Below are 121,896 nucleotides of genomic sequence, written 5' to 3'. Positions count from 1 at the left end.
AATATCTATGAAGCTCTTCTTCCAAGTATTGTAAGTGGTTCAGCTAAATGTCAACAGTTTATGAAGGCCAGATAATGTCTTGAGGCATTATTTACAAATTAATTATTTTCTCTGCTGTCCCAAAGTATAATTATACTTGTAAATCTATTTGTGCACTCTTCGGGTATTCGCTTAATAAATGTAAGAACATTGACAGGAAATAATTGACAAAATAGTTTTCTTTGCAGTTAAACTAATGATCGAGGATCACTCATTGAAATAATACAGAAAGGCAAAGTGAGAAGTGTTTTCAGTGACCAAGGTGACTTGCTAGGCAAACATTTTAAACCCACCACCCACATACGAACACATCTCCAAACTAGATGATTTCCTTTCTTCTTTGTTTGTTAATGCCTCTTGCATGCTATGGTTGAATCTGTGGAGTCTTAGGCTTATAGACACCTAGTAGTCCATTACAGAGTGAGAAACAAAGACATAAGTACAGCAGTGGGCCTATTGACAATACAGAAACAAGTTAAAAAGAGATTTAGACAAGGAGAAAAAAAATATAAAATTTAAAATATACATATAAAATATTATAATGGCATTGGACAGTGCCGGCACTCACAGAATTTCATGATCGTTTTTAAGGACGAAAAATCATAGTTGAATGTTAAAGGTGAGATTTATTAGTCCTACGTTTCAGTTCCCTACTGGAACCTTCGTCAGGGAAAGAAATATTATAATGGAATATGAAAGGTTGTATAAATACAGCTATTAATGCTACTGAACACCATATGGTGGGGACAAGTATACTGGTGCAACCAGCTCTGATAAGTGTTTAAAGTTAAAGGATGAAGAATGTAAAGTAACCCCTATAATTACCACCCCCCCAGGGTCCTGTTAATGGGGTGCGCCTACACATAGAACTGAACAGCATTCATTGATTCACAGTACTGTATGCATTTATTATCCTAAATGTTTGTAAAAAAATTAAGCATTCCCATTTTTGGGTTCTATCCAATTGCACTGTTCTTTTGAGGACCATCGGAAAGATTTGCCTTCTGGCTAAACTGGTGATAATGGATGCTGCTATTCAGTCCAAGTTTTCTTTACTTTTTAATGGAGATCTAAAATGTTTCTGGGAAAACCATAAAGTGTTACCATTTTGAAGGCACTTAATTAAGATGCAAGAGAAATACTGTAATACTATGTTTACTGTGTCCTAACGGCAAAATTTCATTTATTTTGTATTGAATTTTTATTCCTTTACAGGGTGACTAGATATAAATTAATTCCTACAATTAAAAATTCTACCCATAATGTACAGGTGACTTTTTGTTCATGTAGGGTTAAATATGATAATATTGCCTGGGTAGTAAAAATCCTCTATTATGGAGTCACATGAAGTCGGCTGCAGAGAGATCATATTAACACAGTTATCAAGCTGTTTTCTTGCGTGAGAAAGCACACTGAGATGCCATTTAGGCAGAGCCCAAAACTACTGGAGTCGTGCAGTGGTATCATGTGCTCTAGGTTCATGTGGTTATCCTCCTGAGGCGCTTGTTATATGCATCCTGTTAACCCTAGTTTAATTATAAATAACAGAAATGTAGTGCTGCTTGACCTATTTCATGAGCTATAAATTGGGCCTGAGTGAGTAAAATGTGTTCTTCTTTGAACAGGAACTAACAGCAATAATAAAGCATTGTTATACAGTATTCTATGCTGTTCAGAGAAACCAGATGTAAAAACAGGAGTTAAAATACAAAAAAAAACGATACATTTTTTATAGTTTTTTATACTTTGAATTTCTTCTGACTGATTAATGGCTATAGGAATATAGCTTGTTATCTGAAAGAGGAAATGGGAGAATAATAGACAACATTCTAGAGCCAAATTTTTAAAGATACCAAGTTAATGTAAAGGAATATGAGATGAAAATGAACAGTTCCAGAAGGTTTCATTTGTAAATGGCTGCCAAGGCTTTCTGACCACCTCCTCCAGATGCATAGTGGATCGCTTTAACCACTTAGATAATATGAAGAAAGCATTTTTTTAAAATTGATTGTAATGAGTAAATTATATTTTGCAAAGTCCTACTACTCTGGTAGGACTTTGCAAAAAATGAACATGCTGTTTAACTGCAGAATAGCACTGCTAATCTTACACTGCTATAAAGGGTAGTACTTTATATTGAATATGTACATTTACTTTATCAAGGTGAATACAGTAAATAAAGTCACTGATAAACCGGTGACAGTTTGCTTTATACTTGTTCAATAATTCCTAATTGTTTTGTTTCTTTCATGTTTGTTAACACTATCCAATCCTGATGCATGTATTGCAGTATAGGCAAATTGCAGTAAGACTTGGGAGGAGCAGTGGCTGAACTACTGTACAACAGCCCCCCATGGCCATGGAGGGTGACTGTATGGTATTTTAACATGGGTGGGGTGTCGGTGTGAAGGTACACAGCGCCAAAGATTTTTGCAGGGGGAACCAGGTCCCTTCATGTTACACATTAATTGTACAGGTATGGGACCTGTTATCACGAATGCTCGGGACCTAGGGATTTTGTAATTTAGATCTCCACACCTTAAGTCTACTAAATATCATATAAATGTTAAATAAACCCAATAGGATTGTTTTGTCTTCAATAAGGATTAATTATATCTTGGTTGGGATTAAGTACATGGTACGGTTTTATTATTATAGAAAAAAAGAAAAAAATTAGAATTATTTGTTTTTAATGCAGTCTATAGGAGATGGCCTTTATGTAATTCTGGACTTTCTGGATAATGGGTTTTCGGATAAGGGATCCTATACCTGTATCTGTTGTTACCCCTCATCAAATAAATGGTGCTTTCTATGTATACCCATCTTACAAAAAAAAAAATTGGAATTGTCAACCCTGTTCCCCCATTTATTCGATTGCTCACCCTTGCTGTACCCTCGCAACAAGGTAGTGGTTAGGAAGTTGTAATGTATTGTGATTAAGAAAGGGTCTCTAGAACATACATGCTTTCTGATTGGTAGGTAAAGACACCATTTTACCATTTAGCTAATGTGCCTGGAACATATGAAAACAACAACAAAGGCATTGGCATTTTTCACTGCTGCACTTGAATGTTTGCTTGTCATGCAGCCAGTGACACACAGCTGGTTACAATATAAGAGAGTGTTGCCTTGTGTGTGACAGCTGTCCAAATTTTACACTTTGTTCATTGCACTTGTAAACGAGCCCGTTTTACTCTGTGTCAGTGACTAAAATATATGTAACTTCATTGACCCGGCCACCCCATGAAAAATTTCTGGTCCTCCTCAAAGATTTTGTGCAGGTGACTACCAAGGATGCTGACCTCATCAGTGCAAATACCAGCAGAATTAGAGATTTGCAGCAGGTCAGTTATACATTAAAAGTAATATATATTTGAACGACATGGAAACCTATGAAAAAATCTGGCTACCCTGGCTGATACATGAAAACAACCAATTATTCATGGCCATAAGAGCCTAACCACAGAACCATTCCACCAACCACAGGAACCGGATAAACATAAAAAAAAGAAAAAAAACATAAAGAAAGAAATACCCCCACTCTACCAAAATAACAGGTCCCAGCTGCTACAACACTGTTTCATACTGTTACCAGTTTTGCTTCCTTAATTACCCCTCCCTCTTTGTCCCCCCTTTTTTTCTCTCCTCCCTTTTTTCTTATCTTTTCTTTTAATACTATACCTGTATCATTACTGATGATGCTAACTAATGTCAGTTTTGATAATGCAGACTATTGCAGCGAACAGTCTGCCAATGTTGTAATGCACCATGACTAACAAAACCAATAAAAATTGTCAGTTTAAAAAAAAGTAATAAATATTTTTATTGAGTGGTTTCTACCTAACCCTAAGGCTGATTGAATAAGCGCCCCTGTTTATCAATATAATCTGAAGCTGAGCAATCTAAGTAGTCACTTTATATTTAATCTTGGTTTCCTGATACAGAAGCTATGAATCTTTGGCTAAAGTTATCAATTTTTGTTAAAAAATAACACTTTTTAAAAGGTAATAAAATGGCACTGGTTAAATGTTTATTTTACTTGTGCAGTGTACTTTTTCTTTCCAGATTTTGAAATATTATTATGTCAGCCACATCTCACTGGAATAAGTCTTTAGCCATTTCCAACAGTCAGCAGTGTGTGGCATAGTATAAAGCAGTGATCCCCAACCAGTGGCTGATGAGCAACGTGTTACTCACCATTTTTACATTTCTGGCTTGGAGACAAGTTTTGGAAGCACAGAGACACAGTTTTACTCCAAGCAGAGCCTTCTGCACACCAGTAGTCCACATTGGGCTACCAAATATCCTGGGGCCCAATTGGGACCATTTTGGTCGGGCCCTCTACACAAGGTGTTGCCAGCTGGCACAGGATTCAAGGGCTGGGTAGCCCAATAATCCCTGACTTTTCACCACTCTTTCTCTTGTTCCATTATCCCCCAACATTTCATAGCTCAATGTGGCCCCCAAAAACTGGGCACTGACTGATTATTAGCTCATCAAGCACACTCTACACAGTGAAAGACTGTGCGTACCAGGGGTAGCAGTATGAATGCAGTGCCAACTTTGTGTTTAATGTCCCAGAATACATAGCAGCATTATCAGGCAATCATTGTTGGGGGTGGGTTGAACAGCAGAATGCTGCTCCTCACTACATCTCTTCCCTTGTGTCTCCGTACGTTCCTGGCCGACTCCTTCGTTCCTCGCAGAGCAATAGTTTGGTTGCGCCCCCAAATACTACTGTTGTTTCCCGCCTTAAACCTTTCTGCCTTGCTGCCCCTTACATTTTGAATGCCCTCCCTGATTTCCTCCGGAGAAAATCCTCCCCCAGTCTTTTTAATACTAAACTTAAAGACTACCTTTTGGAGCACTCACCCAGCACCTGATCTGGGAATCAGCACTTATATTTGCCTATTTGTGTCTGTAAGTTACCCTCCCATATAGATTGTAAGCTCTACGGGGCAGGGACCTCCATCCTCTTGTGACTTTGACTCTTAACTTATTGCAACTGTATTTATCTTGTATCCATCTGTATTTATTGTTGTACTTTGTATTTATCTATTATTATCTTAATAATCCCGTTTGTATTAATGTATTCTTCTGTACAGCGCTGCGTACATAAGTAGCGCTTTATAAATAAAGATATACATACATACATTATGTGCTTATTCCAACTGGTGTGGGGCCCCTATGGATGCGGGGCCCTATTAGGCACAATTGGCCTAAAGCCAGCCCTGCTGGCTTTAGGCCAATTAACACTTGTGTGGCTCTTCAACACTTTTTATATCTAAATGTGACTCACAGGTAAAAAAGGTTGGGGATTCCTTGCATAAAGGGATTGGCTGTTTTTCGCCAAGAAACAGCATATGCTGCTCCATCAAACTCCATTATAAAGTCTGTAACTCACCTGAGTTTTATTTTATCAGAAAAGCAGGGACATTGTATCTGTTCAAATTTAATGCCCAGTTAGGACCCATCTAGAATATCTGTCCAGTGCTGTACCTGCTGGGCTAGTTCATTCCTACTTATGTTTAAGAACTTACCTTCAATGTGTCTATCCAGGCCTGCCTTTCTGTGTGCTGTTTATATTTCCTTGTCCCTCTAGTACCATTTCTTAGGCTCATTCACCATAGCTTTTCTTTAAACCATCAGCAGCTACTCTACTTGTATTAATAACAGTGGCCCTCTGCTCAATTTTTATTGTAGAAATGTTGCAGAAATTGCAGTGCAGCTAGCTCAGAACAACACTTTTTACTTGGACTGGACCTTTGGTGCTGTGGGCACCAGAAGTAAGTAGGATCAATTCACATCTTGCCTCCTGTTTGCTGTCTTTTTATTCATCTGTTTTGTATAACATTACACCCTTCGCTCTGTGTGGAATATTGTAAACTTATATATAAGGCTTTTGTAATGTTGTAAGCAAACAGTGGGTGGAGTCTCCTCATAAAGACACCAGAAGCCCCATTGCTACGAAATGGATAAAAGAATTCCCAACTTTGAGGACAACATGGTAGGCGCGCTGCTACCATGAGGCAAGTTGAGAAACTCATGTTAGGCGGCGGTGCCCTCGAAGTTACCAGGGGCGACAAATAGCCGCTTCAGGTAACTTTAAGAGCTGCACTCTAGTGTAAAGAGTGCCATTGCACTCTACACTAGCGATGCGGCCCCCCCTGGACCCCCTCCAAAGCTGTAAAGGTAAGCATGGTGGGCCAAGGGGGATGGCATCAGAGGAGCCACCTCAGGGGCAAGTAACGCCCCTGCCTCATGGGCTAGTTGATGCAGTCCTTGCCCTAACAGCTTGTAACCCAATAGTTCTTATCTGATAATTTGATCAGCCTGATATTGCCCACCTTAGGTGGACACCAGTGTGAAGCACAATATATGACTATTGTGATCTTAAGATCTACAGTTAGTTTAGTATAAGTATGTATATATCATTTGTGAATGTATCAATAGGTCTGTATATGTATGTATACATATTGGGGATTATTCAAAAGGGGTTCTTATTCAAACCAACATGGAACGCCCTGCTAAGTAGTATGGGGCCCATGATTTCTGATGGCAACCCTGTTAGCAGACCTATGACAATTTGTGCTTAGTGCAATTGGCCATTCAGAATTGTTGGACTGGGCATTGTTTAATTTTCAGCAATCAATGTAAAAATGGCATTTGCTAGTTCAGGTAGCTCCAGGGTTTCCCCTCATCATTAGGTGCCCCATTCATCATAATTGGACTGGACAGGGACAAGTGACCAGTGGAACTATATGGAAGTGTGTGGAAGTGTGAATAGAGTGTTTAGGTGCAAGTACTTTTAATGAATGCTGTCAATATGAGTAATGATTGTTTGTGCATTTTTTGCACAACTGTACTTGCAGTTGTGACCATAAATAAAAAGTAACTTAAATATCAAGCTAAAAAGAGGCATAATATAAAACAAAAAAAATAAATAAATAAATAAAAATGTAAAAGGAACATCAATTACAAATTGTGAATATCATATGAAATATCAGATGAACAATGGGCTCCAGGACCAATATGTACCCAAGACAATAATAAAAAAGCAAGCATTAGGCAAGCATAAAAAGACATTGTGGTCAATAACTTTTGAGATTAAGAAGTTATGTACCCCCATAGGTTTGGATAGGACAGATGTAGAATAAAAAAACAACGCAATTTCATGGACCTTATCATGTTATATCTGTATAATCCACTAGATGGCAACAAAAAAACTGTTGTGCATTTAGTACTAGTGATGACTGCCGTGTCATGCAAGTGAAGTGTAAATTTCAACAGCACCAGAGGAAAAACTTACCCAGTCTGACCCACACCCAACTGGAACCCATAATGGTTGCTCAAATTTGAACCCAAACCCATCTGACCCGTAAGTCTTGGTGGGCCTCAGTCCTGGGCCCTGCTCAGTTTTGGACTCATAAATGGTTATGTAATAAAAGGCACCGAGTTTGCCCAGGGTTTATGCAATTGCTTTTTATTACATAAAGGCAATTGTTTGGGGACCCAAGCTACACTTTTGCCATAGGCCCCATATTGCTTGTCTCACAGCATAGGGTGGAGGGCAGCGGCATCTCAGGGGCATGCAGTAGCAGTGTTTGGTGGGCCCTTGGAGTGAGGTTCTCTGGTGGGCCAGTCCAGCACTGAACATTTAAACCATTTGTTCCGCTGTTCCCTCCAGCTATGACTTTTTTTTGGGAGAACAGTGGTAAAGAAGGCAGAAAAGAGTATTTCAAATTATTATATTTTAAAAATATCAAGTGAATGTGGATTGCTTTGAGCGGGGGGTTCCTCAAATGTTGTGCTGCAGGGGCCATTTTAGAAAATATTTATTTTGGACAATATAAACTTTGATCCCCCTCAGTGCCATGTGACATTCTGATGACTAAAGTGAATTATTATTTGGTCATTACAGGTTATTATTGCCATAGTGCAATTTAAATTATGCATATGCCACTACAGACTGTCCCATATATGAGGTTAAACTGATGGCCTGCTAATGAGATAGCTTGATGTGATGATATGATTGGATCAGTCTGATTTGGCCTTGGGCAAAGATCTGCTCTTTTGGGCAGCCTTTTAAAAAGAGGGGGTTTATTTTTGTTGGTACACATAAACTATATCTATGTTATGTATCAAGATCAAATACAATGCAGACAATGCTATGGCCCTGCTTTATATTCTCCTACCTTGAAAAGCCCAAATATATTACAATGTAGAATTCTGATGTAACTATACACTGTTTTTAATATTACAGACATCTTTATGGTAATGTATATTAGTAGTTCACGGCAATACAATTGGCACCAATAAAATTTTGACTTCTAGTACGCTGCACATAAATAGGCACAGTTAGCTACCCTCTTTATTTCTGATTGTGGCAACCAGAAGCACAATAAAGTCATATAATAAAAAAAACGAAAGACAAAAAATAGGATATTTATTGAAAATGTTCACTTTAAGAGCTTTGAATTTACCTGATTCAGCTCTCAAACAATTATTTCAGACACAAAAAATCTTTAAGCTTTTGTTCCTGTATTTTTAATTTGTATTTTAAATTTTAATTTGGGACAATATGGCAACTGTATTTTTAGTTTTAAAAGATAAAAACCTTTTAACAACCAGGTGGTGGTCATGCTTTTGGAATCCCCACTTCCCTACACTATCATGTTTGGGAATCCTATGCAGATTCAAGGTCTGACTTCCCAGACTAAATAAATAAAATTATAACTTCTTTTAAAATACAACTACCAGTGACTCTGTTTTCTGCTTGTGTCATCTTAAACTAGCTAAGCAACCTGCAATTAACTTTAAGCATTGCATAGGTACATTCTAAGAGATATACAGGCACACACACACAGACATGATCCAATATAGAGGGGGCTTACATTTTTTTTTCCGTATCTCTACATCCCTAGACTTTCCATTAACAGTCTATTTATTTTTCTTAATAGTAGACAGATTTTTTTTCTTACACAAATATAAACAAACATACAGTAGGCAAGATGTACAAGTTTTATATAATTCAGAATACATAAACACTTTACAAAGAACTGGTCGAACCCCAATTGAAAGGCAGGAAATAAGCTGTAAAAGTCTTCTGGGCACTTTAGTAAGGGTCAACTAAGCAAGCAACTTTTTCAATGAGAAGATCATTGATAACTTTTTGTGGGGGATAGTGGGGAGTTCTACTGATATGGTGACAGGTGCCACTGGCAGGTGGGTGGGAGATGGTGGGCATTTTGCTCCTTGCATCATGAGTCCTTTAGCCTGCAAACAGATTTATTTTTAGACAAAATAACTTCTTGTAGTCTGTTTTTGAGATTCAGAAGTGTATTTAATCAAAACTGCTTAAAAAAAAAAAAAAGCACCAAATAAAAATCCCATCAAAAAACTTTATATAATAATCTTAAAGAGCATGTATTAATGACCACCAAGGTCATTAATACCCACATCAACTTAAAAATGATAATCTACACAAATGCAAGTCTCCAAATACTGAAACTACTGATCGCTTTTTCCTTTAGCTCCAAGTGTTACCTCTCTAAGAAATGTATGCAGAAGAAAAACCTTAATGCCTATTGCCCATTCTTCCAGGGCCCCAAATGGGCCTAGCTAAATCTACAGAGCATATGCTCCTTTCCGTATTTAAAGCTTGGGGTGGAGGACGCCAGTAGATATTAACTACTGAGCTGCAAGTATTTTTATATTCTAAGAGACTTAGATACGGTCTAGGATTTCTTGTTTCTGAAGTATTTATTACTAGAATTTTACTAGGCAAAAACATTAAAATAGACATTACATCTGCAGGATATTAAGAGCCCTGTTTATAAAGCATTATATAATGGCACTTTGCTGTACTTTAAAGGAGAAGGAAGGACTCACTCGGTGATTATAATAACCTACCTAAAAGCCCAGGCCAGTGCTCCTTTTAGCAGAAATCTGTACCGGCCCAGGATACTTTCTAGCAAGCACTATGAAGTGATCTTCTTTCTTCTTTGTGTGCGTGGGCATGCACAGTAGACTTAAAAGCCAAATGTTTACAAAAAATCCATCTTTTTTACTCTACCGCGCATTTGTAGGCCTAAGGTTCGGCCTGACATTTGGCACCCCCTAGTGATTGTGCATTTCCTTCTTCTTTAATGGTTTCAATTAGTTATAAACTACTTATAAAGCTTCAAATATTTCAAATGTAGTAGTTGTCAAGGCAGTAAAACAAATGAAACCCCACTATTTAGATGTAATTTCAAAGCATGCAGCCAGATAATTGCATCACAGAAAAAATTAAATTTATAAAACATTTTGTTCAGTCATCTATGTAACTAATATATAAAATCTGTGAATGTTATAAATTAACACATTTTAGTAAAACATTTTAGGCAGATTTTCTGTCCATGAACTGCTGCCCATCTAGTGTTCAAAATATCTACCTGTGAAGTGGTGGTAAATAGTAAGACTTGTGGTTGCAGAAAACCATGTCCTTTTAAAGACTGAAGTCTGCCATAGTTTTAGCTTTGAATAATAACACAGTATTTGGGAGTTATAGGCACAGAACATAACTGTACAAGCAACTTGTAAAAGACCAAAAAAAAAAAAAGATTGCTCTTCAGTCATCCTCTGAATCACTGTCTTTCTTTGTAGGGATGGAGACACGGATTGAGGTCATGAGATGGTCCTGGATTTGCTTTTTTGGGTTTTCCTCAAGGTCTGTCTTGACGGCTCCAGATTCAGCAAGCTTCCATTCCAACTCTAAAACATAAGATATACAGACATATGTAGTAAAATCACAGCAAAAACAAAAACAAAACACACATACTTAACAAAAGTACTTAAAATATCCGATTGCTTGCTTGCATTAACCATTGTTATATTCGTTACGGGACATTATGCTGTAAATACATGTTTTACATAATTTGCCTCTACTTCAAGCAAACTACTGAACGAAAACAATGATATTTTACAGAGGTTATCATCATCTGCTATGTGACCAGAGCCATTTAGCCCCATTTCAAATTGAAAAGCTTCCCCCATGGCTACACACAAGTTTTGTTTATATAAACTATAGTAGTGTTTCTGAAGCACACAACTTTTTATTAAACACACAACCTGGCTGTATAAAAGTACATTATATTCTAATTACTTTGATACATTTTCATTTTTTGGTGTTACTGTTCTTTTAAGGCAGGGGTCCCTAACACAAGCATGAAAAAAAGTTTGCAGGGGAGCCAAATAAGGGCTGTTACTGGCTATTAGGAAGCTCCTATATGGACTGGCAACCTAAAGGAGGTTTTGCTTCTCAGTACATCTGATTTTATGCAACCAGAACTTGCCTCCAAGCCAGGAATTAAAAAAAAAAAAAAAAAACATCTGTTTTGAGGCCAGTAAGGCCAACATCCAAGGGGTTGGTGAACAATATGTTGCTGGAAAGCAACTGGTTGGCGATCACTGCTTTAAAGATATTAATGTATTTTCAGCTCCCGTTATTGTAATATACACTATTGTTATATACAAGCATCTAAATCTATGCGAGTACATTCTACATTTGTTTTGCAAATACCTTTCAGTGAAGATGGGAGTGATAAATGGAAACAGAATACAATCATATTTCAATTAACAAAACTGATTTTGAGTTAACTTACCATCCTGTGTTAGATTCATTCCACCAAACACAAGAGGTCCTATGAACTGAGCCCGTATTTCTCCATCAACATATACAAAAATAGTTGGAAGGTTCTTGTCAGGATAGTTAGGAATGCAGGTTGTGGATATTGATTTTACAAATTTCACATCTTTGAACTTTCGTGCCAGTGCAGTTAAGTGTTTGTTGATTAAAGAACAGAGTGGTATGCTAAAAGACAGAACAGGCAAGCATGGTTTTTAGATTGAGTTGTACTGGGCAGATTAAAGAATTATCAATGACAATAACTGTCCTGAAAACTGTGTATGTACATACAACATCTGTGGTCTCTCAAAATACAATTCAAATAACCCCTCAGTTCAAGCTTCAGGTGTTTCAGGCCACCTTAAATATGCTGGTAAGGTCTTCCTAAAAATGCAGTTCTATGGCGTGGTATCTTTATTAAAAGGAAGACATAATGCTCACTGTGGCAGTCTAATACCTTTTTTTCAGCAGGATTCGGCCAAATCCTACATAAATAATATATGCAAATTAGGATTCGGTATTTGGCCGAATCTTTTACGAAGAATTCGGGGTCTGACCGAATCACAAAAATAGTGGATTTGATGCGGCCCTATAAGATTATTCCACTGCCATTCTTTACGGTGAAACCACCTGCCTTTTAAAACAGTCAAAAGGCTTTACCACAGTGATCACAATTGCTGCAAAGCAGAGATCAAAATTCAATGTCAGCAATAGCCTTTGCATGTCTACAGTTTGAATTTAGTGTAAGTTATAGCACGAGTTGAAAACACATTCTCTTTATATAACAATTAAAAAAACTATGCTAAGTTTCTAGTTGGACATGTATAAAGAAAATATATATCACTCATACCCCTGTTTGTAAAGATGTAATATGACCCACAGATCTTTCCCAGCTTTTGTAATTTCCTGGACATAGTCCTGTCCTGAAATCTCCAGTACCTCTCCAAATTTATTCTTTATCTGGGTTGCTTGCCACTGTGCCATTCTTTGTTGTCTAAGAAGAAACAAAAGAAAAATATTCTAACATATAAAAATAAAAAATTATACAATAACAACAATCCTGGGGCTTCCTCCAGGGCCCCCCAGCATCCTCCTGCTTCCTCCAGGGCCCCCCAGCATCCTCCAGCTCCCCCAGGCCTCCCCCCAGCATCCTCAGGCTTCCCCCCCCCAGTATCCTCCAGCTCCCCCAAGCATCTTCCTGCTTCCTCAAGGGCCCCCATGCATCCTTCAGCTCCCCCCAGTATCCTTCTGCTTCCTCCAGGACCCCCCCCAGCATCATCCTGCTTCCCCCAGGCATCCCCCCAAGCATCCTCCTGCTCCCCCCCCAAAGCATCCTCATGCTTCCCCCAGGCCACCCCAAGCATCCTGCTGCTACCTCCAGGGCCCCCCCAAGCATCCTCCAGCTCCCCCCAACATCCTCCTGCTTCCTCTAGCTTCAGTGACATCCTACAGTATGTCCCGCTGCTCCCCATTACATCTGCGCCTTTATAAGGTGGCGCCCCCGTGTGTGTGATGTCAATACGCATGGGGCGCAACCTTAAAAACGCAGATGTAGTGGGACATAGCAATGATAGGGCCCGGACTTGATTAAAGGGGGCCGAGCTAAGAAAACTCCAGCATGGCCAGGCCCCCTTTAATGTTAAAAATGCCCGGGACGAGTGTCCCCCCCGATGGTGGCCCTGACTGTATACAGCGTTTATTGTCAAAGTCAAATCATTAACCAGTTCGGTCATTTTAAAAGTAAAATGTTCTTCAGTACTGACATTATTTAGCTTATCCTCCACACAGTTGCACCATAAAGACCAAACATATCAAAATCGAAAGAATGGAGCGAGTCACTCCAAACACAGAACTGTACTGCTATTTATTATTTGTCTCATGCCATGTTTCCTTTTAAAGCCACAGTGCTCCTCCTCCTCCTACAAATGTCAGTAAAGTCACATGATTAGAAAAGGTGTAAATTCAATTTGGCCAGGCACAAAGAATAAGCTGAATCAGAATCCTGTCGATACAGGCTAAAATGGAATTATCAATTTTGACACTCAGATTTAGCCACCATTATATTAATATGATTCAAATCATGGTTTTACTGACATTTAATTGAACAGGACACTAGGGATCTCTATTCATGAAAGTGGACTAAGGCCCAGTAACTTTAAAATATATATATTTATCCTTTACAGAGAATAAATCCAGCCCCTGTTCTGGATGTCGCCTGCACAAAAGAACCAGATATCCTGATGTATGGCAAATATGCCAAGTTTAATTCATGTTTCACTGTGAATACAGTATATAACACCAGGTTGGAAAATTAGAATGGCAGAAATGTGAAAGGGATCAGCACTCTTCCCAGTACTTAGGTAGCAATTGAATGCAGCTTCTTTCCTTTCTTCCCACTGAATGGGCTTTTACAAATTACAAGGAAACGCACAAAAGCCAGAATATAGTGCAACATGTCTGCAGAAAATATGTATGAACCCCCAGTGTTTTAGCAATTATCCCAGTTTAGCAGACACTACAATTTAAATGTGACAAAAAAGATAATGCTCTATGCAAGTCAACAGGAAACACCACCACAGGTCACACCAGTAGATCATCCTACTCACTGGACCAGAGAGGAATTAAAGCTTATTATATAATCCTAATGTGTGAAAGCTCCTGAGAAAGTGTGGAAACACCACGTGTATGCAGGTCTTACTGGATGTCTGTATATTGCCTGTATTTAGTAGATAAGATACAGTAGCTATAAACTACTGTTACATATGTACAGACCTGTACAACTCTATTGCTCGCTCATCTTCTTCATTAAATTCATCCTCATTGTCTTCCAGTTCCTCAAGTGTCATGTCTTCATATGTTTTTACTAAAAAAAAAAAAAAGTGAAGTATTAAATATCACCTTGCAATCAATAACAACTATTAAAAGATAAAGTCCAGCACTCTCCAAAACCTTGCAATAGACATCTAGAGCAGTCATGTCCAACATGTGGACAAATTATGTTCAGCTGCTGCCCCATTCAAGGCACCAAACAGGAAATCTTGGTCTGCTGCTTGTTTTATGGGCTATTTTATGTGTATCAAATTCCATGAAGTTCAATTCTTTAAAGAAACCCCAGGCACACAGATACCCATACCGACCTATCTATACACTCACATACATAAACTATATATATACCAACATCAATACTAATTGTATATTTTAGTATCACAATAGCCTTGGATATTATCCTTGTTCAAGAAATCATCTAAACCACTCTTAAAAGGCATTAAAAGAATCTACCATCACAACATTACTCAGAAAATACAAGGGATGTAATTCCTCATTGAAATGTGGGTGTGCTTGCCTCTATTCTATTGCAGGTTAGTGTCTTTTATTACATAAACCCATTTAACACCAAAAACCATAATGAAAACTTGAGTTTCTCTGTTAGTACCCTTATAACTCACCAACAGATTGTTGCTGGAGAATTTCTGCTTCTTCCTCCTCTTCATCCTGTGGCTTTTCCTTTGGAGGAAGGATACCTTTTCTACGCAGAATATCATTCCACTCTGTGTCTGCGTTTGGATCCTAAAACAAGCATGTGTCAATTTAAAAAATGCAACAATAACCCAAACAAGAGTCTTAAAACATTAAATGATCTAGAAAGAACACTTTTTTCCCCTTAAAGGAGAATGCAAGTCAAAAGTTAAAAAGCATACTGCCCAATAGTCCTCCTATTGTTTAGTAAAAACGCCACACTTTTGGCTCACCTAATCCAATATTTACTCAGTCACACTTACTTACATTTTCTAGAACAGGCAGCCATCTCTAAAAAGGTATTCTCCCTTCCCTTCCCTCCTTGCTTCATACTGCACATGTGTTTCATTCCCTCCCCCCCCCCCCTCTGCCAGATCCGCTTCTGATTGGCTGGTGGGCATGTGTAGCTCAGAACAGGAGACAGGATCAAGTTACACACATGCTCAGAGAATAGGAAGGCTGCCGTTGGCAGCCTACAAGAAGGGCAGAGAGATTTCAGTGATGTCACTGTAGGCTTCACACTGCTGTAGGCTGCCAGCACTATATCTCAGAGAAGCAAGCAGGGATCTGGGAATTTAGATATGCAGTAAATACTTAAAAAGAATGCCTTTAGATTTACTTTTAATTTATATTAAGCTTTCATTGTCCTTTAAACTTTATTTTAAATGTTAAAAACAGTATACACATAAAGGTTTTTAGCTCCAATCAGTGTGCACTACCTTCCAGTTATGTTACAATCCACACAGTGGATACTAATCCAAGGAGTGCACTTTCTTTTGTGGCAGAACTTGAAAACAAAGACTGGAAAAGGTAAGGACATTCATAACCACTAATGATACCACAGATGACAGATCAAAGAATAAGCGCAATTGTTAACTGCTTCTTCAATACTAATAAAATATTTTTCTTCTTTAAATGAGGAGAGCTCTGGGAGACTGTACCCAGTAACATTAAAACCAAATACAGTACAGGTAAGGGGTCTGTTATCTGGAAACCCTCTATCCAGAAAGCTACGAATTTCAGAAAGGGCATCTCCTATAGACTCCATAAAATAATTCAACATTTTAAAACATATTTCCTTTTCACTGTATTGTACTTGATCCCAACTTAAATATAATTTATCATTATTAATTGGTGGCAAAAAAAATCCTACTGGGTTTATGCAATGTTAAATGATTTGTTAGTAGACCTGAAGTATGCAGATTCATATTACGAAAAGAGTCCTTATCTGGAAAACCCCAGACGCTGAGCATTCTGGATAACAGGTCCCATACCTGTATTATGTAGCTGGGCAGACTGCATGGTCTTGACGGAACTACACTGAGGGGGACATTTGCTAGCACCACTGTTGGTATGTCTAGAACAGAATCACACTAAAGTTGGCCATACACGCATCGATGATATTGTACAAAACCTCGTTTCGAATGATATTTGGTGCGTGTATGGTGGCTCAATGAGATGACCGATATCACAAAAGGCTGCAGATATCAGTCGACTTGTCGATCGGCCAGGTTAAAAGATTTTGATCGGGCGCCATTTAAGCAAAATCTACATTCAGGGCTGAATCGGCTGAAAGAGGTAGAATTTCCATTGTTTCTACCTCCATATCTGATGATTCAGCCCTGAACATCAGTGGAGGGTGGGAAAGAACAAAATTGCTATGTATGGCTACCTTAAGATCCATAACTTCTGTTATGTAAAGGCAACATCTCTTTTTGTTTGTCAGACTCTGCTCCTCTATTGCTCTGCAAATGACTTGCCTATGTGCTAATTTTAAGTTGCAGCAGTAATTTCAATTTAGAAAGACAAAGCCCATATGTATAATAGCCGGGAGGTGTAGCCAGAAAGGGACAGAGCCTATTATACTGTGGAGCAGGCAACCACTCAACATCCACAAACGCATTTTTTTCGCCCGGGTAGACTATATAATTTATTGTGCCCCCTGCCCCCCTCGGGTGCAAGTAGCAAGCCCCGGCGCTACCCTACATACACACTGCTGAGTAAAGAGACGTATCCCTCTCACCTGCATCTCGCCGCTCCCTGGGCACACGCAGTGTAAGCGATTCTGCACAAAACAAGAATAATAAGAGATACGTTGAGAAAAAGGTTACTATAACATTACTGTCACTATAAAACCCCGCAGCTCCCTGTCTCTTACAAGCCTCTCACAGACACACGCTGCTAGCCGGCTGGGGGAAGTACCCGTGAGCCTCTGCTAGTGCTTCCTGCCCCAGTGCCTGGCCTTATAAGGAAGTAGCTCGATATGGAGCCGCCACTGCCTGACAGAGCCGTGTGTGTGTGTGTGTGTGTAACATTAGTGCAGCTGTCAGGGGGAGGAAACCGTGTGTGTCAGAATCTGTTCTTAACTGAACCTCAAAATGTTAAGACTTGGCAAGGAGGTTAATAAAAGTGCCCATATATTAGTAAACTCAGACCCCTTATTGTGAAAAAGGGATTTGGGTTAATACCCCTTTTGAGTCCATTTCAAACCCTTCCAGTACTTTATACATAAATACAAGTTGCTTATTTGATGTTTAAAGTTCTCACACGGTCTCTCGTCATTAAGGTGTGAGTGGAATTAACAGGCTGTTGGTTTTCACTTCCAGAGACCACACAGTATAAATGCAGCGGTGTATAAGTAAATCCTGCGCCTCCGCTTGCACTCCCTCCAACAAAATAATCAGAGTTCATAGCGTAACAGACTTCATCTAAACACACCGGCATGCTATTAAGCAACTTACGTTGAGTTTAGAAAAATCCCACGTTTACGGGCAGTAGCAGTCTCCTTCCCTATACCGATTCAGAGCTTGCTTCCCTTCCTCCCATGTGATTCTCCTCCCGGTGCCTGCGGGGTCCTAATGCTCTCAGCTAGTTTCTCCAGTCACAGCACTCCCCAACATCCACTCCCCAACATCCACTCCAGATATGCAAAAATCAGAATGCACTATTAAGAATTGTAATCAATTCAGTATAAAATTAAAAATCAAGACTTATATATAGGATTCCTGAATCAAGCCCAATTTAAAAAAATATACATAAATAGATAAAACATTAAATACAGAATTCCTAAACCCATATAAATAGTTAGAGCCACAGTTACAAGTGTTAATATAAAAAAGGAAAATACTCATAAGAAGCATGTCAGGTGAAAATCAATATTTAACCCCTGAGGCACCAGTGTCCCCAGCTGATATATCCATTTAGTTTCTTCCAGGGAGAGACTCTTTTTTAAGTCTCCTCCTCTCCATTTGGGTTTCATATGGCTCATCCCCATAAACTTAAGGCCACTGGGGTCTTTATTGTGTACCTTGGCAAAGTGTTGAGATAAATGATGTTTCATATACCCCTTTTTTATATTCCGTATATGTTCCCCCAATCTCGTCTTTAGCTTTCTTGTGGTTCTCCCAACATATTGCTTTCCACAAGGGCACTGTAGGAGGTAGACAATATTGAAGTTCAATGGCTGTTTTACTGTATATGTTCTCCCTTTCGAGGATGCACTGAACTCTCCCTACTTTATTTGTGCAGCTAGTCATTTTACATGCTACAAAATTCTTACAATAAAGTGAATCCTAAAGCTAAATCCCTTCCTGTTTACTCAGATAACTCAGAACTCATTTCCGTTTTATATTATCTGCCCTTTGTTCCCAGTGGATGTATCTACTTTCCCTTTTGCCTGATCAATTATTTTCTCCCTATAAGGAGCCTTTATGAGATGGCCTTCCAGTAATTCATAACTTTCTGGATTTCTGGTTTCCGGATAATGGATCACATACCTGTATTATCCTTTATTTATATATCACTAACATATTACACAGTGCTTTTACCCCCAACCCAGTGGACCTTACAAGCTTACAAGACCCGCACTAGGGACAATTTTTACTCTCAGGTCCACATACTGAGAATATTTTTTTTGTTAAAAAGACCATATACGTTTTTACTGACTAGGTGGGAAGCCCAGTGCTCATCAGACACACAGAATATCCCTCTGCTAACCCCTTTCTTCTCTGTTAAATTGCTTGCTTGTGTTTTATCTTGTCAGGCTTTGCAGCTGCTGTCACATTTGTTTGTACATTATTTTGCTCTGGTAACCCTTTAACCCCCTTTAGTTGTCAAAAGAAAGGCTAAATTTGGACACAGGCCTTGTTTTACATACAAGTCTCTCACAGGTGAGTCCTTACAATAGTGTTGGAAGCAATGGTTTCCATATTAATTCTCACACATATTTTAAGCTAATGGTAGATGGAGCTTTTTAGCCTTTGCTGCTTTCAGGTGAAAAATAGGAATGTTCAAAACCCCCTTTCCCAGCTGTCACCACTTGTAAATAATGAGTGCCCTGTAAATGCACATTGACATGTGACATGTGGACATCTGATTAAAAATGCTTATTACATTATTAGGATCATATATATTCAGGGGCATTTTTGTCCAAGGTCTGGCTGTGCTCTGCATTTTCCTCTTTCAATAATTTTTATTTGTGTTTTAACTTTTACAGAGTGGATATCAAGATAACGCAGTTTCGTATTAAACAACATATATGCTTAAGAAGAAGAAAAAAAGAAAGAGAAGGTCCTACTTTAATGGATAATGGGGCCAAAGAATGAAAAAAAAGAGAGACGGAAAAAAAACAACTAACTTGATGGTTTTCTTGCGCTTAAATCCAGTTACCTTTAAGTGATGTTGCCTTTGAGATCCCATATTGTAATAAAAATTGGAACGGTTAGCATCTGTGGGAGTACGGTTCATGTATGACCCAAATAAACTTTACTTTGACTCATATGCACCTTGAGTGTTATTTCATTAGTTAGCCTAGGATGTAAACGAGGATAAATTATTTGCATTCAGAAAAGAATAAGTATACCAGGGTTCCCAAACATTCATGAATTTTTCATGCTTATCTACAAGTACACTAGTTAGACTTTCATTAACTGTAACCCAGTTCATTTTATTTTTAAAGTGGGAGATGGGGATTTGGGTTGATTTCCAAAATTTGGCAATTGTAATTTTGGCTGCCAAAAAAATTAAGGTTATCAGCGATCTGGGTATGGTTATTGACATTGGTATTTTAACATTCCATAAAGCGTTCTGTGAGTCTTTCCTCAAGTTTATTTGTGTTACCAAATAAATAATGTTATAAATTCTAGACCAGAATCTTTGAACATTCAGAGAGTCCCACCAGATATGCATCACTTAACTGATTTGGCCACATCGTCCAAAACAGTCTTTGCTAATTTGAGGGTTTATTTTATGTAGGCGAGAAGGAACCATATACCATCGCATAAAGACTTAGTATGTGGTTTCTAATAGTAAAGAACAGCTAACTGTGGTTTTCCCATATGCTTGGGTATATGGTATATATGCATTCAATCATTCTGTATTTTCCACCAGATAATAAATCTGGCACAAGGTACAGACTGTATTGTTGGGGGACATGAGGCAGCCCTCTTCTGGGTAGTGAGAAGGGGAACCCTTCTGTGCTTCTCATAGCTATCCATCATAAACACAGCACTGTTGTACACAGGCAACACTATTTTCATTGGGTGGTTGCACAGAGACTCTGCAATTCATCAAGCACGGAAGGCAGATGCAAAGTGCAAAAACATGTCCAAACCCCCCGTTTGTTTAGCGATTTGCACCCTGCTCATCATAAATGACCACTTATGTCACTTAGTGGAGCAGGCATTTCTGACCAAAGTATATTGTTTGAAACCAGCAGTCAGAGAATAATCTCTTACATTTTAGCCCCTTCACCAATGGCTGTTTTTTGTGATTCCAATAGAACAGAATGAAGTGTATCTGGACATTTTGTTTGGGGGTGTTGACAACTTGGACAAATTGGATTGTTTTGCTGTATCCCATACCATCTAGTAGCCTATATTACTCCACACAGGTCTAAGTGGAGTAAGTGGAAACATTTTGACTGGATTTCCACAGAGTGCAATTATATGAAAATAAATGGAGTTCTGAGTCTTCAAGTCTGCTGAGTAAGATGCCAGTACAATAATAGATTAATTTTTAATAACAACAGCACCTTTAGGATTTCATTAACTATCTTCCCCTACCCATTCTTTCTGCAAATTGCTTTGTTCTAAAAGTGTCAGCTGAATCAATTTACTGGGAAAAGTATACTGATGGCCGAAGCTCACTGTATGCTGTTATTATATCTGGTTTACATGTGTACATAATTTGTACATAATTTTGCAGAGTGCACTAACTCATACACAACAACAAAACAAGATATGTGTGATTAATACAAGTCATTCAAGTCAGCCCTTGCTTAAAAATGTGTCAAATATTAGCAATTTGTCCTTATTTATTTATAATGGGGAGGCATAAAACTAAATTTGTATTTTGCTTTTTGAGGATTACCCAGTCATAGGCTCCAAGACAACACCACCCCCTAGGGGTATATATAAAGGGAAAGGACAACCCTTCCCACCCTTGATTAAAAACAATCAAAAGTGCAAGTTGTCATTTAACCCGTTCAACAAAGACACTCCGTTAGTTTCCAACAATATAGAAAGGGTCAAAATGTGCACAATACATGTTGTAGGGTTACAGATAAGGATACTTATAAAATCAAAATAATGTTTAAAACATTGCAAGTGCCTGTTAATAGATTAAATATAGCAAGTAATGTCAAAGGTAATGTAATTCATGCCTAAAGGTATTCGTGTTTGCAAATAAAAGATCCAGAACACTTCTCTTTTATGTAAAATATTGAATATATCATCTCCTCTCTTACCTATTTTCCCCTGTTTGCCTGTACTGACAAGAATTTTACATTACTATTATTGCATTACGCAAAATGTCTTGTAACATTAGTTTTATTAGAGTATTAAATATTGGAAATCTGATTAACATGCTCCCTAATCCTCTCTTTCAATGCCCATACTGTACAGCCAACATATCGTTTAGAACATTTACAACAAGTTAATAAGTATATTACTGCCGAATTGTTACAGTTAGTATACTGTTTAATCCTATAAAATTTATTTGTGACTGTAGATTGAAACTGTTTAGACACTTTTAAATATGTACAAGTAACACACCTTCTGTTCCCACATATGTAGCAGCCACATACATCCAGGACATTTTTTAACTTCTCTCCCTGTCTTATCCCTAAATGTTGAAGATGATAACTAGAGTATGTGCCCTTCTCGGTATGTTGGAAAAGCCTGTTATTAAAACCTCAAAGAAATCTTCATCTGCATACAGAATAGGGAGAAACCTTTTTATTATCTGCGTGATCTTTTTATATTGGCTACTATAGTATGTAATAAACGAGATTCTTTATAGTGGTCAAAGAATCTTGTTTATTACACGCTGTAATAGGCAATATAAAAAGATGACGCAGATAATAAAAAGGTTTCTCCCTATTCTTTTGTGTATCTTTGTTGAATGGGTGAAATGACAACTTGCACTTTTGATTGTTTTTAATCAAGGGTGGGAGGGGTTGTCCTTTCCCTGTATATATACCCCTGGGGGGTGGTGTTGTCTTGGAGCCTATGACTAAGTGCTGGGTAGGCATGAAACGCGTTAGGCCATATTTGTAGGGGGTTACTAATGGTTTTAATGTTTTGATATAAACTTGTTAACTTTCCAGTAGCTTTTTGAGATTTTTTTCTAAGTCCTTACTACTTTACCTTACTACTTTACGTCACTCAATACAGCACTTTTCATTTACTGCAATATGTAGCAACAACAGGAGGACAGGGGCATTTTGCCTACCCTGTTCTGATACAGAGGGCATCGTCAGTTTACAAACACTATGGGGCACATTTACTAATCTACGAACGTCTGAAAGCGTCCGAATGCGGTTTTTTCGTAATGATTGGTATTTTTGCGATTTTTTCGTCGCTGTCGCGATTGTTTGTATTTTGCGCGACTTTCTCGTCGCCGTTACGACTTTATCGTATATGTTTTGCGATTTTTTTGGCGCTGCCGCTAAACATTCGGATTGGTTTTTCCGCCGTTTACTATAGCGCAATACAAAAAAATCGCGACGGCGACTAAATAATCACGCAAAATATAATAAAGTCACGACGGCGCAGAAAAAGTCACAACAAATACGAAACAATCGGGATTCGGATTAGGGGATAAGTAAATGTGCCCCTATGTTTCATTAGTGCAAAACTTTCCCTTTACTTCTGAAGAACCCGTCTCATGGTAGAAATAAACTTTTCTATACATATAATACAGAGATCCAGGAATTTATCCCAATCACTCTGGCTTTTTGTAAGTCTGTGTCTGCTTGCGTGTTACTGCTAAATGTATTTCAAACACATCTGGGTAAATCCTTTTAATTTCAAAAATGTTTGCACCAAAATTACAAAGCAATAAATTGCTTGAAAGTTATTCTTCGTTTTTAAACAGGAAAAAATGCCTTCAATTTATTGTTTTTAACAAGATTTTCTGTTCAAGTACAACACATTGTGTCTATAAAATCACGTTTGTGGTGTAAAGCTTTTGTGTCCTCATTCATCCCATATGTAATCCATGAATACTGAAAAAGAAAGAACATTCAAAAAATTAATGTAATTATTTATTTTATTCTCCATTTACTTCTCTCAGCATTGAGAGTCAGTCACTCAGTTACTGGTGATTTGTTTTTCAGAACCAAGGGAAATCCTTGTGGAGACCAAAGATATGTGTCTAATAATATAATAACAACATGCCAGGACTTTTCTATTGTATAAATGTTTAGCAGTTGCCATCTTTATGGCATATACATGTAAGCATCACTTCAATCAAAACTTCAAATGAATCTTTTTTCTTCACTCACCTTATTCATATCATTCATCTTCACCTCTGTGGTGACTAATTTTAAAGGCAGAAGCAGACACTTAGCACTATTTTGTTAGTACTGCAAACTTTAAAGGGGAACTAATGACTGAAACTAAATGACTAATAGCTATACAGTATTGTTATATATAATGGTAATTGAATTAATTTACAGTCTAAGAAGAACAGGTCATACTGTAAGCTGATGAACAGTATTAAAACAATAGACTTTTGACAAATCATTCATTTTGAACAAATGAATATAATATTTATTCATTATATTCTCCCCCACCCATATTTGCTTGAAAGAACTAGGAATTAGGAAAATTAACTTTTAATAGCTCATATGTATAATTAAACATTTTGAGGTACCAGGAAAAATAGTGCTTGGTAAAATACAGTTGGCTCAATGGCCCTTACAGGTTAGTTGTTGACTACCTTCTTTATTTTGTGTATCTCCTTGACAGGCTACTGGCTGCAAAATGCTCTGTTACATACAGCTTTAAATAAAATATTCAGCTCCCCTATCAAATCAGGAACAAAAAAGATTTCCATTTTTTTAAAAGTTCAACTATTTTTGTGCGTGTATATATTTTTTCTAATCTAACTAAAACATCCAATTTATCAGTGTGTGAAAGTGAGAAAATTAATAGAAAGTGGAGGAATTTTGACTGTGGCAAGCTCTAGTTTGACTTATTGATTTTAAGCTTTATAGGGCAGGAAACACTGTACTTACTTAGTGGTGGATATATGAACTCTTGAGGTTCTGGTTTGTAGAAATCTATTGGAAAAAGAGCTCCTGAACTAGCCAGAGCAATCGACTGCAGAAAAACCATGTCAGTTTAGGAACTCACTCTCAGTTTCTGCAATCTATTTCAACAAATGCAAACCTCAAGGGTTCATAAATCTGCTCTCACATCACAAATGTAAGTGTATTTTTGTTTATTTCTATTATTTTTTGATTCCTATCTGTTCTTTTATTTTATAGTTTTTTTTAAATGTGCTGTGCTGTAGTTTGTCTGAAGGTGCAAAAGTACTAATTATGACACACATCCCAGTTATTTTACATTGCCTACCAGTAAATTAAATAGTTTAAGATACTCTGAATGAAATATTTCTGCATTCTGTTAATGATTTATTACTTGTACTTGACACTTATATTGGTAATAAACCATGTATCAGATGCGTTCTCATAGTTTACATTAAAGATAAAAAAGGAATGCCATTTCTAATATACCAAATTACTGATGATCTTGATAATTTAATGATAACATAAGCTGGGAAAGCATGTTTAGATCAATAGGTTAATTGGCCCAGCATTTTATACTATTGGCATTGAAGCCAGAATAAACACTCATGTTCCCTGTGGTGAATTGTACAGGTCAGTAAAATGTCAAAGAATCAGCCATTAGCTTAAATGCTTGTGTGTGTTAATGCTCCATGAAAAACACTTTGTGATCAGTCAACAAACATAAGGTTACCGTGGCATTAAATAAGTACAAAATACATAAAACTTTTTTTTTTAACTTTTTCCATGCCTGTATTAATAACATTTTTCTTAAGGACGATCAGCACTCTGTACTCTAGTAACTCAATCTAAATAATACATACATAATTACATTTCTTGTTTGTTTTTTTTAATACCTTTTTGTTAAGTTAATGTTCATCTATGGAAACCTTTCTTCCATTTCTAGGCTGCAGGAGGAGACAATAAAGATAACAAATTAAGCTCAGATAATCATGGGTCTCATTATCTAGCATGAAAGCAACTTTGCCCCTGTAACTTATTAAACCACAGAAACTAATTATACATTTTGCGTCATAAGCATATTAAAAGTACATAAGTACAGGAAGATTAGGACTAGCAGACTGGTGGCTAAGAGTTTCTGCATTGGTGCAAATTGGCTTTTATGTAAGTAAATCTAGATATAAGATTTAACATTTATTGTACATGCTAACACCAGAATTCCACTCTCCCACAACGAAATAGTTGAGACACTTGTTATTATATAATATTTGAACACCTGTGCTTTTTTATTACTGGGAGAAAATATATATATAGTTCTTTATCTGGCTAAAATGTACAGTTCAGAATTAATTTGCTATGTTCACTGTTGTAATGAAACTTCACTGTAAATAACACCTATACACAATTGTTATTGTAGCATTTTAATTATATGTTCGTCATTTGATCGACCATGAGATGCTATAGGTTAATGTTGTCCAATTTGTTACACGTAGAGGGCTGATTAATTCTTATACATCATGTTTGAGGGCTAGACTGGATCATTTGGAGTACAATATCTGGCCCATTGGCCCATAGCCCTGATATAGGTAAATTGAGTTTTTTTTCAAGTTAGCTTTATAAGACTGCGCTGTGTGTTGATTGGTGACATGAGAACAACCAAACTTTGAAATATATCACACTGAAAATCACAGAGCATGCCCATGAAGTGGCCTATAAAAGTGCAGATAATACTGCAAGAATTAGTTCACAAGGAGTAAAATAATTGCCTAAAGGTGGGAATGAAGTAATGTAATACTGGTTAAATAGTCACTGATTTATGTTCTAAGCTGAATAAAATATGCTCCCTCAAATTATATCTAGTGATGTTGTTTATTTAGGAGTGGGAGAAGAAGTATCTGCAACATTTACCTAAATTTTAGTATGAATATAAAAAAAGAGTACAGTATATGAATGCATCTAGATGACACATAAATGGAGTGATGCATTGAGCTTAATTTTCATATGTTATATTAAATAAGTTACAATGAAGTCCGATCCGATTACTAATAGGAAAACTGATGCCATTCTTTGATTTTATTAATCAAATTAAAAAAGGTCAATTGGAAAAGATATATCTTAAAGAATGGTATGTATAAAAGTTAAATGGGTTGCTCATGTTATTGATTGTTAATAATATTCTTCTTGAATAGACCGAATGCAATATATGCAAAGCATGAAGGGCAACCAAAACATGGGGTAGAAAGTGTTATGCATTAAAGACTGTAAAGAGGATTTCTGGTGTCTAATTTGTTATAAATATATATGTTTATTACAAAAAATATATATATATATACAATCTGTAGGTGCAATGTGCTAGATAAAAAAAAAATTGTGCATATACAGGCAGGTTAATTGGCTCTAGAAAAAACTGAACATGGTATGTGTATGTGACATGGATCTTAGATTGTAAGTTCCATAGGGTAGAGACTGATGTGAATGATGTATATTGCTTGTAAAGTGCTGTGGAATATAAGCAATATAAATAAATAAATATATATATATTATATTACCTTTTAGCTTTACTGAGCTATACACTAGCCTTTTTATAAATAAATGAGTTATTGATATGGAATGTCTTTTATCCTCATGTATTAATGCAATATAATAATAAGTGGATATATGTCATAAAATAAATGACAAACAAATAATATAGAAATAGTTAGGCTGAGGACACATGGATTATTGGCTCTGCTACTCTCAACTGCACTGACAAGTACAGCTTCTGCCTCCCAGCAGAGCAGGGACAGACATTTTTTGGGCCGATCGCCCCTTTTCTCCACTTTGTGTAGCTGAGAGGAGGTGGCAGATGTGCTTGTCAGTGCAGTTTTACTGAGGTGCATAAGGGAGCAAATCCGCTCTCAGCCTGCAAAAAAAAAAAATGCTGCAACTGTTTTCTCTGTTATGTAGGAATAATTTTAAACTTGAATTATATTATGAAATAAATATATGAGCATTTTGATAAAGGTATCATTGGGATGAATTAATTATCATTAAGACACACATGCATTTAACATATATACATTTATATTGTAAACAAGACATACCCTAAAAAGGAAAAAAGGTCTTGCAACAGTAGCAGAATTCTCCTAAAAAAAGTAAAATAAATTATGTTCTTCACATTTATATGTACATTCTCCAAATGTCAAGGAGGCGAGAAATTAAACCATAAAAAGCTTTAAAAAAATGAATGTTATTGCTAAATATTTGTATGCAGCAAAGTAATTATTTCTTTATCCAACTATATTATTGCACTTGCAGTCAGTGGTGTAACTACCTCACGTGAGGCCTTCCTGAGACCCAGAGGGGCTTGGCGCATACAGCACCCCCGCCCTTACCATAGGGGGTTGCTGTGTGCAACTTTAGTGGAACAGGGTCTGCTTCCTCTATAGTTACGCTGCTGCTCACAGCCCTTTCACTGCCCAATGTTTAAAAACTTGTTAATTCTTTTCCTTTCATAGTTTGCATAATTCTGACTTCCACAGTACAGACTCCATTCCCAGAATTCCCTTTCCGGCTCTGGCCCCTCAGAACTCCAGAGCAAAAGGTAAAAAAAAATTGGAGGCAAAAAAGCAACAGGCAACATGTAAGCAACACAGAAAGAGTATATAACATTTCTTTTTTTTTTCTTTTTTTTACTAAGGCTGAGATAAAAAAAAACCTATTTAATATGGCTTAAACATTGAATACTTGTACAAAACAAAACAATATAATACTCTGTAGATGCCATTGATCATTTTGTCACATACTCCCTACTGAGCTGAGCTTCTAATTAGTAGAGGTAGTCATCAGAATTTTGTATCCAAGCCAAGCCCAGACTAAATAGATTGTTTCTGCTAATAGCATCAATTTAATGCGTTCATTGGGGTAGAGTAGTGCCAGGGAGTTATGTGCAAAACTGGCCACCCTCGCAGGGTACTGTTCCACCTCCTAGTAAACTGACTTCTGTCAAAATAGTAATACAGTTTACTAACATTGCAGCCATTTCACATCTTGCCTTAAAGCAATACTGACACCAGAAATTAAACCTTTTTTACATCTTTCATAACATTGTCTTTGCATGAGCTTTATAATTTTGCCATAAACGTATTTCCTGAGGCTTTTACATTACCTATCAGATCCCCCATGTTCCTCTTTGAGGGGGCTGCCATATTTGTGCAGCAGGAGTCCATTAGCATTAGAAGCTATAACTGACAGCTTGAGAAGGGACAGTCAGGTTGGCAAAACAGTCAGGTTTAGGAACTTCAAGTAACAATTATTTACAAAAGCAAACCTACCTGTGAAAAATAATTACCATGATCTATAGGTAACTTTTTATGTAAATTCATATTTTAAAAAGTAGTTTTTCCGTGTCAGTATCACTTTAAAGATTAAATAAGTACACATATACAGTCATAAATACATTAAATAAGTACACAAATAAATTTAGTATGTATATAAATGTCAGAATCTGTGCCTTTGCACTATCTATTCCATGCTGCTAAAATGATAAATACTATAGTATAAGGGCCTTATAGCCAGCTATGTTAGTGTTTGGGCCTATCTTTTGTAAATAAGTAAGTACATGAAAACTATGGCAAGATCTTAAGGAATTTTAATATGCCATTGCAAGGTTGTCCCACAGTATCTGTTAAATTTTAGAACTACACCTTCCCTTCATCCTCATCTATCCATGGTAGCTGAAATTCCAAAAAACAAAGGAGATTTGAATTTGTACATGTTTGGCTTCTACAGTTTCATTAGTAAGTAGAATTGGCAGTTTAGTGGGGTATGTAATAAATAAGTTTGCCCAGGAGCAGTTACCCATAGCAATCAATGAGCAGGTAGAATTTTCTAATCACCTGTTTAAAAGCGAATATCTTATAGGTTGTTAAGTGTCTTAACTAATTACAACTTGCTAAGTGTCTAAACCAATTACAACTTGCAGTGTTCTGTATCTCCTACAGACAGATCCAACACTAAGGGCTCTGGCACACGAGGAGATTAGTCGCCCGCGGCAAAACTCCCTGTTCACGGGCGACTAATCTCCCCGAGTTGCCTTCCCCTGCCTTCGCCCGTGAACAGGGAGTTTTGCCGCGGGCGACTAATCTCCCCGTGTGCCAGAGCCCTTAGGGGCAGATTTATCAAGATGTGAGTTTAGAGCTTAATGCATGGAAACTCATCCACGTTCTATTCATTACTATGGGATTTTTAGAAGCGTATTTATCAATGGGTGAAGGTAAGAGTACACTAATTGATAAATACGCTTCTTAAAATTCTTTCTTTTCTAGGATTTCATATGTTTCATCTGATTTCTGCATTTGTCTATTGTGTGCTATCATTCTCCACTCTCTTAAAATAAATGTCACATTATTTTAAATTGCATTACTTACCCCAGTTTTAATGGTGGGGGTTTGAGGTCTGGAATACTGAAACAAAAACTGCCACAAAGAAAAAAAAACAAAAAAACGAGGATGTTGGATGTCTTTACTAGTAAATATTTAGACCATCTGAGGATCTTGTTCTGATACTTACTCTCTTGTTTGTATCTTGGATATTTTCCTTTTAAAGATAAGAAAACAAAGAACATTACATTACATTAACATTTATTTATAAAGCGCCAACATATTCCGCAGCGCTGTGCAATAAGTGGGTTACATACATTGGACATACAGAGTAACATATAAAGCAACCAATAACCGATACAAGGGGTGAAGAGGGCCCTGCCCAAAAGAGCTTACAATCTACAAAAAGAGCTTACAATCTACTGTTTAGGGTGTTTATTTAAAGGAGAAAGAAAGGTAAAAACTAAGAAAGTTTTATCAGAAAAGTCTATGTAAATACAGCCATAAGCACTCACAGAAATTCTGCACTGACTTCTCCATCAAAAGATTTGTTGTTTCTGTAATTCATTTGCCAGAGACACGCAGCTCTCTGCTTTCTCCCATCTCCTGCTCCCCCCTCCCTCAATAATGCTAAGAACTCACCCCCCCTTAGGAATGTGAATCTGAGCCAATTAGCAGGAAGCTTACTCATAGTCTTACAAACTGAGCATGTACACTTGGTGGCTGATTTACTAATCCACGAACAGTCCAAAGGCGTCTGAATGCATTTTTTTCGTAATGATCGGTATTTTGCGATTTTTTCGTCAATTGTCGCGACTTTTTCGTAGCCATTCCGACTGTTTCGCAAAATGACGCGACTTTTTTTGTAGCGTTACGACTTGCACGAATTGTCGCAACTTTTTCGTAGCCTTAGCGCCGAGTACTAAAGTTTCGGATTCAATCAAGCTTCAGTATCGTGACTTTTCTTGGGCCAGGTTGGAGCTGCAGGGTGCCATTGAGTCCTATGGGAGGCTTCCAAAATCATGCTAAGTCTGAAAGTTTTGCCCGCAGTTTACGAGCGCTCAATACGAAAAAGTCGCGACAAGATACGAGCAAATCGTAATGGCTACAAAAAAGTTGCGACAATTCGCGCAAGTCGTAATGGTTACGAAAAAGTTGCGACAATTTCCGAAAAGTCGTAACGGCGACGAAAAAATCGCAAAAAATACGAAAAAGTGGCAAAATGTTCGTTTTCCAATCGGAATTTTTCCAATTCGGATTCGGATTCATGGGTTAGTAAATCAGCCCCTTGGTCTCGGTCTCGGTGCAGGAGTGAGGCATTATGGGAACTTTCTTTACACAGCTCAGCAATTTTTCCTTCTGTTTGGCTTCTGATCATTTGAACGGGTGAAATATGGGGAGACTGAAGCGCACTATTGAGACAACTAAAGGTATGCCTGCAGCTTGAGATTAACTCTTTATTATCCTTTCCTTCTACTTTAAAGAGCAAGTAAAGTCGATTACCATTGCACAACTTAGCAAAACTTAGTTTACATCCTGTGCATTCTAACACTGCAATGTTCTAATTTAAGTCCCCTGTAAGGAAATATCTACTTTAAAATCAACCATGTACCTCCGCTTCTTTGTATGGCACTGCTCTCCCAGCCTCCTCCCAAGCATCGCTGTCCTGGACAGTGTCTGAAACGAAGCATGCGCAGTATGCGCTCCTGCACACAGCATGAAGGGTCACGGGTCATGATCACGGGGTCAGTGGGTGGATGCGATGCTGGAGCATGCGCATTTTGACACTCGTCGTGAAGCCAGAAGCAGGGGGAATTAAAGATGGCGGCGCGTACCAGCAGAGCGAGTGAGGATGCATAAAAGTGATTTTACAACAAGCGGTACATATTTTGCTGGTTTTGATTTAGCGTCCTACTCTGTCTGGGGTCTGTATAAGTGCACAATAAAGGATTTTAATCTGCTTGCCTTGCTCTTTAAAAAGTGAAATCCAGTCATTTTGTAGGAACTTGATAACTGGCAGTTGATCTCACCTCTTTAAATTTCATTCTATTGTAGATTCTATTGTAGATCAAACTACAAAGATCCATGAGAAAAGTAGAAATCTGAAACACATAAATATTTGAAGTTGATTAAGTACTGCTATTTGGCATAAACCTTTCCACAACAATGTAGTGTAAGCTAAGTTTTAAATATAAACCTTCAAGGCAGTGGTTGCCATATTCAGCACACAATTGCATGTTTCACAATATGATGAAGTGTGACCTGTAGAAAAAAGAAGCCACACTCTGCACATCCAATTCAGCTGCATGTACAACTAGAAAGGGAAGTTTGAGAACAAACTTCATGTTGGGTTGAAAAACATGAAGTCACTGAATGGGCTCTGCCCACTTTCTCTAACCTTGGACCACAGTTATACAGTAAAAACCACTATGCAAAGTTTGGGGACCCTGGTTTTAATAGTGTCTGAATGGCAGCAACTTAAATTTCCCCACTGAAAGTCAACGACATCTGATTGGCGGTTGGTGGCTCCACCCCCTTTTTCTAACCTGGAACTGCAGTTACCCAGTGACTAATTCTGCAAAGTTTAGGGACCCTAGGATTAATAGTAAAGAACAGCAGCAATTAAAATTTAAACCAATAAAAGTCAATAGGTGAATTGTGATTGGTGGTTGGTGGCTCCGCCCACTTTTCCTAACCTTGAGTCAAAGTCACCCAGTGACAAACAGTGGGCACCCTGGCATAAATAGTTTGAGAATGACAGCATTTTAAATTTAAACCAATAAAATTCAATGGATGAAATCTGATTGGCTGTTAGTGGCCCAACCTACTTTTCCTATTTTTGAACTGTAGTCCCCCAGTGACCAACTTTGAAAATTTTGGGCATAAAAGTTGTGAGGCTGACAGCATTTTACACTTCACCATTGAAAGTAAATAGGTGAAATGTTATTGGCTGTTGGTGGCTCCGCCCACTTTTTTTCTAACTTTGAATGGCAAATACCCAGTGACTAACTCTAGAAACTTTAACAACCCTGGAATTAATATTTAAATAATGGCATCAGTTTAAATATAAACCAATGAAATCTAATGGGTGGAAATGGGTTGGCTGTTGGTGGCTCCTCCCTTGTTTGGGAACCCTGACATAAATAGTGTGAGCAAAGCAACATTTTAAATATAAAGCAAAAAAATTCAATAGGTGAAGTCTGATTAGCTGTTGGTGGCTCCACCCACTTTTTAAAACCTAAAAATGCAGTTCCCTAGTGACCCTGGTGTTAATACTGTGAGAATGGCAGCAGGTTGAATTTCCCATTGAAAATCAATAGGTAAAATCTGATTGGCTGTTGTTGGCTCCACCCACTTTTTCTAACTCCGAACTGCAGTTACCAGGTGACTAGCTCTGCAAAGTTTGGAGACCTTAGTATTAATATTTAAAGAATGGCCGCAGTTTAAATTTAAACATATGAAGTCTATAGGTGAAATCTAATTGGTTGTTGTTGGCCCCACCCACTTTTCTAAACTTGGAACATAGTCACCTAGTGACAAACTGTGCAAAGTTTGGGGACCCTGACATTAAACATGTGAGAATGGCAGTAGTTAAAACTTTCCCTCTGAAAACAATGAAAGAAATGTGATTGGCTTTTGGCGGCCCCGCCCACTTTTTCTAACCTTGAGTACAAAGTCACGCAGTGACTGACTGTGCAAAGTTTGCGAACTCTGGCATCAAACCAATAAAATTCAATAGGTGAAATCTGATTGGCTGTTGGTGGCCCCGCCCACTTTTTCAAAACTAAAACTGTAGTCCTCTAGTGACCAACTGTGAAAAGTTTGGGGACCCTGGAGTTAATACTGTGAGAATGGCAGCAGGTTGAATTTCCACATTTAGAGTCAATAGGTAAAATCTGATTGGCTGTTGGTGGCTCCACCCACTTACAAAAAACCTTAAATGTGTAGTCACCCAGTGTCTGAATATGCAAAGTTTGGGAAGCCTGGCAACAAACCAATAAAAATTAATAGGTGAAATCTGATTGGTTGTTGGTGGCTCCGCCCACTTTTCAAAACTAAAATTGCAGTCCCCTAGTGATGAACTGTGAAAAGTTTGGGGACCCTGGTGTTAATTCTGTGAGAATGGCAGCAGGTTGGATTTCCCCATTGAAAGTCAATAGGTAAACTCTGATTGGCTGTTGGTGGCTCCGCCCACTTTTCAAAACTAAAATTGCAGTCCCCTAGTGACCAACTGTGAAAAGTTTGGGGACCCTGGTGTTAATTCTGTGAGAATGGCAGCAGATTTTTACACTTCAACATTGAAAGTAAATAGGTGAAATGTTATTGGCTGTTGGTGGCTCCGCCCACTTTTCAAAACTAAAATTGCAGTCCCCTAGTGACCAACTGTGAAAAGTTTGGGGACCCTGGTGTTAATTCTGTGAGAATGGCAGCAGATTTTTACACTTCACCATTGAAAGTAAATAGGTGAAATGTTATTGGCTGTTGGTGGCTCCGCCCACTTTTTTTTCTAACTTTGAATGGCAAAATCTGATTGGCGGTTCACAGCTCCGCCCACTTTTGGGCATCCAATAATCATCCTATTTTCATTCAGGCTGACCCCATGACTATGTGATTCAAGTTTGGGGAGTTCAGCCTCAAAGCTGTAAGATTGGCAGCAGTTTCAATTTCCCCATTAAAGTTAATGATTAAAATTTGATTGGCTGTTGTTGGCCCCTCCCACTTTGGGGTCATCCAACAAATGTTGCTGCTTCATTCGGGGTGACCCCATGATTATGTTATTCAAGTTTGGGGGCTGTAGCTTCAAAGCTGTAAGTGTGGCAGCAGTTTGAAAATCTTCCCTGTCAAAGTCAATGGGAAAATTGGGGGGTTCGGAGCGGCGCCACAAAAAGACGGGGGGGCCGGATCGCTTAGAAAAGCACAAGCAACCTGCTCCGCTATAGGGCGAAGATGTGTGGGGAGTTTGGGTGTTGTACCCCTAAAACTGTAGGAGGAGTAGCGTTTAGAAAATGGGGGGCGCTAAGAAGAAGAAGCGGAAGAAGAAGCCAAAGTGGAAGAACAGTATGTTGGGGTTTCAACCCAACACAAAAATGCTATTATAGAAAAAATAGCTCAATTATACATGAAAATCTAACACAATCATATATGACAGATAAAATATATATGATTAAGTGCTGGGTAAGCATGAAGCATGAAAGGGTTATTGTTGTTTTATTTTATTTTTATTTTATTTTTTTTTGTAACTTAAATTTTTATTGTTGTTTTTTATGCATGATAGTTATAACAGGCCTTCAATATGTCAATAGTGATAATATAACAGTACATTTATGCAGGTCGAATAAGTTGAACGTGTTTTGGAGTACAGAACAGGCCTGTTGATTAACAGTTATTTTAGATCATTAACAGTGGATAATAAAATTAACAGTTGTAATTGAAAAAAAAAAGGAATTTGAGGAAATTTGGATCCCTTGGGAGGGGGAGAATAGGGGGTCGTGTTTATAGGTCAAATAGGAGATTAGTCCTGTATACGGTATATCTTACTCTATGTCCTTGTGTTTCTTATATAGTAATCCCACCTGGACCAGACCTTCTCCCATTGTTTACGTCGGTCGTGGATATTAGCTGTCATGAGTTCCATCTCCCTCATATCTCTCACCCTTGAGAGCACATCCCCTAATCTGGGGGGTAGGGGGTCCTTCCACTTTTTGGTGATTGCAAGTCTAGTGGCTGTTAGAATGAAGTTTGTTAACTAATGTTCCGCAGCAGTTTTATTTAGATGATCGTTTGATTCTAATGAATGTATACCTTAACACAGTGCTGTCCAACTTCTGCGGTGCCGAGGGCCGGAATTTCTCTCGCATACATGGTGGAGGGCTGCTAATGGAAGCCAGTTTTGACCACTCCCCCTTTAAACCACACCTACTTCAAACCACACCCATTTTATCACAATGGTGGTAGTGCAGCAAAAACCCAAATGCTTTGTCCTCACTCACACCATCATTCATATGTGAAAGAATTATATTATGTCATATTAAGACGTACCCTTAAATCCATATGCCTCCTCCTCCCCTGTGGAAGCAACCCCCAGCATATAATTACACACCTTAGGGACCATTTCATCGCTATATCCAACTGCTAACAAACTCCCTAAACAAACCCCTGCCAGGTTCACCTCCCACAGGCAGCATAGGGTAGGCAGAGTATGGCACACACAGGCAGCACTCTGCCTGCCCTATGCTGCCTGTGTGTGCCATACTCTGCCTGCCCTATGATGCCTGTGTGTGCCATACTCTGCCCTATGCTGCATGTGTGTGCCATACTCAGCCCTACCCTGCCTGTGTGTGCCATGCTCTGCCAGCCCTATGCTGCCTATGTGTGCCATGCTCTGCCTGCCCTACCCTGCCTGTGTGTGCCATACTTTGCCTACCCTATGCTGTCAACACACAGGCAGCATAGGCCAGGCAGTACATACAATGTCTGAGGTGTGAACAGGAGAACAATGTGGGTGATTACACCCTGAGCCTGAGGTGTGAACACTGCAGGGGGTGAATAATGCAGAGATTAGAAGGTGTGAACAACACAGGGGATTAAATTTTTAAACAATACAAGGGATTACATCTTGAATCTGAGGTGAGAACCATGCATGGGGCCAGTTAAGTTCAGTACTGATACCATTTAAATCTTGCACAAAGGTAAGCCATCAAAGCAGCCAGACAGGTGGGGGGCCACACAGAGGGGGGTTGTGGGCCGCCAGTTGGACAGTACTGCCTTAACATATAAAATCAATGTTCATTGCAGGCACTCTATACTTATGCTGTACTTTATAGAAATACTTGTTAAACCAGTATGCATCATACCTGAAGTTGATCTGGAAGTGCTATTTGTTGTCTGTAGCAGAATGCTAGGGTCTTCAAATAAAAGAAAATATAATTCCATTAATGTGATTTTTTTTTCTTTCTTTATTTTTAATTATACTAGTTTATTAAAATCACTAACACAAAAGCGTTGTTCTATTCTTTTAGTTCAGGCTGTCAATCAGGGCCGGAACTAGGGGTAGGTAGAAGAGGCACCTGCCTAGGGCCCACCGATTGGAGGGTGCCAGGCAGGAGCTTCTCCTGCCAACCCCTAGCCCGTGCTCCCTTGTCATTGCCCCCACTGCTTGTCATTACGTGGTGGGGGCAATGACCCCCCCACACCCACAACTGGGTTGCCTAGGGTGCCCGGTCAGCTTGGCCTGCCCCTGCTGTCAATACTATACTATGGAAATTATTCAACTGAAGATCTAAGTTTATTATGAATTGGATCTACAAACACATTTTTGGCACATTTCAGAATATCTGACCTCAAGATTGTAGTCAGAGGAGCAATTGTTTCAGATGACCTTTATATAAAAAAAGAAGGTTAAAATAGTGAAATATTCTGCCTTTTTTGAGGTACAGTGTACAGAATAATGTTTGTCCTCATGATTTACTGGTTATAGAGATTACATAGACAATTTATACAGCATAAAATATGAGAATAACATGGTATAAAGGTAATCAATTGTTTGGGTAGTATATTCTGTAACTGTAGTGAATAAGAAAATCTTAGGAGCTTCCAGGCATGTCAGTGCCTATATAAAACATTTAGATGGTCAAATTCAGCTTTGTCTATTTTTGCTATAGAATACTAAGACATGATATTGAAAATAGTGTAAAACCTCCATTTACCTGAAGTAAAGTAAAAGACTTTCCTAAGGGGTGATTCTGTGCTTTCTATAAATCACAGTAGTAGTAGGCACTACCATTATTTATGAATTTAGGCATTTTTGGCTATGTATGTTTGGGCTACTAAAATTTGTGGAAGGCTGAATGTCTGAAATTGCTCTTTGTGCCCTTTTTATTTACTCATAATAAGTAATGACAACATTTTAACTCATTGCTGTTTTTTCTAGCATTGTTTTCATATTGGTTTACTGTATAAAAACAAAACAACTTACCTCACTTTCAGGAATATCCAGACCTTCCATATAATGTGGCACTGACTGAGGTAATCCTGTAATCATAGGTTTAGAAAAAAGTCAATACTTTTTGCCTTACTCTTTTTAGTTCTGTTCCATATTCACAAGTTAAATTATGCATTTTGTCAATATGATAAGATATTTAATTTGTTTGAACAAATGTTCACCAGCCTTGATGCCTAACAACCAGAAAGAAAAATCATTCTGAGGACAGAACTTTATTGGTTTTCTTTTTTAATTACATATCTTTCTTTTCAAACTCAAACTTTTAATCCTAACTTTTAATCCTAACGTCTGTCATTTACAGTACTACCTGGTTGATATTAGTGGGAAAAAAGCAACAAAATAAATGCTGACTAGAGGGATGCAGAACAAATGGTAAAGGAATTAAAAACAAAAATATTTAAAGAATCAAAACCAGTTCCAAAGTGTATTAAAACATTATTGTCCAAGATTTACTATGTCATAGGGCAAATAACCCTTATTTTATGTTTGGGTGGCTGGAATACTATAAAGCAATGATGTCGCACAAAGAAGCCTACTGAAATCTTGGCTATGCTGGGAGTAATAAAAATCACTTGGAGGGATACCTCCAGCCCACAGCTCTCCATTTAGACAGCCTTACTTAGAACACAATATTCTATTTAACCTTTTTTTCTTGCTAATGACTCTAAGTGCCAGTGATGTACATTAAAATTTTTGGGATTCTTTCTTTTTATTTATTTCTGTTATATTTCTATATTTTTCTGTTGTGATCAATTAATGTGTCTGTATCACTACAGCAATGGATTTTCATGCAATGGTTTCACGTATTGTATTGTTTTCTTTACTTTCTGTTGCTTATCGTCATAAAAAAAGTTTTATAGTTATATTGCTGCATAAAAGTAAGGTTTTCTTTGTCTTGAAATGGATATTAATGCATTTGAAGGAATTCATCAGTTTTTGGGTAGCTGTTTTGTGTGTAGATTGTCTGTCAATTCATTTGCCATCAAGTAATAATTCTGTTTTATTCAATACAGATACATTTCAGATGCATAGGTGACTTGTACATCTGCTGATCAACTTCTGCTTTATTCCCCCACCCTAGGTAATGAGCAGAGCAGGGCCTATGAGTGACTCATTTATTAAGTGCAACCACAATTGGAGTTGTACAACACACACAACACACAATTGTTGTGGTAGTTGGCACTATTCATTAAAGGTACTTCCATCTAAAGCTGCTCCTTGCACTTGCAGGAGAATTGTGCGCAGTGCATTGGGCCTGCAACCCCCCAAGGTGCCCCTGCTACTTCCCCAGTACCCCCCACAGGGGTCCTCGCCCAACGTTCTCCCCTGAGCGCGCAAAAGTGAAACTTTCTACTTATCAGGGGAGGGCCGACAGGTATTGGATATGGGCTGGCGCGGCCCAATCTGACCCTGAGTGCGTTACTGATGAATGGGAACTCATCAGTGGGTATGTTTAATAGACATAGAGCACTTGTGCATAAACAATTAGGTGCAGACACTATTTTCAGATTTTAGCAAACCCTGAATCCTTCATGAAATATCTGGCCAAATACCAAGCCAAATCTGAATCTGCATATGCAAAATAGCATAAGGAAAGGGTAACGAGAAGTGCACGCACGCATCACGTGATTTTAAGGATTCAGGTTTGGTTCGCCTAGGAGCATGGATTCGTCAAATCCGAATCCTGCTGAAAAAGGCCAAATCTTGGCCAAATCCATGGATTTGGTGCCTCCCTAGTATTTGCCCACTCCATATGCTACTGCTGCGTGCACCTCTTACTGCAAGACAGGGAATCTTTGAGAGAAGAGGAGGAGTGTTCCTTCCCAGTTTGACCCGTACTCAACCCAAACCCAAAATTGTCACCACAAATTTCAACCTGAACACACCCAACTCACATGTAAATTTGCGAGTCCCGGGAGTTTCAGGTCCAATTTGCAACTGTATCAGGAACATAGCCACCGTGAGGATGTAATTACACTGGAATTGTTACTATATTTTCATGTATAGCCCTCTAGTGCTACCCACATTCAATCTGACCTACACAGAGGTCCTTCTCCTAAACTTGCAATCCACTTGCCACCACACATAAATATAAACACACTTTTTACAGTGTTTTGGCCCTTAATTAATTTTTAGTTTTATGTTGCTTGTATTGTGTATTTGTGTGTGTTAACTTTAGCAAGGATTTTGTAGTTTGTACAAGATAAGCATATTTACCCATATTAAATTTTTCAGAATGTGATGTGGGAGATACGAATGTTTGATATTTTGCCAGGTAAACAGAACATGCTTATGGAGAAGGGATGTCTTTTATTATTAATTACTTTAATTATAAAACACATATCCCATATTTGAATGGTCACCTACAAGTAAGAAAACAAAAGCAAAGATGTTGTTATTGTCTCCAGTGTTCACAAATTCCCCCCCTAAGTGTCTTTTATTATATAACCCCATTAAAGTTATCTTTTATTTGATTATTTTTATTTCCTGATGTGTTTGTTTGTGTACGCTATAGTTACATCATAACTTGGTAACCAATGGTTTTATTCTTGTAAAAACAGAAGTTGTGACTGAGGTGGGTAACCTAAATTTTTCTACGTCATCCTTGTCTTTTTTAAACGCTGAAGAGTGATATATATATATATACATTGTAGATTAAATACATAAAAAAGAAATACATTAAGCCTGTGATGCTTCTATTTTGTGTTGGGTGTATACCAAAGCAACGCTCCATGCAAAGTGCAAATTACCATGTTTTACTTATGTTGCAGTGTTTTTTTCCCAAAATTTCAGCATCAGAGAACCTAAACAGAGAACGCAACAACTCGTGCACAATTCACAAATGACAATGCAAAGTAGCATCCACTTTGTTACGTCACTCACAAGTTGGATCATACATTGTTCTTATTGCATTTGTGTGTAAATTGTACAGTGTCTTTAAGGCTATTACTGTGTAATGCCTTGGATCTGTGTGTGTGGATGCAAAAGGGTAAAGAAATCCTAGAATTATTTGCGGTCCAAGAAAGGTGTTTATTCCAGGGTTCCCTTGTGTCCTTTACTACTTTGCATTTTGCGCAGTGCATCAGTTTATGCTGGACAGGTGCATTGACGCAGTTTGCAAATTGCATGCATATGGAAGCAGAGTACTTTTGTGAAAAGAATCAAATTGTGCACACATTTTAGTGCTTTGCATTTGTGCTTATAAATGAGCCCTGTAGTGTGTATACAGGGACATTTTAGCCAGGTTTCCTGACTGGCTGTCAACAGTATTTCTTGTGCATTAGCATAGACACAGTTTCTTTGAATAACTGCAAAATTTGTTAAGAGAACTTCTACTATAGATATGGGATCCATTATCTGGAAACCTGTTATTCAGAAAGTTCAGAATTACAGGAAGCCCATCTCCCATAGATTCCATTATAAGCAAATAATTCTAATTTTAAAACATTTCCTTTTCTTCTGTAATAATAAGATAATACCTTCTACTTGATGCCAACTAAGATACAATTAATCATTTTTGGATGCTGAAATCTCCTATTGGGTTTATTTAGTTTGGAAATGATTTTTTAGTAGGAGAGTAGTAAGGTATAGAGTCCAACTTTCAGATCCCCTATCCGAGTATTCCCTATCCGGAAAACTCCAGGTCCCGAGCATTCTGGAAAATGGGTCCCATACCTGTAATAGTCATACAGGGCAAGCCTATAGCAAGGATGTGTTGTTGAATTAAACAGGTAAACATTGTGAATAGCCAAGTATCCATTTACAGTTACAAGCTCAGAGGTTGCTTAGTGGCACATCAGATTACATCACAAAATGCAAGCTGAAACAATACTATTTTTGCTTATATATGTTCTATGTCTTATTAAAAGAACACATTTATTGTCAACATTTGTCATTGTATTGTCTAAGTGAACACAGAGAGGCAATAATGAAAACATGTGAAAAAGTAACTTTCAAGGCACTGTAATGTCTCTCTTAAACAAGGTGGGAAATTAGGACAGTTGACACTTCTCACCACATCACCCTACTAAAGGGGTGGCTCACCTTTACATTAACTTTTAGAATGACATACCATGCCCTATTCCTAGAAACTTTGAAATTGGTCTTCATTATTTATTTTTCATAGTTTTCAGATTATTTGCCTTCCACTTCTACATATTTCCATCTTTCCAGCTTTCAAATAGGGGGTCACTGATCCCATCAGCCAAAAAACTATTGTTCTGTGGTCATACAACTTTGTTATTTTTTAATCCTTATCTTTCTATTCAATCATTCTCCTATTCATATTTCAGTCTCTCATTTAAACCACTGCCTGGTTGCAAAGGTAAACAAGACCCTAGCAAACAGATAGCTGATGAAAAATCAAACCAAACAGCAGATGAACATAAAGCTAAAGAACTGAAAAACCACAAAAAATAGAAAAATGAAAAGCAATTGCATATCATCTCAGAATATCAGTGTCTACATCCTACTTAAAGTTAGTGTAAAGGTGAATAACCCAGTCTCTATGAGTTTGGGAAGCATGTTTACCGTTGTATTTTGAGAATACAGTATATTTATTATTCATACAGTTGTGCCGTGTGGAAAGTACCCTTTTTTGTTTCTGCTTTCTATTTAAGACTTATATTATAGGAGCAATAATCTAATTGTATTAAATGTTCATTTGTAGTTAGAGGATAAGTACATGTAAATTATTGGAAGAAAATAAAAATCCCTTTAGCTAAACCATTTTTAGAATCTACTTCGAGTTGATTACTATCCTTAATGAAATATTTTGAATATAGGATTTTTTTTCAACTTGTAGCCCACATTATTAATTTAGTTTCCAAAAAACTATTTTTACCTTGATAACTTGATTGAGTATTTATTATTGTAATGACCCCTGTTTGTTCAATGAATATAGTGTTTTGCTGTACAGTGCAATGTACGTAAGTAGTCCTGAATATAAATTTAAAAAATATTCTTACTCACATGTCACTGTTACAATGCAGGCAGATATAACAGGAACTATATTTCTCTAGCTATTTCTTAATCATGAGTTTTTTAATATTAATGTTTCAATAAACACAAGTTACACTTACATTTTAGCCTTAATAAGTAAAATGGGAATTATGTCCTCTCCCTGTATATATGTTTGAAAATACCAGCATGTGAGGAAGATGGAAATGTCAGTATTTTATTTACTGTTAGGTACAATTCCATACTTGGAAACTGAAGGTTCATATTGTACATAGTGTATACAGATTCTATAAATGTGTAAATAAGGAATAAGCAATAAAATATAAATATATATCTCCATACAATTTTATTAGTCCAAGACCCATCCTCTTACTGCATAAAACAATGTTATCCTTCACTTATATAAAGTATACACAAAAATCACAAGCAATCGGCTTCCAGAATTTCACTTAAAATCTTAAATATCAGTGTTCTAAAGAAAAATAATATGTAGCAGTATATAAAAAACACATTCTCATTTTTGCATATCATAAAGAAAGACACTTGTAAACACATCAATTACAATAACTTTTCAACTTTTTTTGACGACAAGACTATAGGGATCTTCTCAGTCTTACCTAAGGAGAGATGCAGAGTACTCAGGCAGCAGATGGCAAACATCAATGGCAAACTAGGACGAGCTTTTACAAATCTCATTTTGGGCAACTGAATCCCTGTCTCTGATAGTGAGATGGTTCTATTGTGTGTCCAAGGCTTGAGCATCATAAGTGCGACTCCTAAAGGAAAGGTCTGTAAATCTGCGTCTGGTTCTTTCACAACGTTGATCTATCGTTTTAAATGTAACACTGTATCCCATAGGAGAGGAAGCAATCAGCACCTGGCAGGAACCTTCTTTTCTCCTAGACTCATGCTGTGCTCTTATTTATTAGACATCATCCCTCCCCAAATCAATGTTGCTTGATTAGCTAGGGGTTGAGTAAGTGTTGAAGAAAGGATGATCTATATTATTGCACAATGGGGAACTTCATAACGAACATTGGCTTTGGGGTGGAAAGGAAGAGCAGCATATGAACCTTATGTAATATCAATATAAGTACCCTAGGAAATGTAATAGCTTTTTTATTTCTCAGAGATTTCATTAACTTCTTCTGTTTCATTACGTTTCTGTGTTCGTACTAATAAGGATATTTGGTCTATGAGAAGTAGTTTTTACCTGATTCACATCTTCATATTAAGAGATTATTGTTTTTGGGAATGCATTGCAGCTACTTGGAAATATTTGCTTTTAACCCCATTATAAAATAGAGTATTTTTCCTTTAGTGAGAAAAATTGTTTATTTTATTTGACTCTTTATCAAAGAATTCAATTCTCTTTTTAACATCAACAAAATATCAATGCGCTAGAACAGTTAAAACAAATATTACATTATAAAAAGAAAATGAAGTATCATATATATTATAATAATTGCTTTATTTAGATCAGAATACCAAATAATTTACTTTGAAGTCACCTTTAATGACCTGGCATGGATTGCTTATGTTTTCCTGTACATAAACTTATAGAGAATGTATCATGTTCTTACTGTGTGAAATTAGGCCACTAGGGAATAAGGCAACCTGAAGCATGACCAAGGTTTTATTTCAGTCATTACCACCAGTACAAGCTGAAATGGAGTACTGTGTCAGTGTGCAGAAAACAACAATTTGCCAAGAAATAACAAATAAGTGAGTATGTGTTAGTGTTAATGAAGCCGTGTATAGCAAATCTGAAGTCAGCTGTTTATTAAAAGTGACAACATTTTAACACCCATAATTTTTGTTTCTGTCTGTTTTTGTACTTCATTGTTACCTTGGGTTTGAAATTTGAATGTGGTTATTAAAAGTGATCTTGGCAGTGCCTTCCCTTAAGCAAAAAAATTATTGCTTGAAAAATATTGAATTAAAGCTTTATAACAGCACAGCTCAAGATTAGTGATGAGCGAATTTTTTCGCCAGGCATAGATTCGCAGCGAATTTCCAAATTTTGACATTGGCGAATTGTTTCGCAAAACTTCAGTGAAAATTCGGCGCACGGATTTTTTGACGTGCATCAAATTGGGTGCGGTTGCGTCAAAATGGGCGCGGTCGCATCAAAAAAAGTGCGGGTGACAAAAAAATAGGTGCGGGCAACAAAAATAATTGCCGTGGGTGACAAAAAAGACGCTTCAATATAACAAATCTCAGAGGAAAATCATTTTTAAGGGTAACATTCCAAAAAACAGAAGAAAAATTATATAATATAGCTGGGAATATCACTATTTCCAGAAATATAAAGAAATCTGTCCATCACACATTAGATTGTCTCACCCAAGATAAATCAAGCCACTTGGTCATTTGATTAAGTAAATTACAATATTGCTGAGGCTACTGTGGTTAATGAATTTAATAAGGATTTAGACCTGGATTTATTTATGTCTTTATTTAATGTTATACTGCACTAAGAGCAAGCTTATTTAAACCATACATTATGAGCAGATATTTATTGCAAGAGATAAATCTTGATAAATTATTTAGTAAGTATTTTTCCTTCTACAGGATATAAACATTTTAAACCCACGCACACACACCCACCCACGCATATATAGAAAGATAACATGGCATGCATAGGTCCTTAAAAAACAAAGCACAAATCCAGAGTTCAAAGTGAGTAATAGTTTTGTTTTTCAATTTTACCCCATTCCCCATGTTGAGTCTTTTGGCTCATTATTGAACAGAAATGATTTCCTCTTGGGTTTTATTCTCTAGGTGTCATTGCAAAGAACATTACCAATGAATATACCAGTGTCGAGCCAATTTGTTCAAGATTTAATTTTATCCTATAAATGAAATCACTGCTAGGAGTTCCTCCTAGAGTTTTACAGTTATCCAGAGATCTTTAACCATTGGCAAACTGACAGAACAATGTCTGAACACAGAGTCTTGAAGGATCTGATACTTATGAATGCATGGTCTGATTTCACTTGCATTTAAATGTTTAGGGCAGAATTTAAGACTAAGACAATAGTGTTTGCTATATACTATTACTTTATAAAAACCATGTAGCCATACTTTTTTTGTATATAATTTTTTTTGCTGATATATTACTTTACAAAGTCCCGTGAGTGCTGGCATCTATTGCTCTCTTATTTGAATTTTTTTGCATGAGCACCCGAGCAGTTGTAACCCTGTATGTGGTGTGCTTCCTATGTTGGAATACTATTACTTTATAATATGTGGTAATAATACTAACAATATCTTTGCGCATCTAATGATGAATTTTAAATGTTGGATGAATAATGGGAGAAGACATATAAATTAAACATGATCAAAAACTTGATAAAACATGATAAAACTTGCTGTTTTCTTTAAATAATATTTAGTATTTTAAAAATGGACCTGTTCTGAACAAATAGCCAGTTTGTGTTCATTGTTTATTTTGTATAATTTTCAGATTATTAGCCTTTCTGTCTGATTGTTGAGGGTCACAGTTACTAGCAACCAAAGAAGAAGCCTGATTGCAAGGCTTCAATTTTATGTGTATTCTTATTTGGATTGGTTTTATTTCTAATGAAGCCTTCTATTTTCATATTTTGATTCTGAACTAAGTATTAGCAGATAGGTCTTGAAATTTCAAGGCTGACAGCTGAACAACAAAAAATTAAAAATACCAACTGCAAAGAGTACACAAGAGTAATCAAATGTAATTGTTCATCAGTTACTTAGAGGCATATTTACCAAAGGGTGAAACCATACTTACAACATGGGAATTCCACTGCTCTCTACTTACATGATGGGATTTAGGGGCATACATATGCTTAGCAAGGGTAAACACTCAATAAATATACACCTTAAAGTCTTATAGAAAGATGAAGAGCAGGGCTGTTCACTTAAGTCCACTTAAAGGCTCCCTAGACTTCACTAGACACCATCATCATTTTCATTTAATCCAGCCCTTAAATATGCTATTTGAGAGATAACTGGCCAACTACGGTATATATAATAATAAAATAAAGTTGGACAGCTCTGATGTAGAATTTCTGTGGAAATGTGGCAAACTCTTTTTTCACCTTTTGATAAATATGCCCATAACAATCATATGAGTAGACAGTTGTGGACTTCCCTTTTGTTGAACTACGACAAACCCTATTTTCACTCTTTGATAAGAGTAATTGTTGGACAAAGTGGCTCAGTCTTTGTAAATGAGGGTAAATGATTAAAGATTTTACCCACTTGAGGGTGTTGTCATGGAATCCAAGTATGTGGTCTGAAAACAGTATAACCTACTGTATAGTGCGACCAAGTTGCATGGTGAGCATGTTGAGCCAGCAACAGGGGATATGTGAAGTTTCACCCTAAGGGGCACATTTACTAACCCACGAACGGGCCGAATGCGTCCGATTGCGTTTTTTTCGTAATGATCGGTAATTTTGCGATTTTTTCGGCGCCTTTACGATTTTTGCGTAAAAACGCGAGTTTTTCGGCGTCTTTCCGATTTTTGCATAAAAACGCGAGTTTTTCGTAGCCATTACGAAAGTTGCACAAAGTCGCGATTTTTTCATAGCGTTAAAACTTGCGCGAAACGTCGCGCCTTTTAAGTTTTAACGCTACGAAAAAGGCGCGACTTTGCGCGCAAGTGTTAACGCTACGAAAAAATCGTGACTTTGCGCAACTTTCGTAATGGCTACGAAAAACTCGCGTTTTTATGCAAAAATCGTAAAGACGCCGAAAAAATCGCGTTTTTACGCAAAAATCGTAAAGACGCCGAAAAAATCGCAAAAAATACGAAAATGTTCGCAAAATGTTCTTTTCCAATCGGAATTTTTCCAATTCGGATTCGAAATCGTGTCTTAGTAAATCAGCCCCTTTGTCTTATAAAAGTATTTTTAAAAATATTTACTATGAACCTTATACATAAAATGTGTTAGTAAAAAACTAGTAAAGTAATGTTCCCAGCTTCCTCTAAACTATGTTGGAGATGTAATAGGGACATAGGTTCTTTTACACATCTCTGGTTTACTTGCCAAAATATACAGCATTATTGGTCTGAAATATGTACTACTATTCGTAACTTAACCGGGATTAATATTTCTAATGCTGATCCGACACATCTATTATTTTACTATGATAAAAAAAATAACTGTATGGTAACAGATAAGTTAACTTTACATTTGATGAATGCGGCCAAAGCCCTTATTCCTAGAGCTTGGAAAAATGTTAATCCTCCTACTTATTCAGAATGGTTGAATTTGGTAGAAGAAACTCGAAAATTAGAGGAAATAACATATTTATTGCAAAATGAGATGGGGCAATATCGAACAGTGTGGTTACCCTGGTTAGAACTAAATAAATTAGACTGTTAATTAGTTTATCTATGAAGGGTTTAATTGAAGTAAGGTGTCTTTTTTGTAAAGGATTAATAAGCATTTAGAATTAACTTGGTGTAAGCTCTTGACTAATTAAGTTGATTTTTTTCTGTGTGTCTATTGTTGAATAGTGCGTTGTCCCTTTCCCCTTTATCCCAATTTTTCTTTTTCTTTCTGTATCTTTGCTTTTTTGTAATTATATTGGAAATTAATAAAAAGAGATTAAAAAAAAAAAAAAAAAAAACTAGTAAAAGTTTGCAGATTTACAGCTTTGGATGTTTATAAAATTTCCACTTGTCACGCAACTTTAACAGAACATAGAATTTTACTTTCTAATTGACTATACCCAGACTTATACTAAAATTGCTTTACACGTTCTGAACAGGCAAAAATCCATTATTTCTCTATAAAAAGTTAATGATGTATAAACTAAAAGAATTATCATCAATATTTTACCCTATGACAATTTTGTGAAAGTTGCTGAAATGCAACCGAAATAATGGGATTTTGGTAACATGACACAAACTTTCCATAACAGTAAATGTTACTTACGCTATGTAAATTATTTACATTTTGAAACTCACAGTCACAGAAAGCAGACAGGGGCCAATGGACAATGTTATTATGGTTTTGTATCACCCTGAAATCTTGTGTATGTGCCAGAAAAGGGGAACTGATGCCCATACTGCACAGTTATAGACTGTGAAGTGAATGAGGTAATGTTAGGAGTACAGTGACATCTAGAACGTGCTGAATGCAAAGTTAAAGTAATTAACTGCACCACCTCTATTTCTTAAGCATAGAGCGGGACAGACAATATATAATTGATAGCACAGATTAAAAATAAATACATTTATAATAGGTATGGATGTTTTAGTAAAAAGAGCTTTATGTTTACTTTACAAAGGACTTTTATTATACAGTTTTTATGTGAAAAGAGGATGCTTTATAGTGTGGAAAAAAATAATTTGTTTACAGAGACACTTAAAGGCAAATGCATTTATTGTAAGAACTCCTCTCTGCACACTTACATACACACATACACACAACTTTCTATAACTATATGATTAAAACTGGTGCTTTGTAGCAGGGCAACACGTAAATAATTTGTCTTTACTGTAAATGAAAATTGTGGTCCAGTAATTACATAGTCAGCTTTATATTCCATCAGTTGTACTGTAGGCTCTCATAAGCTCTAGGATAGAAACAACAACAAGAGATCCTCTGCACTCACCTATTATCAATATATATAGGACATTAAGACATTCGGTGCATTAAGCTACTAAGAAATGCCCTTCCCTTTAAGCAAAACAGGGATTGTTTGTCCATATATTGCAATATACTTCAAGCTGGCCAACTGCGTCAAAGCTCTAGGATCACTACATGTTAATTATAAAAGTTAGATTTTTTTGCCTGATAAGAGGACATTCTGGTTTGCCTTAGAATGTATATTGTGATAGTAATGGACTTACTGCTTCTCTATGACTACGTGCTTGTTGCACGAAACAGTCAGGCAGTTTTAACCATATATTGTTAATAGAAATTTAGAATTTTGCTTTTACTTCAATCCTGAGGGGTTCCTTGTAAGTGTAAGTAGCTTTTATAGAGTAGAGTCCAACAATTGCACAGAATAATTGACTAATAATACATAGGGCTAGAGAATGTGCAAACCAATTGGTTAGGTAATTTTATACCAAAGTTAGAACTCTTTGGTTCAAGTCACGCTTGACATATTTTATAGGGTAGCCCTTAATTCCTTACAGGCAGCCCTTAATTCATTACTGGACTTGCAAGCAAAAATCAATAGTTTATTTTAAATCCTGTAATGAAGTTAGCGCTTAACCAATAATGGGTCCTGCTTGCTGTATCAGTGCTGCCTCCACTACTGCTTGCAAGGATCTGCAGCGCATAGAAGGAAGGAGCCGTAGCAATGCCAGTATTGTGCATGGTCTGTTCCTTCCTCATTAGCATAGCATACCAGCCAATAGTATTCATGCTATGCTGAGTAAAGATGAAGTGGGGCCACTCTCTATGGTGCTTTTGTAGAGGAAACCACCACTAAATTTGTATGTGAGCTCTGACTTTAATATAAAATATTTTTTAAAAATAGCAATTTTTCTTAATGGTTATGTTGGCAATAGGGACTTTCTGAAGACTTATGCACAAAAAGGTGAATATCCCCATTAACACAAATTATACAAATTGGAAATTAGGAATTCTTTGGATGGCATGCCAGTATGTTGTTTAATTAATATACAACTTTAATACCCTCCTTGTTCTTAATATTAGTATACACTCAATAGTAATCAGGGTACCTACAAAATTCAATTTATTAAAGAAATCAGTCCTTTCTAGACAAAAGAAAATAGACTGTAGTCCAAAAACTCACATAGGCTGAGCTACTGACCTATAAATAATGATTAATGGTGTCTATCAACATAGAACACCTCAGTAAAAATCAGCTCTATCCTTAAACACACAGACGGTATCTAATATACTTGCCTTTTAAAAACATGGCGTCATTTTTTATAATTTTAAAAGCATTGAACTTATTTTATTATTTAAAGATACATTTATTGGTAATGTATCTTTTCTTTCATTATGCAGAAATAGTTTTTGGGTGGAGATTCCCTTTAAAGGGCACCTGTCACCCAAAGAAATAATTCCAAATCAATTCTATCATGTAATGTTACTTACAGTATACTACATAAATTATTTACATTTTTATTTCTCCTGTCTTTGAATCCACAGTCAGAGAAAGCAGGCAGGGGCCAGTGTGTGGACACTGTTATTAAGGTAAGTTTTGTATCATCCCAAAATCTTGTGTATGCACCAGAATAGGGGTACTGATGCCCATACTATATAGTTATAGACTGTGAAGTGAATGAGGTAATGTTAGGAGTACAGTGACATCTAGAATGTGCTGAATGCAAAATTAAAGTAATTAACTGCACCACCTCTATGTCTCAGGCATAGAGCGGGACAGAATATATATAACAGATAGCACAGGTTAAAAATAAATACATTTAAAATCGGTATAGATTTTTTAGTGAAAAACAATTTGAGCTTTACATTTACTTTACAAAGGACTTTTATTATACAGTTTTTATGTGCAGGTGGCAGGTCCCCTGTAAGTGAAAAGAGGATGCTTGAGAGTGTGGAAAAAAAGTCATTTGTTTGTCTTTTAGAAGTGTACCCACTTGCAATTACTCACAATAACCTTTTAAAAAAAACTTTTTGTTATTTATTTAAAAAATGTCCTTGCACACTCATCTAAATGAAAGGGTAAAACAGAGTTCCCCCCCAGTTCCCACAGGAAAATGCTGCAGCTATCTATTAATGTGTATAGGCTTTTTTGAGAGATTATTTATCAAAGGGTGGAGTTCTCCACTATTCTTCAGAGAGGAACTTTGCCTTGAAGAAATCACTGTGTTAGCTCTAAAACATTACAATAAAGAGATAAGTCTTGGGTAGTGTATCTAACAAAGGAAGGAATATTTATGTTCTGGACAGGTAACTAAACAAGAGGACTGGGCTTCTTTCATTAAAGTCACTGTACTTACCAGCCACCAGTGAAAAGGGTTTATCTGCATTCTGCTGAAAATCTAAAAATGTTTTTTGTGAAGCACCATTTCTAGTCTGAAGCTCAGCCTGTCTGAAAAACTTATTCATCTATTAGTCAGTGTGAAGAGTTAAAAGCAATAGAGATTATACCAAAACACCAACTACATTTTTTTTCTCTTTTTAAATAACAGGTATGTTTTTGGCACAATATTTAAATATTTTGTATTTTTTCTTGTATGGTAATTATGCACAATAATGCACATTGCACTTTATAGTACTGTTTATAGCTATAGTTACCAATAAAGTGAAAGGAGAATTGTAAAATTGTGTAGGCACTAGACATGAAAATAGGAATTGTTGGTTTGTTAAAGAGAGTGGAAACTAAAGAAAGTTGGTTTGATTCTTTGGCACATTATTTATCCATTGCTCTGTATATGTACATGTATATGCACAATATGGGGCCCATTCATTAAACAATGATTTTTTTTTTCAGAAAAAATTTTTTTTTTCAAATTTTTAGAACTTTTCGTAATGACCACGATAATATTGTTAAAATAGTATGACTTTTTTGTGGTTTTCGTTAAGACTACGACCATTTCGGAATTCATTCAAGCTTTGGTATTGTGACTTTTTTTTGGGCAGGTTGGAGCTGTACAGTACCATTGAGTCCTATGAAGGCCGGAAAGGTTTCCGCACCGTTTACTATCGTTCGGATACCCAAATTTTGCCAGGAGAGTACTCCTGGCTTATACTGCAGTGCACTTGTTTCTGTGCAAGCCACTCATTATGCCATCGAATTACTAACCACAAGATTCATGAAATCTGTATTTGATAGTAGTACAGGTTTGCAGTGATGCTATGGCAACCCTACCAAGAGCACTCTGTACCAGGGGCAGATCCGCAGTTGATGAATTACAGCCCCCAGTGTACAGGAGTTGTGGGTAAATGGCAAGTGAGGAGGAAGTTAATGGTACTGTATGTATATGCTTCTTCTATCAATGTCCCCCAAAACTGAGTGCTTCATAGACAGGATTTGTCCTGCCAAGGTGCCTGCCCAATTGCCCCACTTTAGGTACGCAGCAGGCAGAACTGTACCATTTCAGCCACACTGCGACTTTACAACTTCATGTGGGTGGAGGCAGACTGAACCCCTACCCATGTGAAGTTGAACAATCCACCCACCACCCACTTGAACTGGTACAGTCTGCCCCCCACCCAGATGAAGTGGTGCAGACTGGTAAGTATAGGTTGTGTATGCTGGGTTTACTTGGAAGGATTGAACTTGATGGACTCTTTTTTTCAACCTTATGTAACTATGTAACAATGCAATTGCTTATAATGCACATGCATGTGACCAGGCCCGGATTTGTGGCGAGGCAACAAAGGCCTGGGCCTAGGGCGGCAAAAATGTAGGGGCGGCTAATGGGGCCAGCCTTGGGGTGCCCGGATTAGAAATCCAGCGCTGCATGTGACGAAGGAATCCCATTAGAACAGGGACCACATTGGCTCATTGGTGCGGTCCCGGCTTTGATGGCTCCTATTCCTGTTGTTATATCTCGATCATTTGGCACCCTAGGTGGGCATATCAGTGGAAAGATCCACTTGTTTGGCGACCTTTCCAAACAAGCAGATCTTATAGTTTAGCTTAAGTCTGCAGGTCACTGACAGCCATAAATCATGGGGATGTGTGAAGCCAAGGCAACACGGAGGAATGTAGAGCACTAATAACCAACAAAACGTTAGCAGCACAACACACAAAAACATTGTCACAAAAAAATTATGAAGTCAACAAAAATTCCATACTAAAAGGTACAAGCCAGTGCCACCTTGTCCCATGTAGAGCACAGAATGAGAGCAGGACAATGCTACAGCACATAGGCATGAGGGAACATGGATTTATTTAAACATATAATTACGGCCTAATAGTGAGAACAGCAAATAGACTCTATGCAGGCAAATGTATTTCTATGTAATATTGCAGCCTTCTGCTTTGTAAGCCTGCCGCTAACCCACATCTCCCTCTCCCAAAAACACGCAGCAGCATCTATCCCTGTGTCACCGGCTGCTGTTACAAGAGCAGGTACTTAGCAGGAACGGGGGGAAGTTAGACACGCCCCCTGTGACATCACGCCCTCCCCCCCACATTTTTGGTCTCATGGCTATGACATCAGGACCTCCCAGAGAATAGCTTTGTGCTGGCAGCATCTACACTTGTCCGTTGTGTATATGGCCACTGGATTGCTCTATGTTCAAAGAGAGGCTCTGCGGAGCCCGATGCATTAAATGTAGGATGCAGCTTCTCACAAGGGGATAAAGGCAAAGCTTCAAAGAGCAAGTATGCGCACTGTCATATGTAGAACCGGGGGGAGTCCAGCCTGCGGCCCACCAGCTTCTCTTGCCGTATACAGCCCCCAGCCAGCGTTAGGTGACGTTTGAACACGTTAGGAGCAAGCAGAGTAATTTTTATTTTCCTTTATTGTCTTGTACATCTTGTTCTCCATAGTATAATAGCGAGTGCTGCGCTTGGTTGTCCCTAGCAAGGACAGGGTTAATTCGGGTTCTGCATGGGTTGCTAATGAATCAGACTTCAGTAAATTGCATGGTGAAATTAAGCAGGCCAGAAGTCTATTTGATTCACGTTTTGCCTTGGTTACAGCTGGCAATTTTTCCACAAATGGCATTAATAAATCACTGTTGTACCTTGTATTTGCCTTTAACCCTTTCAGTGCTGGCATCACATCTTGTCTAGCAATGTGGTTTTCCTATATATAGGAAATATATATATTTAAATGGAATGTGTAAAGGTAGAACCTGTGTTGCTGGTTCTCTGGAAGTTTTTTGCCACATGTTTTTGTTGCTGGCAGTGAAAGGGTTACAGCCAGTCTGTCACACCCTGTTACTGTGATTATTATTGAACTGTGTTTTCTTTTTCTGTGTCAGTTGCCATGCAGAGCCACGTTAGGGCTCGTACTGATGAGCATTTTTTCCTGCACTTGCCTGCGGTGGCATTCTCCTGTGTTCCAACTGCAGGGAGCACGGGAAAAAATGCTCCCCCTTAATCCTTATGGGGCTGTACTAACACAGGTGGATGTAAGTGCAGATGGAACAAAACATGCTGCATTTCCCTTGTGTTCAGTGCTTACATGTGCCTGTGTTAGTACAGCCCCATAAGGTAGAATGGAACACAGGAGAATGCCACTGCAGGGGAGCGCAGGAAAAAAACGTCCTTAGGGATGTTTTCTGGTAACTCAATAAAACTGACATTTTTTATTTTGTAATATTTTTCTTTCAGAGCAGTGCGACGTTGCTTTATGTTAGGAAAACTGAAACATGCGTTATGCATAAATACTAAATCTCCACGCTTAAATATTTGGTAGAGCCAACTTTTGCAGCTTTAAAAAGTTTATGTCGCGTGGGAACATTATCCTGAAGCTAAACTTTCCTTCAAACAGGTTTCCTATTCAGGTGAAATTCGAAAATTGTAGTGCACAGGAGTTACCTGACTAACTTGAATAATCTGGAACAAATATGCCTGGAAAACTGGTTGGGGTAAAATGTGGAAAGCTGGTATATAATGCTTAAACTCTAAAAGCTACAGACTTTGGCTCTTAATGTTAGTAGAGGTAAGGGACCTATTATCCAGAATGCTCGGGACCTTGGGTTTTCCAGATAAGGGGTCTTTCTGTAATTCAGATCTCCATACCTTAAGTCTACTAAAAAATTATGTAAACAGTAATTAAACCCAATAATATGGTTTTGGTTGCAATAAGGATTAATTATATCTTAGTTGGGATCAAGTACAAGGTAATGTTTTATTTTTACAGAGAAAAAGGAAATATTTTTTAAAAAAGTGAATTATTTGATTAAAATGGAGTCTATGGGCCTCCGTAATTTGGAATTTCCGTAATTTAGAACTTTCTGGATAATGGGTCCTATACCTGTAATATGAAAGTTAAACAGTATAACATATTTGTAGTGATTTCAATTGTCTACAGTGAAAACTGATCATAGATAATTCCACAGCTTTTCCCTAATTTTTCAGAGTAAAGGCACAGCTTTTTATAGGGGAACTCCACCCAAAACTGTTGTTTAACATAATGAAATACACATTATGAAGTGCACGTTTTTGGCAACTTTTCAATACAGTATCTATTAAAGGAGAAGGAAAGCCTAATTCACTTGGGGGTGCCTAACATTTTGGCACCCCCAAGTGACTTAGGCTTTCCTTCTCCTTTAATAGATACTGTATTGAAAAGTGACTTTAATCGCTTGCCTTGTACCCCGGGCTGGTGCTTCTGTTAAGAGAGAACAGCACCAGCCCGGGGTAGCTGCGAGCGTTCCCTTCTTCCCTGTTGGCGGGCTGCGCAAGCGCATTAGAGTGAAAAGCTGAACTTTTAAAACAAAGTCGGCTTTTCGCTCTAATGCGCATGCTCCGGCCCAGGGATTTTGTCGCAGAATTAACGCGGAAGAAGAAAGCGCTTGCTGCAGGTACCCTGGCCCGGTGCTGTTTTCTCCTAACGGGCACCAGCCTGGGGTACAAGGTAAGTGATTAAAGTCACTTGGGGGTGCCTAACATTTTGGCATCCCCAAGTGACTTAGCCTTTACTTCTCCTTTAATTTAAAATGTTCACTGGTTTTCAAGTTATTTGAAATCTTATTACAGTTGAAACTAGTACTTGTTTATTGCTTACTGTCCTTTCGTTCTGACTCCTAATACAATGTAGTAGGTTCTGAATTCTGCTACATTGTTATTGCTGCATTACGAATGTATTGTACTTTATTACTGTAAACCTTTCTGCTGGTTTACAGGTACAATATATTTTGTTAAAATACTATCTGCTCTCTCCACCCACCTTATCCTGTCATTTTTTTAAATGATTTTGGGCTGTATTTACTACACCACTAGATTTATCCTTGTGTTACTTTTGCAGGAAGCTAAAGAACATTTATGGCTGGTGTTCGTCAACATGCACCACCGCTGGCTGCTGCTTGTTGCATGCTTTTGGGTTCTCTTCATGCTGATGGTTGCTAGCAAGTTAATCACTTTAACAATGAAAGACCCAGAAGGTTGGATAATATATTTATTTTTACACTTGTGTTTCTATGTTTCTGTTAAAGAAAACTGGAAGTTAATGTTCTTATCCACTTTAATTAAACTAAATCCTGCCTACCCTAATATTACTACCCTTATAACTCAATTTTATTATTTTTAGTAATTCTATGTATGTATATATGTGATAAAATGTTTGCAATGTTATAGTACAGTAATTTAGCTCTCTCAGTATGCTCACAATATTTTTTTTTTCTGTTAAACATGTTCAGATTAGTATTACTCAGCCCTGGGCTTTATTGATATTAATCACCATTCATAATGTTGTTTGGTTGCTTTAACAGTTGGTTATAGGGACTCTTGGGATGTAGGTACATTTTGTATAAGCAAGTCTGATCTGGGATTAAAAATTGGCCCTTGATTTTAAGGACACAGAGGCCAAAAGAGCCCCCTACCAGCCCATTTAATAGTGACTGGCTTTTGTATCTTATAGCAGCCCCTGTGGCATTTGCCAGAATTATTATTATTAACATTTATTTATAAAGCACTAACATATTCTGCAGCGCTGTGCAATAAGTGGGTTTCATACATTGGACATACAGAGTAACCTATAAAGCAATCAATAACCGATACAAGAGGTGAAGAGAGCCCTGCCCAAAAGAGCTTACAATCTACAAGACTCCACAGGTTGCCAGTCTGAGTCTGTGTTTAAGCAGCCTGACTCTAGTCAGGCTGCTATAAGATTAGCAAACCAGATAAAAAAAATACATAACATTTCAATTATGTAAAATATAAACATTTCTGTAGTAGGAATGTTTCAGCTGAGGGTTTTGTGGGTAGTTTTAAGCAATTAGTTAAACAATATTTAAGCCCAACTTTACAACAGTTGTAATGCAAAGATGGTAATATAGTGTGTTTATTAAATGATCGTATAGTAAACTTCTTGGACTGAAGGGAATGAAAGCTGCTATGTGCAGACTCTAACAAAGCAATGCTATTACAGTGCTCTTTTGCTACTTAGTGAGGAGTCTGTGATACACCTCCGTGTTTAAATTTCTGATGGAAAGCTCAGTGTAATTGATGTTAGCATTTTCTCCCTTTGCATCATCTTACATCATAGCATATTTACTTTGTCATTAAGGTTATGGAAACAAGCAAGGACCATTAACTGTCTTACCTGAAACAGAGAAAACAGCAGTGACAGAGACAACAAAGTTGCAGATAGAAAGCCAGGTGTGTATACGTTTTACTTTGTTTAGTGAGTCTTGCATTAACTCAATTCCCATTGTTAGTTCACATTTGCGACACCTGCCTTACTAAATACTAAAAAATATCTGCCTGCCACGCATTTTGCTCAAGTTATTCAAGCTTTTAAGCTTGAGCAGAATGTGCGTCAAGGGCACACATTTTTTTTGCATTTAGTTTGAAAGCTAGGATTTTTTGCTTTGTCCCAATAGCTGCAATCTGAGGGGACACCTGCTAAGACTTCTTGGTTTTAATAACCCTTTGTTTAAACTATATGTAATAAATTGTGTTTTACTTAGGAACATAAAGTTTATCTTTTTACAATATTAAATTAAGTGGTGCATCATTAATGGGTCACTCTTGAAATCATTCTGTACATTTATTCTAGAATTTTGACACCATTCATTTATATTTCCATGTGATAGTGCAAGGTGCTCTGGTTTTTCTCTATTGTTTTATTTACCCTAGCAACCAGGCAGTGGTTTGAATGAGAAAATTAAATACCAAAATATAAATAGGAGAGGGTGCTTACTGGTAGAGGATCAGTGACCCTCATTTGAAAGCTGGAAAGAAGAAAAAAAGACAAAAAATTAATATGTATATAGATATATATATGATTTATAAAAAAATAAACCATGTTTCCAAAGCAAGGACATTCTGTAGCATGTTAAAACTTACCTTTAAGGTGAACTACTTTTTTAAATGGTTGTCCTTTTAAAGGATAGCCTCACTTTGTTTTTATAGATGCATGCAAGCTATGTGTAGAAGATCCACCTAAAGGCTGTCCCTGACAGGTGATCTCATGGTCGCTGTATATACGCTAATATGGTCAGGTAGGAAATAGATAACAAGGAACTGAAGGGCAAGTGCAGGTTTACTGCTGAAAGTGCAACTTTATTGCAAACCAAACCTCATTATAATTAGAATGGTGCCAAGGATGGAGCACCAGTGGGACTGACTTGGACACATCACTGTCTGTCTCTAGTGTATAATTCTACTAATACCAGGCTTTCACCTCAACAGCTCTCTTTAAAGATCAGAACAATTTTCACTGCACTTTCTGTGTACCTTCTGTATTTATTTAACCTTAGGGTTGCTACTATTTAGTTTGGCCAAAAGCCTGGTATTAGTAAGCTAAAAATGCAAATATCGCAGAAACCTTATATTAAATTAATAATAATTAAATTAATAATAATTTCAAAAGATCTCAGAGAAGTCATTTTTTTGGCTTTAGATCCCATAAGAAATTCCTGATTGTGTTTGTTGCCCTTGCAAATGTGTACTGAAAACACACGTTTGTGTGTTTTCTGGAAATAATCACAAGCTGAAAGCACTGTCTGTAACAGTCAGTGGAAGAATTCACTGCAATTCTAGGTACTGTATCTTGTAACAGCATTTCAAAGGCACTTGTGTTCTTATACTATTTTTTTTTTTATTGTAAATAGATACTAGGGATGGATTGAATCCAAGATTCAGTTAGAAGTTCAGCTGAATTAAAGCAATTGTATTCTGCCAAACCAAATCTAAATACTTAATGTGACTTTAAACCCTGAAGTACACATCAGTTTTCAACTTTTCTTTGCCTTCCTTTTCTTTACCATCCTTTAGATTGCAAAGCCAAACATGTCACATTTTTAGAAAGTATACATTCTGCCGAATTTGGAATTGGTAATTGTGTTTTCCCCTCTAGTTAGCGGTTTTAATGATCTTACTAAAATTTCCTTCAGAGCTTGAAATATACAGCCCTTTTTACCTTACCATCAGGTGGCAAAATAACACATTGTAAATATGAATTTTAGGGGTCCTCTAAACAGTTTAATAATTGAAATGCTTAGAATTACCAAATTATATGGCATGTAGGGATTTGCAATTGGAAGTAGCACATTTAACATGTCAAGGCAGTTACTTCAGTTACTACAAAATCAACACATTTACTGTATCATGTGGGGTAAACCTACCAAAAAGTAATTTCACTGTAGGAAGCCATATATTTTTGTAAAGGACACATTCTGCTGGGTCCAAAATAGGTAAATAGTTTTTCTACTCCAAATTAAAAAGCTTTTGTTTTTTAAAGATTTTGAGGACATGTTTGAGAAATACCTCAAAGCTTCCGTAATACTGCATCTTATCTCCTACATGTACTTATCTACAACGATAATATCTTAGATGTGAATACCAGGAGTCCTCTGATGAGTTTAATACCCTGTATGACTTGGATTACCTAAACAGAACCCAAAATGAAAATAACGCCATACAGATTGTCATTTTTGACTGCTGCAAATTAGCACCCTGCATTCATTTTATGTTATTAGAGCCCCTAAGAGTCAGTATAAATATAGCACAAGTGAAAATCCCCCTAATCTTGTAGGCAATAATGAATAATATGTGTCAGTTTTTACTCTGGGCTGAAAATGATCATTAACTTTAAAAATGCTGCTTTATTAGGGCTCCCCAGACATCTGCTATGGACCCCATCACTGCTTTAAATGAGAGGTTGGCATGTCATAACGGTCCCTGCCATCAAAGACTGGCTTCAGTTTCTATCAGGTCTAGCCTAGTTGTTGATTGGTCACTATCCCATAGTGCAGTGTAGTGATGGCATCTTTGCACAGCCTGGAACAGATGAGCAGACTAGTAAGGTTATGCAGGAGATTTCCAATAAATCAGCCTGAAACAAAACTTTTTTTCAGCACATTATATATTTTGATATATATCTCAAAATATATAATGTGCTGAAAAAAAGTATGTATTCTTGTTTTTATACAATATGTCCCTTTATTCCAGCAAACCCTATATATTTTATAAATTGCATATTCTTCTGAATTCAAAATTGGGTATCTTTTTACTTCAACTATTTAACTGCAAAGCTTTGCTAAATTAGCATTTTTTTAAACAGTTCTAAAAATCAGCTCAAAACTTGCACTTAAATTATGTTTCCTGTAATTATGTACAATGATAAAACATTCTAAATATGAACACCAGAGGCCTTCTGAACTGATTGATAACATATGCATAGAACTACAAAACTGTTGTGCATAGTTAGGAGTCACTCTGCTGTGAAAGTTTCATGGGCACTGGCAAGCAATATATGGATTTTTAATGCAATGTAATCAATTAAATGTAACTTTTTAAGAGTCAATATATGTAATTACATATTGTGACTAGGATTCTTTCTGGTCACATTGGCAAAAAAACATTTTTTTAAAAAAAAAAGTTTCTCCTAATTCAGTTCTAGATTTTACCCACAGATTTTAATGATGTTTTCATGTAAGAAACCATGAAACCACAAGTTTTTCTCCTCAATCTAAGTCTGGGCCAATATCTTTATTTATATATTCTAATTAGGACAGCTGTTAGCAGTTCTACAGTGCCTTGCTGAAAAGTGCGACTTTGCCAATGTGGGGCATTTTTACAGTATATCCCTGCATAGTTTTGTGCAAGGAGACTTTTCATAATGTGAAGCATCATTCCATAAGACTGCTAAACATATGTAAACATTAAAGGGGAACTCCACCCAAACACAACTTAAGCTTTTTGAAAATTAAACATTATTTCAAGCAACTTTCATGCAATGTACATCAATTAAAAAATATGCAGCCTTGATTTTTAATGTAATAATATGGGCTGGAACAGTTACCTAGCCCCTGTTCTCCTGCTGATCTGGATGACTACTTTGAGTAACAATAGTTGACTGTCCTCAGCCTGCATCCTCTGTAGTTCCTGCAGGATGTCTGTAAGCTGTGAAGAAGTTATTACGATTTTTATCATCAAAGTTTTAGTCCCTCCTCCCCGCCAGGATTTCAAATGATGCATAAAGAGAAGAATTGTTTTGCAGCTGGATTTCAGCATATAAAAATGGTATTTATTGATACTTTTTGAAGGAACAGATTACAGTGATATTTATATTATGGGATTCTGTGTTGTGTGGGGCTCTTTAAAGGAGAAGGAAAGGCAAAGTCACCAAAATGTTAGGCACCCCCAAGTGACTTTAATCACTTACCTTGTACCCTGGGCTGGTGCCCCTGTTAGGAGAAAACAGCACCAGCCCGGGGTACCTGGAGCGATGCGCTTCCTCCTTCCTACTCGCGTTTCTGCTGATTGTCCGGGACAGGCACATGCGCAGAAGAGTGAAAAGCTGACTTCTCTGTTAAAGTTCGGCTTTTCACTCTCCTTTGCATGCGCACGCAGCGATACAGGAAGAAGGAAGCGCTCGCAGCTACCCCGGGCTGGTGCTGTTCTCTCTGAACAGGGGCACCAGCCCGGGGTAAAAGGTAGGCTATTGAAGTCACTTGGGGGTGCCTAACATTTTGGCACCCTGAAGTGACTTAGCCTTTACTTCTCCTTTAATTTACAATGTTCACTTCCTTCTCCTTTAACAAATTTTTTGTTATCCAGAGTTCCCCTGTAAAAAAAAAAATTAAAAAATAAAAAATCTAATAGTATTGTTTTGCCAGTGATGTGGATTTATACTTATACTTAGTATATAAGTGGAGCCAGGGTCAGTTTGTGGTTCCCACTAAATGCCAGGCTGAATTAATGTTTGCATCACATTTATCCAATTCACCCATCTATTGTTTTGTTTTGCAATTGCACAGAGCACCAGGCAGATGGCAGTATCTGTAACTACTCATGGTATCTGACAGGTTTATGGTTCATGATTCTTGATAGGAGAAATGTGCATCCTTCTGTTTCCTTCAGTTCATGTTGGTTCTGTATATTCTGACAGTATTGCCTGTATAGATCTAAATCTTCCCACAATCTGTCGACTTTGCCTTTTAGCATAGTGCCAAGGTTTAGAAAAATACATCTGTTATTAAAAGGGGATACCAATAGTCAGAGGCTTTGGCATATGTTTGCCAAGCAGCACATAGATGGTATAGGCTACTTACTTTCTTTCTTTGTTTCCTTTTCAAAGATAATCTGTCGCCTAATGTGATTATGCTACTGTGTGGCAGATGGTTTATCTCTGCAAAGGACAAATCCCGACTGCAAATATTTATAGGAATCCGTTTTTTTCTGGGGTTTATCTGGCTTGTTACTTTTGCAGCAAGTGGTTTGTACTGCCTATTGATTGCTTTACTGAAAGCTGATATCTTTTCAAAGTGCTTGATTTAATAAGAACCCAGTGCTCTTGCTTAATGGTATTAATAATTTGCTATATTTAGCAAAGCTAAATAGCAAGCCACAGATGGCCAAAATACTATTTTGACTTAAATGTGGTTGGATTGATGTAAAATATCTCTAAATTACCCACACATTAAAAGGATTGTGTCATGATTTTTATGGTGTACTATTTATTTCTAAATTATACTGCTTACATAGCAAATAATTCATAACTCTACCATTTCAGATTTTATTCTTGAACCAACAAATGTATTTTTTCTTAGTTGAAATATTGATCTGTAGGCAGCCATTTCAGTGCATTATGCCTGATCCTGACCTTTCAGAAGGAGCCAGTGCTAAACATTAGAACTGCTTTCATATAAGCTATTGTTTCTCCTGCTCAGTATACTTTCAATAGGATCGCATAATAGTCGCATAATAGGAAAACAGGGTTTCTCCTGCTTGGGTGCTATTCACATATGAGCATGTTTAGCAATGCAAACAATTCTTAATTTATTTTTTTCATCTCTACAATGCTGAATTCTTCTCCAGCTCTCAGGAAACCTGCCTTTTGAAGGAGCAAGGGTGTGTATTCGGCGTACTTTGGGTGCGACTACTACCCCTCACTGTATAATGTATTTAGGATCTGGAGTTATTTTTCATACAAGTCAATGTACTATTATTTACAAGGGCATACTGTGTGTATATATCCTTTACTGTACAGCTAATTGAGGCTAATGGCACATGGGACAGTGTATTTTAGCTGGCAGAGAAATGCCTGAAGCCATCCTAAAATATTGTGGAGCAATATTTGCAATTTTGCATGTTTACCCACTTGCTAAAATTCAGGACAGTACCAGCAGTGCAATTAGCCCATGGAGGCACTATCATTGCAGTTAGCTGAATCCTTTATCAGAGGTGTCAAGAAGCTGTTATCTTTTTACCTGCCCGTTGTTCTGCTGATATTGGCTGCTGGGGTAGGGGGAAGGGAGAGGGGTGATATTACTTTTAAACAATGTTTTTTTTTTTTCGTTTTTATTTTAAGCAAAATAAAACTGTAATCTTTCAGTGTTTTACGATATTTAATAATATATCCACTAACCTTCCCTTTATACCAAGTTGATGGGCAGACTATGTGGATATATGTGATAGAAGTAACACCTGGTAGCATAGAAGAAGTCATGATTGATATTTAGACAATGTTTTATTTGTACTACTTTATTATCTCTTTTTTTTCTCTTTAAGCCAACAACAAAGTCTCTTAAAGACAAGTCCTTCGCAGTTCTTCTGCACAAAGAGCGCACAGAGCTGCTTCGTAATGTTTGCGGTAATGGATCTCTTCGTAATCTCTCACACACTGGCCTTTCCAAGTTTGTTTTGGATCGAATCTTTGTCTCTGATAAGCACAGGATCCTCTTTTGCCAAACCCCAAAAGTTGGAAACACCCAGTGGAAGAAAGTTCTCATAGTTTTAAATGGTATGTTGTGCCACTTTTTTAAAGGTATAATACACTGCCATGTTCACTCTGCCCAGCAGCACTGTTACACACAGCTTTAAGGTGGCCATACACGTGGCGATCTGACGATGTTTCGTACGACCATCGGTCGCACGAAACATCGTAAGATCCGCCACACACCATTCAGGGCTGAATCGGCAGGTAAGGAGGTAGAAACAATAGGATTTCTACCTCCTTCTGCCGATTCAGCTCTGAAAGGAGAATTTTGGTCAGGCGCCTTCTATGGCGCCCGATCAAAATTTTCAAACTGGTCCGATCGGCGAGTCGTCCGATATCAGCAGCTTCCTGCGATATCGGTCGACTCGCCGACATGCCATACATGCACCGATTATCGTACGAAACGAGGTTTCGTACGATAATATCGGTGCGTGTATGGCCACCTTTAGTCTGTTAGGGTAGATAGTAAGCACAGTATGCTCTGTTTATGGGGAGATACAAGTAGGGCAGACTAAGACAGTGATAGCTGTCAATAACTGGTTGGTGTACATATTCCATTTTGAATATGGTTGGTGGGACAGTTATTTCTATTACCATGTACACTGAGTAATTCACAAGTTTAGGCATTCTCCTATATCCTGTGGATTTTCATGCAGTACAGATCCTACTAAAAGTGTTATATTTCCAGCCCAGCTATTTTGTTTTACCTGAATTGTTTGTGTTCATATAATGTTTACAGGAGCCTTTTCTTCAATTGAGAAGATACCTGAAAATGTGGTCCACGACCATGAAAAGAATGGCCTACCAAGGCTTTCTTCATTTAGTGCACAAGATGTGCATGAACGGTAGGACAACATTGCCTTTGATACGTTCTTTTATGGATTTTACATATCGCTTAGGCAGCAATTAATCTCCTCTTGTAGTGGCAACTAATCTCCCCTGAATACCTTCCTAGAGGCAATATTGTAACTCGCCGGTAGAACAACATACTGTATATACTCGAATATAAGCCGAGGTACCTAATTTTACCTAAAAAAAAAAAACCTATTGACTCGAGTATAAGCCTAGGGTGGGAAATGCAGCAGCTACTGCTAAGTTTCAATAATTAAAATAAATTCCAATAAAATTAGGATCTATCAATCTTACTGAACAAATATGTGCAAGGAATGAGTATGCAAGATGCCAGGCTCTCCTCTACTGGACAGTAAGATATTTAAAGTGATACCAACACCAAAAAAATTATTTCTTTCCTACTTCCAAACATAACCTATAGGATTCAGCCTGCCACTTCCTTAAAGGAGCTCCCCCTTCCTCTCTCCTCACCTCGTAGCATTGTGAAATAGATAGAAGGCAGGCTTGACCTTTCCGTTGCCTGCCTGCTTCAAAGAGCCACTCTCAATACAAAGAAATAAATAGCAGGCCAGTTTAAGCTTTTCCCTGTGCATGCCATGCCTTCTCCCTCCCCTCTCCCACCTCCCCATTAGACACATAGATAACAGAGCTGAAAGCAACGGAGCTGAGCATGTGACGTCACGCCGGGGGCAGAGCAAGGAGTCAGGAAGTTGCGGCGAGCAGAAGAGAGCACAGGGAATCAGGTAACAGAGGGTGCAAGCTGTAGGGACTCGAGTATAAGCCAAGGGTTAATTTTTCTGCACATTTTGGGTGCTGAAAAACTCTGCTTATACTCAAGTATATACTGTATGTGTCGCTTCGGCTTTTCAAAGTCGCCCAAAGTTTCCTTGCAAGGCAACTTTGGGTGATTTAGGAAATGCTTTCCTACTGCGATTTACATTACCACTGGTAGAAAAGTATTCAGAGGAGATTAGTTACCTCCGCTAGAGGAGATTAACCATGGGATGACTAATTTCCTTGTGTGTCACTGGCCTTACCCCTGAAACAATAGGGGTGATCTCTTTCTGCAAATTTCCCCAGTTTGTGAGAAAAACCCCATTCATAAAAGATACTTGTGTCGACACTTGATACTTGCATTTGAAACTGTTTGCAAAAAGTATATACAGCACATTCCCTTTTCATTATACTCATGCTACCAATACTACTGCCCCTTTTATGATAGTATCTCTTTAAAACTATGGAACCTTTGTATTTCTGTACTTGTTGTATGGTGTGCAAAACGTTATACCCTTCTATTGACTAATAATTCACATACTTTATGTATTTAGCTACAGTAGACAAACTTAAGGTAATTGCATAAGGCTGCTGGATGGAGGCAAGCTTTTGTCCATGCCGCTACATAAACCTATTGCAGTGTTAGTTTGTCTGTTATTGTAAGCAATTTACTTTTTTTTTTTTTTCAGATTAAATTCATATTTCAAATTTTTCATTGTGCGAGATCCATTTGAAAGACTTATTTCTGCTTTCAAGGACAAATTTGTTCATAACCCACGCTTTGAGCCTTGGTATAAGCATGACATCGCACCAGCTATCATCCGAAAGTATAGGAAGGATCGCAGAGAGTCCAGGGGTGGGCTTCAGTTTCAAGACTTTGTACGATACTTGGGGGACCCAAACCACAGGTTTCTTGATCTCCAGTTTGGCGATCATATAATTCACTGGATAACCTATGTGGAACTGTGTGCACCATGTGAAATAAATTACAATGTAATTGGACATCATGAAACCCTAGAAGATGATGCCCCATACATCTTAAGGGAAGCTGGAATAGATCACTTGGTATCCTACCCTACAATACCTCCAGGAATAACAAAGTACAACAAATCCAAGGTAGAAAACTATTTCTCTAAAGTATCCAAAAGGGACATCAGGCGCCTATATACAAGGTTTGAGGGGGACTTCAAGCTTTTTGGATATAAAGATCCAACATTCTTATTTTAGTTCTGGCTGGTACGGAAATGGCTTTATGATCTTTCATTCTCTTTTGGGGTATTGCATAAACACGACTACTGAATTTCCTTCTCTGCTCAGCTTCTAAATAGTAACTTTTTATTAAGATCTTGCAAGATGTTTTCTTGACATGATACATTCAGTGCCCTTTTGCTTTTCATTTCCAAAAAGAGGGTGTTGATAACTGGTTAACTAGTGTTTTGTCCCATAGAGCGGGCAACAAGTATTACTTGCTTAATAGAAAACATTAGTGTATTTGAAAAACCTCTAAATACTGGCTAACACTGGACCTTTAAGCAATATCCAACAGAGGACCCCTGCCTTTGATGCATTGTCACTTTCTCCATTATTATTTAACTTTCAGCAAATGAAATAGATGTGGACTTTAAAGTGCAATTTGCAAGTACAGTATTTCATCTGCTACTATTCACTGTCCCCTCTTGGAAAATAACAGACTATTATGAGAATAATTTTAGGGTGCATTAATGTAGCAAACATGACAAGGTGGATATGCTTTTAAATACTATGTATTTGTGTAAAAAGACATTTTTTGACTGGACATAAAGGGCAATTTGTGTACAAAAAAAAAAGGTTAAGTACTGGATGATACATTGTACCAACTTGCACAAACCCATTTTTCTGTTGCATTTAGCAGTTAGTGATATATCCGATAAGAACAGACTTCGAAAACATTCTGAAACTAGTATCTCATTAAATGTGAAACTTGAGGCATGATGAACAAAGCAGTCTGTTGTTGGAAATTGGCAACATCAAGTACACTGTTCCAGATACAATAATATTGCAATAAATAAAATCTTACAAGCCCAACCAGACGGTCATTTACTTGTCTTCTTACTTGTCTACTTGTTTTCAGTGTAATTCACCAAGTCTGCAATAACAAACATCAAATATCTTAAAAGTGGTGTAATGAACCTTTAAGTTAATAGCTTTTAAGTTGAGTTTTGTGTATTTTTGAAACAATTGAGCCTTGAGATTTTAGTCTTTTCTTGGCGAACATTCCTAAGTCCTAAAAATAACAAATCGGAGGATGTTCTGACCATAATAATTGCCAGACAACTTTCATACAAAAATGAAGTCCCGTAAATGCATTTAGGTCACCAAAGGATATCTTTAGATACACAATAGATGCACAGATATTATTATTTGCTGATCGAAATTTTCTAACCTGTCCAATTGACTAAATGACTAATTGCCATGTTACAAAAATTATAAAACAATATAGAGCCCAAGCACAGTCTGAAATTCATACAAAACTGTTTTGTATGATTATATTGGTGTGTGTATGGCTAGCTAGCTTTAGGCTAGAAATGATAAATACATGAGGTTTTTTATCTAAACATCAGCTATAGTTTTCCATACTCAATGTTATTTCTCAAGTCAGGTGGGACTTGGCTGTCTGCTATTTCTTCTGCTTGGGTGCTATTCTGATATCTTCTAATAGGTGGAGCATGGGAGCATTCTTAGCAATGCAAATGATTTTTGACTTTATTTTGATCTATACAACATGTATGTTGAAACCTCCGGGCTTCAGAAAACTAACGTTCCCAATGCCTAATTGTATCACTGTAGCTAATATATAATATATATACGTGTGTGTGTGTATATATATATATATATATATATATATATATATATATATAATATATATATATAAATATAAATGAAGAACAGGGTGCCGCACACACAGGGACTTAAAAAAGAACAAAAAATATTTATTAATCCAATGTTTCTAACACTAAGGGGCACATTTATTTATCCACAAACGCTCCGAGTGTTCAGATTGGTTTTGCCGCTGTTTACAATCGTTTGGTACGAAAATTTTGTGACTTTAGGATCGCCAGTACAATATTATTGTGACTAATACGATTTTTTCGTAAGCATTTTCGTGATATTTGCGATCTTCAGAAATTTTTGTTTCCAATCCGAATTTTTCCCATTCGGGATTCCAACTCGTGCCTGAAATGCTACTTGTATTCTTTGCTATTGCTACATCTCTGTGCTATACTTATATTTTACTTTACTTGAGCAATAAGTGTCTAGAGCAGTGCTGTCCAACTTCTGCGGTGCCGAGGGCCGGAATTTCTCTAGCATACATGGTGGAGGGCCGCTAATGGAAGCCTGTTTTGGCCACTCCCCTTTTAAAAACCATACCCACTTCAAACCACACCCATTTTATCACAATGGTGGTAGCACAGCAAAATCCCAAATGCTTGGTCCTTACTGCGGGGATATCAACCGTCATTTATATGTGAAATAATTATATTATGTCATATTAAGCTATACCCTTAAAATCTATATGCCTCCTTCTGCCCTGTGGATAGCACAGCAACCCCGATCACATAATTACACACCTTAGGGACCATTTAATGGCTATTTCCAACTGCTAACAAACTCCCACAACAAACCCCTGCCAGGTTCACCTCCCACAAGCAGCATAGGGCAAGCAGAGTATGGCACACACCTGCTGCCTGTGTGTGCCATACTCTGCCTACCCTTAGCAGCCTGTGTGTGCCATACTCTGCCTACCCTTAGCAGCCTGTGTGTGCCATACTCTGCCTACCCTTAGCAGCCTGTGTGTGCCATACTCTACCTGCCCTTAGCTGCCTGTGTGTGCCATGCTCTGCCTGCCCTACTAATATATATACGGTATATCCACAAAACGATCCCCACTCCAGACTTCACTATATACAGCTGTAGAGGAGTGCCCGGGTGCAGCTTGGGATATGTCACATATTCAACAAATAGTAAGCGCACTCCAGGGTCTTAGTTTAAAAACTCAGTCTTTATTTCATTATTGCCATCTGATCAACGTTTTGGCTCTGGCCAAGATATCTCTAGGCCGAAACGTTGATAATAATGAAATAAAGACTGCGTTTTTAAGCTAAGACCCTGGAGTGCGCTTACTATTTGTTGAATATATATATATATATAATATAATCCTTTACTGTGCAAGCTAATGTAGGTTAATGGGTCATGGGGCAGTATTTCTACAGTGTTTTTTTTAGCTGCCAGAGAAGTGCCTAAAGCACCCATACCGCTACCTATTGTAAATAGATTCACACTGAAAGCAATGCAAAAGAATTTTCAGGAGATATGCTGTCTTTGGGTAGCACAGATTTTCTGGGGACAACAAATTTCCCTGTGTGCCATCAGCTAAAAGAGAATGGGAGAAAGTATTGCCCATTTTCCCCAAAACTATTTCTCTGTAAGGCTATGATTATTTTTATTATTTTATTTTTTTTTAAATTTTTATTTTTATTGGATTTTAACAATTATCCAACTTAATCAGTACCATCATTTTACAAAGTGCAGTATCGAACGTGGAGTTATACACTTGTTTGGTAAATCATAAGTCATAAAAATAGAAGAAGTATAGGACAAGAAGTATTAAAACAAACCCGTAATTCAAACTATCTATCCGCTGTCAACTGTCTGCCGTTGATAGCTAGTTTTGAATGATAAGTTGGAAATTTTTTAGGGAGAGGGAAAAGGGGGAGAGGAGTTCCAGGCAAGAGAGAAGAGCGACAGTATGCATAATCCCATATGTATCCATATGGTTATGTCATTGTATTACACTTAGGAACACTCACATATATTTTAAACATCTATAAGTATATCCTGACTAGTTACCTGGTTTGGCATACCATCTTGTTAAGAATTACGTAATTAAGCAGACTTAGTTATGTTAAGTTGTCCATGTAAGTAGACCAAGGATGCCAAACAGCCCAATGCTTCCTCCTGGTGTCATAGGATTCGGCATGTAATTCCTCAAACCTCCGGATATCTTCCATCTCTGCTATCCACTCTGTAAGCGTAGGTAATATTTTAGTTTTCCATTTGCGAGGGATTATAATCTTGGCAGCGTTTAAAGCAAACTGGGTTAAAGATTTTTTGTAGTGGGTGATGGGAGAGTTGTTGTGAAGAAGAATTGCTGCTGGGTTGTTTTCTAGTTTCATTTGCAGATTGTTATTGCAAATATCTATAATCTCGTTCCAGAATTTTTGTATTTCTGTGCATTCCCAGAATATATGTATCATTGTTCCGGGAGATTGTTCACAACGCCAACATTTGTTCGATACACCCGGAAATATTTTGCTTAATTTAGTCGGGGTATTGTACCAGTTAGTAAGGATTTTATAATTATTCTCCAAAATTCTGCAACTTCTTTGGCCAATGTATGATTTGGAGATTATTTCCTCCAATTCTTGTTGTGAGAAGATTTTATCCAGGGTTTTCCCCCATTTTACAAGGTGTGGTAGGTTTGTTGGAGAAATGTTCTCCTGTGCCGAAAGGATTTGATATATCGCTGAGATATTTCGTGGGGGAGGTTGCTTTTGTCGACAAAGGTTCTCAAATTTAGTATAAATTTGATCTCCTGTAGTACCTTTAAGTATCACAGAAATAAAGCTTCAAAGCTGTCTGTATGTGAGATAATCAGAAGTTGTAAGTGCAAACATCTTTTTAGTGATTATTTTTATTATTATTGTTATTTTTTATTACTTATCTTTGTATGCAGGCCCTCTACTATTCATATTCCCATCTCTTGTAAATAAGACCATAGCATCCAGATATCTGATAAAATACCAAATGGAGAGCTGCTGAACAAAAAGCTAAATAACTAAAAAAACACAAACAATTAAGACTACTATCAAATTGTCACAGAATATCAATGTCTACGTCATATTAAAAGTTACGTTAAAGGTGAACTACCCCTTTAAACTGGCTTTACACAGGCAAATAATGTTACCAATTTGCTCATAAGGGGCCTTATCTGCTTGTGTATGGGCCTTGCCCAACTGCCTCCCCAACAGATATCTGACCAACGTTTGGTGTCTTGATGTGGTCCTCTCACAATGGGCCAAACGATCAGCTGAACATGATGTGGCCGAGAATGTAGGTGGCAAAATTGGGCAAAGAACCTCCCATTTGGTGACCTCATCAAATAAGCGAATCTTAAAGAATAAGTAAACCTTTTTTTTTCAGTAAAATTACTCTAAACAGCCTCTAGAATTACTTACCTTTGTCCCAGCATTGAGAGTGACCTGGATCCTTCCTGTTCGGGTCTTCATCAAAAAAAACCCCAAAAACCTGCTAATGCACAGACTGGCTCCTGCTGCCTCCAGGCATGCGCAGAAGGCTCTCCACTCCGACTACAGTAGTCGAAGTGAAGAGAGAACTGAACAGTTAAATATGAAACGTGAGCTATATTGCCTTTTGATATAAGGACTAATTTGCCAGTAGGTAGGCACTGGTGTGATAAAGGTTGCAAAACTGCCATTCACTTATTACAGGCTGGGTTTCAGTAGGCTGTGCTGTGCTGGGCATTGCACCAGTTTTGTTTTACTCATGTTGTGTGTACGCCATTGGGTCACCCACTTGCTGTCCTTTACATGGCAGGACCAAGTTGTGCCTACAGGGACTCTGAAAGGTGCTAATATTCATGCCTGATAGCAGGGTCTGGAAAAGAGTGTAGGTAAGGTACATTTTGGTAAAAAAAATGTTGTGCTTTGTACCTATACAATAGAGCCCTGTCTATGTCAGTGAGAGATACACATGTTTAAATTATTCATGGATTTGTAGTAATTAGAGCAGTTTGTCTAGCACATATCTCGAGAGAGGTGGGTGTTAGAGTTGGGTTTGCAATACATCAATATATACTGTATATATTACCAGCTCAGTATCTTGTCAGGGGACCCTATCTGATCTATTGTTCTCATTTTGTTTTCTTTTGTTTATAGTTAGTGAGAAATTATAGGAAACCATACCACTGAAATAGTTGTTTTGTAGTATGATACTAAGCCATCAGGGGCCAGGGTCTGATTTTTATTTTGGTCATTGCCTGCAAAAATGCCTCTCGTCGTAAAAAAGACCAAACAATTGCAGTAATAATCCTTTCAGTTTGCTTATTGTCTGTATTAAAAGATTCCAGATTCCATATTCTACTGCACTAGGTGGAATTAAGTTTTTAAAACTGTGTACTCTTAACCGCTGCAGCAGCTTTTTTTTTTTTTAAAGGAAAACTTTACCCCTTGAATTAATACTTAACCAACAGATAGTTTGTATTATGTTAAGTGATCTATTAAAGAATCTCACCAAACTGGAAAATATCAGTAAATATTGCTCTTTTACATCCTTTCCCTTAATCCACCATTTTGTGATAGGATGTGTGCTCCCTCAGAGATCACCTGACAGGAAGTGATGCACTTCTAACTGTAACAGGAAGTAGTGTGGGAGTAAAAGGCAGAACTCTGTCTATTCATTGGCTGATGGGGCCTAGTATGTATGTGTGCCTTGGCTTGTTTATGTGCACTGTGAATCCTATGATCCCAGGAAAACCCTAATTTTTCCATTCTATCTTATAGCGTATAAAATATTTTGCTACACCTACTGTACCTGGGTCTTTGCCTTGTGTTGGAGCTGTCTATACTGCTGCTTGCATTTGTGATTGAGTCTTTGGTCTGAAACACATTTACCCAACCCCTGCAGGGGGGAATTCATGGGAACTGCTGAATTTATCCTGAAATCATTTGAACTGCTATCAGTGAACACAACTGGAAGCCAATTAACTCAGTGAGCACTTCTGATAGCTATTAAATACTTTTGTGCTAATTTAGCGACCTATTTAAAATTACTATACAACCAGCCAACTGATTTCATTTACATTTCAACACATTTTGGAGAAAAAAAAAATATTTTCACATGAAATCTCAATAAGCAGATGCATTTAATCAAACTAATTTTAATTTTACTACAAAATTCCAGACTATCACTATATTACAGTTTTATTTATTACGTACATTCCCAAAAAAAGGGGGCAAACTATTGGGAAATGTCAGACCATACCCTTAATTAAGAGTCCTATACTCCCCCTACTATGACTGCTGCTAATGGAGTTACCTTGGCTAGTGATACTAAATGGGGTGCAAAAAGGGATAGTCCATTACTAGGCAATGTGATAGAAACAGCAGTTAGAGTATATGGCCCTCTGACTTTCTAGTGAAGAAATCCCCGATGAGCAGAAATAAACACTAGAGCAGTACACACTAGGTACTCTGTTTCTCACTGTGTTTTGCAGAATCTATGGATCACATTTGAGTGTTATTGCACAAAATAAACTCCGGCCTAATAACCCAAAGCAACCAAATATTTGATGAGTAATATTAGTAGCTGCCACCTACTGATTAGTTACTATGGTTGCTATAACTGGAGAACACTTTGCACATGTTCTTGCTTTGCCCACACAAAGTTGTGTTATAGAGGCACATGAATTTAAAGGGGACCTGTCACTCAGACATAAAAAGCTGTATTATAATAGCCCTTTTCAAATTAAACATGAAACCCAAATTATTTTTTTACTTAAAATAGCCTTATCATATGTCTTTAAAAATCTCAGTTGTGAATCATATATTGCCTGCCCCTCCTCAAACATAGAGGCGGGGCAGGCAATTCCTAGATTTCATTGCATTCCTCATATTACCCCTCCCTCCTTACTGTCTAAAATTGTGTTGCATGGGCAGATTCTTGTGCATACAGGTCCTTCTCCAAAAATTAGCATATTGTGATGAAGTTCATTATTTTCTGTAATGTACTGATAAACATTAGACTTTCATATATTTTAGATTCATTACACACAACTGAAGTAGTTCAAGCCTTTTATTGTTTTAATATTGATGATTGTGGCATACAGCTCATGAAAACCCAAAATTCCTATCTCAAAAAATTAGCATATCATGAAAAGGTTCTCTAAACGAGCTATTAACCTAATCATCTGAATCAACTAATTAACTCTAAACACCTGCAAAAGATTCCTGAGGCTTTTAAAAACTCCCAGCCTGGTTCATTACTCAAAACCGCAATCATGGGTAAGACTGTCGACCTGACTGCTGTTCAGAAGGCCATCATTGACACCCTCAAGCAAGAGGGTAAGACACAGAAAGAAATTTCTGAACGAATAGGCTGTTCCCAGAGTGCTGTATCAAGGCACCTCAGTGGGAAGTCTGTGGGAAGGAAAAAGTGTGGCAGAAAACGCTGCACAACGAGAAGAGGTGACCCCGGGCCCTGAGGAAGATTGTGGAGAAGGACCGATTCCAGACCTTGGGGGACCTGCGGAAGCAGTGGACTGAGTCTGGAGTAGAAACATCCAGAGCCACCGTGTACAGGCGTGTGCAGGAAATGGGCTACAGGTGCCTCATTCCCCAGGTCAAGCCACTTTTGAACCAGAAACAGCGGCAGAAGCGCCTGAACTGGGCTACAGAGAAGCAGCACTGGACTGTTGCTCAGTGGTCCAAATTACTTTTTTCGGATGAAAGCAAATTTTGCATGTCATTCGGAAATCAAGGTGCCAGAGTCTGGAGGAAGACTGGGGAGAGGGAAATGCCAAAATGCCTGAAGTCCAGTGTCAAGTACCCACAGTCAGTGATGGTCTGGGGTGCCATGTCAGCTGCTGGTGTTGGTCCACTGTGTTTTATCAAGGGCAGGGTCAATGCAGCTAGCTATCAGATTTTGGAGCACTTCATGCTTCCATCTGCTGAAAAGCTTTATGGAGATGAAGATTTCATTTTTCAGCATGACCTGGCACCTGCTCACAGTGCCAAAACCACTGGTAAATGGTTTACTGACCATGGTATTACTGTGCTCAATTGGCCTGCCAACTCTCCTGACCTGAACCCCATAGAGAATCTGTGGGATATTGTGAAGAGAAAGTAGAGAGACACAAGACCCAACACTCTGGATGAGCTTAAGGCCGCTATTGAAGCATCCTGGGCCTCCATAACACCTGAGCAGTGCCACAGGCTGATTGCCTCCATGCCACGCCACATTGAAGCAGTCATTTCTGCAAAAGGATTCCTGACCAAGTATTGAGTGCATAACTGAACATAATTATTTGAAAGTTGATTTTTTTTGTATTAAAAACACTTTTCTTTTATTGGTCGGATGAAATATGCTAATTTTTTGAGATAGGAATTTTGGGTTTTCATGAGCTGTATGCCACAATCATCAATATTAAAACAATAAAAGGCTTGAACTACAGTTGTGTGTAATGAATCTAAAATATATGAAAGTCTAATGTTTATCAGTACATTACAGAAAATAATGAACTTTATCACAATATGCTAATTTTTGGAGAAGGACCTGTAAACACATATGTGCTTGCCCTCATAACAGTGTTCAGAAAAGCCTAATATTGTTTAGCTATATAACTGATTTAGTCCTGTAAGGATAATTGGCCCAATTAACATTTTCACCAGTATACTAATGATTTTTCTGCTTGCAATATTCCTATTCCTTGATATTCCTATGAAACCTGTTACTGGGGCTGATTTATAAACATAGGTGCCAAATTGCACCAGTGCAGTTGACAGTAGCAAGCAATTAGTGTTAGATGGGCTACTAATAGTTATCAAATGAAAGCAATGATCTGATTCCAGTCTATTTTCAAAGGGAGTACTGCCATCTAATGGACATTTGCAATAAAAGCACATTATTTGTATGAAGTAACAATTGAAAGCAAATATCCAGTCTGCAAGCTGCGGGTCACCCTTCTCTGGTAAAGTATTACGGACACTAAGCATAATTCACTTTTCTTGGGAATGGAAAGCTACAAACAAGACAGCTTATTTGCAGTCATAAAATGAAAGGGTTTCTCCAATCAAAACAGTTTTCTGCACCACGAAATAAATTGCAATTTCTTAGCAACTTTACAGTAGAAATTCATCAAACGTACATTATTGCAACACTATTTTAAATAAAGAATAATTATAATCATTTTAATAAAACACTGCTTTCTATTGAAATTACATTTACAAATACTTTCAAAACCCTTGCACTTTTTAATACATAACTGCAAAGTGGGGTGTGCGTAATTATTCAGCCCCCTGAGTCAATACTTTGTAGAACCACCTTTTGCTGCAATTCTAGCTGCCAGTCTTTTAGGGTATGTCTCTACCAGCTTTGCACATCTACAGACTGAAATCCTTGCCCATTCTTCTTTGCACAACAGCTCCAGCTCAGTCAGATTAGATGGACGGTGTTTGTGAACAGCAGTTTTCAGATCTTGCCACAGATTCCCCATTGGATTTAGATCTGGACTTTGACTGGGCCATTCTAACACATGGATATGTTTTGTTTTAAACCATTCCATTGTTGCCCTGGCTTTATGTTTAGGGTCGTTGTCCTGCTGGAAGGTGAACCTCCGCCCCAGACTCCAAGAGGTTTTCTTGCAGCTGTATTTGTACTGACATTAGATTACACACAGGCGCACTCTATTTAGTCATTAGCACTCATCAGGCAATGTCTATGGGCAACTGACTGCACTCAGACCAAAGGGGGCTGAATAATTGTTGGCAAGTTGGTTAGACTTACACTTTCTTTGATTCTTAAAAATTTATGGGGAGGACATACCCTATTGAGAAAGTATTAGCTTAATATAATGCTGCAGAAAAAAACTTATTTAAAAACAGTTATTTGGGTCAACTTTTATGGAGTGCTTTTAATGCTTTGTTATAAATTAAGTGATTTCCTTTTCTTTATGCTTATTGTGGTTAATTGTTATTGTACTCTTAGCTCCCTTAAGGTGGCCATACACGTTAAGATCCGCTCGCCAAGCGATATCCCCATATACGGGTGGGCGATATCGGGTGAATTCAGGCTAGTTTGGACATTTGGCCCTTGGGCCAAACAATCAAATTAGACCGCAGGTAATAGGTGACTACATTTTTTAACCTGCCTGATCGATATCTGGCTGATTTCAGGCCAGATATCAGTCGGGCAGGCCTGTCGTTTGTGCCCCTACACAGGCCGATAAGCTGCTGAATCGGTGTAAGGGACATTGTTTTATGGTTGAATACTGGCGTGGTTACTCTGGAGGTATGGTGAGTACCATTACTAATGCAAATTATAGGTAGGTAGGTATACAGGTAGTGTTGTTTCTATAGAGCAGTGTTGTCCAACTGGCGGCCCGCGACCCCCCTCCGTGTGGCCCCCCACCTGTCTGGCTGCTTTTTGTCAGGGTTCCTGGGGAAGGAGTAGCTAAGTTAAGCAATGGTGGCCTTACTGATCAAGCACTATGCCTAGTGCCACATATGACTAAGAACAGCATGACAATTTATAGATTCTTTATGGTCTTCTCTTATCTTATTTTGTGACCATTTGACACTGGGGACATTTTATTATAGGTATCTGTAAAAAACTGTATATTTATTCTACTGTGCAGGAGAATATTATCTGTAAAAAAAAAATGTGTATAAATTAAGTCTACTGTGCCTAAATACAGCGCTGCGATATATGTTGGCACTTTATAAATAAATGTTGATAATAATAATAATAATAATAATAATAAATACCTATAGAACAATGGAGGAGCTTCTTGTCAGTGTGCTAGTGGGCAAGACAATTAGAATAGGGGCACAGGACTGATTGGTAATCATTTCCTGAATTACTGAACCCAGTGGTTCACCAATTTCCTTGAAACTGTTTGCTCAGCTGCTCAGTTTATTGATAATGCAGTTTAATAAATCAGTAACATTTTTGTGGCTGAAGGAGTCTCACACTAAACAAATGTTGACCTGCAAAATGGTCCTTGAACCCAGTCTGAAAGCCTCTGCTGTAGGGAAATATGTTGCCAATACTTCATAATGAAAAAAAAATCAATATGGAGGTACAGTATTACAGGGAGTTTTCCCAGGTTTATTGATTTTTATGGCAGACCCAAGTATTTAATCAACAATGTAAAACAATTAGGCCCAAAGTGATTTAATTAGCAGAGCAACAAGGGTAAGAGAGGCAAGCTAAACACAAGTACTCTACTTAAACCACATGATTACCCACAAAGTGGCACAATTACCAAACAGCAGATGCACAAATGTAAACAAAACATTTTGAAACAGAATTCTTTGATGTTTGTTCTTATGGAGTAAACCACCTATCTTGGACAGTACTTATAGAGAGAGATGAAGGGAAAGAGAGACAATAAATAATGCAGCTCTCATTGTAACAGGAAGAATGGTGGGTGTATAAAACAGAATTTTGTCTGCTAACTGGCTGATGTGGCCTAGCATGTATGTGTGCCTAGGTTTGTGTACCTTGGTCTGTGAATCTTATAATCCCAGTTAGATATTGGTAAAACACAAGCGCGACACCCAGTACTTACATTTTGCACATGCGTGTGACGTCACTTTCAGAAGCGTGCATGATGTTTCTGGGTATCGGGGAAAGTTTTCAGCACCGCCGCATATCCCCCAGGTGCCATAGCTGTCATATTGACAGCTCTGCTTACACTTTGAGGTTATAGTTTTCCTTTCAGTAAGTCCCCTGGTAACCATCATTACGTCGTATTATAAATGTAAATAGTATTCTAAAAATGGAATTGTTAATCTTAATTTAAAAAGGCCTATCTATCGATGTCCTTGTGTTTGTCAGAGATGTGTGGAGCGTATGGATCAATGTGTGCCTGCTTTGTCCTGCTGCATTAATGTAGCAGCCTGGGCCTGTCAGATAGAAGCCACAATTGTTTTGTTTAGAAGTGTGTTTCTGTGCTATTTTCCCAGCATGAGTGGACAGATGAGATGGAAAGTAACCAGGTGGAAAAATAATTAAAACCCCAGTGCAATAAACAGAGTTTCAACAAGCAGAATTTCCTAAAGAGCTGAGGGATAATACATCACCTTTCCTTCTTGCTCTGGAAATAGTGTTTCTCCAGTAAAGGCTATAGTTATATATACAGTATATGTATTTTAGTCACTGGGCAAAAAAAATACACTAGATACATAAATATTTAGCACAATCCTTTTAAACCATTTGGTAACTTGTCAGTTAAATGTAATGCCCTCATCTAATTTCAGTTGGGCAGTACCCTTGTTCAACATGAGTGCATTGAATAGGGTTTGTGCTGAACATACTTTTTGCCTATTAATTTAATTAAAAGAAACTTGTGCTTTTTGTTATTTCTTATGCTTAGTAGTGCAAGTAGAGAAAGCGAAACTACCCAGTATAGTGTTTTTGGATTTTGCAAGGTATTTAACTAGATAAGTAGTTTACAGATAAACTCTTTATAGTAAAGCTCATAAATGTGGGATAGCTGCTGTACCTGAGCCAGATGCAGAATAATAGTATCTGCATCTTTTTGCAGATACTATCTGGCAAGTTCTTCCCACTGCAGATTCCTCCCTGTGAACAAACCCACCATGCCTAACATGCTTTGCGAATGTATGGCATGTATGGGGTATGTACGTACCTACCAAAGCTTAAAATGCCCGTTGGTATGTACACCTAGCCTGACATCAGACCAGTTTCTCTGCCAATATATTTCCACCAGTGGAGAAATGCCAAAACTGGCTATGTTGCCTGTTTATTTTAAAGGAGACATATCGTATAAAAATTATGAATGTACCAGTGAATTATACTCCTCTAGATATAGAAGGATTGTGCTTAAAAAAGTTGTGTTTCTGGCTGATTTATTGAGAAATTCCACAAAAAACCCACTAGCCCCGCCCATCTGTTCCACTTCCTGCTGGCTGAATTCTCTGGATGAGCTGGGGAGCCGGCGGCCCTCCGTACCCTGCACTGTGGGATAGGAACCAATCAGCAGCTAGGCTGACCTGATAGGGAACTAAAGCCTGTCTTTGCTTGTGTGAGTGCAGGGCTGTGATTGGCTCTCCCCCTCCTACTGTGCTTCTGTGCTTAGGACACGCCCACTCTTCATTTCAAACTCGGACAGAGAAGTGATAGGATCTATAGGGAGCTCCAATAAAGGGGCCATTGTTACAGATAGGATTAATTTTTAGCACAAAGTGAAACCACCACCAGATATTATTCATAATTGCCTACAAAATTACCTTTTTTCCCATTTATCCAATATGTCTCCTTTAATGACTGGCTGTCACCACTGTTACAAGTGTTTCTTGGTCCAAAATCTGCTAGGAAGGAAGCAGTTGCCCTTATAGGACATGTAAACCTCCCCCCACTCCAAGAAAAAATTAATCTGTGAACAGCCTCTTTGAAATCTTTAAACACCTTCCACACCTGTTGTTCAAAGACTGTAAGGATGCAGTATCACTTTAAAATCCTTCTCCTCCTCTTCCTTGAGCCCATAGAAGGTTTCCATAAAAACTCCCTTCCTGAGCTCAGCTTAACCATTAGAGTGCTCAATCCAAGTAGGGCCAAAGTAAGTTCTAACTGGGTTCTTGTTGGCTCAACCAAGAGCCCCATACCTTGTCAGCTCCAGGCCAGGTATACCAGTTTTTGTGTAGGTAGGGAGTCATTGGCCAGTTTCCTCTAGAGTAACCGGAAATGTGGTGTGGTTGCTTTTCAGTGGGATAGCTTTTTTGATGTAGAAAAAAGGTTTAAGATTCTTTAGTTTCTCATGACTATATATGTTTAGCTTTCTAGTAATACCCAATAGTCAAAGCCTAGGGGACAGTATGTTGGGGATTGCTAAGCTGTTTTTTTTTTCAACATATGCTAGGATTTCACGCCAGAAACCACATATAACCGGGCATTCACAGAACATATGAAAAAATTACCCTATATCGTTCAGACATTTGGGACACTGGTCTGAAACCCCTTTATAAAGTCTTGCCAATCTCTGTGGAGAATGAAATATACCCTGTCAATGAACTTTTATTTGAATATACCTGTCCTTTGCCATCAATTGGGGAACTCTATCAAGTGCCTCTTCCCACATCTCCTTATTCAAGTCAGGTATATTTTCAGTCCATTTCTGTTTGCTTAAAACACTGGGCTGTAGGTTCATAAGAAAAATTAAATATATGTCAGTACCTTGGTTGAGTCCTTTTTACAACAGCCTGTCCTGATGCTCATTCACACACCTTCAAAAGGATGAAAAGTATGTCTGCATTTTTCAATGACAACTCCTTGCATGATGTTGATCAAATGAATGACACCTTGTAATGAGGCCATCTTTAGCCTGTGATTGGTCGCCAACTGCTAGGGGTTCCCTTGCTAGAATATTCCTAGGACATAGCAAAACATCCAGTGTAATAAAAGCATCCAGAGCAATATGCTGAAAGGTGATTAGTAACAAGTGAAATTTTTTGCCTGGTCTTGCCGCAAAAAATACAACCATAGACTCCAATATCTGCAAAAAAGTTGCACAGTAAAAAAAGTCACACGGTATGGAAAAAGCTGCTGCAAAATAAACACCTAAACAAATTTTTACTGTTTAACAACTTTTTTTGGCGAAGCAAAACGGGGACATATTTGCTCTTCACTAGAAGTGGTTATATATATATATATATATATATATATATATATAGAAAGCTCACTACAAACAAATAAAACAAATTAACTTTGACAAAATAGTTTCCTTTGCGAACTTAACCACAGAGTGTTTCATACAATTTATTAAAGTGGTTCCACAAGATTACTGTATGTATTTAGTGGCAGATATTATATGTACTAAATTGGAGAGATCTCTAATACTAATCAGTTGGTGACTGCTCCCCTGCCTTTTTGCCTTTAGAGACCCTCTCACAGTGCTAATTATTCACGTTTTAAATAATTTGCTGTCATGGGGGTTAAAAAATATGAAATTAAATATTCTAGTGTAAGCAGTCTTATAGGTTTTCTGCTAATGTGGCACTATTTTGTTATTTTGCCACAGCTTCCTTTACATCTTTTTATTTTAACGGATTATACATATATATGTACATAAATAAATAAATGTAATTAAGCTTTTGCCTTACTGGCTTAAATAATGAAATCACATAACATCAAATACAGAGACACACAACCAGGATTTGTAGTAGAAACACAGGTACATAAAAAGGCATAGCAGAACCATTCTGTACCCAGTGGCATTCCAGCATTCTGCACCAGGGGACACCCTTGTGTAACATGTATAGAATACTAGGAAATACTGCCAGAACAACATGCATAAATGGGTGTAACACTTTATACTCCGTGTAGTAATTAGCAAGCATTGTGCCTATGTGTGGCTGCTGCAAAACCTGGGGAAGGGATGCAGGCCCGGACTGACAATCTGTGGATTATGGCAAACGCTAGAGGGGCAGCTGTAAAATGCCATAGACAGCCACTATTTTGGAGACTGGCAGGGCCTTTGTGTACTTGAAATATTGGAGCATATTTTGAATCCCAGTCTGGTCCTCCAAGGGAACATAAAATGTATTTGACACCCCTGCATTGTAAAGTATATGCCAGTGCCTGTGTCATATTGTCATATAAGACAATAAATTTAAGGATAGTTGAAATACGCAAGGCTATGGCCAAGCATGCTTTGGCACACTGCAACACAACTGTTGCATTATTACAGAGCCAATCATCCCTATCAATGTAGCAGGGTGTGGGATGTTGGGAATTATGGATCAACTAAAATGCTGAGGTTTGCTTGTCCCTGAGTTGAGTCATTTGAACTGCAGCACTGCTGTACTCAATGTAATGCTTTGTCTGCACTTTTTACAGCAGAATGAAATCATGTTCTGGAAAATGTGGGTGTATTCCTAATACTCTGCTTTTTCATTATACCTGCAACTTGAGCTTCAAACTTAAAACATGTTTCAATTTCACAACTTTCTTAAGTCTTTATCAGTAGAGATATCACCTAGCTTTATTTTCCATTACACGTGCCTAGCCTTTGAAAAGTGTTAATAAAATTTAGGGGAATTGGTAGTTTGTTCCTGCCTTTTACAGTCAGTAGGTGGCTCACTAGTATTTTTTATTCTGGCACTCATTCATTGCTATTATTTACTTTTCTTTCATGCCAAGTGGAACTGTCAGCCTGAAAATTTGCAATTAGTACATTTATATTGCATTCAGCACAAAAACTGTTTTGTTGAGACAATTGCTAACCATTTATAAGAGTTATGGTATGCTGAACTATCTTATTGACATGTAGGTTAAAATCCTCCAGAGGCCCAAGGTTATGACACCACTGCCAACCCAGGCCCTCTCATTAGAATGGGGACCCCAAGTTAATAAACTTTTAAGTCTTAAGATGGCCATACATAGTGTGTCAGTGTGTTCAGAAAACACAGATGTTTGTGTGGACTGCAGGGGACACCTAGTGCAGATAGGGGTAATATTCCCTCTCAGTCAGGTATTAAGTGGCAGCTGAGAGAGGAACTACCTGGTGGAAGTAAAAGGGTTGTGTTCCTACACCTATGGGCTCTTCCTTGAATATCTGGAGGAGACAGGGCTGTCCTGTGTGTTTGAAGGAGAGACATGGTCCTGGTTGTTCCTAGTGTGTGAGAGGAAACTGGAGAGAGGACCAAGAAGCCTGTGGAGCCTGAGCTTGAGACACGGGGAGTGTCTGATAAAGAGAGGCAGAGTGCCTGAGTTTGAGAGAGAAAGCGATTGCCAAGGGGCCTGTGAGCGATGCAGTGTTTGAAGAGAGTGCAGCTATTTCTGAAGGCAAGCACCTTGTTATTGTTTTTAAGAAAAGTTTTTGCCTACCTTTATAAAAGCTATTCTTCCAACAATGGGCCGTTTTAAGCTATCCATTCAAGTCCTTTAGACCGATTCAGCAGCTTATCTGCCCGTGTATGGGGCCCCCTGAAGGCACTCCCTGATCGATATCTAGCCAAAAATCGGGTAGGTTTTCATTTTCAGATCAGGGACCGCATTGGTTCTTTGATGCAGTCCTTGGTCTGATGACTCTTATGCCCACCATTATAATTCGATTGTTTGGCCCTGGGGCCACCTAGAACCCCTGCTCTCTTTACCCTACCTATGGACCCTTACAATCATACAATTATTCTTACCTGTTTGGTTGGTTGGTTTGGTAATTAAGTCTTTTTGGAAATTTCATCTGTGGTGCACCTCTGGCCAGTGCATAATGCATCAGCAGACAAGGAAGTAAAGTGGAGCTGTTGTTCCAAACATTCATGCTCTTTGCAATAGAAAAATAAAACGTGCCCATATTGTGTCTGGTCCCTTGTCTACAATCCATGCCTTCAAGCCATATTCGGAGCGTGGTCCCTATTGATCCGTTTATGACTGCCTTGACACATTTATAGAAGCTAGGTGAAAGCAATTTAATAATTAATACATTATAAATAAAATTCCTAAAAAACTTAAACAAAGGACACACAAAAAACAAGCCAAAATTCTAAAAGGTTTATTATTAAAATCAGATTAAATATAATAAAAATGAGCAGGCAAATGAAAATACTTGAGATAGCTAAATGATATGGTAGAGTTGGAAAAAACAAAGGGTGCTTTCAAAATGAACTATCGTGAAAAGCTCTGGAATGTATGATGAAGAGTTGATTTCCAACTCTATTTCTGAAGGAATCAAACACTTCGACTTTTAAAAAGTGGTCCAGTATGAAACTAGGAAAAGAACTTAAACTAAACACAAAGTTTTAGATTCTATACATGTACACATACATCATAAATTACTAAATGAAGTTGAAAAACTACACAACACCCTGTGTTAAAATGCTTCTTACCCAGCTTCGAGCTGGAACAAAATAAACAGGACACAGTTTCTCTTTAGTGAATATGGAGGAGGGGGGGGGCGTAGACATTCCTGACTACAGGCACTGTACTGTATGGATTAACATCAGTAGCCTTTTATTTCCATAATTGCTAGAAAGACCTCCAACTTAAATCTATTTATTGTATATGCCACTACAACTGCTTCAGGGAAAGAATTCCACTGTCAGTCCACTGTCACGATTCTCACTGCAAAAATTCCTCATGTGTCTAAAGAACAAACACACTTTTTCATTATCCCAACGACTATGTGACCAGTAGTTCAACATTTCCCCTGTTAAAAGCAGCAATGGGGAGACTTTGGGTGGCTGCCTAGCTCAAGTACTAGGCAGCGTTGGACTGGGCCGGCAGCCCAGATCCGATTCTCTCCCCCAACGAACCGCAGGTAAGTTTCTTTTTGGAGTGCTCGGGGGAGGGGGTCGGAGGGTGTTGGGGGCCTCTGCGGGGGGGGGGTGAAGGGGCCCCTGAGGCCCTGCACCCCCCAGTCCGACCCTGGTACTAGGCATGAGGTTCGAACCATTTAATAACTGGCCATTATCACAAATGCTTGCTTGAGTATTTTGATGCCGAGGTATTTTTGTCATCACTCCATGTGTGTTCAGTAGGGTCATTTACATTGCTATCATTTATATTCGGTCAGTTACAGTGTATCAGAAGTGGTGACAGTGGCCTTTTGGATTGCCAGTGTTCTCTGCTAGAGGGCAGCAGTAGTTAAAAACATTCCATTAGCCTAAGGGTTATGTCCCAAGGGGAGATTAATCATCTGTGATAAATCTCTGCTACTGTGGGCGATTAATATCCCTGAAAAAAAATAAAGTGAATTGCAGGTGGAAAGGCCTGTGCATTGCTTTGGAAGTCGTGCAAAGTTGCTTGCAGGAGGAGATTTATGTAATGTGAATTATTTGTGCTGCCATCACAATGCCTTCTTGAAACAGTAAGTAAGCAAGTAAGCCTAACAGTGCCCTACTCAAACATTAAAGTAAATTTATTGTGATAAAATGTAAACACTTCTAATGTAACCATATCTTGTGACTGCTGGGTGAGTGCAGATTCTTTGTTCTTATATTGTGCTAATACTTTTAACCGGGTATTTAGACAAAATACATCTCTGCTTACAGCCTTAATTTGGTGCTTAGTTTGGCAAATTGAGGTTCACAAGGCCACAAGGAACTGACATAGCATTTGGCTCAGTAATCGCATTAGCATCCACCCTCTTGTTTTGATGTTTCTACAGTAGTTCTGGGGGGTCCAATTATTCAGAAGGAACCTAATTCACATTGTTGTGAATTCTCTCACAACTTAACTAACCAGATCTCATAAATAAACTGGGGTCACTTGGATAAAACCCAGCTAGAAGGCCTGCACTGACTGAATTTAAATGAAATTTATCTGCATTCACTGCAGCCCTGATTTTTCAAGCATCTTAACTTTAATTTCTACACAATGTAATGTCCACTGACTAAGAGGTTCCCTAATTAAAATAATTGTAGGATAAAGTTTGATGCAACATGTTAATTTGAATAAACAGGCATTCAAACAATGTCACATATTTTATTGTCTCTTTCACTTATAAAGTATATAACAACCATTAGTGGAGTACCATAAATCAGTCCTAACAGGTTAAGTCATTATACCATGCCGCTGCTTAGTACAATTTATGGCATAACCTGTATTTAATACCACAAATAGCTGTTATGTTTTAGAACTTTGTGCCCAATATCTTGTGCTTGGACACTTAGATATTAAATTATCCTTTTACAGCTCTTACAGTCCTCTTCCCTGACATGCCCTCAGCACACAGCATAAAATACTGTCACCCTGTGAGAGCCTGACTTTATGGACTGTGGCAGGAGACAGCACCTGTATTTATAGGAATACATCAATATGAATTTATTCAACCTCTGCTGAGCGAGAAGGAACAAAAATAAGCACAATCCATGCACATTTTTATTTAGGAGCAAAGGTTGAGTTTACAGCAATTACATTTTTTAGATTTTATTGTAGTGTGACAGGTTAAAGTGCATTTGGCTTATATGCAAGGTTTCTTCTGCAGCATTACATTCAGTTGTTTTCTTTAAAGGGCTCTCCCCCAAAATGTTTTTTTTCCTGCATAATGAAAAAAATTTCATTTGAATCAGTTATCCAATATACATTAATTAAAATTGCCAATGTTTTTAGAGTTATTTGCCCATCTATTTAAAATAAAAAGTGGTATTTTGTTTTCAAGAATTGCTTTCATTATGCAAAATAAAGAAATGGTTGAGTGTCACTTTAATGATATATCATGCAAAATCCGTAAGCAAAGGACTGAAGCAGCAGCTGGCTCTTTTAGATTAGAGAGGATGAAATAAACAGGTCACTCAATAGCAACGGGAACAGCATAAGAAACTATGTCAATAATTGTTGTTTCATCACAATAATATGGAGTTTAACAGCATGAGAATATGAAAATGCTGTTTAGTAATAGCTTTAAATGGCTTTGTTGCTAATCACTGAGCTTTAATGAAACGTTAGTTGTAGGAAGTGACAAGGGCAAAGCACATGTATTTTTCCCCCCCCCCCATCTTTGGGCCAAGGGAACGAGAAGTAATTGATTCCCTTAGCAACGTCTCTATAGATTCTCTAGGAGAGGGTGAAGAGCGCAGGATTGGCGGACAGGATGCAAGTGTGAATTGGAGCCCCTGAGAGGGAAGCAAATGAACTTTTAAGCACTATAGTATACTGTTTTTAAAAATGACCCGCCCTTTCCTTTTTGTTTCTTTAATTTCACTCAGTATGGCTTCTGTTCAGGTAAACTGCCCCTTTAATTTGCCCTGAAACAGAAGAATAGGCTATAGGGAATATGTTTAAATTAACTTTGTGTTGGATCATTTTTGCACAATTGGATAATTTCAAGCAATAAAAAGTCTGTGACCACTGATAAACATGACACGCTCTTGATTTTCAAACAATACTGGCAATGAGCTCTCTCTTATTTTCTGGCATCATTCCTAATAACATGATCTACATATGGTAATAAATATGCCCCTTAAAGGAGAAGGAAGGTAAAAACTAAGTAAGCTTTATCAGAAAGGTCTATGTAAATACAGCCATAAGCACAAACAGAAAAGCTAAAAGCTGCACTGAGTGCTCTATCAAAAAAATACAAGATTTCTTGTCTCCTTTTCTGACTTTCTCTCTCAGAAAAATCCTTAATTCCTGGGGCCAGAGGCTGGGCAGTTCTCTCTTCTCTCCCCTCTCCTGCTCCCCCCTCCCACAAGAATGCTAAGTACTTCCTCCTCCCCCCACCCTTAGGAATGTGTGATCTGAGCTACAGTATAAGAGCTATACAGCAGGAAGCTATGAAGACCAAGCTAAAATGGCAGCTGCAATCTTAAGAGAACAAAGAAAGCTTCTAGGACTCTTTACTCAAGTATGGTAATGCTTTCTGAAGAATAATTATATTGTTCTAGGTGGAACTAATGTGGAATCTATTGGCAGTAAAATGCCAAAATAACTTTCCTTCTCCTTTAATGTGTAAAGGTGGTGAGATGCATGAGTGTAGTGTAGGGTTACCATCTCAGGACACTAATTGAATACACATGCTGCAAGTTGGATGCATGACTGCACACAAATCCTTGACCCATGCATCCAACTTGCAGCATGTGGTAACCACAGTGTGGGTAAAAATTAGTTTGCACAGGATGGATTGTGGAGAAAACTTCCAATAAGCAGAAAAGTCTGGACCAGGAATGAGCAATTTTTGCATGAGAGAAGGGATAGAATCAGAACTGAGATGGAAACTGCTTCTGCAGAACTAAAAAAGAAGTCAATTTTAAATAATATTAAGAGAGAGTAGCTCACTTATAGTGAAGAAAGCTGAATTTATGAGGATGTGGCCTCTCATAACTAAGGCATTTTAAATACTGAAGCTAAAATTGCACGGTCACTACATTACATTACATTACATTAACATTTATTTATAAAGCGCCAACATATTCTGCAGCGCTGTACAATAAGTGGGTTACATACATTGGACATACAGAGTAACATATAAAGCAATCAGTAACCGATACAAGAGGTGAAGAGGGCCCTGCCCAAAAGAGCTTACAATATATAATTCATAGAATCATTAATAAAAAGAATGTAAAAGTTGATATCAAGGGTAATATGTTTTCAACAGGATGGATCCAATGGCAAAAATACCTGTAATGAATTCTATGCTAAGATTGTAAGAGGTGCAAAGTATGACTCTGTAATATTCATAAAATTCAGTGTGGCCAGGTTGTGTAGGGTGTGTTGGCATCTAGTACTGTTACTCAAATCTAAAAAAGTACAGATTACGGTGCCCATACCCATACACTGGCACACATCAGTTGCAAACCTAGCCTCAATTGAATGCAGGCTATTAACTTATGTAAGGGCCTAATATGATCACCTCCCATATTAATATCAATTGATCCAGATAGAAAATCTACTTGGCAAAGACGAGGTTCTCAACCAATGTGTCTGCATGGATTCCCCCATGTAATCCAATCTTTGGGCTGAAGCACAAACATTTAGATCATCCTAATATGATGTTCTACTTGGGTGGCCAAATCAGACAAGGATCTGCAAATCAGACAAAGATTTCTATTCACAGCCAGCTTTATTGACCGACAAGTCTAACAGCTGCCTGAAGCAGGACAGCTCTTTCAAGGGATATTAAGAGGCTGTACACAGGAGTATATCACGCTCAATGAAGTCATTACAGTCAACTTGGTTTCAAGAAGGATAGGTCATGCAAACTAATAAGTTTCTATGGGGATGTAAACAGGAATTTGAATCAGGGCAATGCAGCTGATATATAGATCCTCTGACTTAGCTTATTTATATGTGTGAAAGTTCTTTAGTTGTCATTCTGAGCCATAGCTTTACAGGTTTAGTAAATTACAGTTCTTTCTTACTCTGTACCTCTTTTGTCTGCAAGTTTCTTTTTCTATACTTTTTATACTATGTCTGCATTGTGGTTTTTAATGGTCAGACTTTCACTTAGTCCATCTGTTTTTTTCTTGCTTTCTAAGCCCAGCATTGTAAGTAATAAATTAGTAATTAATTTATTAGTAATAAATTAGGGCAAAAAAAACAACAAAAGACCAATATAAAGAAAAAAGCGCAGTGTCAAAGTGCAGGTAAAACATGCCAGTTAAAGGCAGTTTTGATTATGAATGGATTATTCCTCCATGCAGTACAAGTAAAGGTCCCCATACACTGGCTGATAGTAGCTGCCGATATCGGTCCCTTGGACCGATTCGGCAGCTAATCGGCCCGTGTATGGGCACTCCCGACAGGCCTGCCCGACCGAGATCTGGCCTTAAATCGGGCAGATCTCGATCGGGCAGGTTAGAAAATCTGGTCGGATCGGGGACCGCATCGGCTGGTTGATGCGGTCCCCGAACCGACTTTGCCCATTGTTGTAATTCGATCGTTTGGCCCCAGTATTACCCTGGATTCTCCCGATATCGCCCACACTGTGTTACAGTGTATGGGGACCTTAAGGGTGTAGACAGACAGAGCTACTAGGAGGAGCTACTTGTCATGGCTACAAAAATAGACAATGCTGATCATTTACTGATAATTGTCTCAATTGTTTTAGCAAAGGCAATTCTCAGTATCGTCTATGGCAGAGTATTTTCTGGTGTTTAGTAGCAGCAACTAAGTAGCTCAGGGGTGGGCAAACTTTTTGGCTCACGGGCCACATTTACTTACCCCTGGGCCAGGGCAGGCAGGGCCAGGCCAGCGTTACGCCCCCTTCGTCTCTTTAATTCCGGCCTGCCAATGACACCAAGTCTCACGTGATGAGACTTGGCGTCGTCGGCGGGCCGGATTAAAAAGGCCAAGGGGCCGGATGTGGCCCGCATAGAACACAAAAACCCAAATGGCTGGTGCTCACTGCAGGAATATCACCTTTCATTCATAAGTTTATTATGTCATATTAAGCCATACCCTTACATTCAATTATAGTAATTCTGGAAAGCTTTGGTTTATTAATTTATGCTAAGCCACTATGGCATAAAAACATTCTCTCCTGCCACCCCCCTTTGTGTATAATAGGAATTGTATGAAAACACCAGCTTGGCCCTTCTCACCTGACTGTGAACATTTCTTTCGTGACAATCACATGCTAAGGACCACTACTAGTATTTCCAGGCCATACCCATGGATAAAATGGGAAGGGGACGGGGTGATTTGGGATGTTTAGAAACTGCATTTTAGGTACTAAACATAGGAGGAATGCTTGAGAATCATTCCATGTGCCTCAGCTTTAAATTCCCACTGTTAATTAAAGCACACTTACCATATGCAAGTCATTATTGATGCAATAATCGCCAAGGAGATAACACTAGCACAAATCACTGTGATTTGGGCCAACTGGTTATCTTTAAATTTATCTTTCATATCTTCAGAAGGAGGTGGAACTGATGAGTCCAGAGATTGTGGTTTTGGTGGGCTCACAACTACACATGAGAAACAAAGATAAATATTTGTTATACTGGGTATTAGATCATGCTTCCTAAATAACAATATGAAACAATTATATATTGTAGAAAAGACAATTCTTATTGGGCATGAGTGTAATAAGGACTCCTCCCTATGTCTGTAATTGTAAGGAGAATATGAGATGGGACCAAAGTGTTGGGTCAGTGTTTAATACCCTGAATGCTGTTCTTATTTCCATGTTATCTGTCCACAGACTAATACACATGGTATCAGTGCTATTTAATAATAAATACTTACCTTTTACTTTAAAATCCACTCTGCTTATTGGAAACATTGAATCTTTGGATGTGTGTAATTGTGTTGATGGAAGTGCATGGAATTAGAGAAAAACAAAAGCAAAACTAGTGCAATATGTACAAAACTTTCTTTGTGACTAAAACACTAAAAGATTTTTAGCATTCTAATTTGGTGCAAAATGTGCAAATATATTAAGTGAATTGAACAATCAAAAGTGCTTATACATCAACCCAATGCAGTGTATCACACCCACATGATGTATCCAAAGTAAATGCTCACCAGATTTGATTAAAATAAGAGCATGTAGAGAAGTCAATTCGGCTATTGATTGCAGTGTATCCTTAGTCCTCAGAGTATATGGAATGAAGAGGAATCAAAAATAGTATAAAATCGTTTAATATATAAAATAAAGCCCCTGCACAATGCAGGCTACTTATAGTGTGAAGCAGTATATCAGACACAACAAAAAGCCCAACGCATTTCGTGTGCTCACGGCACGGGGAAGGCTTCAAATCCTCAAAGCAATAGTTATATGACATTACCAAATTATAGCACATTTCTTAATATACGGTATTTGAATTATAGTTCATCGTACCTACTATCACCATTCACAATGCCATGACATAACCTCCAAGGCTCTCGGAGGCTCTGACCCGATGCATAAACAGTGTTGATGGCACAACGAGTTAAATTTAAACGTTGTATTCAGTGGCGGTGAACAGAAAGAACACATTACTCAGCGCCATAACATTGGGATTTATTGTGTACCCATTTATTATTTTGTAACATTCACCTGCATTCCCCCTAAATTTAACACCAGAGGATTTGAACTGGCCATATTCTCAGCTGTGTTGATCCCTCCCTTACGACTGTAATTTGTTAAACAGAAAACTTGAATGTTGATAGTCTCCTCCAGTCGACAAAGGCGCTGCTAATTGTAGGGGATGGGGCCACGAATATGAGTCTGAATACATCGGGGGTATTGTGTTAGTCTCTAGGCCAGGGGTGGCCAATACGTCGATGGCGGTCCACCAGTTGATCCCCCGTGGACCGCGATGAAGCCGGCGATGCAGAAGTGCTGCGTGAATGCGTATGTACGCTGCGGCGCGTACGTACGCATTCACACCGCACTTCCGCATCGCCGGCTTCACCTGTCGATCGCGAACGAAAAAAGTCTGGACACCCCTGCCCTAGGCAGTCCCAGGCTGATATGATTCTGGGGAGACGGGACTCGTAGGAGAAGAATGCATTCGCAGCGTCATGGGAATTTAACGAAGCCAGCCTATAGCAGAAGCACACTTACCTTAAGAACCATGCGGATTTATGTTGCAGATAATTAGCTGGTCTGAGTATTCTTAACTCAGAATCACAGTAATTGCCAAGGTGTCTGAAATATATAGTAGAGCGGGAACATTGTATGAAGCCAGAATTGTAACTAGGTATCGTCGAACTAAAGTACAAGTGTGGCGCGGGAAAGCAGCTACAATATAACATATTTCTTCTGGGCTAATAGAGACATTAATTTGTAGACACAGTAACAGAGCAATGTAACTACTTACCTCCAGTACTAACACCAAGAATTTAGCCTAAACCAATTTGAGATTTGTAGGTACTTTGGGCTTCATATATATTTTAAATTTTAATTTTCTTTATTTTTCTATATTTTAACTTCGGTTTTAATAGCTGAAATAAAGTTTGATCTTAACAGTTAGTGATGGGCGATAAAATTTGGTGGGCATGGATTCACTGTGAATCTCTGCGTTTCGCCATTAGTGCATTTTTTATGAAACGGGCGAAAAAATTTGCAGGGAAAAATTATTTTGAAAGGTTCAAAATTTTTGGTAGGCAAAACGGGATAGATTTGCTAATCACTAGTGTTAATGTGAGTCTTCACCCACAAATAGTTTTTTTAATAATAAAAATTTTTTTAAGTCTACGCAACTTTTAACTATACGCAAATTAAATTTTTCATTTGTTTTAAAGTTATTTGTAAATGCGACTACTATGGAAAGCAGTATATGTCTTTATGTTGACTCCTGAAATAAGGTAACAAAAACTGACCTCGAGAACTGACATCTGTTAGGCTAATGTCCGAAGGAATATTTTAGAATCTAAAATAGGCCTGCCCTACCTTGCCTGTGTGTGCCATTCTCTGCGTGCCCTATGCTGCCTGTGTGTGCCATACTCCGCCTACCCTATGCTGCCTGTGTATGCCCTACTCTGCCTGCCCTATGCTGCCTGTGTGTGACATGCTCTGTCTGCCCTATGTTGCCTGTGTGTGCCATACTCCGCCTACCCTATGCTGCCTTTGTGTGCCATACTCTGCCTGATCTATGCTGCCTGTGTGTGACATGCTCTGTCTGCCCTATGTTGCCTGTGTGTGCCATACTCCGCCTACCCTATGCTGCCTGTGTGTGCCATACTCTGCCTGCCCTATGCTGCCTGTGTGTGACATGCTCTGTCTGCCCTATGTTGCCTGTGTGTGCGATACACACAGGCAGCATAGGGCAGGCAGTACATTCAGTGACACAATGCTGACACTGCTTCTACAGTCTGTCTGAGGTGTGAAGAGGTAAACAGTGTGTGTTCTTACAGTCTGAGCCTGAGGTGTGAACACTGCAGAGATTAAAAGGTGTGGACACTACAGGGGATTACATGTTTAAACAATACAGGGGGATTACAGCCTGAATCTGAGGTGTGAACCGTGCAGGGGGCCAGTTAATTTCAGTACTGATACCATTTAAAGTTTACACAAAGGTAAGCCATCAAAGCAGCCAGACAGGTGGGGGGGGGGAGGGGCCCACAGCCCGCGGGCTGCCAGTTGGACAGCACTGGTATATGCTTTGAGAGGCTGGCCTTTTTTTACAGGTTAAGTGTTCCTGTTTAGTTTAAATAAATTATTAAAGACATTTGGTCTGGATGATATTTGGGGATCAGGTCAAAGACTGTATGGGTCAAATATGATAAGAAGACTAACTAGAAAGGGAAGTTTGAGAACAAACTTCATGTTGGGTTGAAAAACGTGAAGTCAGCCCACTTTTTCTAACCTTGGACCACAGTTATATAGAAAAAAAACCACTGTGCAAAGTTTGGGGATGCTGGGCTCAGTAAAATCTGATTGGCTGTTGGTGGCTCCTCCTACTTTTCAAAACTGAAACTGCAGGCCCCTATTGACCAACTGTAAAATGTTTGGGGACCCCGGTGTTAATACTGTGAGAATGGCAGCAGGTTGAATTTCCCCATTGAAAGTCAATATGTAAAATCTGATTGGCTGTTGGTGGCTCTGCCCACTTTTTATAACCTTGAACCGCAGTTGCCTGGTGCCTACCTCTGCAAAGTTTGGGGACCCTGGTGTTTTTCTGTGAAAATGGAAGCAGGTTGAATTTCCACTCAATCTGATTGACTGTTCACAGCTCTGCCCACTTTTCGGAATCCTCCAATCATCATATTTTCATTCAGGCTGACCCCATGACTATGTGATTCAAGTTTGGGGAGTGCAGCCTCAAAGCTGTAAGATTGGCAGCAGTTTCAATTTCCCCATAAAAGTCAATGGGTGAAATTTGATTGGCTGTTGTTGGCCCCCTCCTACTTAGGGGTCATCCAACAAATGTTGCTGGTTTATCCGGGGTGACCCCATTATTATGTTAGTCAAGTTTGGGGGATGTAGCTTCAAAGCTGTAAGTGTGGCAGCAGTTTGAAAATCTTCCCTGTCAAAGTCAATGGAAAAATTGGGATATTCGGAGCGGTGCCACAAAAAGACCGGGGGGGGGGGGCGGGATCGCTTACAAAAGCACAAGCACCCTGCTCCACCATAGGGTGAAGAAATGTGAAGAGTTTGGTTGTTGTACCCCTAAAATTGTAGCATTTAGAAAATGGGGGCTCTAAGAATAATAATAATAATAAGAAGAAAAAGCGGAAGAATAAGCTGAAGAACAGTATGTTGGGTTTTTCAACCCTACATAATGACAAGTTGACAGGCCACTAAAATACCAGTGAGAGCAAAATAATGTACCTAGGGCTTACACATTCTCAGAGTTCTATTCTACAGAATTAAAAAAGAAAACTAGCAAGAATGATTAAGTACAGGAGGTTTTATAATCATAATCAGTACTTCTAAGTGCAATCAAAATACCAATTGCTTTCTGCAGGACCCTTCACACTGACATCAGTGGAAAGAGCCTTTTTAGACATGGCACACAGGACTGGCGTTAATGACTTAGTAAGCAGTTGTTTTTAGAATTAATTCCCACGAGTCTTTGAGTCATTTAGCATAATCATAGCTCTAGCACCAATTAAATATTAATCTAAACTAGAAAGGGAAGTTTGAGAACAAACTTCATGTTGGGTTGAAAAATGTGAAGTCACGAAATGAAATCTGATCTGTTGTTGGCTCCGCCCACTTTTTCTAACCTTGGACCCACAATTATATAGTAAAACCACTGTGCAAAGTTTAGGGACCCTGGTTTTAATAGTGTCTGAATGGCAGCAATTTAAATTTCCCCACTGCAGTTACCCAGTGACTAACTCTGCAAAGTTTAGAGACCCTAGGATTAATAGTTAAAGAACGGCAGCAGTTTAAATTTAAACCAATAAAAGTCAATAGGTAAATTGTGATTGGTGGTTGGTGGGTGTGCCCCCTTTTTCTGACCTTGAGTCGAAGTCACCCAGTGACATTGGGCATCCTGGCATAAATAGTGTGAGAATGACAGCATTTTAAATTTAAACCAATAAAATTCAATGGATGAAATCTGATTGGCTGTTAGTGGCCCAACCCACTTTTCCTATTTTTGAACTGCAGTCTCTTTGCACTTTGCAAAGTTTGGGGACTCAGGCATAAACATTGTGAGACTGACAGCATTTTACACTTCATCGAAAGTCATTGAAAGTAAATAGGTGAAATGTTATTGGCTGTTGGTGACTCCACCCACTTTTTCTAACTTTGAACTGCAAATACCCAGTGACTGACTTTGCAAAGTGTAACAACCCTGGAATTAATACTTAAATAATGGCATCAGTTTAAATATAAACCAATGAAATTTAATGGGTGAAAATGGATTGACTATTTGCGGCTCCGCCCACTTGTTCTAACCCTGAATACGTAGTCAGCCAGTGACTGACTGTGCAAAGTTTGGGAACCCTGACATAAATAGTGTGAGAAATTTAAACCAAAAAAAAATTCAATAGGTGAAGTCTGATTGGCTGTTGGTGGCTCCACCCACTTTTTAAAACCTAAAAATGCAGTCCCCTAGTGGCCTTGGTGTTAATACTGTGAGAATGGCATCAGGTTGAATTTCCCCATTGAAAATTAATAGTTAAAATTTGATTGGCTGTTGGTGACTTCACCCACTTTTTCTGACTCTGAACCGCAGTTACCTGCTGACTAGCTCTGCAAGGTTTGGGGACCTTAGTATTAATATCTAAAGAATGGCAGAAGTTTAATTAAACATATGAAGTCTATAGGTGAAATCTGATTGGTTGTTGTTGGCCCCGCCCACTTTTCTAAACTTGGAACATAGTCACCCAGTGACAAACTGTGCAAAGTTTGGGGACCCTGACATTAAACATGTGAGAATGGCAGCAGTTAAAATTTCCCCACTGATAACAATGAAAGAAATGTGATTGGCTTTTGGCGGGCCCCACCCACTTTTTCTTACCTTGAGTACGTAGTCACCCAGTGACTGACTGTGCAAAGTTTGGGGACCCTGGTGTTAATACTGTGAGAATGGCAGCAGGATTTCCCGAAATCGGCGGAAAAGCCTCGCGAGTCTTTTTCGGCGATTTCGGGAAATCACGTCGCTGCGACTTACATGTTCGCCGGTGGGATGGCGGGTCATGGCAACTCGGGGAGATTAGTCGCCCGCGAACAGGGAGTTTTGTCGCGGGCGACTAATCTCCCCGTGTGCCAGAGCCCTTATAGGTAAAGATGCTACTTTAGTTAATGGCAGGAAGTCAGGTTCTGTTACTAAAGGCTGAAGTTCACCAACTGGATTTTAAGGGTAATGTCCCACAGGGAGATTATCCCCTTGCATAAATCTCTGCTACCGTGGGTGACTAATGTCCCCAAAAAACCTTTCCACTAATAAAGGGAATTGCCGGTGGAAAGGCCTACACATAACTTCAATTGACTGTGTTAGGAAACTTTGCGTGGCTTTGGGAGATTAGTCACCCACTTTAGCAGAGATTTTCATGGGCGACTTATCTCCCCATGAGACATTACCCTAACCCAGGGTAGGTACAGATTAAATTCTGAATACAGAAAGGTTTCCAACCCTTGTTGGGGTTATTAGTGGAGTGCTGGGTTTCCTTATCAGCGCATGTCACACCAGAAAAATGATTTCATACAAGCAGCACATTTTTATTAAAAGGTTCTCATTTGAAGTGGGAAAACTGTGTTTAAAATATAACGCACAAGCTTCAACTTGTTATAACTGCAACTATAAAAATAATTCGATTTTCCAATATTTCATGCTTGTTGGTTGTCTGAGGAAAGAGAAATGCCTTATTATCTTCTTTATCAATTTGGTCCCAGTAGGGCTCTTGCACACACTCTGTTTAAGTTCATCAAAAGCCAATTAAAGGGGGCCTATCACCCAGACATGAAAAGCTCTTTAAAAATAAAAGCCCTTTGCCAGTCAAATATGAAACCCAATTTCCTGTTTTATCAAAACATCCATAACTGTTTAAAAGGTATTTTAAAAATCTCAGCTATCAATCACATATATGCCTCAGGCCTAGAGGTGGGGCAGGCAATTACTATCACATTCTAGTAAAGTTATATGCAGCACACCTACTATCTGCACCTTGCTGCACTAGTGGTGCTTGCTTCCTTTTAACCCCGGCAAGGTTCACAATGAGGCTATAGTAGTATTGAAGGAGCTACACTCACATTTCTTTTTTTTTAATACACACTAATTAATTGTTTGGGAAACACTGGGAAATGAAACACCACAGTTTAATCCCTGCCACAGTGGGTTTACAATAATTGCTCTCATATCATATATTAGTAACATTCATAGTGAAAAAATGAAAATAAAAGAAAGTCTGACTCTTCTGCGCAGTGCTGGGACTTTGGACTCACAACTTAATGAGCAAGGAGCATGGTGGGAAAAGTACAAGAAAGTAGCAATTTTCCTGTCAAGATGAACTAACTGTTCAAAATGTACGATCAAAGCTTCTACACCCACACAACTAGCTCAGGGAATAATCTGATAATTAATACACATTCTTTTACCTGGTATGTACATTTATCAGCATGCACCAATATTTTCACTAAGATTAACCTCATTGATTTCTCCTTCTTGTAAAGGCAGCGTACATTTTGCAGCTTGGCCTCACAAATGAATCTATGTCATTTTAGATAGAGAGACCAGTGCTTTATAACAGATTTTAGCACTGACTAGGCACAACCCTGCTGTTTTATTGGATGCCAAACTGCTTTATTACTTCACCCACACTGTTTGGAAAACATTCATTAATCAGAGTAAATTCATCTGTTCACAGATCTACCTCTTGCATATAATAATGACAAAATTAATGTAGCAGTTGTGCTAAAAACAAACATTGGACCCCAGAAATCCAAGTTTTTTTTAAATTTCCTTGTGAACACAAAGGGGCAGGTTTTTTTTTAATCTTCATGAGTCTTGTTTGGGCAAACAATTGCAAATGATTGCAGAACTCACTTGCTTTTTTTGCAAGTAATTGCTGAAAATATATTTTAATGTTATTTTTTAAGTTTTTTCCATAAGAACAAGTTTTTGACATAATAAATAAGCATGCCACTTAAAAGCTGATGAGCTTTTTATTTTTGTTAAAACTTGTGAGAAAAAATGCCGTTTTTTAAAAGCCATTTAGAAGCAATTGATTGCAGAAAATGCTAGTGAATTCAGGAACTGACTTGCCATTTCTGCAATTATTTGCTTGAACCCAAACAGATGAAGAGGTGTATTGGCAAATTGCACTTATTAAACTAATAGCTGCCTGCATCTACTTTTAAGCTAATTGTGAAATTCAGAAGCAAATTGCCATGTTTTTAGAAACAAAACGTGGGAGTTCTTGAGTCCCCTAGTACATGCACATAATTCATTAGGGCAGGTTGAAGGGGTGCACTGGCACTTGCTAGGAACATGTTTGGGTGCAATAATTACCTTTGTGAATAGCATAATTTTTTATTCTTTCTGTCGCTTGGCATATATAATCATAAATCGGCACTATAGCTAGCTAGTTATTTAGTATTAGACTAAAATATAATTGCCTGTGTGGGTCCTTTGACAAAGCATATTAAGCATCTGATCCAATGAGAGCTGCCCACTATAAACTGAAAACCCTGCCCCTGTCATCAGCAGACAAATTTCTCTCTGGAGAACTGATCATACCCGATGAAGGCTCACTAGATCCAAAACATTTTGTGTGTTATTTAATAAAAAACGTAATGGTTTGAGTTACATGGTTTTCCAGAGTGAAATTTGTCTGCTGATTTATAAAGTTTGGATGGTCTAACGGAGCTTCTATTCTTTTTGATGAACCCGTATAAAAGACTACAAATAAATGTTAATAATGTATGTAGGTAATAGCAGAGCTGTGATTGTTTGACTTGATCTTATGGATGCTAAAGCACTCTTTATAAAGCACATATAGGTCTGTGCTCCTGCCCGGATCGCTTGACTCTCTCACAATCTTGTCTCAGACACCTTCTGCTTCATCAAGCTAAGAATAATTCTGTTATGACTGAAGTTCAGTAAATTGTGATTATTATTATTAAAACCACATGATATCATATGTCACCTGGCCACATTTTAGTGGCCAGCCGCTCAGTCTTAAGTCTGTGTAGAATACCTGTAGTTTACTCGGACTAAAAAAAAAAGGCTGCTCATGTCAGGTGAAATATTTATATAAAAAGTTGTTTTTCTTTAGCATTGAGTTAGTCTTTATCTGTTCTGGTGTGTACAGACATCCCTAACCTGTTGCTGTAATACCCACCTATCCAAGTTCCTTGCATTCAGTGGAGTTTTAAAGAGGACATATTCACGATTCTGCCCAAAACTGAAAATAGGGTAATAATTCCTAGTTCACATTTAGACTTGCAATTAGGTATACTGTAACTTAAGAGAGACAAGGAGGCACAAAAATAATTTCTGGTAGACTGGGTTGCTTATAGGAAATGTAAAAACCCCACAAAAAAAATTAATGAGTGAAGAGCCTCTTTAAATACCTGCCACTCTGGATGTTAAAAGGTTAATAGTAAGGCTGCAGCATCACCTTCATCACTTAGGATTTCTTCTGTTCCTGTAACTCAGCCCCCACCTCCCTGTTGCTGTTGGCTACTGAGCAGACTCAGTTCTTCTCAACTCAGGTTAAAACATGCCTTCCAGTCTAGCAGCCAATGAAGAGATAGCATTGCCGGTTCCCATAGAAACTCTGCTCTAGCTGTCTGCTCCTACTTTGTTCTCCTAACTTCCTCTCGTGAGTTAGGCTTAACCATTACAGTGCTCAATCCAAGCAGGACTTTTTATGAAAGTAAGTTCTGCCTGTGTAAGCCTGCATTTTTCATTGCACAAACTTGACAATTCATATGTGTTCTTTGGAGATGTAAATGTCCCTGATAAAATCAAAGGGAAATTGCCATCAGGTGAAAACTGCTATTTGTTTTAGGAAAATGTGATGGTGCTGGTGAACAGAGGGGATATATGCAGTACAAATGATGCAGTGTGGGTGGGGGAGATGTGCCCAATTCATGCACATGATAGGAAAATGCAGTGTTTACATATCCTTTAAACTGAATGTTCACAATCCCCTTTTAAGCACTGAGATATTTCAGTACAATAAAACTGCAATCACCTCTCATAAAAATCACAGATGAAAGTCACGGGGAATCTACCAGCCCAAACAGTCCATGCAAATGAGTCATAATGCAGGGTGAGAAGAAATCGGCTTTTCTGTGAGGCACTTCATGTAACTCTCCAGAGAGGCACCCTGACTCATTAATTCCATTGCAGATAACTGCTGCCATGATTTTATCTTGTTTTTTTCCCAGGTAGCAATTTAATAACATTTTATTCACTTGCCAGCTTGGAAGTGAACTCTCCTGGCGTTTCGCTCCTTGCTTTCATCTGTTTCCTTGTTTAATTATTAATCATGCTGCGCAGCCTTGTAATCATGGTTATTAGAAGCAAGTGTCACATCGTTGTACAGGGAGTAGGGGAACAGGTTTTTCCATTTCCTTTTCTTTCTTCACACTGGAAAAGTACTGTTCTTGCTAATCTGATTTTAGTGGTAGTGCTTTTATCATGGATCACATGTACTTATGACATCAGCAAGTCCTTTATGGCAAACAGGATGTATTATTGTTTGTGCTGCATGCCTAAAGGAGTGTAAGACTGTGTTATTTAGTTTGATTCACTAAAGGAGCTTTAACAGATGGCAGTGTCCTTAAAGGTAAAATATACATAAGCTTATAGGGGGCCATTTACAAAAGGATTTGGATTTTTTAGTGCTTAAAATAAGGTTTTTATTTTTTTAGTTTTACTATGCGTCAAAACTGCTAAAAATCTGAATTCGCCAGCTAAACCCTGTCGAGATCATGAAGAAGTCAATGTCAGATGTCCCTTTGAAAAATAAAAAAAAGTTTTAGTAAATCAGCCCCTAAGAGCTGCCAAAAATGAATAAAAATGTAATTTGTTTTGCATATATTGAAAGGAAACCACAATAGCATCTCTCTGTGCTCTTTGGAACCAGTGCCCCACCTTGCTTAGACTCGTATTGTACATCAACCGCCTGCTCCCTTGTTTCATTGTGAACTGATGGATTCTGGGACTTGAAGCCCTTCCACAGTAGAATTCACTGCTTGATACATTCTAAAATAACAAAATATATATATATATATATATACAGTGGCTTGCAAAAGTATTCGGCCCCCTTGAACTTTTCCACATTTTGTCACATTACAGCCACAAACATGAATCAATTTTATTGGAATTCCACGTGAAAGACCAATACAAAGTGGTGTACACGTGAGAAGTGGAACGAAAATCATACATGGTTCCAAACATTTTTTACAAATAAATAACTGCAAAGTGGGGTGTGCGTAATTATTCAGCCCCCTTTGGTCTGAGTGCAGTCAGTTGCCCATAGACATTGCCTGATGAGTGCTAATGACTAAATAGAGTGCACCTGTGTGTAATATAATGTCAGTACAAATACAGCTGCTCTGTGACGGCCTCAGAGGTTGTCTAAGAGAATATTGGGAGCAACAACACCATGAAGTCCAAAGAACACACCAGACAGGTCAGGGATAAAGTTATTGAGAAATCTAAAGCAGGCTTAGGCTACAAAAAGATTTCCAAAGCCTTGAACATCCCACGGAGCACTGTTCAAGCAATCATTCAGAAATGGAAGGAGTATGGCACAACTGTAAACCTACCAAGACAAGGCCGTCCACCTAAACTCACAGGCCGAACAAGGAGAGCGCTGATCAGAAATGCAGCCAAGAGGTCCATGGTGACTCTGGACGAGCTGCAGAGATCTACAGCTCAGGTGGGGGAATCTGTCCATAGGACAACTATTAGTCGTGCACTGCACAAAGTTGGCCTTTATGGAAGAGTGGCAAGAAGAAAGCCATTGTTAACAGAAAACCAAAAAGTCCCATTTGCAGTTTGCCACAAGCCATGTGGGGGACACAGCAAACATGTGGAAGAAGGTGCTCTGGTCAGATGAGACCAAAATGGAACTTTTTGGCCAAAATGCAAAACGCTATGTGTGGCGGAAAACTAACACTGCACTCTGAACACACCATCCCCACTGTCACATATGGTGGTGGCAGCATCATGCTCTGGGGGGGCTTCTCTTCTGCAGGGACAGGGAAGCTGGTCAGAGTTGATGGGAAGATGGATGGAGCCAAATACAGGGCAATCTTGGAAGAAAACCTCTTGGAGTCTGCAAAAGACTTGAGACTGGGGCGGAGGTTCACCTTCCAGCAGGACAACGACCCTAAACATAAAGCCAGGGCAACAATGGAATGGTTTAAAACAAAACATATCCATGTGTTAGAATGGCCCAGTCAAACTCCAGATCTAAATCCAATCGAGAATCTGTGGCAAGATCTGAAAACTGCTGTTCACAAACGCTGTCCATCTAATCTGACTGAGCTGGAGCTGTTTTGCAAAGAAGAATGGGCAAGGATTTCAGTCTGTAGATGTGCAAAGCTGGTAGAGACATACCCTAAAAGACTGGCAGCTGTAATTGCAGCAAAAGGTGGTTCTACAAAGTATTGACTCAGGGGGCTGAATAATTACGCACACACCACTTTGCAGTTATTTATTTGTAAAAAATGTTTGGAATCATGTATGATTTTCGTTCCACTTCTCACATGTACACCACTTTGTATTGGTCTTTCACGTGGAATTCCAATAAAATTGATTCATGTTTGTGGCTGTAATGTGACAAAATGTGGAAAAGTTCAAGGGGGCCGAATACTTTTGCAAGCCACTGTATATATATACAGGTGTATATATATATATATATATATATATATAAATTGAAACGAAAGACAAAATTATCAGCATACAATGTGTGTTTTTTTTATTCTTATTCTTTAAACCAACTGACAAGCAAAAAAAATATAACATTTAGACTAGTTTGCTTCTGGTTTCTCTTTTGTTTGCCAATACTTTTGCAGCCTATATCATCCATAGCACAGTGTACTCCCTTACTGTACCTGCATTTTGAATCCTCCTTCCTTTAGCTACTTCTTGTAAGCTATGCTAAAGATTACTCTGTGGTTACCTTGTAGTTGCACTGTACCTCTCCCTCTCTCTCTTTCCTCCTCTTCATTTCCTCTACAATACCACAGTACAAAGCATGCAATACATAAAATTAATTAAAAAAATTGCAAAACCATAACAGTAATATACAATGGCATACAGAACAGACTTAAACCCCACCTCCCCTCAGTATATTCCATATTTAATTGTCTGTTCCAGATTAAATAGGCCAGATTTGGAATGCAATTATAAGTTTTTTCTTCTTGAATTGAATCATGGCCATGATTTTTCACATGATAAACCAAGAAATAACTTTTTCTCACTGAATTCAATCTGGCCCAGTGTTTCTCAACCTGACAACATGCATTAAAAATATGCTGAAAGATGCTCAGCATAGAGTAGCATAAAAAGGAAGAGGAGAAACCAATTGTCACTAAACCACCATCTAATGCTACCAACATCCTGGTCCCATGTATTAGCCAAGCCTGGCTTTAAGTACAGTTATTAGACCCTATTCTGTATAAGTAGCATGATTAAAAACAAAGTTGTGGAGTCCGATTGCCAAATATATATGCAACTGAGAGAGGCCAACTATTACCTTGATGGTGCTACAGAGTTTAGTGGTTGAGGCTGGAGTAAAAATGCACCTTTCAACAACATTATATATGCTATAATAACACTGGCCTGTATAGCACAAACAGAACTATATGAAAACAAAGTTTGCCACAAATCATGTAAGTAAACCAGTTGTGATATGGGAACTGTTTTGTGCCCAAAAGGGAGCAAGAGCAAGCTTTTGGTCAAAGTTACAAAGCAACATGCAAAGATTAAAGCTAATACTGCCCACACCTCAAAGATCACCATAAATGGGTCAATATTACTCCCAGACAGTGTGCATACTTACCCCAATAAGTTTGTATTGATACAAAAGGTGGCTGTACAAAATATGAAAAAGTGGGGATTTCACATGAAATTGCATCTGTTGCAATATGAATTAATGCTGCTAATATATGTTACTCTTTCTCATATAAAATATACTTGTTTATTGGAATGCATGCCCATCTCTGTATATTGACAGGGGGGTGAAGGAATAATGAAAGAGCATGTAGAGAGATTTAAACTGCTTCCCCCTTATTAAAACTGTATTCTCCCTTATTAGAATCACATTACTGAGCTGTCTATGTGTAAGCAAAAAGAAAACAAGTGTAGCAGACAGATAAGGACATTATTTTTAGCTCCAAGAAAAAGGGGACTGGAGAAAACATAATGACCTTCTGAAAGGACATTATTAATAGTTAAAGTAATATTTAACCTTAGAGGGTCTTGTTTACATATGCATGTAGCACAAGTTTTAGTTAAATTACTGTAACATATTGTGCTATAGCAGAACTAACATGCTTGCTTTCACTTTATTAACATTAAGTTCTTCCAGTGATGTGACAACAACCTTAAATATTAATCAATGTCCTTGCTAAAGGTTGATGAATTTGTTCCAATCCTATTTTGATACTCAATGGCAACAGCAGCTAAAAATACATCAACCAAAATATAATAAGAAAAATCTTTTCTGCTCCTACTAGCTGTGTAAAATTCCTATCTACCATAGAGGGAATGGGAGTGCAAACATTCACAGTATGGCTAAAATACAAGTTGCTCCTATATGAAACACACAAACACACGCAACAAATCTCATGTTCAGGTACAGATAAGGTAGTTTATTAAATTTTGTACAACTGCAGTAACACATAGTAACCCCCATGAGCAGTTATACTTGGTCAGTTGAGTTAGACATACTTTACATAGTAACATACACAGTAACATAGTAAGTTAGGTTAAAAAAAGACATACGTCCATCAAGTTCAAACTTAATGCCTATATACTGTATAACCTGCCTAACTTCTAGTTGATGAAGAGGAAGGCAAAAAACCCCAACCCCCCAAGCCTCTTTAATTTGCCGCAGAGGGGAAAAAATTCCTTCCTGACTCCAAGATGGCAATCGGACCAGTCCCTGGATCAGCTTGTACTAAGAGCTATCTCCCAGGGTGAACACAAAACTGTAATGCATTTTAAGACATGCTTATTAGTGAGCTAAAGGCTTGTCATCATGAATTAACCAATGGAAGTGCATGACAGTACCAAATAATATTCCTGCCAGCCACAGCTGTCATTGTTTTGATGTTTTTGATTGTTTTGATGATGTAGCCAGTTTCCTGACACTAGGTAGGGCACAGCAGCTCTTGCCTATGCTGGCTTACAATAAAAGCTCCACCATCAATGACAAGGCTAGCTTGAATCCCCATTAGAGAGTTTTTTTTACATCTATCATAACATTTTCTTTGCACGCTATTTATAATTTTGCCTTAAAAGTATTTGCCCAATGCTTTTACATTACCTATCTGCTCTCCCATGTTCCTCTATGAGGGGACTGCCATATTTGTGCAGCAGTAGTTATAATTCACAGGGTGAGAAGGGACAGTCAGGTTGGCAAAACAGTCAGGTTTAGGAACTTAAAGAAACAATTACTTAAAAAGCAGCCCTATCTGAGAAAAAAATGATGAACAAGACCTATGAGCTATCTTTTTACGCATATTCATATTTTGAAGAGTAGTTTTCTAATATGAGTGTCACTTTAAGCGCTGTGAAGCCCCATCTTTAAGAAATTCATCTAGGGATGTCCTAATTTCAATGGATGTCAAGGAATCTACTAAGCAAAAGGAGTGACATCGTTTCAGGGTGCTGTGTCTTTTAACTTATTTTCAATTTTTACTTTTATAAGGCTGGCCATACACGCACCGATGAAGGCGCCTGAACAAAAGCTGCATTTAGGGCTGAATCATCAAATAGGGGTAGAATTCTTGTTGTTTCTACCTCCTTATCTGATGATTCAGCCCTGCCGTCAATGGAGGGTATGAATGATCTTTCCTGTGACCAATGCAACGTAATTGTAATGTGTTTGGCCAGCTTTACTCTTACTAAATCTGTCCAATAAAGGTGCAGCGAATAATGCACCTCCTGTTATATAATATTAGGATGTTGGAAGTCTCAAGAAATCTATGACTATCTATTCAACATGGCAAAAGATGACTTCTAATATCTTCATATATTGTTCAAGGGATACATTATTTTTATATAATCATTGACAAATTAAATACTTAGCTCCAGTTATACCTGATGACACCACTAAAAACCATTTATAAAGATGTATTGTACAGATTATTTATGGCTCTTGTATATTTTAAGGAGATTCTGGTCTCGAGTGTATAGTTCCATTTACTTAGACAAAGAACTTCAACAACTACCTATGACAAAACAACTCCAGAAATTAGCATTTCTTGTAGCTCTCCATTAGCAAAGGAAACACGAGTTAAAGGAGAACTATACCCCTGGGCGCAAAAAGCCCCCTTAACTATCATTGCCTAGACCCCCACCCTCACCTCTCCCTTATTGCATAGTTTTTACATTTACACTCTGTCCCTATCGCTAAACGCTAGCTAAAAATGCAGAGAAGCATAGCGCGTACCTCAACAACATCTTATTACTGACTGAAGACAATTCGGGTCTCTCTGCTGATACGAACCTGCTTGCTCATGTGCAGTTGGAGGTAGCAGGAAATCCGCTTCAACTGCACATGCACAAGCAGGTTAAGGGGTATATTTATCATGCTATGTAAAAAGTAGAGTGAAGCATTACTGGTGATGTTGCCCAGGGCAACCAATCAGCAATTAGATTCCAACAGTTAGAAAATCAAAGCAAAGCATCTTATTGGCTGCTATGAGCAACCGGTGATCACCGGTGATCTTTTACTCCACTTTTTACACAGCATGATAAATATACCCCTAAGTGTTGGCGGTGGTCTAAAGGACCAATATTGGCAGCTAAAATTGTCCCATGTATAGCCACCTTTAGTCTATGTGGTTACATTATCCTTCTAGCATTATACTTTAACAATTGTATTATTTACCAGGCTAAGCCCTAAGATAGCTCGGAAATCAGAATATAGCATCTGGGCCTGTCTCCATCACTGATTTTCATCACACACTAGCCCCCATGATCACGCTCTAGTATCATGTCTCTCTCCTATTTGGCAGAGGTAAGGATACTGAGTATAGTGTCCCTATTTGCACCACTACTAGTTAGTAAGGGGAACCCCTTACTGCCTCTAATCTCTGGGACTTTGGCTATTAGTGTGTGTTCATATATTTGGTGCAGAAAACACATTTAATGACATTCTCTTGCTCATGTTGCTCTTGCTCGAGTTAATTGAACCATACGTGAAGAGTAGTTCATGTTGGCATCCAGTACCCCAGAGACTGAATGCATCCATATGAGATGAGGGGACCATGGCTGGTGAGGAGTGTGAGGCAAGATAAAAAAAATACTACATTATACTACAAATGCATAGTAATTAAAAAAGTGGGTGTTGCCAATTACCCTTTTAAACATTAAATGCCCTATAATAAAAGCCCCTTGTGGAAGTATGCAGGCCTTGATTAATGTATTCTTCTATTTTCTTACTAAATTTACTTTTTCTTTAATGCATCTGAGGACATGCACAAATGGCCAAACTTCACTGCAAAAAAAACAAACAAAAACCAAACAGATTCCATCTCTGTGCAAGCAGATGGCTTATGTTTTTAATATTTTAATTCACCTTTTGAAACTAATTCAACTGATGCAGCAGAATAAACATGTGGTACTTGGAGATTATAGCATTTTCCTTGCATAGAAGTACGGTTGATGGCAAAATTCCACTTCCTGTTTTGTGAAAGTGGCTGTAAGGCATACATATTCTGTAAATATAAGCTAATAGACTTTGTGCATACGCAAATTGGAAAGAACAAGTGTTTAGTAGGAGAGCAAATTACAAAGTAAATAGATTGCTCTTGATATCTGCATGTAAATAGAATTATTCACAAATTTAGACATAGCCACCCTTTAAAAAAAGCACAAAGTTTGTCCAGGACCCGCATTTACTGCTCACCTGCCTAAAAGCAAACATCTTATTGCTTTCTATGGGTCACTGCTTCTGGGAAAAATTTCATTTAATATGGGGGTAAGTTGAAAATGTTAACATGCTCACACTAACAAATAGGAGGACATTAAATATTGTAATTGGTCCAACAAAGTACCTTTAGCATAACTATTAACGATATAAGTAATGCTTGAGCAAGTAAAAGTAACGAACACACCCAGTGTTAATGTAAACTCGCCAAAAATACCCACAACAGGCTCTTCCCAGCTCTTGGTAACACGTAGCCTGATAGTAGACAATAGTCCATCAAGTTCTACCTCTTCAAATGGCCCCTAGCATATATGGAGGAAAACACCTGCACTCTGTTTATCCATACGTTTTAGCAGTGCTTTTATTCCCTGGATGTCTGGCTAGGTATCACTACATATCATTATCTTAAATAATGACAGTAACCACACTCGCGTGCATTAAAGACTTCTAGCATATTTTATTTAGCCATGACAATAATCAACTATTGACACACGCACATATACTGTATATATATGTATGTATACTTCTTTTTGTGCAAACCCTGTGAGTGCCGACATATATATATATATATATATATACATATATACATACATGCATACATAACTATACTAAACTAACTGTAGATATAGAAATTACTATAACATTGGATATTATGCTTGTTCAAGAAGACTTTCAAGCCACTTGTAAAAGAATAAATAGAATCTGGAATCACACCTGGAAGGGTATTCCACAGCTGCTTTGTCATAAGTTGTGAATGATTATTAATGTTATATTTTATAGCACAGAAAACTATCAATTTATTGTTGATCTCACGTTCAAGTTATTCAGGTTGCTGACATATTTATCACAACAACTTGGAGGAGCCAGTAATGCCTCACAATCACCTTCCTGCCAGGCAGTATTTATCTATTAGTCACATTTACTTTGAAAAATATATTGCCAGCATTCAACCACACCATACCTTCAAGACAGCTCCTTTAATAATAATAAATATCCATGAAGTATGTTCCCAAATATCAGCAACATGCTATTAAAGCAGAAGCTGCATTTGTAGTATTAGGAGTAAAAGATTTTTGAAATACCTGCCAGAAAGACATCATATACTCCTTCCTAATTGCTCATTTAACAACAAGCTGGATGAAATGTCACACAGAGCAGTGATTACTATTATCATGTAAGCAGCAACATTTTCTTTAGCACTGTACAATTAATGGGTGTATACAATGAACATATAGATTTACATACATAAACAACCAATAACTGATACAAGAGGTAAAGAGGGCCCTGCCCAAAAGAGTTTATTTTACATAGTTATTTTGTTGCACTTGTCTGCTGTCTGATAACCTGTAAAGGCTTGAACGCTCTTGGACAAATGCTGGCCCCATGCAGTCCCCACAGACAGCAAAATAATGCATTGAAGGTCATGGGAATGCCCTCCATACCCACAATGGCTTTCCTGCAACCAATACACTTTTGGGGTTCTGTGAAAATATAAATATATGAATATAGCTCTCATAGTTTCTGATAGCCAAAGGAAAGAAAAAGAAACCTAACCATGAATATTGCAGGTCTTTTAAAAAACATATACATAAAAAGCTCATTTCATAACAAAAACATTTTGCAAATAAAGTGTTTGTTAAAGGAACAATAACATCAAAATGAAAAAATATTATGTACCCTACATTGGTAAAATTCATGTGTTTGCATTAGAAAGACTGCTATAGTCTATATCAGGGGTCCCCAACTTTTTTTTTAACCCATGAGCCACTATCAAATGTAAAAAGATTTGGGGGAGCAATATAAGCAGCAAAAAAGTCCCCAGGGGTGCCAAATAAGGGCTTTAATTGGCTATTTGGTTGCCCCAATGTGGACTGGCAGCCGACAGGATGCTTTGTTTGCAAGTACAACTGTTGTTTTGCAACCAAAACTTGATTTTTAACCAGGAATTCAAAAATAAGCACCTGCTTTGGGGCCACTGAAAGCAACATCCAAGGGGTCGGTGAGCAACATGTTGCTCAAGGGCCACTGATTGGGGATCACTGGTCTATATAAATAAGCTGCTGTGTAGCCATGGGGACAGCCATTTAAGCTGAAAAGGGTAAAAGGGCCCAGATTACATTGGAGATAGCACATAAGAATCTCATTGTATTCTACAGTGCTTATCTGTTATCTGCTATTTAACCTGTACCATTAAAGGAACAGTAACACCAAAAAATGAAAGTGTATAAAAGTAACTAAAATATAATGTGCTGCTGCCCTGCACTGGTAAAAGTTGTGTGTTTACTTCAGAAAGTCTACTATAATTTATATAAATAAGCTGCTGTGTAGCCATGGGGGCAGCCATTCTAAGGAGAAAAGGCACAGGCACATAGCAGATAACAGATAAAACACTATTGTATTCTACAGAACTTATCTGTTATCTGCTATGTAACCTGTGCCTTTTCTCCTTTTTTCCAGCTTGAATGGCTGCCCCCGTTGCTACACAGCAGCTTATTATATAAATTATAGTAGTGTTACTGTAGCAAACACACCAGTGTTACCAGTGCAGGGCAACAGTGCATTATATTTTTATTACTTTAAAGCTCTTTCATTTTTTGGTGTTACTTTTCCTTTAAGCCCTATTTCACTTGGATGGCTACCCCATGGCCACACAGTAGCTTATTTATAGAAACCATAGTTGTGTTTCTGAAGTAGATACAACAGTTTTACCAATGCATGGCAATAATTTTATATTGTTTTAATTATATTTTGCTTACTTTAAAACACTCTCATATTTCGGTGTTACTGTTCCTTTAGAATAATTAAATAGTTCATGTTTAATATTGTTAAATATATATGTTCTAATAATATGTGCCCTTGGATTATGACAAAATAAAACACTGTCATGTGTGATACCATGTGCTCACACACAAACAAGGGACAAATATCTGCTAGGTTAAATTAGCCAATGAATGGAGATACCTGTGATGTTTGTTAGTGATATGTGGTCAACAAAAAATCGACCCGCACCTGAACCTATGCCCTCCTTTCCCAACCTACACCTAACCCACCAAGCCTTCAGTATTTATATACCTCCGCCCTTCTCTAAAGTCATCAAAGGGGCAGGGCAAGCAGGCACAAGTCTATAAATATTGAAGGCAGCAGGCAGAAATGGGGCATAGTAAGGTCATGGGTGGGGAGGGCAGAGGAAGAAGAACCTGCCCAACCTACAGGTTGTTGGGCTGGCCTACACATCACTATTATTTATCCTGCACTTCTTTCTATTACAGTTAGAACTAGCATTATTTTTTGTCAGCTGATCAGCGAGTCAGCATGTAGAACAGTGCAAAATATATGTACAGCACTGCGTACATAAGTAGCGCTTTATAAATAAATATATACATACATACATACATACAAAATGGCTTCTGTAAAAGGTGTATAGGGAAATATTTATTGTACAAGCTAATTTGTTAAAGTACTTTGAATAACACATTTTGGGTATAATTTATAATACTGAGATGTAAATGTTTAAAAATATAGTGAATGAGTTCACAGTAATGAGATGCAAAGCAGAAAATGCAAAATGGTTAATCAAGAATCAGGCAACATGCATATGCAAAACTCCATTACAGCACACATTAATTAAGAACAACTTGTCTAATTCGTAGCTGACTTGTGCTTGACTTCCTGTGTGCATTTGTTTAAAGTATTTCCATTTAAAGAAACTACCAAATATTTTCCATTTAATGACTCATTACACAAGAGAGCTGATTTAGCTAGAGTTAAAGCACTTATGCAATAGTGCAGAATTCCTTAGAACTATCTATTTTTTCCATAAGCAGAAAGCAGGTCCAGGCTTATACCCAGGATATGAATAATATAATTTATAAATTAATATACTAGCTCTGATGCATCACCATATTTTTCCTATGTTCAATCCATGGTTTTGTATGATGTCGACAAGATATGTTAAATAAATACAGGAGAACCCCCATTTTAAGTTTTTCAGGGGATCAGAAAAAATGATGTAAAATCCTGGAAAATGTTAAATCAGGGTAATGCATTATGCAATATATATTGACGAGACCACAAAAAAGTTGTGTAAAACGTGGGTTCTTTCCAAATGGATTTAGGCAATGGACGCTTTCTGGGAAAGTGTTGAATGCATTGACTAGTAACACAAATGCTTTTTCACCCCACATTTCCATATGGCTGGCAGCTTGAGGTTTGGTGCTGTCCCCCCAAAAGCATTCCTTGTTACATTCCTTCTAAACTCATTTTTTGTTTTTATTAAGCTTTTATTATTCCTCATGATAAATGCCACGACAGCAGCTATGGGGAGTGGCAGAAGTTGGAAAGAAAAGGTAATTGGGAGGTAATTGTTTTTTTAAGCGCAAGTCTATTTTCTATGCATAAGATTGATTTATGAAGCTCTTGGGAATGCACTACATATACCCACTACATATACCTTAGTGGCTTCCCATTTTTCAACACACTGTTGGATTCTAAGAAAATATAGGCCACATAGTAGAGCAAAAAAGCAAATTTCTGTGCAAGCATCAGTTCTTTACTTGCTGCCCATGTTCTCTTAAACTTTACATGGTTTGCAGAACTGTAGCATTAATAACTGATTCATCCATTGTGCTTGCAAGATCTGGATCTTATTGTGACTGATGCAGCTCATTCATTTTAGTGCTCAAGAGTTATTTGTGTATTTGCTGAACACAATGACAAGCATTTGCTGAAACATGAAAAGAGATTTATGTGTTGGCAGAACCTACAGTAAAATATTTGTACTGGCTCTACAATAACAATAAAAAGCTTACCAATATATTGTAATGCAATGTTTCAATGCAACACCAAGGTTTCTCAAAACGTTACTCTAAGGGGCTGATTTACTAATCCAGGAACGACCAAAAAGCGTCCGAATGCGTTTTTTTCGTAATGATCGGTATTTTGCGATTTTTTCATCGCAACTTTTTCGTAGCCGTTACGATTTGCACGAATTGTCGCGACGTAGCCGGGTGCGAAAAAATCGGAAAGGTTTGCCCGCCATTTACTAGCGCGCAATACGAAAAAGTCGCGACAATTCGCGCAAGTCGTACTGGCTACGAAAAAGTCGCGACAATTCGCGCAAGTCGTACTGGCTACGAAAAAGTCGCGACAATTCACAAAAAAGTTGCGACGACGACGAAAAAATCACAAAATGTTTGTTTCCAATCCGATTTTTTCCCATTCGGGATTCGGATTCGTGGATTAGTAAATCAGCCCCTAAGAATAGTGTAAAAAAATAAATAAATAAATAAGAGGGCTCAGGAATCAGAAGTAAGGGGTTACCAGTGCAGCACAGGTCCAGAGCCATTGGTCAAGTAAATATATGTTATATATGGTGTCATCATGATTCATTTTTGCATTTTTCACTAGCAGTGTTTACATTTAGAATGTTTGAATCCACTCACTAATACAGGTAACTACAACAATAAAAGCAACACCAGCATAAAATGACTTAAAAGGAAGGTGGGAAACTAGAACGGCTTAAGTGCACCTTTGGCATTGATTCTAGAATTCTAGCATACTTTCATGCCAAAATCCACCCAGTGTGTGCACTGAGGCTGTTCCAGTTTTCCTCAGTGCATACTTAAATGGGGTGGACAGGAACGGATTGGCCTTCTCTTTGCTGATATATCTACAACAGCAGAGAAACACCCAGTGTACAACGGCTGTAAGAGGATAGGCAGACTTATAACCTGAGTTACATGCAGTGGGCTTTAGCCTATAGGAAAAACCCATGTAAATGGGATTTTCTAAGAGCTTCTTTGGAATTCATTCCCAGAATTCCTTTTGTTTATTTGTATCTGTATGAGGCAGTCTCCACAACCCTAATGATTTGTTTATGCAATAAAAAGAAACGACTCCACAAGGGTTACTTTCTCAGTTACTTTGCAGTTACAGATACTTTTACAGTTACTTTGCTCAGTAGACCACTGCCTTGGTTTTCTGCGCAATTTGCTTGTAATAGTACATTTTTATGTTAATGAAAAGTTAGGTATTGTGACGTGTTTACAGGAATATGCAATTAATACCTTAAAGATCATGAGTTTTTTAAAAAAAGGAAGGACGATGTAATTTTATACATCTTTCCAAAATATATTTAAAAAATGTACAGTGATTTTTTCAATGCATCTGCTATTAAAAGCAGTATTATTTGTACTTCTCTATTCTCTCTACTGGTTGTTGAGACTCTTGAAACAATGTTGAAGAAGCCAGCTGATTAATAGACCATGCAAGGCATTGTGGGAAATACAGTCTTGGCTGGACGAATGTGGACTTCTGCAATATTGTTTTAAGACTCAGAGCAAACTGTGCAAAAGGTACTGCTTTTAATTGCAATTACAAATAACATTAATACCACTGAATTTTTGTTACATTTATATATATGTATGGGACCTGTTAGCCAGAATGCTTGGGACCTGGGGTCTTCCAGGTATGGGATCTTTTTGTAATTTTGCTCTCCATACCTTAAGTCTGTTACAAAATAATTTAAATATTAAATAAACCCAATATGATTGTGTTGCCTCCAATTAGAATTAATTATATCTTAGTTGGGATCAAGTACAAGGTACTGTTTTATTATTACAGAGAAAAGGGAAATCATTTTAAAAAAATTAGAATTAATTGCATATAATGGAGTCTATACAGTCTCTAAAACAGTGATACCCAACCAGTGACTCAGGGGCAATGTGTTGCTCTCGAACCCCTTGGGTGTTGCTCTCAGTGCCCCAAATCAGATAGTTAATTTTGAATTCCTGACTTGGGGGCAAGGTTTTGTTGAATAAAAACAAGATTTACTACCAAATAAAGCCCCCTGTAAGCTGATAGTGTGCATAGAGGCTACCTAATAGCCAATCTTAGCCCTTATTTGGCACCTCCATGAACTTTTATGATGCTTGTGTTAATCTCTGAGTCTTTTTACATTTGACTGTGGCTCACAAGTAAGAAAGGTTGGGGATCACTGCTCTAAAACAATGGGAGCCTGTGGTGCATAGGATGATAAATTAATTTGTTATGTCACTTCTGATAACACTCAAAATGGAGTAACAAAAGTATGCAAAACCCATTTTGCATTGCCAAAATATTCTCAAAATGATAAAAAGCTGCAAACCACATTGCTACCGAGAGATTTTTTTTTTTACCCCATGACCTTTTCTGTTTTTACCAGCCATTGGAGTCTATAGGTGTTTTCTCACGGAGAAAATGTCACTACCTGTAAATAATACTCATTAACCTTACTGTTCTCCCTCATTAATATTATTAGGCTAATAGAAGTGTGACACAGCAATAAAGGTATGTTTTTTGTGACAAAGTTCTACCTTTATTTCTGTAACACCCTTATAATTGCCTTCTCCTCCACAGGATGCTTGCAATAAACTCCCTTCCTAGCTTACAAACCTCACCAAACACTTACCTTGGCTGCCTCGCCCTATTAACAACTACACCTCATTCCAGTACTATTTAAAATAACATTTACACTTCTGAAACTGACCTTCAAATATATACAAAACTCTGCCATTGATTTATAACCACAACCCAGAAAACCATCTCATATCCCCTTTAATGCCCTGCATTACATACTAGCCCTATTAAGGTACATGACTAACCACTTACTACATAGACATGCAACTCTGTTTTTTATGAACAATTCTGTGTAACTTGTGGACAGATTTATCAAAAGTCTAATCGCTATATGTAATAAAATACATAAAGTTTGTCTAGGAACAGTAGCCAATAGCAACCAATAATAGGTGTGCTTTTAAACAGGTGACCAGTAAATGCTACATGCTGATTGGTTGCTATGGGTTACTGCTCCTGGGCAAACTTAGTGCCATTAATTACATAACCCCATAAATACCCTAATGTAACATAGGGCTTCTGCTCAACCTTGCATACTTCTGCTGGATACAAAGCACAAGCACTAACATCTTTAGTTACTTAGTAGTTAGGGGGCTTAACAACCAACCTTGTAATGTAAAAAACCCCAATACTTATTTTGTGCTCACTTCGTTTTAAATAACTGCATATAATAATTATTTCATACCTCCAAAAGTATTTTTATTTTCACCCCTAATTAGCCCTTGTAAAAATTGTCCATTTGGAGAGATTCATTATCAACTATTAAAAAAGCCTGCTTCATTACCTATTTGGTCCCCCATGGCCAAGAGAGGCTGGCACATATATATTATAGTTATCTCATACCACCCATAAGTATTTTTATATAAAGCTATTTTGCTTAGCCTAACCTAAATCCATGGTATACACCCCTAATTTACACTTGCAACCTAACAGCCCATTTAGAAAGATTCATTATCCACTACTAATGAAGTCTGCTTCATTACCTATTTTGGTCCCCCATGACCAAGAGAGGCTGGCACAGAAATAGAACAAAAGCTAGGTCCATGTGACAGCCTTAGGATTGCTCCCCAGAGTCGCCATTAGAAAGAACTGCTCACATGCAGACATTCACAGCAATTGTTAAATGCATTTTGAAAATACAGGGAGCTTGGAAGCCTGCTTAGTGATTCATTTAGGCCTCAATGATATTCTACAGAATCAAAGAAGCCTACACAGCCGAATAGTTCTCAAAACAAGATCTGTTTATTTTTCATTTTTAAAGAGTGTAGGTTAGAAAAGTATGCCAATGGCTAATATAGTCATGATGAATCATTAAACAGCCTATGAGACAGAAACTACCTTTTGCCAAAGAAAAGTGTAATAAAAAGAGTAATCATCACAATATCTAGTATAAATAAATTTAAAGCAACTGGCCTTGAAGACGTTTCACTACTCATCCGAGCAGCTTCTTCAGTTCAACTCACTGATCCCATACTATCCCATAATATCGTTATGGCATTCTGTGGAAATATATGCTAGATACACTGACCATGTGTTTATATTTTCTCTTGCTATCTAGCAAACTCTGTGTAGTACTATGTTAAAGAAGAATGAAAGGTAGAATAATTGGGGGTGACAACCCCCAGTCACTCTAGTCGCTTATCTTCTGCCCTGTGCTGGTGCGCCTCTTTCTTTAAAAATGCACTAGCCTGGGGTACTCTTCCTGGGAGCATCATGCTGCCATTGAGTTCCATATTACAGGCATCCTCTGTCCCATCCCGGTTAAGTGCAGAGAGAACAGTAAAAATCTTCTTCACTGATTTCTATTTTCAGATTCAGTAGGTGCAGGAAGATGCCTGAGTTATGGAACAAAATGAATCTAACTTTCATTGTTTTATCACACTTTTTTGTTCACTTTACATTATTCTCCTTTTGTACTCCAAAAAAGCGCCGGATTTGTGTTCCGTGCGCCCCTAGGCCGCCCCCCCTACTTCCCTGAGTGCGCATGCGCGAACACGCGGACAACCTGCCCCCCCCCCGCGTGGCAAACAGTTCAACTCCCATACGGAGCAATGGGAAAAATTTTGTTGCGGCGGGGCGGCATGCCGCCCCTAAATTTCTGCCGCCCTAGGCCCGGGCCTTTGTGGCCTCTCCACAAATCCGGGCCTGCTCCCAAAGCGCTACTGTCAGTCTACTGTAGCCATGGTGGCAGCCATTCAGGCTGGAAGAAAGGAGAAAAGGCACAGGGTGCATAGTAGATAATCTCTGTAGAATATAATAGGGGTTTTAGCTGTTATCTGCTAAGTTAAGGTGGCCATACACCTTCAGATCCGCTTGCTTGGCGATGTCGCCAAGCAGGCGGAACTTCTTCCGATATTCCCCACCTACGGGTGGGTGATATCAGACGAATCCAGGCTAATTCAGTCGTTTGGCCCTGGGGCCAAACGATCTAATTAGAACGATGGGAATAGAAGAAGTCGGATCGGGGACCGCATGAATGAGCCAATGCAGTCCCCGATTTGACTAAATTTTTTAACCTGTCCGATCGATATCTGGCCAATTTCAGGCCAGATATCGGTTGGGCAGGCACGTCGTTGGTGCCCCTGCATGGGCTGATTCTCTGCCGAATCGTTCTAAGGGAGCGATATCGGCAGCAAGAATTGGCCCGTGTATGGCCACCTTTACCTGTACCTTTACTCCTTTGATGGCTGCCCTTCATGACTACACAGCAGCTTTGTTTATGTAAACCATAGTAGTCTTTCAGAGGCAAAGACACCAGTTGCACCATTGCAGGGCAACAGTACATTGTATTGTAATTACTTTTATCCACTTTAATTGTTTGGTGTTACTGTTCCTTTAAAGGAACAGTAACACCAAAAAATGAAAGTGTATAAAAGTAACTAAAATATAATGTGCTGCTGCCCTGCACTGGTAAAAGTTGTGTGTTTACTTTAGAAAGTCTACTATAATTTATATAAATAAGCTGCTATGTAGCCATGGAGGCAGCCATTCAAAGGAGAAAAGGCACAGGCACATAGCAGATAAAAGATAAAACACTATTGTATTCTATAGAACTTATCTGTTATCTGCTATGTAACCTGTGCCTTTTCTCCTTTTTTCCAGCTTGAATGGCTGCCCTCGTGGCTACACAGCAGCTCTGTAGCAAACACACCAGTTTTACCAGTGCAGGGCAACGGTGCATTATATTTCACACTGAGCTACTAGTAGCAGCTACTTTTTCACGGCTACTAAACTCGTAGAGACAATTATAAGTAAATGATCAGCACTGTCTGTTTTAGTAGCCATGACAAGCTGCTACTAGTAGCTCTGTGTGTCTTCACCCTAAGAGTTACTGCAATTTTGCAATTTTTCCTCACAATTAATGTGCCATACAGACCTCTATATATACAAAAACATCTAACCTGATATACAGAGAACAGGCTTTTAACACTAATTGACAGATATGATTTGCTTCAGCAGGTTAAGTAGCTTCTTTAAAAATGTTATTCTTGTTCATAGAGTGGCTCATTTAAAAATAAAGTTTATGTTTAAAAGTTTTTGGAGTAATAATACAAGTAAAAATATACTCCAAGACAACATGCTGACCATGAGCTGACTGAAGCCAAGCAACAATGTGTTTTTTCCAACTTCATCCATTTTGATTAGCTGAATGCAGCATTTACCTTCATTATCAACCACCTACAACCAGTTTTAAGGTAAATGTTGAAAATGCAGCTAGTATCTGCTGTTGATAATCTAGTTAATGAATATGTTTAATAGGTGAGA

The 121,896-nt window shown here is 38.1% G+C and overlaps 3 protein-coding genes across 7 annotated transcripts; 1 reads left to right on the top strand and 2 right to left on the bottom strand.

Moving 5' to 3' along the window:
- Positions 1 to 8,468: 8,468 nt before the first annotated feature.
- On the bottom strand, positions 8,469 to 18,083 carry pdcl3 (phosducin like 3). 3 transcript variants are annotated; one of them, XM_012956868.2, is made up of 7 exons: positions 17,965 to 18,083; positions 17,247 to 17,288; positions 15,154 to 15,274; positions 14,480 to 14,570; positions 12,558 to 12,701; positions 11,685 to 11,893; positions 8,469 to 10,794 (listed from the first exon to the last, which is right to left on the bottom strand). In XM_012956868.2, the coding sequence occupies exons 2-7, from the start codon at positions 17,250 to 17,252 to the stop codon at positions 10,652 to 10,654; spliced, it is 714 nt and encodes a 237-aa protein (XP_012812322.1). In that variant the 5' UTR covers positions 17,253 to 17,288; positions 17,965 to 18,083; the 3' UTR covers positions 8,469 to 10,651.
- Positions 18,084 to 23,370: 5,287 nt separating this feature from the next.
- nms (neuromedin S) lies at positions 23,371 to 43,952 on the bottom strand. Its single transcript, XM_031897005.1, has 9 exons — positions 43,694 to 43,952; positions 38,091 to 38,146; positions 36,970 to 37,020; positions 32,146 to 32,217; positions 30,306 to 30,332; positions 30,164 to 30,211; positions 27,839 to 27,880; positions 25,652 to 25,702; positions 23,371 to 23,729 (listed from the first exon to the last, which is right to left on the bottom strand). Exons 1-8 carry the CDS (start codon positions 43,839 to 43,841, stop codon positions 25,664 to 25,666), a joined length of 483 nt encoding a protein of 160 aa, XP_031752865.1. The 5' UTR covers positions 43,842 to 43,952; the 3' UTR covers positions 23,371 to 23,729; positions 25,652 to 25,663.
- A 10,200-nt stretch (positions 43,953 to 54,152) lies between these two features.
- On the top strand, positions 54,153 to 68,562 carry chst10 (carbohydrate sulfotransferase 10). 3 transcript variants are annotated; one of them, XM_002943061.5, is made up of 6 exons: positions 54,153 to 54,356; positions 56,953 to 57,088; positions 58,213 to 58,304; positions 64,665 to 64,896; positions 65,612 to 65,717; positions 67,188 to 67,725. In XM_002943061.5, the coding sequence occupies exons 2-6, from the start codon at positions 56,989 to 56,991 to the stop codon at positions 67,723 to 67,725; spliced, it is 1,068 nt and encodes a 355-aa protein (XP_002943107.1). In that variant the 5' UTR covers positions 54,153 to 54,356; positions 56,953 to 56,988. The 3 variants fall into 3 exon arrangements, with proteins under 3 accessions (XP_002943107.1, XP_031752864.1, XP_004911836.1); XM_031897004.1 differs by having other exon boundaries at positions 54,153 to 54,446; XM_004911779.4 differs by having other exon boundaries at positions 54,155 to 54,477; positions 67,188 to 68,562.
- Positions 68,563 to 121,896: the final 53,334 nt, after the last annotated feature.

Source organism: Xenopus tropicalis, chromosome 2, assembly GCF_000004195.4.
Source record: "Xenopus tropicalis strain Nigerian chromosome 2, UCB_Xtro_10.0, whole genome shotgun sequence".
Taxonomy (NCBI): Eukaryota; Metazoa; Chordata; class Amphibia; order Anura; family Pipidae; genus Xenopus; species Xenopus tropicalis.
This window is presented reverse-complemented; position numbering and strand designations above follow the sequence as displayed.

Coding starts and splice junctions, on each gene's coding strand:
- pdcl3 (XM_031895925.1), bottom strand. CDS start 17,947: ATGCCGGTGTGTTTAGATGAAGTCTGTTACGCTATGAACTCTGATTAT. Junction 15,275..17,246: donor CAGGGAGCGGCGAGATGCAG/GTGAGAGGGATA, acceptor TGCTTGTTTTAG/GATCCAAACGCAGACACAGA. Junction 12,702..14,479: donor CGAGCAATAGAGTTGTACAG/GTCTGTACATAT, acceptor GTTTCTTCTTAG/ACAACAAAGAATGGCACAGT.
- nms (XM_031897005.1), bottom strand. CDS start 43,841: ATGATGCTCAAGCCTTGGACACACAATAGAACCATCTCACTATCAGAG. Junction 32,218..36,969: donor CACTTCCAGATCAACTTCAG/GTATGATGCATA, acceptor TATGTGTTTCAG/ATTTCTACTTTTCTCATGGA. Junction 27,881..30,163: donor CCCCCACCATTAAAACTGGG/GTAAGTAATGCA, acceptor TACTTTTTTTAG/GAGAATTCTGCTACTGTTGC.
- chst10 (XM_004911779.4), top strand. CDS start 56,989: ATGCACCACCGCTGGCTGCTGCTTGTTGCATGCTTTTGGGTTCTCTTC. Junction 64,897..65,611: donor AGTTCTCATAGTTTTAAATG/GTATGTTGTGCC, acceptor TAATGTTTACAG/GAGCCTTTTCTTCAATTGAG. Junction 65,718..67,187: donor GCACAAGATGTGCATGAACG/GTAGGACAACAT, acceptor TTTTTTTTTCAG/ATTAAATTCATATTTCAAAT.